The following is a 144,179-nucleotide window of genomic DNA, read 5'->3' as shown; positions in this document are numbered from 1 at the left end:
AGCAGGAATACATCAAGGTAATAGGACCATAGGTAACATTTTGAAATCATGAACTTAGGACACAGAGAACCTAGGAACATTACTGAATCTTTCTGAAAGAAACGATCATAGTTGACAGATGTCTCTAATTTTTTTAAAGATTTCAAGTGGAAGAAATTTTAAGATTGCTCTAAGCAATCAGTTCCTGCTGTTATCTTTCTCTTAATGTAAATAACAGCAGGTACTACTATACATAAAACAGGCACAAAAACATGTAAGAAGTTGTGTTATACCATGTTGCTAAGGGCAGTAGGTAAGCTTATGCAACAAAATTCTTTATGCATTTTGCCTAGAAATTTTGAAGAAGTATCTTCTGTCATGGGTTCGGAAATCCCAGTGTGCAGTTCAGACCAACTAGTGCACAACAAATAATCAACAAAGTCAATATTACTCTGAAGTGCGTGGAAGACAAATTACTGCAAGCTTTAAAAACAATGTACATCAAGTTGAAATTCTTGTTGAATGCAAGTTTTATTTCCAGTTTTCAGTGAACCATCATCCACTTTCTTCTTCTCCTTTTAGTTCTATATACTCTTTTATGTAGGTTAACTTGGACCATGCTTGATGTAGAATAAAAGGCAAGGTCTTCTTTTCTATAGGTGGCAGCACTAGCTTATTAATGTTAATGAGTTTCCCTCTCTCGAAGGAAGTAGTTATAAGGATACCAGTGCAGAAAATGAATTCAGTGTGAAGTAAATGTGTTTCCATTTTAAAAGTCCAAAATATAAGTGATTTATTTTTCTTATACTGAAGGCAATTATATTACTTTACTCATGTACATTTTCCAATGCATAGTTAGGGGAAATTAGACTGATATCATAGCTACAGTTTTGATTGAATTCATCTGTTTCTAGTTTCTAGAATTCTGAGATTCTGTACTGCTGATACAGAAGTTCTTTATGGATTTCTCTGTATTACAATTGTATACTATCAGTGCAGTTTTTCAGGTCAGTAGTTCTAACAACTTCCAGGAGAGAAATCCAATTTCTGGTCCCTATTCATTTTTTCATATTGTTTATTCACAGCAGAGCATTTCCTCTGAAAATGCCCTGTTGTACTTTCTTATAATAGAGGCATTAGCTTTTTAGCTGTTGTTCTTTACCACCCGAATTCTTAAATTCCTTGTTAGGTAATTTAAGTAGGTTATATACTGGAATATTTAAGTATAATAGTAGGCATACACACTATGTCACACCAGTGGCTACTGTTTTATGGATATTCAGTGGAAAACAATTGCTCCTAGTGCATTTGGTGATGATTCACAAGACTGCAGAGTAAAAATTCTGACAACTGCAGTTTTTCTGCATCAGAAGGTGTGTGTCTGCAAAATAAATTTACATTCCCTGCTATCCGTTCATATGTAGATTTAGCTAAAATAGATGTCATACTGTGTACGTCAGAAAACCGATGCCAAAGAGACAGTAAAGACATTGTTAAAAGAAGCCATAAGACTGTACCTCTAAAAGATAAGGTTTTCAAAATTAACTGTCAGTTGTTAGGCTTGTGTGTGCTTTTATGTTTTTTATTTCTGACTTTTTTTTTTTTCAAATAGTATTGGGTGCCAATAACTCTAATTATCCTTTATTAAAGTTGCACTTAATCTACATTGTTCCCTAGAGGATCAAGACCTTTTCCAAGAGGATCCTTGTCATTTCAGATATATGTTATGTTGCATTTGTGACTGGCATGGCTCAGTTCTTTCTAAAATGCATTTAATCAGCTCTTGTGTAATTTCTAAATATGATGATAAAAGATAAATGAAAGAAGTGGGTGAAATTCAAATGTTCATTTTTTCCTAAACACTTCTTTCATTTTATTCTTTCAGAGATTAATGATAAGAAACCATGCAGGCACTTTAGGAGTTCATTTAAAAAAAAAAAAAACATCCAAAGACCTGCTGCTTTTCAGTGAAAAACAGTAGCCTTATTTTCATTTGAAAGGTATTTGGTTTGGTTTGGTTTAGTTTATTAAAATCTGAAATGGAAAAATTCTTTTAAAACATTCTGATTTACCATAGTCCTTTCCAAAATTCTCCTTTGCAGCTCTGAGCCAAGCTGCTGCTGGATAAATCCTCATCTTGCCTTCTTTCTAAAGGTCTGTGCCACACCAAAAACACCCACTTTCCTAAACCACTTGACTCTTCCCACTACTGTAACAGCTCTGTTAATCATCTCTTGAGCTTGAAGCAACTTGTATGCTACAAAAAGTTTAGCCATGACTTTCTCTTTTCTTCTATATTTGTTCTAGAAATCTGTCTCCTACCCTCCTCACTGTGGTAATCCTTTGAACAAACATGAGTTAAATTTAGAAAATTATCACTATGATTATTAGCTAGGGCTTTGCTTAAGGGAAGCAAGATGTTGGGAAGCAATAAAATACAATGTTGCCAAGAATCAGTTAATTAAAATTTGACTGAAAATTGCGCTCAGGGTTACATGCAATTGTAATTTAGAACACAAGCAAAAATGCACTGAATCTCATAGCTAGCATATCATTTTCATGCAGATATATTTTTAGCTGCAGTATTTTCTTGTGCAGAAGCTTTATGAAAAATGTTCTGTTCACAGTGAGCAAAATATAATAATGGAGACTTGGTAGTAAAATAATCCCTCTTGTCTTTCTGTTTTTATTCTAGTTGAGATTATAAGCAGCTGGAGACAGCAAGTGAAAATATCGAATATTTCTCAGTAAACTGCTATTCAGACTTAGGGTACTGTAGACATGATAGTCCTATGGAGGTCCCCTTAGAGTGATTTTGTTAAAGAAGCAGCGTTGGAACTGTATTTTGACAAGCCTCAAGAAAGCTCCATGTAAGGAATTTCCTCTCTTGCCCAACATTATACTTGTGGTAGCTCATAATAGGCTGGACCACTTTGTGATCGCATGTGCCCACACCACTTTGTACGCACTCTTAGAGGACTCAGAGCAGAGTCTGCTTCCTTTCCTGCCCACCACAGTTCTCTCATAGAATCTGCTGAGGCTAGAAAATGACCAGGTGTTAATACTATTGTATCTATACTGTTGATACTAGAAAAGAAACTATAAATACTGTACTATAAATACTTGATATCTATACTATAATATTGATAAGTGTCAAAGAGGAAAGAAGACATTTTAACATACTGGCTACCCAGGAGCCTTTTAAGATCTGCTGGTGCCTTGTGTGGTATTACTTTCTCCATATTCCAAAATAATCATTCTTGTCCTGCTTAATTTCTGAAAATTTAATAAGGAGCCTAGTCACAAAGATAATAGTAAAACTTATTTTCTTCAGTGAAGCCAGGGTTTTAGTCTGTTCCTGAATGAATAAATAAGTAATTGGAAAATCAATGATTTTTTTCAGGATGGTGAAATTAGCTCTCTTTAGCTGATGATCACTCTGTAGATAACTGATCCCTTCAGAGACTTGACCTGTTATGTAACTTTACTGGAGCATTTCAGTACAAGACTGGTCATTAATTCAAGTGTGATTCAAGAATGCACTTATGTTAGGCAGAGGAGGCTAACTTGAAGTTAGACACTTCAATACAGTGTCAAAACATGAAGATGGCGTTTGTGTTTGGACTTCACTTTGAAAAAAAAAAAAAAAAAAGTTTTAATTCAGTTTGCTGGGAGGGGGAACAAAACAGCCTCCTCAACGATCAACATAGGCTGCTCAGTTAGACCTTAAGCAAAATCTTGCAGACAGATATCCTTAAAGAAAAGCACAACTGAAACATCATTGAGAAAAGCTGTAGCTCAGCCCATGACAAAATACAAAGCCCTTAAGCTTGATGAGACACCAATGACTCTTGATTTGTTTTTGAGTTGCCTTCATCTTCTTTACTGTAAAACAAGCCTGTCTTCTTGTTTCTTCATTTTAGCCTCAGCTATTTTGGAAATAATTGCCTTTCAATAATTTCTTCCTGATATCTATTTTTGTTCCCCTCCTTCCCTGTCTCCAGTACTGCAAAGAACACTTTGATCATCTCATCATGTGAAATAAAGAAACAAAAACTGTAGTTTAATTTACTCAGAAAAATTCATTGACAGATTCATTTCAATTGCTTGCCTGCCTCTGACTGCCTCTGGCTCTTTCAAAAAGCAGAGAGTACTGTAAAAGCATATAAATGACAAATAAAAACTCAAAACATGTACAAGTTTCTCTAACCTCTGAAAAGGTTTGGGTTTACTTTTACATCAACTGTGTGGATTTAGCTAGCCCAGGGGATAATTCCTTTTAAGCTTTTAATGTGAAATGAAGATTCAGCAGGCCATTTTCATTTAGGATGAGGAATTCTCAAGGCAAATATCAGAGCTATTTGTACAAGCTAAACAAATATTGGACTGTATAAGAAGAAACAAACCAAGGGAATCAAAGTTAATACCGTGAACCATTACAAATTTGGAAGAAGTAATGAGTAATCTACCAAATCTTGTTAAAACTTAAAGTCCTTTGAATGCAGTTTTGATTAGGATCTTTTAAGAAACTGTCGTCAAGCTATTGTAAAGAAGAAAGTTTAAAATATCGTGAAAATGATAAAATAATCCAAGTAATATTTCAAAATCTAATATACTAATAATGTTAGTCGTGAGTGCCTGTGACCCAGACTTCGCCATAATCTCCAGTTTTACCGAAACACAGAGAGCTGTACTTTGGGTCTGTGTTCATCTTCAAAGAAGTGACAGCAGCAGACGTGTAAGTAAGAAAGACATAGTGACAACTTAAAGACTGGTTTTCATCACTGTTATTGTCTTTCTAAAATAATCATAACTTATATCCTCCTCAACATTCACTGAATGGATTTTGAGAATGGACCATAACCGCAGAAACCTTTTGTGATTTGACCAAACCTATTTTCAGACTTTGGGAGGCAGTCATCAGTGTCTCTTTTGAAATGACAATTTGAGAAGGCTGAAACCAATGTGCTTGCCCTCAAGATGGCACTGTATTTTATGTTGTAGTTGTGCATTCAAGATTTTCTAAGTTCTGGGTAGGTATCTGCATTTGCATCCACACATGAGTCATACAGAAAAAGCAGTCCACATCATGTGCAAAGCAGGCTCTGACAGTAGAGCCCAGTGTCACAGCAGACATCTGATTGTTTTCAGTACTGAGAGATTTTAGAATCAAAGTGAAGGAATCTAGCAGCCACGGCTGGCAGAGCTTAGAATTTAGGCTGCAGAAGAAAGAAGTGGAATGAGATTTAGTGTATTAGGGCTTGCAGAAGTTATTCTCACTGAGGGGTTTCAGAGCAAGCCCAGACTGTCCAGGTGTTAGAAACTGTCAGACATCTGTTCTGGAGAAGACTATGTTTTTGTCATTATTGTGGAGCTCCAGATTGTACCCACATGTACCTGTCCTCTCTGGGAGTTAACACTCTCTGCAGGACATCTTCAGTTCTGGAGTTGAAGTCATCCTTTCCCTCTATGTTTTTATTAGTCAGTGTACATAATTCCTTTACTTTGACCTAGCTTCAATAAAGGAAAATTGAAGTTGTTTTAAGGACGATCTTACACTCAGCCAGCTCTGAGAAGACAAATAAGGTAGTTATAGCTATAGTAAATACTGAATAGTGGCAAATATTTTGCTTGTTTTTAGGTCCTGAGAAGCAGGGCTGACTGTCACTTCAGCATGTGTGGTGTAGCAGCAGCTATGGGACAGAAGAGAGGAGCCCCCTTCAGAAGCAGAAGTCATCATCTTCACTTCTCCACATGTTCTCCAGCAGCCTCTGGATCTGTAAATGGAATGCTCAGATATTTACCTTCCATTTTCTTGTTCTTCCTTGGTATAGAGATGCCTAACATTTGTCAGATAACATTTATCTCCGCATATGCTTTTGATAAGCTTTGGACTACTTCTGAATTAACTATTTTTGCCATATCAATGGTTGCCCTATGACACTATCTTGACTCCCTTTGAATTCAATAAGACATCTCAGAATCTGTACCCAGAGTCTCATCTTGGGGGTGCTCCATGGGCTTTCCCATGCCAGGTTCACAGAGTCACAGAATAATTTAGGTTGAAAAGGACCAATAGAAGTCAAGAAGATTTGATGCCCAGCTCAGGGTGGGACTAGCTTTCAAATTAGGTTTGACTGCTGTAGGTCTAATCAGGTAGAATAGATATCCAAGTTTTTCAAATAACTTCTTTGTACAGTAACACTTGTTATATAGCTCCTATGAAAGGCTTCCAAAGCTGCACAGTAACAAGGTTAGTAAAGAATATTCTACTCTTCTTGCAGACAGTTAACCAATGCACTGAGTGCAATAGTTTCATGTCATGTTATCAGTGCAATGAGGTATATTCCTTTCGCAGACTACAGCAAGTATTGCCAAATTGTTGTCTAGTTGGAAGGAAAGTACTGTTTTCTTTTCTGAACTGAAAGGAATCTTTGACAGCTTCCTCATACAGTCATATGTTAACTTACATATGCTGAAGTAAGAAAGAATTAATTCCAGATTTCCTGCAACTGTACTATCACCTTATTTCTGGCTGAGGCATTGCCACTGAATAGCAAAGAATGAAAGTGTGACCTGGAAAAGTAAGCACATAAGACACTAATCTGTATCATAACTACAGAGTAGGAGGTAGTAAGTGGGTCATGTGTATCTAAATGTAAAGACAATAAGGAGGATAAAAAGATGTCTCTTCACAGAAGAAGTCTTTGGGGCAACGCTCTAACATTTAGAATGGTAGATGAGTGGAGATCATCTCAATCCTGTTTTGAAGGTGAGCAGTGTAACCAACTCAGTTCTTGGAAAGATAGTTTGAAGTTATTTACACTGCTTAAGGGCTCAAAGCTTAGGATCCTTATCAGGAGTTAACATTTCTCTTTAGTTCTGACTCAGCTTTAAAAGGCAGATTTTCAGCCACAGTTCACATTTTTCCATGCTTCACTCATATCAGGTTTTCTTTGAGTGTTTGAGATTTTTTTTTACTGTTATTTTCAGGAATCTACCTACGTAGAATCGTAGAATCAATTGAGTTGGAAGGGACATTTAATAGTCCAGTTCCTCTGCAATGAACAGGGATACCCACAACTTATCCTGTTGTTCAGAGCCACATCCAGCCTGACCTTAAATGTCACCAGGAATGGGGCATCCACAACTTCTTCTGGGCAACCTGTTCCTGTGCCTCATCCCTCTTACTGTAGAAAGCTTTTTGTTTGGAAGCATTTCCCCTTGTCCTGTCACAGTAGTCCCCACTGAAGATTCTGTCCCCCTTCTTTCTCATAGTTCCCCTTTAGATATCTCTCCTGTTGCTCTTTACAGAAGATCCTGGACACTTAATTCTGGGATCAGGATTCTGCTAAGGAGAACTGCAGAGCTAATTTCAGTTGAAGTTTTACTATATTTAACTCTTGACTACACAACATTACAATGTTCAATTCTTAAGTGTCCATATGAAAAACTTCCTAAGATTTATCAGGACTCCAAACAGCTTTACATGTCTATAATTGTCTTATTATTTCAGAGATTTTTAAAGAACTTTAAATTTTATGAAGAAGCATTTTATTCCCTAGCGATGAATGGTTTGCATCTTTTCCAAAACTTGAAACAGATAGTAAGAATTAGAATAATTATTTTCCACTAATCTGTTCCTTTAACTTTAAAGTAATTAGTTGAGTTGGGCAGTAAAATGGAACACTTCCTACAACAGTCAGCAAATGGATTCTATTTAAGTGCAAAAGTTGATTATGTTGATATAAAGAGGGTCATTATTCTTTGCACCTCTGGAAAGCTGCCTAACTTAAAAGCCTTGTAATCTGATTTTCATAAATCCTATTTAACACATTATTATTTCCTTTTTAACAGGCAGCACCTAAAGCTATATCGCACTTCTCTGATGTTACCTCCTTCTTTTTCTTAACAGAATTACATAACCCTACTTATGTATAATTTCTGTAATTACCACCCATATGGTATATTATATCTAATCTTTTTACATTCGTTTTCAATCAAGAACAATTACAGTCAAATGACATACAGTTTACATTTTACAATCATACTGACTCATTTGTGTCATATTTTAAGGTCCTTGCTCCAGAGGAAAAAAAAATAAAAATAAAAATAAAATATCTTCCAACAGCTAATTCCTCAATGAGATTTTGAGAAGTTCAGTCTTCTGACCCAAAGGGACAAAAGGGGGAAATGAAACAAAGAGAAACTGATCAACATTCCATTTTGCAAGAAAACAAAACAAAACAAAATAAAACAAACAAACAAACAAAAAAACATATTAAAAGAGTTTGAAATAAATCTCTCATTACATTTAAAACAGAACATTTTCTCTCAACTGAAGAATATCAGAAACGCAATCTGGAAGACAGTTTCCAGTGGATAGCGCCTAGAGATGCTTTGGCCAGCTACATTTTTAATATAAAAAACAAATGTATTTTATGATCTTAAATTTAGTACTGTTGTGCAGTCTAATGAAAATTAGTTCTAGCAAGTCCTCCTTTATATTCAGTATGGTAGTCCTTTGCTAAAGAAATGCAGAGTTCTATACAGGACTCATTGGGTGGTCTAATCCAGCGTCTTGCTCAGTTTACCATTTTCACAGGCTTCACATAAACTCAAACATAAATATGTGGGGTGCTCTGAAAATAATACCTCCTATTATGTTGTTCCATGACATCAGAAGCAGATGGTGGTATGGCAGTAGAAGCTCAACCTTCCCATGAATTTCTTGCCATGTGACATGTGGCTGCTGCTCCTGCAGAGGAGCAATCTGCAGAATGGTGTCTGATATTGACACCTCCATTATCAGCATGCAGGATCATAAAATATCTCGAGTTAGAAGGGACCCACAAGGATCATCAAGTCCAACCTCCATCCTCCAACATTAGCACTGGTCACAGGATCATGCTCATCACTGACAAAAATGCATAACTAATGTTGGTGACTAAGCTGAAAAATATTATTTTTTAGCTAAGAATTTATTAAAAAGTCTTATTGTGCCCTTTGTATATGTTGTAGTTTCTATGGAAGTAAATAGGAGAGATTACTTTTAGAGAGAAGTACATATATCTAGTTTCACCTAGAAAAGACTATGCCACATTAACGAGACTATACCACTCCTCCAACTGAGGGTTATTCGAAAACTTGTATCATCTTCATTATTCTTATCTTGTCTTTGTTATTTGTTGTGCCAACATTGTTACTGAGGCGCATAAATTCTTTCCCTGGTGTTTATCTTGCTTCAGTGTTTATGTCAATATAAGCAAGCGTAGCTATTCCAAGCATGTGTTTGTGAATCTGTTCCTTCTTCCTGGTTTATCAAACACACACTCATGTGACATTTTCTCTATACCAATACAATCTATCAGAGACTCATTGGCAGCGGACTGTTTCAAGTTGGGCACTCTTTAGGCATCACCACCTCGGGAGAGAAAGGGACAAACAGATTGACACTCCCTCTGGGAAGGATAGATTTCAGCTGCCAAATTTTGAAATTGAACAGACCTCTGATCCTCCACATGATCTCTCCTCACGTGGCCTAATGCACCTCTTCTACACCTTTCCCTCCCCCTCACACACACATGCCCTCTCCCCTTCCAAATTCGTATCTTTACATAAAAACAAATTTTCAGACTCCCTGATGTATTTTTATACATGCTTGTGAAAAAAGTTGTGTCTCTACCTACAAAACCAGAAAGGATTTTCTCTGAGAAGAGAGCAACAGAACAGATATTCAGTAATGTATTGACAAGATGTCTGGATTTGAACACAAATTCATGAGTTTTAATGATATTACATTAAAGTAATTTGAGCAATTAGAGTGTTTGCTACTGTTTCCAGCTTCCATGTATTTTTCTGATAGTTTCCTCATACTTTACAAATTCGTGTTGCACAGATTGAAAATGCTGTGAGAATAATTATTTTAATGAACATCTCGTGAGCTGAAGTCTGGAGTTTTCTGGGAACATATCCATTGGAAGATGAAGTTATGGAGATGTTCTTGGAGAAGGAGAAAAAAAAAACAACAGATTTGGTAGATGTTGCCCTTTAGGTTCTTATGACTTCTGAGATATGCTGACCATCAGTATGGTTGACACAGAATTTATGCTTCTGTGCAGTCACAAAGTTTTCTTATTCCTCTTCCTTGCAGAAAAGCCAAACAGCTGCTGTTCTATAAATACTGACTAAAAGGTGACATTGCCCTTTATTGAGATCAATTAATTCACTAAACAGTAAATACAACCATTATTAACTTTCACACCTGTCTTAAACTCTGTTTTTTAAACTTCCAGTTTCCTTTTAAAATTAAACTACTTTTAATCTTCGTCCCTATTCATACCAAGAGCAGAGATGGATTTTTGTTAACATTAATAAAAGGTGGATTAAAAAATGATTATGTCATGGAGGATCTTTCACTATTTTCTTTCTTCACATGGAATAATGGAGTTGAGGATTAAAATTCTGTGCTGTGGAAATCAGAGCTTAAAAGTCTGAAGGATGCAGGATGTGGGAAACAATGCACTTTTTGGTTTAAACAAGCATAATTCCCTTGGCTGCATACATGGCACTGTGTTTAACCAGCAGAGTGAAAGACAGGTTATGATTTCACTGCTTGTATCCCATAATAATAGCTCCTTACATAAAGGAACCTCAGCATCTCCTATTCATGTCACTCATCCTTTAGAAAGAATGCAGTTGTTTGCATCCAAAATAATTTATTTTGATAAATGCATAGTTAATAAAAAAAAAAGTGGAAAAATCATCAAATAATTAATTACAATAAAAATAAAAATTAAGAAAGAAATCTCTCAAGTTCTGAGTTTTATGTCTTTCTGAAAGAGGTGAATAATCTTTCTTGATCTTCATGAAGCATGTATGTTGTGTAATAGCCCTGCTGCACTTGCCTATGTCTGTGCTGTTCCATCAGTGAGATGATTTAAGAACAAAAATCAGGCATTTGTCTTCCTCCCACCATTTTTGCTACCTACAGGTATTTAGTGCCTCCTCCGTTTGCTGTCTAGTTAGTGACATTCATCTAGTCGCTCCAGTTCCTTAATGTTAATCTCTTTTTAATCAGATCAGACCATATGACAATTATTTATCAATTCATTAAATTTTATTTTGAGCTCCCTCTAATTTTTAATTCTTTTCAATTAAGAGGATTTTTGTAGGCAGCTTAAAATAATTACACTTCTATTCACTGGTTACATTCCTAATTAGTAATGATTCCTTTCCTGAGGTTTATAGATGACATGTCACTGAGTACAACAGCTGTCACATTTAATAAGCTAAAAAGGAGTCACCAAAGTTTAAGAGATATTTGGTTTGGGTGTGCTTTTCTGCTTTTTGCTTTTCGCTTTTCTTTTTTTTTTTTTTTTTTTTTTTTTGGCATATATCATCAGAGCAGAGTTTATTCCCCTTTTCCATTTTTCCATTCACCTGTAATGTCTATAACATCTGGACTTATCTATACTTACACAAGAGAATAATTTTGTTTCTGTGACAAGCTACTTTATGCATGTGTCTTTTGCCTGGAAAAATTATGTACATGCTACATATTAAAGTGAAAGCACTGTGAAACTCATCTGAAACATTTGCCTTTTCTCTCATCTGAACTTACCTAACTGAATCTTACTGCTGTTCTCAGTCATTGAACAGCCAGCACCCTTTTTGAAATGACCAGGGAACACTGTTAACCATAGAAAATTGCAGGTTGGTGTACTTACATTCTTGCTGATTTAAATATTTGTCTGAATTTAAAATCAAATGTTTTTGCTGGGACCAATGTGGGCACACAGAATCATCTGCATTAATTCTCATCTGAAGCTACTCATTTTCAGTTATTAAAAGACCTGAATTAAAAGTGACTGTAACTCATTTAACAAAGCATTAAGATATGTTACCTCTTGAAAATGAGAGATGGCTTGTAATAGATAGTAAAACTGGAAACACAACAAAGCCATGTCGTGGAGTCTGGCTCTGGTTGGAGCTGAAAAACTGTGGTTGGGTATATTTTCATCTTGGCAAATGGTTATGAAACTTGTAAAAAAAATTCAGGAGAACATAATTTTTCACTTATGGGTTCCTCCTCATCCCACCCAATACACACACCAGTTCATTAATGTTTCAGATAAGTATCTAAAAAACTCCCAGAGGAGGAGGAGGTCTTAACTAGTAAGTCCATTCCAAGGGTCTTTATTCACTGCAGGGGAGACCCAGCTCAGTCTCTAAACTTTCAGAAAAAAAAATCTATTAGTTCTCACTGTCTTCTGTCAGATCTCTTCCTCTTTTCACAGATCCACAGTAGATATCTCTCTACATTAGCTTCTAGAAGGCAATGTGTGTTCCAGTCTGTACTCAAATAACACTGTGTATTAAACAAGATTGAGAAAAGCCCACCCAGAAATGGACTCATCCACTGGTTGAGAAATGTTTTGGAGTTTTGGGCACCAGTCTCTACATGTACAGTTGAGAATTCACAACTGTTGATGTCATTAAGGACTGATCAACTCTGCTCCTATCATGTGAATTTAGTCATTTCTTTTTAGATTTCTTAGGCCAATTTTAGAGGGACTTCAAAATGAATGATTTAAATTAGGTTTGATGGTAAGGTTGTCTTTTCAATTATTCATGAGGGCTCAGACTGAATATCAAGTCTTATATTTGTCAACTTTTTAATTCTGATATGCACTGGAAGATTTTGCATAGAGAAAAAAAGATTTATATACATATATATATATAAGTGGTTTTGGCATATTACTTATCCTAATCTTGGTTCATGTTCCATTCTTGTGATTGGAAACAGGTTTGTGGAAGAAAGCAATCTACATAATAATCAGGATAAGAGTATTACAGAAAGCCAGATGATTATTTGTAGAAATCTTCCAATAACATAGCTGCATTACTGATTCCATTGAGATGGTATCCACAGACATTCATGAAGATTTGTTTCAGTCTTCTGCTTGCTGCAACAGCTTGCTAAAACATAAACCTTCTTAAATGCTTAAAATCCATGAAGCACTTAAAGGGAGAAAGGGACAGAAAGGTAAAAGTTCAGAATGATGAAGGCTACATGTCACCTTAATTCTGACTTCTCTTAACTATTCTTTTAGGATGTGCCTACAGGTCAACAAATGAAAATGTAAAGACCCACCATTAGAGCCTTTTTCTGATCAAATAAATCTGAATGATGTAATGTATTCATTCTTTTCCTTTCTTACTGTTGAAAGACACACTACTGTTATTACCACCATAAATGCTTTCTGTTGATAAAAAGATTCTTTAGAAACAAATGTTGCAGTAACAATCCAGAAGGGGAGAAAAGAAGAAAAAATAAATAAATAAATAAATAAATAAATAAATAAATAAAGGTACTTGTTCTACATATGGCTGTTAGAAAGAATGCAGGAAGAAGCATTTATATTTTAGTACCCTAAAAACTGTTTAAAGAAGATTTACACAGGAAAAGAAACCACATCCCAGGAGATGAGATGAGATGAGATGAGAAGGAGGGAGGAGGTAGGAAAGCTCTGTTGCTGTAAACTTCAGACCTGGAAAAATTCAGTGAAGCCAATGATGTACATAATAAGGCTTCAGGTCTTGCTAGATGGTAAATTTCACATAATGGAATGATATGGAGAAGCTGATGAGCCTAACCCAGTACAAAGTAAATCAAATCCCCTTCGGAGATCTGCTTTCATAGTAAAGCAGAGAATATCATTCAAGTTTTGCACACTGCATTGATAGCTGTTCATTTAACTGAGCCATCAGTAAGTACAAAGAAATGTATCTTTGTAAAATCTGCACTGAGCTTGCTAAGATTCTACTGTCCCTGAAGCACGGAATGTGAAAAAATCCAAATTTATTTAAACAAGTCACAAGTTTAGGTCAATTTCAAAGCTAATGTAAAAGATCTTTTAAAATATCTCCCTTAGTTTGATATTTTCTATAAGGTTTTATAATCAAGGAAAGTAGCAAGAAATAATTTCTATGTATGCAGTTGCTTTTACCTTCACATCAAGCTCAGTATGAATGAGCAGCATGCCTTGGTAGCCAGAATTGCCAGCATTGTCCTGTGTTCTATTAACTTACTGGTAAAAAAAAAATAAAAAAAAATGTCCAACTCGAGGACAACCAACACAGCAAAAGGTTTAGAGGGTATGTCTGACATAAAAGGAGCAACCAAGGATACTTAGTTTGTTAGCTTAGAGAAGAGGAAGTTGCAGTCTCCCTCATGAGAAGGAGCACAGGTGCAGACTGATTTTTTGCTCCTTTTTTGCTGATCAGTGAAGAGAACTGAAGGAATGACTTAAAATTTTGACAGGAGAAGTTCAGATTGCATATTTGGCAAAAGTTTTTGGCTGAGCAAATGTCTGAGCACTGGAACGGGGTAGTTGTTGTGGCCCCAAACATGTCAGTGATCATGGAGTGTTTGGACAATTCTCTCAGATGTAGGATTTAACTAAGTTGCCCTTTATGTATTCAGGAGCTGGACTTGATCCTTGTGGGTGCCTTCCAACTCAGGACATTTACAGCTTTAAAAAAGAATTATAAAACAATTACTTCAGTTATTATTTTTGATCCTAGAAAGATAATTACATACTAATACCATCCAGAAATTCAAATCTGTCATTTGTTAAAAATGTTCAGAAAGTGAGAACTTGTGTTAATCCATTGTAATTTATCACTTCATTTCAGTAGATGCTTTGATAGTCCTAAGAAATAATATTTTTTTTTTAAAATGATGGAGGATCTAACTTGAGACACCCCAAAGTAATCTTCATAAAATGCTGAGTGCTCAAATTCATTTAAAAAGGCTTTTTTTTTTCTTTTGCTTGCCCAGATCTTTTTATTGAGACAACCTTATCCTCTGATTAAATTAAGCCTCAATGATTAAATAATTCTGAAATAAACAAGATACAAATAGTTTACGTCCTATTTGCTTTGTAGCTTTCTGTGAGCTTTAATGAATCACACATCTCAGATTTTTTTTACAGATATCTAGATCAGTGCTTGCTTGTAGTCTGAACATTGCATAGCCATAGCTTGATACTGAGTGAAAACAACTTGCTAAACAGTTATGTTCATTGTAGTATGAAACTCATTAAAATTTCCTAAATCCATGTTGCTAGTCCCAATATTAAAGAAAATTAGAGCAAATATGGTGCCATGAAGATAGATAACAGAAATGGGAAATTAGAATGTTGATCTTCTTTTAAGAGGCTAAAGAAGAAAGTTTTAAGAACATCTACATTTCACCATTGCTAATTGTGTTTTTTATATGTCTAGAACATAAACACGTGGACATTCTTCAGCAGAGCAGAACATGGAACATTATATCACATTCCACGTCTGGTAGGAATGTCTCTGAGTTGCTGGGGTCTTGTCAGATTTGGCTGATTAATTCATCTCACTGATTTTGCTTTAGGATCTAGTGCTTGTCTGATAGAGTAGATCCTGAGAACAGAGATATTCCCAGTGTAATGGGATACATCCACCATCTTGCAGAGTCAAAGGAAGAGTCTTTCCTTGCTGCAGTATCAGCATATCACCTACAATTTCATAACTACACATATTTGTGATAGGAGGCTTCTGGGTTTGTCTGGAGTCAGTGGAGACAGATGGACAAAAGTTAGGCATAGCACTTCTAATAGAGACTTCATTAAAAGCCAGAGAAACACAAAGAAACTCAACACAGCAGGGAGCTGGCAGACAGTTACTAAAATTTGGCAACATGAGACCTTACACTCTAAATATCCTTCACTGGTTTAAATACTTGACTCAATCATATTTTAGCTTTGCAATCACAGTTAGCAAATGATGCTTACTGAGTAATTAGACTGTGAGTTTAGCCCCTTGATATGGTTATAGACAATACTTTCAGACTGACTGCTAGCTTATTCAGATTAGTAACATTTAAAATTATTGATAGATATATTTGCAAATTTGTTACACTTCTCATAAAACATGTATCATATTTACAGTTGAGAGTGTGTTGGTTGCTTAAAAATGCCTACAACAGATTCTATACAGAACTTAAATAACTGCAAATGATTTCTTCACTCACTATTCATGTGCTAAACAATTATTCAGATATGAGTCATTTGAACTCCACTCTCCCTGAATGTTAGCTATAGAAAGCTCACTGACAGAAAACAAACAAAAAAACCTGCAGTGTAACATGACCACAGTATTCATTACAAATGCTATTTAAATACTGACAGAAACTATTTGCCTGTCTTAATTGAGGATTAAACAGTGACTATTCCTACAGGAAATACATGAGTTTCTAAGTACTTGTTGTCTACTTGAACTATTTTATTGTTCAGTTTCTGTTCTGATAAAACTCCGAGGCTGTGACTCAAGAATGTCTCACCCAGCTGATGGTTATGATCTTATATATTGCTGCTTGTCTTCTGTCACAGAAAGAACAATATACAGTTTAGATTTTGTTAGAGGCTTTTCATGGCATTAAACTTTTAATGGTTTAACCATTTCCTTTACTTTTCTTATTTTACAGTGCAGAGTGCAAGTTTGAGCTTAATGGCAAATTAGGCATTGTTCTCTTTTCAGAATCACCAGCTCTGCCAAGAATATATTGATACCATTTCATAGCAGTCTATTTTCATCTTTTGTACTATGCACAAAATGCACCTCTGCTTTCTGATAAACATAGTAACCTTCATATATTACTGAGAAAAATAGTTGCTAAAAAATTAAAATATTGTTCATGTTATGCAAAATTGATTAAAAACATAAATATTGATGTAGATCCTTAATTTCTACCTTTCAAATACAGTAAAACTGTAGTTATCTGGAATGTTAAGAATAATTTCCTGCAGCAACACAAACAACTGCAGCAACTTTTTTTTTTTCTTTTTTTTTTTTTTCTTTTTTTTAATTTGGATTCATAGAATGGTTTGGTTTAGAAGAGACTTTAATGCTCATCTAATTCCAAATCCCCTTCCATGCACAGAATCAGTTTTCACTAGATAGGGCTGTACAGGGCCCCATCCAACCTGGCTTTGAACACTATATCCAATTGTTAATTGTTCTCTTAGACCATCACAGGATCACTGAATGGAAGGGGTTGGAAATGACCTCAAGAGATCATTAATTCCAGTTCCACTGCTAAGGAGGTTCCCTACAATAGGCTGCACAGGTAGTCATCCAGGTGAGTCTTGAATGTCTCCACAGGAGACTTGGCAACATCTCTAGGCAACCTGTTCCAATGCTCAGTAACTTTTACTGTAAAGAAATTCTACCACATGTTTGTATGGAACTTCTAAAGTTTCCTAAACTCTCTTCCAGTTTTCTGTGCCATTTTTTTTCCAGCAAATGTACAGGTGGTTGAAATGGCCTAGCAGAATTAGGACCTGTGAATGTTAAGATAATCGCAGTTGAAGAAAGAACTCTTGATCAACAACTCCTTTATCTGTTACACTGTAGATGACAAGAACCATAAATTTTCCTTTCTTGTCTTTAGTTAGTTTTCATCCATAGACTCCTCTGACCTGTGTATTGCTATTTTGCTGTTCTCTGTGCAATCCATCCCCCCCTTCTTTTTTTTTTTTTTTTTTTTTTTTTTTTTTTAGCATAGGCAGAAACTCCATTTTCTTCCTTTTCTGACACTTCTGAATAGTTTATAGTCATAGTCATCAACTGCAGTACTCCGTAGTGTGATTCATCCCAAGTTTCTGTGATACCAAGGAGGCTGAAGTTTTGCATTCGAGCACCAGCTAACAGCTTCTATTTGTTACCCATGTTGCATGCACTTGTGTAAATATGTAAATACACTTAATTTCGGACTTCTCTAAACCCTTTCCTAGAATTGAATTTTAGTGGGCTGGGTTACATTTCTCTCTACTCTGCTAGATATACTTTTCATTTCTGTTGCTCATGATCATGTGAGTGTCTGGTATAGAGCCCCACACTCCATGTTTCTTCTCTTTTAAATCTCCTATAATTAAGACTCTAATTCTAGTGACACACATATCCTCACAACCTGGTGCGAGTAGTTTCAATGTAGTCAGTTGGATGACTTTTATATTTAAGTTAAATGGAAATATGAACAAGATTATACATCAGAGATTATTTTCACTGGAGTCATTCAGAAAGATGTTTTCATAAATTAACTAATGCAAACTGAAGACTAAAGAAGTAATGGTCCATCTGGGTATCCACAAAAGCAGTTGGAGTAAAGATCAACAGCTACTTTTACTCCAACTAAGAAAGTATTTAATTCATGAGTCATGCTGCTTGCTTCAGTAAAGCTTTTTCTGGCATGTGATGTGAGCAGAGGAGGTAGAATTCTCAGTATGTTTTTTAAAGCCAGAGGCAATACCCGAATTCTTGATTTTGCTGAGGAATTTCTCTGGAAGATTTTAAAAAATTCTAACAATTGAATGATACTCATGAGAGAATAAAGTTAGTTCCTTTTTTTCTCTAGTTCCAGATTTATTTATTTTTTGTTTTCCAAAAGTGCTTTAGTAGTACTTGTGTATCTCTTAGCATATAATATCTACGAACAACTTGATGGATGGCAAGGGGCAACTGAGAAAGTTCATTCTTTTTTTCTTTTTCTTTTAACTGTTACTGTCTCACATGATGCCTAGCCCAAGAATAGTAGTTACTGTGCATCCCACTATAAAGTAGGGTACAAGTATGCCAGCTATGCAGCCATATATTCTCTTACACAGCAAAAAGACACAAAAAGTGTAGTGCAACTTGGGAATCTAATGTAATCTTGAAGGCTTAGGAATTTCAGTTTCCCTATTAGAGCATGAGTTTTATTTTACTTCTTTTTTCTGTATCTCTGGTTCTGATCTTTATAGCTGTGTTTGGTATGCATGTCTGCTCTTCTAGATTTGGATAATAGTCTGTGATCAACAGGTGGCAGGCTGTTCCAAACATTATGCACAATGCTGTGATTTGTTATGACTCACCCTTTCCATTTTGCACCTCCCTTGAGCAAATTTGAATGTGAGGTCCTGAGACCTGGTTAACAGTATAACTTATGTGTTTGAATTAAGGTGACAATATAAAAAAAAATCCAAAACAAACAAAAAAAAGGAACACAAAAGTCCACCACAGTTGACAATGAGTCCTTGAGAAGCAAAACTGAAGAAATTATGTCACTGAACACTCCTATTGGTGGAAGCTGCTCATATCTGTAGACAAAGAATTGGTGTTTTTTCCCCATTTCCCTCCCACTTTTCTGTTTTCCAAGTAGTTCATAAATGACTGTGAGCAGTTATTTTTACTTTCTCCCTCTCTCCACTGTGATGAGCAATATTCTTCTGATGTCCAGAGGATTAGAATCAGAGCTGGCAAGGGATGGTTCCACAACAGAATTTCATACATCTCAGCTTCTTTTCCTGTCTCCCTGGGTTCCCCATATAGCCAATGGAGGAACAGAGATCCTTGAGAGGATGATTCAGTACAGTACCCAAATGAATGCCTTGAATCTCTTTTTGGAGAAGTACTTTGTTTTTTGTTTTTGTTTGTTTGGTTGGTTGGTTTGCTTTGGTTTTTTTGGAGCCTAAGAAAACTAACTTCCTCCTAATAAAAAACATTACCACCTTATCTTGCAAAGCATGAATACTTCCCAGAGCATAGCGAGCATCATTTGAAGACTTAGATATGTGTGTCAGAATTTGATTCTTATCTAGAATAAATAAATAAGTCAAAATTCGTAGTGGTTAAAGAGTAACATGTCAGCAATTCTATAAAGGACTCAGAACAGTATTTTCATTCATTTTTAGCTACTATTTAGCCTGCTTCTTTAATCACTAACAGTGGAAGATTTCACCATGACTGTTGTTTCCAATAAGCATTATACAGTTCTGTAGTGATAAATAAGTTTTAGCTTGTCATACACAAGCATTTTGTTGATAAAATGTACTGTTCATTACTTTTATCTTCAGTCTGAATGACTCCTAAGAGATCTTCTACTTGGTTCTACATGACAGCAGGTGAATTGAACTGCTTGCATTATGAGCAAAATATTGCAAGCGATGGGCATTTTGAAAAGAGTTCTGACAGAGAGTATTAAAGGCTTTGACATGAAAATGTTGTATTTTTGCAATAAATTTAAAAACAAAAACAAAAACAAACAAAAAAAAAAAAAAAAAAAAAAAAAGAGAGAGAGGAGAGAGAGAGAGAGAGAGAGAGAAAAGTTAACTGACCTGCAAGTTTAACAATGAATTTCTCTAAAAGTTGCAATCATTTTTGCACAAAACATTCTAGAAACTGTTTGTGTTTATGAAGTTTAAAGTACAACTGGTCTAGAGGCCATATCTCAATATTAACAAGCCAAATGTAGCCTTGATTTTATATAATTATCTGCACAAATCCGTCACCAATTTCATTATGGGTGGGCAGTAGCTCAGTCAGGTCACTTTTATTTTTTAATCTTTTTAATCTATTTTAAAAATAATGCCCTTAGTAAATCTGGCAAAGACAATTATCACTGTAATTTGAAATTGTGTTTCTGCTGATTATGGAACCTTCTCATATTGTTGTGTTTGTTCTTTGCTATGCTAGAAAAGTGTGGTGGACACTCTCTGACAGCAAGAAAACTACAAAGATTTACTAGGGTCACTCAGAACTGATTTCATGACTGAGTAGCATAAAACAGAAGCCAGGAAAATTAGAGGTGATGAGGGAAAAGCAAAAAGCTTTTTAAATGGGCATGGAATATGCACTTGTTTGTAATTGTGTTTAATTGCAGTATTACTACAGGGATTCACCTTAGCATAAAAGTAGAACTGAATTCCTAAAGACGTTTGGATAGGGGAAGGAGTGCAGATGACAACCAGAACCTTTTCAGGCTGCAAGCATATGGGTTTAGGGCCTGTTATAAATAGTTTAAGAGGAAGCATTTTGGCTTTTTTTTTTTTTTTGGCTTTTTTTTTTCCAGGAGACCAGTGATATGAATGCTTAGCTGTTTATTCTTTTTTTCACATTCATACCTTAATACAACTAATATCATATTCACATCAGAAGTAATATCTGAAAATTGTGCCCTGAAAGCAAAAACTTCTGCTTCTGAGACATATGCTGTTCAACAGCAAAAACCAGAGAGGAGTTTTGAACAGTTTCCATTTTGGAAACTGAATATTATGTTCCCAACTCAAGTCCTCAGGAGTAATAGCATCTGTAAATTCTAGCTCACAGTTCATTTCTTCTTTACACTTTCTCAAAGGCAAAGATCTTTTGTAGGCAGTGGAACAGCTATGAGGATGAAATAACTGTACGTGCATTGAAAAGCAATGTCAGTGATGTTGCTTTTTTTTTTTTTTTCCCAGTGAAGAATAGAAATTTTTGCTAAAAATATTACCATTACATTTACAATTGACATGTTAAGTCAGCCTTCTATAAAAATGTCTAGACAGATAAACTATATCTAATATACTCAGTTTCACCCAGCCAATCAGACACTGTTTAAATTATATTGCTATGTTTATTGAGCATAAAAGTTACTCATCTACTATGCAGAAGATTAGTGCAGAAAGATTTGTATCTGCACCTTCAGAAAGAAACAATTAGTTCCTCTCTCAAAGATGAGTAAGTGCAAGGCTGTACCCATGCATCAGCAGATAAAACCTTTACAGCAAGTCTGGGTTGCACGTTGCTAGACAGATTACTGCAGCTGGCCCCCGGGGTACAATGGCTGACACAGCGTACACAAATCCCTTCTTCTGTTATGTATGAAGAAGGGAAATCTGCAGAGAATAAAGCTCTGAGCATGTTTTCATCAAAGCTCCCAAAAGTTTAACATTATTCTGCTTCATAATGAGAGATGTAGGATTTTATGGGCTTGAGGAGTCATGAAATGATGGAAGTTTCAGACACCTCATCATTAGTACTTATAGAGTGAGATCTTTCCCCTAGTTGTAACTTCTGCTTGATACCTGTCTTAAAATATTCTGAATCACTCCTTGCATTGACAACTTATGGAAAGCTGAAATTAGTTTATGGGAATGAATGTGTGCATGTATGGTCAAAAGTTTGGTGAAATTATTTCCATTTCTTAAACTAAAATACTGGCTAAATTCACTAGCACCCGAACGTGGAACCTCATACTAGAATCTATGACAAGCAGATAGTTGTAAATATAGCATCAAGACTAGACTGACACAAACAGACAGACTACTTTGGGTTTCTTGTCCAAAGTGAAGGTCATTCCTTCATTTTTACTTTTGGTAATGGTTATTAGATGATTCTTTGAATATTTCTGCTGGTTGAATCGTGATTCTGCTTTCTGTCAAATATGTGGGCTAATTCAGCCTACCCTCATTCTATAACTGCACATACATTTCCCTCCTGAACAGTGCTATGAAGCTATATAGACGTGAATGTCACATCCTTTGCACAACTGTCCATGCTTGGGACTCTTGTGAAGACAACACAAAGAATTTTCTAGTCCTATTTCTGCCCTTTCCACCTTCCCCGTGTCATATTGATCAACTTAGGATGGGATGACTTTGGCTCCATATCAATTTACTTAAATACATTTATGTATATACTAGTGACAAATCCAGTCAGCTATGTGTCCAAGCTTCAGTCACAATAGCTGTGTAGAAGGCCTTAATTCCCTAAACAGAATCATCAGTGTTATTTGGACTGCCAAAAGAATCAAAGACAACTACCTGATAAAATGTGGGGCTTGCAGGAAATCTGTACAGTGGTGAGACAGCCAGGAGGCCACAAAATGCATGCCATAGCAGCAGCAGTGTCAGCAGCTGTATTTGTGTCAATTCATCTTGCCTTGAAGAAGGGCCTTCCTTATTCAGGTGAATTGCTCTTTGTGTTCCCCTGGTTGTATTGACAAGGCATCCATTGGCTATAATGGCTCATATAGCTTGCTCACCATCTTAGTTATGAACTGCTATATGTACACCTAAGGTTCATTTTTTCTTTCTCAAGCTGATGTCACTGTTTTTGTATATGTAACACTGGTTTGTGAACAAAAATTCCCTTCTGAGATTCATAAATTAATTCTTCAACCCACACTTGATGTTCTGTCATCCAAGCAAAGCAATAAAGTTTTTTACCCATTTTTCAGATTTATTTTTTCTCTGATTTTATGCTACAAACCTTTCGTAGACCAGAAGATATTTGATAATAAGCAATGCACTTTTTTCTCTCTCTATTTTTATTTTATACAGTTCTTCCCAGCAGATGATAGTTTTAAAATATAGATTGCCAAACATGATGCAGCCAGGCAAATTTCTATAAAGGTTTTGCATATTTATAACTCATGGAAATGTTAACTTAAAAAATAAAAATAAAAATAATTAATGTACTGTATTTATGCATCTAATGCAAAACAGATTGAAAGCATTAAATATCTGCACAACCAGGCAGAGAAACCGTGAAACAGTTGTTCAATTAGAAAAGAGAATTCATTATTGGAACCAAGAAGAACTACTCAGGTGTAATTTTAGTTTACAATGCATCTGAACTTTTTCGACATTCAGGTTTTGTTACCTAGCCTTAATTGCAGCAAAATATATGCATATGCATGTTTATTTTCTGTCAACTGACCCTTACAGTGAAAACTTTTGAATAAAAATCAGCCAAATCATCTATTTTGTACTAGGTTTTAGGATTTTTCCCACTTATTCGTTTAATTTGCAAGAAAAGCAGTAACTTCACAAACCATATTTCCTCATGTCCAGAAAACACTTAGATATAACCACTTAACGTGATAATTTCTTCACTATTGCCAGATTTAATGACAACAATACTACTTACATACAGCACTATAAACAATGGCATGGCTATTCTAAGCAGCATATTTATTTCATAGTATCATAGTATCATAGTATCGTGCGAGTTGGAAGGGACACTTTTCCTTAAAGGTTTGGTAAGTGACTTCAACTGGTTATTAAAATCTCTCTTGAATTCTTGGAACTTACTTGTCACATCAAGTCAGCAGAAAAATCTGGTAGATGCTTCGTATAATTCATGTCAAGACTGCAGATGTTTCTCTGAGAGCTGATTTATTGGTTTGAAAGCAGAAACAATTCAAATAGAACACAAGAGAAGGCAGGAAACAGAAGGGTAATGAATACCCTGAGAAGAAGGCAAGACAATCATAGAATCATAGAATCACAGGGGTTGGAAGGGACCTCCAGAGATCATCGAGTTCAACCCCCCTGCCAAAGCAGGTTCCCTACACCAAGTCACACAGGTAGGCATCCAGGAGGGTCTTGAATATCTCCAGAGAAGAAGACTCCACAATTCCCCTGGGCAACCTGTTCCAGTGCTCCATCACCCTCACCATAAAGAAGTTCTTGTGCACATTCATGCAGAACTTCCGATGCTCCAGTTTCTGTCTGTTTCCCCTTGTCCTGTCTCCACACACTACCGAAAAGAGTCTGGCCTCACTACTTTGTCCCTACACCTCAGATATTTATAGATCTGGATCAGGTCCCCCCTTAGTCTTCTTTTCTCAAGGCTAAACAGACCCAGTTCACTCAGCCTTTCTTCATAGGGGAGATGCTCCAGGCCCTTCACCATCTTTGTGGCCCTCCGCTGGACTCTTTCCAAGAGATCCCTATCTCTAGTACTGGGGAGCCCAGAACTGGACACAGTACTTCAGATGAGGCCATTCTCTATGGTGCTCGTTAGAGACAGATATAAAGAACAATATGTCACCTGTTTTTGAACTCTACAGATATAAAACTGCTCAGCATTGCATTTAGCTATTCTTTATGAAATGCATTGTCTCAACCCAGAAATACTTCACACAAGGGTTATGTAATTTCCCACTGTTTTCATTAGCTTGTCTTTTTTATCTTCCTGACCATAGCATATGCTTTCTTAGTATAATGTTTTTATGCAAGTAACAAGTACAATTATACTATTTCTGGCTGCTCTTATGTCATTGATCATTGAGTAGTAATTTTCTACCCTGAGTGATATTTAAAGTTACATTTAAAAACATGCAGATCTTCTTGGTAAGTGATGGAATTCTCATATGAATTCAAATCAGCATATTGCTTATACATATATGTGACTTTAACCTCCTCTTGATTTTAATCAAAATGATAGAGAACAGTTTTACCCTAAGGTAGAAGATGCTCTCATGTGCTCATAGGTCCATTTTGTTTATGGGTTGCTTTGAAAGTCAAAATAAGAAAAAAAGCACCTAACAAAATTAAAGCAATCTGAAACATCTACTAAGTTTGGGATAGTTCATTTTCATTCGGGGCCTGATTTTAAACTGTCATTAGCCCAGTTCTGCCCATTCTGGCTGGTATCAGACTAGTACCATGCCCTGTTCAACTACAAATTAAATGCCCAGCGTCATGTCAGCAATTGAAATTCTTAGAAATGTATGCTGAAAGGTACTTAACCTTTTTTGTCCTCACCAGTGGGTTTCTTTAGCCAACAAAATTTACAGTCAAATCTAATTTCCTGACAGTCCATGTTGTCATGTACCCTAGTGCTAGATAACTTGATGCTTGAAGCTGCAGTAGTAATATGCCTATGGCCTACTGCCTTAGGCAGAAATCTGAGCCAGGCATTTTGATCTGCTACTCTCAGAGCCCCACTTTCACACCTGGGTCTTAGCATGCAAGAGAGGTTCATCATTGTTCTGCTGCCCAAACGCCTTCAAGGAGCTAACAGATGGTGGAACAACTTTCACTGCCTTGGAGGAGCCGGGTGGAGAAGGCATAGACTCTTTGAAAGCAGTCTTCCTCATGATAAAGCCTGCACATGTAAAAGCTTGCCTAGGATAAATGATGCATTTCAGGTTTTTCACCATTCTGAAAATGCATGTTTGAATTTCAGAGACCTAAAAAATCACAAAAAAACCCCACTTTGTCATCACTGTAATTAATCTGCACACCATGACACATATCTTGTATACGCACTTTTTGTGAAATTTCCATTACTTATTTAGTACTCTTTCTCTGTCACTGATGATAATAAAATTCTCATCTCTTTGAAATCAATGTGAGTGAGTCAGACAAAATCCTCTGTTGTTTTTTCTACTTAGCATTTGGAAAATCCTAAAATGCACCTATTCACATGTATAAGCACAAAAAAAATCTTCCATCTCTTACTGTATAAGATTCATTTTGTCTTGCAATGGAACTTTCTACACACTTCTGTGGGTATAATTCTCTATATTTACCAATAATTCTTCAATGTGTGGTTCAACATTTTTTCAACTTGAACCTTCCATAAATTATTTTTTCTGAAATAAATAATACCAAATTTATATTATCAAATAGCTTCTCATAGAAATTGGTGACATGTTCTTTTTTTCATAAGACCATTACTACTAGTAATCAGTGTGATACTAATTTAGTCTAGATTTTTTTTTCAGGTGAAAGTTCACGGTTGAACATGTACTTTTCTACTTTATTAAAAGATTCCTTAGAAACACTTCAAATATTTCATTCAGTTAGGAAATCCTGAGATTTTTCTGAATGTTTGTAAATTAAACTTTACATTGTGCACCAGTTTATGGAAAAATTTGCACTGTTTGCACTCCTGCAGACTTCCCAGATTGTGATTAGTTCATACCAGAAATGTGACTCAGACATAGGGGACTTTTCCAATCCCATAAAATGAAATATTTTTTTTTTTTTTAAACAAAATATGCTTTTAATCACTTTACTTAAAACAGAATACACACTGATGTTAAGACTTCATCATGATAAGTTACTTTTATCTGGACTCAGAAACTGAGTAATTTATTAGAAGCAATGAAGAACAGAAAGTGGTCTCTCATCTTTGCTGCTACTAAAAGTCCTAAGCATTTAGGAATACTCTCACAAGATGAATTATGCATTCTTGGCTTTATAATGCCTAACCATGGAATCTGTAGCCTGAAGTAAATACTATATATTCAAAAGGAAGAATGTGTAGGACCTCACATGGGATCACAACAGTTAGCATGTCAGTTGGAAGCTACCAAACCTGGCCAAGAGAAGATGCTGAACAGGATGATGAATTTAAATCTCACAATTAGTATACATATGGACACTTATCTTCCAACTGCAAAGAGGCAAATATGTGATACTGAAACTCACAAAATCCAGACTCTCTTAGCACATTAAAACCAGTAATTCATTCCATCTGTAAAGCTCAGAGTGAAATACTTTGAAATCTTTGGAAGGTGGGTGTCCTTCTTCAAGACAACTACTAGATAGTTTTGACTCCTTCTGCTTACTTAATGGCTTTGAGAGCTTCTGAACCATAGGGTATCTTCAAATGATTGAGTAGTGATCTGCATTTCTCAGCCTACCAAATGTTATATATGCAGATAATTAGAATGCTGGAATGGGAAGTAAGAACTGTAGTTTAAATTTCTTCATCTCACTTTATGGGAGAGAGCTCATCAATCATTTCCTAGGACCCTTTTCCATTACCACCCTAAGGGCAACTACTATAAATTCAGATTCTGTCCTTCTCAAGAGCCCTTTTTCTTCTGCATGTCACGGGAGATTGCTCTCCTCCCTACTCTGCTGGTCAAGTTGGTCATCTGATAGTTCTGTCTAATGAGCCATGCCTAAAAACAGAAATAACTTCTCAGGAGAATCTTCAATTTAGTTTGGATCATTTCACTGGTCCATTTTTCTGTATGGCCATGCAGAGAGTTACACAACCGATGGTAATAATGAGTGGAAGAATCTAATTAATAAACAGTAGAGTGCAGAAGGCAGTGGGAGTCTCATAAAATCTCTCCAGTTGAAGGGTTTACAAAGTGGAAAAATATCTGAAAAAATACTCAAATATCTTCAAAAAATACTCAACTCTTAGGCTTGTCTATGGAAGTTCTGAGCATATGAAAAGCAGGAATCTTGTACTAGGGAAAAAAAAAAAAGTTTTCTGCCAGCTTTAGGCAGAGAAAACATTAGAGTGAAAGTATGTTTTTGGAATTAAGCCAAAGCCAGTGTCTACTAAGGCCCTCTTATCAAAGTTAACCATATATATATATATAAGTATTTAACTCTTCCCTCTTTGATTCTTCTTTTCTATGAGCTTAGATGACAATACTTACTGATATGTTTCATCATTTCTCCTGGGGCCCTTCATGCCAACTTAGAGGTCTTGCCCTTTCAACTTTTCCCAGGTTTACTTATTGCTTGCTATCAATTAGTGCTACACAGTTCATTACAAAATTTGGTTCATTAATTTTTAGTTAATCATTTGACTTTTCAATTTAGGATAGTTTCAAAATCTCTTCATTTCTGTATGCATCCCAATACTTTAAAATGCCAGTGGTTACTTAATCAAACCATTGCTAACACTGTTGTTGCAAGAAAATTATAAATAAATAAATAAATAAATAAAAATATTCTGGATCTAGTTTTTATACTATTTTTGTACCTTGGCACACTGTTCATGAAGAAAACATGGCAATTTTAGACTTTGCAAAACATAAATAATGTATGGTTAACTTTTCTAATTTACTCTGCACACGGAGATCTAACAAGCCTGCATTTCACAATGCAAATGAGAAATGAAGTAGAATAAGAACCTGCATATAGCAATCGTTGACAGAATTGCTTTGAGTTGCAAAAGCTTTCTTCTTTTTATTTTAGTATACAGAGACAAATTAGAGACTGTCTTTGACATTCCTGTCCATTTGATAACTATACAAGTGACATAAAGAAAGGGAAGTCAGCTAGCTTCCTGTTTATATAAAATAATTTTTGAATATCTGCCACAAGACCTTAAAGTTACAGTGCACTTAAGCAGTAAGTTACTATCCAGATCCTCAGCTGGTGAAAGTTCAGACTGAGATCAATATTCAACTCAAACTTGTTCCTTTGCTATGTAGTTGCCCTTTCTTCAACACAAAATGAATGACCAGGTTATCCGATACTTCTGCTCAGCCCAAGTCACTCACATGACAGATGACACAAACACTGAAAGCAGGGGAAAATAAGTCAAAGTAATCGCTATAAGAGTTTAGATTCAGGTGTGAGTACACCTGAATATGACCCCAGGTTGCAGACCAAAACTTTTTAAAAATAGTTCTGAGTAAAACACTGCACTGAGTTCAAACTCCAAACCTATGCACTTAGGGGCTGAGAAGAGAGTATTTGGGTTCTGCCAATTGAAAAGAAGCTGATGCATAGGTCCCAATTTCAGAGTTAATCTAAGGTTTAGATTCATGCCTTGCTATTGGAGTTATGTTGCATAATAAAGCAAAAATGTGAATCAGTTCTTTGGCGATTGATTTCAAATCTGTCTAAATAACTGGGGATTATTATTTTGTTATTATTATTTACCTTTCCTTATAAAATTTTGCTGATAGGTGCAGAATAAAAGTAAAGAAAAACTAATTGTCTGAATATTATGTAATTTTATGTAAAATTAGTTTTTAACATCAAGACAAAAAATGTACCTAATATGGAGGATATATCACATTTTTCTACTGATTAAATAATTTAGAAATTTAAAGAAAATGCAAAGTTGATGTTTTTTTCTCTTGAAAATTCTTTATCCCTCTTTCATCAGAACTTTTGTTTTTGCAGCCATCTCAATTAAATTAACACAGTCCGTGTTCAGAAGAGATTATGCTGTATATATAAAAACTCTTACTTCCTGGCAACATGACTAATTCCTAATTTTACTACTCAGCCTACTGCTTCCTCAAGAGGAAAAAGTCAAAGCATTAATGATGCTGCCCATGCAGGAGCCTAATGTACATTGCTGAATGCTGTTATTAAGGCATGTAAAAATGATCTAATTACCAAAATTGTTACAAAATTACCATTGTTGCCAGGAAGCAAGGCTGTGTTTTAGGGAGTATTACAAAGTGAGGTCAGTGCCTGTCTTTTATAAGCTGAATGATGTTACATACATCTCTGCTTCCCTCACTGTCCAAAGGGGCACCAATAACCCACAGAAGACTTTGGACATGGACGATTTTGCTGTGTGCTCATTGCTTTCTGAGTTCATAAACAAATAGATGGTGCTTTGAGGTTACCTTAATCAGTCCTGATAACTCCTCTACACACCTCCCAACATGAAGCCTTGTGAATACAGCTTGTTTTCAGGGGTGAGGGAAGAGAACAGAATGGATTTTTAACTGTGCCAGCTGTATTCTATTGGCTATTGCTATGGTGGGTATGTCTTTTGTGTTACTTTTCCCAACACAATAAATCAGATAATGATAATAAAATGAAAGTTAAGCTCTTAAAATAAAGTGTTTTCCAATACAAAAGGCCAGGTTACAATCAGAAATCTTTCTTCTAATCCATGATGTAGGTTGTGTTCCGGAGCTGAAAAACATTTCTGAAATTCAAAAGACTTCCAGATTGCTGAGAAAAATAAATAGAATTTCTTTTCAATATTCATTAAATATATTTTAGACCTTTTGTACACCAGCAGCCTCATATCACGTAAATAATTTCAGGAAATGTAATATTAATTAATTTGCTTATCTGGTTGGTTTATCTTAATATAACATGAAAAAGAAGATAATGAACTGAGGAGGGGTTGTCTTTTCAGGAGAAGAATCTCAGACTTCCACTGGGAACTAATTTAGTGATACTGATAGAATGATCTGAATACAGTTTAAATACATTGTTGAATACATTTTTGTTAGCAGCCCATTTCTGGTAGAAGCCTAAGGGTGTGAAACATTGGAGGAATTGTTTCCCCTGTGCTTAATTGTGCAAAAAAACCATACCAAATAAGTTAAATGTAGGTAGTCTGGGAGGGGGGTGAGGGGAAGAATTTTTTAATTTCCCTTGAGATACAACTGACTATTCCTTAAGGCTGTTTGTAGTTTAATCTGTGATTTGAAAGAAGTTCTACTGTTTAACAGCAGTAACTCTAGTCAAGAAATAGCACTGTAAAAATGTATATGCAGCAGTGTATTCTACAAAAGATGAAGAAAATTGGCTGTAGTCCAAAAATACAGAGTAAATCTATAGTTGGAAAACACCTTCCAGGATAAGGGAAGTTGCAGTGAACACATTTCCAAGACCCTCCCTACCTTCACGTTTTGTAAGGTATCTTTTACAGCTGTAAGTCTTCTTTGAAAGTCTGAATAGAATTTAAAGAGGCCAAGTATCTTGGTGACTGCAATTATAGAAGTCCTAGTATTTTGATTAGGAGTCAGAGTAATTTGGGATGCACAGTATTACTCTTCACTGCATGCATGGTGAAGTGATGATCATTTATACTGGACAAGTTTATCTGGATGTTCCTGGGTACATCTAGTCTAGTTTAGTCAAAGAAAACCGACTTGTCCCATACCATGAGTAAAAGTGATGCCATTCAGATGTCATAGATCATATAGATCATTCCTCTTCTGATAAATGAGAAGGGAGAACTGACAAAACAGATATGGAGAAGTTCTTTGCCTTAGTCTTCACTGACTGGTTGTCTTCCCAGACCTCTTGCATCCCTGAAACTCTAGGCAGGAGATGGAGTAGCAATATCTCTCCCACTGAAAGAACAGAGCAAGCTAGAGGTTATAACATCAGACTGAATGTGTATAAATCTATGGGGCTGGTCAGCATGCATTCCAGGATCCTGACAGAACTGCATGATGCGATTGCCAAGGCCCTCTCCATCATATTTGAAAAGTTATGGCTTTTGGGAAAAGTCTCTGGTGACTGGAAAAGGGGAAACATAACTCCCAATTTCAAGAAAGAGAGGAAGGAAGACCCAGGTACTGACAGGCCTGAAGAGATCATCTGGATGGATTTTAGTTGCGACTCATGTCTCTCAGTCTATACTAGGACTTATGCTCTTTAATATCTTCATCGGTTACTTCAACAGCAAGACTGAGTGAACTCTCAGCAAGTTTATGGTGACACCATCCTGTGAGGTGCAATCAACACTCCTGCGTGATGGGATGGCATCCAGAGATCAAGGAAGATTTGAGCAGTGGGCTCAGGAGAACCTAATGAGGTTCTCCTGAGTGCAAGGTCATGCACTTAGGAGGCAGCAATCTCTACTCTCAATACAAGCTAGGTGGAGTAAGAATAGAGTACAGCCATACCAAAACACAAAACTTTGTGCTGGTGAGACCTCATCTGGAGTACTGCATCCAGATGTGGAGTCCTCAGTACAGGAGTAATACAAATTTGGTGCGCATCCAGAGAAGGGCCACAGAAATGATCTGAGGGGGGGAACACCTCTCCTATGAGGACAGTCCTAGGGAGCTAGGGCTGTTCAGCCTGGAGAGGAGAAGGCTCTGGGGAGACCTGAGATAAACCCTTCAGCAGGATCTGTTGTGATGGGATGAGGGGAAACGGTTTTAAACTAGAACAGGGGAGACTGGATATAAGCAAAAAAAAATCTTTACAATATGGGTAGTAAGGCACTGGAACTGATTGCACAGAAAGGTGGTTTATGCCCTGGAGACACTGAAGGCTGGGCTGGACCAGACTCTGAGCAACGTGATCTACCTGTAAGTTTCTCTGTTCATCACAGGGGATTTGGAATAGATGACTCTTAAAAATCCCTTCCAACTCAAACAATTTTATAACTCTATAACCATGAGAGATTTTTTTATGAGTTTGTACAATACTTTGTTTATCAGCCTTGCCATAAAGCTTGTTATTGCCATAACTGTCAGCTGTAGCCTGCACATATCTAATCAGTTTGGGCTGAAAAATGATTGCTTTGAAGTCTTCTCAGGTTGTGATAGTTTTCTATACTTTAGTACATCAGTCTGCCTGTATGCTGGAAAAACAAATGTCATTAAATTAATGACAGAATGGTGGAACAGCATCAAGATCCTTCTGTCAAAATCCTTGAAACATGTAACCATCTTGGCAGAATAAAAAAAAAAAAAAAAAAAAAAAAAAAAAAAAGGCAGATTTTTTAAAGTGTCATAGAAGAGCTTACTTCTGCACCCCTTTCTTGGAGCAAAGAAAAGCTAACCAAAACACTGCTAATAACCTTCTATTTTTCAGTTATGTTACCTCCTTCTTGGAAAGAGAAAATTTAATATTAGGGGATTCTTCTTTGGCTTGTAGTCATGCTTTCAGGCCAGAAAATCTTCTGTTCTGCAGTATTTTTCTGGCATGAACACTCTATTCAAAGGTTGAAAGCCTCTGATCTACATCTGTCTTGGGTTTGTGATTATGACCTGAAATGCCACCTCTGTCACATCTTTCAGTGGCTCTTGTCATGAAAATGACAATGTACACTGATTGCAAAACTGTGTACATACCATTACTTTAGAAAATCCATTTCTACCATTATTTTCTTTCAATTAATATTTCAATTAATCTTATGATTGTTCTCACAGAATAAGGCATTTACGTGATAAAGAGCTCTCTTGCCTGGTTCTGCTGAGACATTTAGTTCAAGATAAACATCAGTCTAGACACAAAGCTTAAACTGAACAAATCAAGATCCTTACCTTAAGTGCAATTTCATATCCAGTTACACTGAATATTAGTATTTTGTATATGGCAGCCTTCTGGTGATAGCTCTGGCCCTTTTGCTTACTATGTTAATAGACACACAGTATGCTTAACACTTTCATAAACACAGGATAGTCCCAACTGTTTTGAGAATAAATAATGACTGATACTCTAGATATTTTTCTAAAGCATGGTATGCTAGTTTCTATTCAAGTCTTGATAAATCTAAAAGGATCTTTCTGAAAAAGAATGTTATCTAGTAGATTTGCTTCAAAAATATGTCAGAACTTTTATAAACTTCATGCCATTTGACATCCAGAAATCTCTGCCATATGACTTGAACACAGTTTCAAGGCAAATGTCTGAGGACAGGTGCGTTGCTCATTCAGCCTAATAACTAACTTTACATTAGCTACTCTGATGATACCGGCATACTGACTGATACATACCTAAAGGAGAAAAAAGTACAGTGGCCCAGAAAAAAGGCACAGGAAATTATGAAGAAGTAAAAAGTATCTTCAGGAAATTCCCTAAAACAATAATAAATAAATAAATAAATAAATAATTGAAAGAGAACCAAACCGATAAAAGACCAGAAGACTCAGAATGTCAGGCACACATGATACACAAGTATGAAATGTATTTGAGATTTTTTATCTTTATGTTTTCTTATGATATCAGTCTAAACTGCTGTACACTGGAAACCTAAAAAAATTATTTATCTGAACAGTAATCTCTATTTGATTGTAGGCCAGTGATGTTGAAATCAGTATTCCAAGGAGAATGCCTAAATCCATTTAATCACATTTCTCATTTTTAGTGGTCTCATCTTGCTAAACTAGGAGATTTCTGTCGATAACAGAAAACTACTACAGATTTCATGTGTCCATTCACCATTTTGCCAAAGCAGTTCAAAAAGAAAGTGCACTGGTCAGAGAGTTGGTTTAAAGCCAGTTGTGATGGCAAAATGTAGTCACTAACGGCAAATGATTGTGATGATGTTGCAAAAAAGGAAGAAGATTGTTACATGTATATATTTTCTATAGGTATATAGAAAATGATTTTGAATTATGATTGTAATGTAGTTTTTCACCTTTTGCCAAGCACTTGGAGTTAAACTACTTGACCATAACTGTGAAATAAATTAGTCATGTTAGACTTCCAGACTTGTGCCTTTGTTTCTCATTATATGCTGCCATTTTACTCTGCCAGTTTTGCTTTCTATTACTTATGCAGTGGATTTGCAGAAACAGTGGACAAATAAAATCATAGAATCTTAGAATCCTCAGAGTTGGAAGGGACCTTTAATGGTCATTAGCCCAAAACCTCTGCAATGAGCACAGACAAACAACTACAGGGTTTGATAGGAGCAGCTGGCACCTATTTAGTCTACATACACCTTATTCTTAGCAGAAGTTCTCTGTTCAAGAAACAATTAACATTGTGTGCTACAGCAGAACACTAAAACTGAAAATAAATTACCACAGAATTAGTAATGGCCTAAATACATACGAAAGCTTTGTCACTTTTATAATTCTCTTTGGTTATAGCAATAACAGGCAGCTGGAAAATTGTCTTCTCCTGTGGCTAGGTTACATCTGAACTAGTAATTTTCCATTCTCTATTCCTCTTATCAACTCTCTTTTTTTTATTATTATTATTTTTACAAGATGCTGATTTCTTCTTTTTAGTATAGATTAACTGAAAGGATTCTCCCAATGAAATTATGAAATTGTCTTATATTGACAGTAATTCTCTACGTTGTTGTGGGATTTTCTTACTTGTTTCTCATTTCCTACAGGATTAATTACTTGAGCTTCTCATTGGAACTTTGTGAGTAAGTGGAAAATATAAATATGCTATTTGCTCTTGATTACAAGCCAACCACAGGGTGAAATCTGCATATTCCGAAGCCATCCCCACCTCTTCTTTTTTTAAAGAGAACAAAGGAGGAGGGTTGGCAGTCTGACTGTGTGATGTTGTGTCCTGCTTCTCAGTACACGACGTATTTCTGTTATCCATCAGAGTCATCAAACTTTATGCTACACTCTTTAATTTTATATAAAACTGCAGATCTCAAAACATTGTTTCTCAAAACAGACCTATACTTATGACAGCAGAATGTCCTTCAAAAGAGTTACTTTAAAAATTTTAGAATTTGAAAAGCAGAAGATAAGTCAGTTTACAATACATATTATAACTTCATATATAACCCCTATAACACTTAGATCAGTGTGTTATGACATACAATTTCAAGGAGACTGACTGTGATGTGGGAAAAAGGTGTCACATCTACTGAAGGGAAGTATATCTCAATAATGTGAAACTAATAGACAGGCATCAAGAATGGAGCTTTTCTTGCTAGAATGAAATATATATATATATTATATATATAAACATATATATATATAAACAGATTCTGGAAACATTATCTTATTCAGCAAACCATGGACCTGCTGGCAGCCAGGCAGAAGCAAACTGAAAAAGTTGCATGTCTATATGTAGCAGAAATACTAAGCCAGGGCTTGAAACGATTGACCTGGTGGGAAGGCATGGCCGACCCAAGGGAGCTGGGTTGATGGGAAGGGGTGGAGCCTAGATTGACTACTTCCAGACCTCATAGAAGGGTTGGTGAGAGGGGAAGGGAAGGTATTTCTCTCGTTATCCTTGTCTATCTGAGGCTGTTGAAGGATAAGCAGTTTTTTTTTTCCTTTGTTTCTATGTCAACAGCTGCTGCTTTTGGTCATATTCCCACTTGCTGCAGCCTAGGACTTTGCTATTCCACTATCATTGCTGTGCTTTTCATCACATTATAGCATTACAGTATATACACATTTGAGCGTACATTTGTGAGAAAGGAACCCAGAAAGATCTTCTAGCATCCAGTAGCAAACTAAAATTCAATAGTTCATCGAACACAAGGAGGTCTAGCAATCTCTTCATTCTCTCCCCTGCTTACTTGGATTCCAGAATAGATCCAAATTAAAAGCATTAATAATAATAATTTAGAAGTCAAGAAAATAAAATCTGTAACTCATCTAATTTTTATTTCTTTTTGGATTTTCTAGAAATATAACTCTGTGCTGAGTATTTTTGTTTGTTTGTTTGTTTTGTTTTTGTTTTGTTTTTAATTAACATGCAAATCAAACATTTGACAGAGGCTGTCCAGTTACACTTGACCTTGACTCAGGAAAAATGCAACAATTTAATCTATGTTCTGTAAATAATAGCTTCCTCAGAATGGGAGTCATTCAGACTTCCAAAAAGGAATGGGGCATGGGGGAGAACAAACTATTTTAATTTTATTTGTGCCATTCACAGGAGAGCCATTTACAAGTCACAGTGAAAAAAAAACCTCTTTAAAATACATGAAGGGCAAATGTGTTTTCTTTTTCAAACTCAGCTCTCTGCTGTATGTTCTAATTTCTTTCTGCATTAGATTCTGAAGTCCCATTGATCATGTGGTGTGGGAGTACCTTTAGGTGGGAGTCTGTTACCCTGAGCAACATGACAGCATTAATTCAATTGTGCTCTAGCAAAATGAAAGTGCGTTACATGCATATTTGCATCTCTGCCAATAAGCACATTAGAGCTACAAGCATATGTTTTTTTGCCAGAGTAATTAGTTTAATTTCCCTATTTTTTTATTTTATTTTATTTATATTTATTTATGTTACTGGTCTTCCATCTAGTTAAGAGAAGTATCTGCATGCCATACCTTTTCATACTGAACTCTTCTCAGTTGGTCTCCTTTCTTGTGTATTTTAAAGCTCATAAATCTATTAATATATGACTACAGAAAGTTCCTGCCTTTCTTACCACGTAAGCTAAATATTTTTCTGTCTTTCTAAATCACATACAAAAAATGTTATTTTCAATAATAATTTTAGGATTTATGGAACATATCTTTATAGTCATTGCTAAAATAGTTTTTCCTCTCACTCTGTGCTTTTTCATCCTCTTTGATCCTGTTTTCAGCTTTCTTGAATCATGAGAAATCTCTACGCTAAGTACAATCAAGTTAGGATTCATCTTGCATATCTTTAATATGGAAGAGTTAGGCTCCTAGTCTGAGCTAGTAATGTAAAACACTGATACAGTTACTAGGGAGAGAAGGGCCTTGAGCTGGTGATTCATCTCACTTGAAGTAACATTCTTTAATGTAAACAGAAGCCCAGGAGTCTGAGGCTCCTGAGTAGTATTACACTCTAGTGAGTCCCCAGCTTGGATGAATGATCAAGACTATGGAGAAGTGATAAACTGTACCTTTACAACTCAGATTACATGGTATCTCAGTTTGTTTAAGAGCAGTTCAAAGAGTAGCATACTTTCCTAGACTTAATTTGGAGAAAACGTGCTCTGACAGAAAATTTCTCACTTAAAGACTAATTTTAGGAATGGGACTAGATTTCCTTATTTTCAGACAGGGTTACTTTTATGCTAAATTTATCTCACTTGTGTGGAAATCTCCCAGGTTTAAAGGCACAACTTGGATTTGGACTCCTAAATGAAGCATAAATTCTTTCTGCAGAAAGGCAAAAAGCCATTGCACTGTAACAGCTGGAGAAAATGTTTCTTCAGGCTAGCTATCAGGAAATATCAGATATGAAGTCTATGTGTTCATCACAAGGAGTATTTCTATTCACTTGTTCAGAATTCCAGATCCTTCACAGAGGGCAGAAGCTATACATAAGATGAGCAAAGGCAGATTGTTCAATGCCAAATCCATGTGGTGAATACACTTGCCAAGAAATAGAGTACACACCTTCAACTCTAGTATAAATCTCAGAAACCTTGAGTTCATTTTTCCTACTCCTCAAGAAAAGGGTCAAAACTCCAACTGTCTGTTTAACTGGGATCAACTCTTAGTGTGTTTTGTGCACTTTTATCACTGATTATTTAACCCTAAAACACTATGAATTTTTGTTGTTATTCTGTAGCATTTGATAAATTACACTCCAGCTCCTTAAAATAATGAACTAATTTTAACAGTATAATTGGATTGGCATACATAATGTGATGATATGTATAAGTATATATCAAAATGAGCAAATCAAGTCTCTTACTTTCTCCAGGGTGACAGCAGGAATCAGAAGTCTTGATCAAAGGAAAATTTTATTACTATTTTTGTTATTGTTATTAAAAGCATTTTAAATCTATACATCTATATAGATCATATATGTTATATATATAGTATTATGTAATACATATAGCATATAATATGTATTTCATAACTTTGATGTAAAGTAGAGGAATCAAGGATACCAGTTCTACTTTTATTTGTGACTTCTAGTGAATGAGAAGAGTTATGTGAAATGCACAAGTTCATAACTCACCTTTCTAAAATCCATGTTGTGCTTTCCTTGTGTGTATGTAAGACAGGCAGAGTGATAACATATGCCCGGAACTCAACTTTTACTGAAATTCCTCTTCTCTAGATAGAGAACTTCTGTGCAGTTAGTTATACATTCTTTTTACTACTAAAGTCAGAGGAGAAACAGTGTGCTTCTAGAAGTATGAAAAACTTGATCAAAAGTATTCAACTTCAGCAAATGATTCTCAAGATGTCTTGCTCTCTTAGGATTTCATTGTGTACTGTAGAGAATATTCCACTCACTAAGCACACTAAGAGATGTGTCATTCATAGAAGCAGCATGACAAGTGATTCAATAAAACACTTGACATGTCCTCTTGTTGAACTGATAACAGGATCTAGAGAGAATCAAATATGCCTTTAAAAAGTAGTTAGTACTTTAACAATGTGCAGCATAGAAATCCCTTTTTAATAAATATGTAGAGGAAAAAATGAGAAAAAATATTTTTCAGGATTAAGATCATAGTGCATTTGCTAGATAATACCACATAATACTGAGATAATTGAATGCATTGCATTTGGGGATCCTAGTTTGCCAGATTATTCATTTTGCAGGAGCGTTTCATCCTTAGAAGCTTGGCTTCTCTGCAGATCTATGCTTAAGGCTGTGTGAGGCAAAATTAAGTTATATATTGAAAAGAACGATGAAGAGTAAAGACACTGGCCTAGTTCAGAAGCTATAAACATTCTTAAGACACTAGGGAAAAAAAGAAAAAGAAAAAAAAAAAAAAAGTGTAATATGTCTTGAATTATCCTACCAAGAAAAAGACTGGCAACTGGGGAATTCCATTTGACTGACAAGATGAATCTACACAGATAAGGCAGGAGGTGAAACAAAATTACAGACTGACAAAGTGAAGCAAAGCTGGTTTAACTAGCTAGCTAGAGAATATGATAATAAGAAGACCAATGTCTCCTGCCGATTTCCCAAAATTTATGCTGTCTACTTGATTTTATAATGTGATATGAATGGAAGGCACGGGTTATATCAGAAACTCTTGGAAATATAATGTGGGATTTGCTGCTTTGTTTGGAAAGACTTACCTCTAACCATTTGCTTTCTTTTACAATATTGATTAATATTGAGATAACATATCATTTTTATGGAGATAGTTGTAGCATACATACAGACATATGCATAAACACACCGGACACTTCAAATATTCAAACTTTCAGTGGGAGTTTGAATTCAAGATCCATAATGTCACACTGCAAGTATATTTGACTACTAAGGAAATCGAGTTAACTTCGTGCAGGTCTTCAGTGCAACCATATTCAAATAGGCAGGAGAATGACATACTATTATTTTCTTCCCATCAGGAGACAAAAGTAATTCTCAAGGTGATTTTACTCTCACCTAAAACAAAAGTTATAACTAGAGATCACTAATTATCTGCTCTGGAAAGATTAATACATTGTTATGCATTCCTCATGAAAAGTGTTTTAGTGAAGGGAATAATGAAAGCTTCATGTAAACTCTTATTATGCTAAGGCTATTTGAATGGACAACTTTGAAACTCATCATCCTTCACCTAGAAAGATGAATTTGGATTATTAGAGTTGATCTCCTTGGAAGTACTTGCATGTTTATAGCTATTGTATCAGAATAAAACTGATCACCATGTTGCAGAATGGAGCACAGTTTGAGCAGACAACAGGAGGTGAATATATTACTAAATGTTTTCCAGGAAAAAGAAATTATAACTAACAATAATGTTAGTCAAAACAAGCAGCTTGAAATGCATATCCAGTCATTACTAACTGATGAGCAATTCCAAACAGCACACATTTGCAAAGATTAGTTCAAATCAAAAAAGTTTATTCTGTTCTAATGGAGTGTCACTTGTGGTTGATACATTTGGTACCACAAAAATAATATTGCATTTATTTACTGGGGACTTCTACGTCACTTTTTTTACCACTAAAATAGCTAAAATAATAAATCTTTGTGTCCTGTCTTTGTACCTGCTCCTTTGGATCTGCTCCAAGAGCTCATCTTTCCAGTGTTGGGAACCAGGCCTGGGTGCAGTACTGCAGGTGAGGACTCACAATCACTCCTTCTCCTTGCTGGCCATCTTTCTTTTGATACAGAATTTGAATAAAGTTCAGCATATCATAGCATATCTTTATGTCTTACGAAGTGTTCATTTTTCATAAAAAATAAAATTTTTCAAATATACAATTTAGTTTATACTGATTGCTAAAATAAGAAATCAAAACATGAGTTTTGAAATTACTGAAGAATTTCTTAGGCTTTTTCCCTGTTTATCATGACATTTTCCATCCAGATTTACTCTTTGATCATGAGTTGGGAGTTTAAGCAGTAATTCTGGAGAAGTTTTCCTCCTGAACATTCCTGTGATGACAATTTATTGAACACGAGTGGTGCTGTCGAGTAATAGTAAATGAAAGAGCTGTATAAATTATGTTTTAGCAACCATGGATCATATTAATGTTTGTGCAGCTCTACATATTTTGGCAAAGGAACACACATCTGTGTCTAATCACTCAAGTGAAGTCTTTAACCTTTCCTGATGAAATGTTGGTCAGTCATGCTAAATGGTATAGTGGAATGTGATCAGATGAAATTCATAGTGCAGTGTGCACTGGAATAATATGATCAAATTCATTTTAATCTGTGACTATCTAGTGGATTAAACCACTCCATGACCCATCCTGAATATTTAATGAACGGATCTGAAAACTTATGAAATCAAACACCAGTGTTTTCAAAATGCCATTTGGGTGATAAAGGAGTTGTCTACATTATTTGGGTTTCAGGACTGATTTCACTTCTCCTCTCCTAATTCACAAACAGACTCATAATTAGTATGGGTTTTAATATTTATATTAATGGGTGCCTGTCCAAACCTCAGGAAAGTTTTGACAGGTTTTGACTGGGGGGTTTATCAAGAACTTGGTGACTTGGTGCACTGTTTAATATCTGTCTTCCTGCACCCAGCTAAATGTTGAAATTTGAAAGCCAAATGTGTATGAAGTAGACACTAGTATATGAAACATTCTTCTCTTCTACAGAAATCTGTTTTTCTACACAAAAATATACATGGATTGAAGCTCTGAAATCAAGAAAAATATGTAACTGAATAGACAAGTAGAAATCTGTACCTTCTGAGGAGAGGAAAATTATGTGGTAATCACAATTAAATAAGCATACTATTGGGAGAAAGATGCTAATTATTGCCTTGGAAAATATTAACAAAGGTAAACCATGTCCATTATATTAATAATACAAAATTTACAAAGTAAGGCCTTCTTAAAATTTCACATTCTCACATTATACTCTTAATCACTTTATAAGGCTTTTGCTATGTAAACCTTAGGAAGTCTGGTCAAAGCACATCTTTTGCCTTAGGTGGGAGCTTCCTCTGAATCTTGTCCCTTAGCACTCTATTCAAAAAAGGGTTGGAGGTTTTAGGCCCTAGTGTCATCTCACAACAGGATGTGAATTCAGTAGTCATCAGTATGGGGACTGTATCACAGTTCTAAGATTTCTCCCTGGGCAGACATCAGAGAGTTGAAATACTTATCCAGAAGTAAAGTATTATTTGTAGCTTCAGAAATCATAGATTTTGTTGGGACAAAAAATTTCAGGTGATCCTGATTTTAAATAAAAACAGCAAATAATCAGGAATGGGATTTGGTTAATGTTCAACAATTCCAAATATTAAAAAGGTAAGGTTCCAGTAGTTATTTTTCTCCAATAAAATAGCAACGGTTTAGTAAGACTAACTTCTGTTCAGTTGCTTAGTACATGCTTCTGCTTTTTCTAAATGTTTTTATTATTATTATTATTATTATTTTACCTTTAAAAAAGAAGTGATTGTAAGTGTCTGGTTTTTTATTCCTATTGACTTATTGATTTCAGGAAAAAAAAAATAAATCTTATTCCCTTTAAAATCAACAGGAAATGCTTAAACAAGGTCTATATGCCTAAAATTTTGCCTCTTAAGAAAACTTGAGTCAAGCATCTGTGGTAAAGAGAGGCTCACACTTTGAATCCAATTCTCATTGAACATTGGCATAGAGAAGTAGTAGAATTAGGAGAAATTAGGTTGTACAAAGGAGGACAAGAAAAGAAAAAGTAGTGTGAACAATGAAAGTAATGTTGCACACTTTAAGATTAAAGTCTTAAAAGAATTCAGCAGAGGATTTCCCAGAAATAGAGAGGAGATGCACATGACGTACTGTGATGAACAGTACAGATATATGGAAAATCCCCAGTGCTTAGAAGTTGGACAGGAGATCTTGGATAATCTGAAAGCATCTGTGATATCCTGTGGCTGCAGGAGCTGCAAGTAACTCATTGCATCCTAATGTTGTTTATTTACAAAAAAAAAAAAAAAAAAAAAAAAAAAAAAAAAAAAGCACTAACTGCTACCAATGATATTGGCTATTACTGGAAGCTGAGAGAAATTTAAAAAAAGCCCTAGTTCCTGTAATGCCTTCTTTGTTTGACTTGTTATGCATCATTGGATTCCATGTTTTCGTCTTTGTAGTTGAAAATTCTTTTCCTCTATTTTTGCATAAGAAAAGGAGGATGAACACTTTCTACAAATTATCAGTCTGTGTTGTGGTATTACTTGTAGTTTTTTGTTTGTTTGTTTGTTTTAATATATATATGCATTACATTCCTACAAATATTTAAACATCCTGCAATTATTTAAGGAAATGCATTAAATAATGTTTCAGTTCATCACGTCTCTGGAAATTAATGTGAATTCCTGAATAATTATATTCCATTTCTGAACTTGATGCATTTCTCTCATAATTGGAAGACTGGATTGTGCTAATGTTATTTGTGACTTTTTAATGAATTATTCATCTTCTTCAATGATATTTTATATTACAATGTACATATAACAACTCATTTTACCTCCTGTATCTTTCTGTCTTTTCTCAACAATGATTCAAGCACGATACAAAATATATATATATATTTACAGCAATATAAAATATCTACCTATGTTTCTGGATGTACATTATGAAAGCTTCTGCTATATAAAGTAAAAAGTCATTCTTATACTTTATGAACATGGAAAAGTCACTGGGATAACTTTAGATGAAGTCTGAGCGCTCAAACTAAATTTTTTCATAATATATAAACGTGGTGAATAAATAACCATTTGATTGCAAATAGCAGCAATCTCAATAGTGACAAATAGGCAAATAGGCCAATCACAGAAGGAAATATTTAGAACTATTTTGACTTGGGCAAAAATGGGAAATTTACTTTGAATTCTAGACAGTCTGGAGCCTGGGCCAACCCTAGCTGAAGTAAGTCAGGAATGGATCTGGATGTAAATTCTTGGGTAATGGCATTAGAAATGCAAAACAGTTGAAGATAAAATGGCCTCCAAAGTCAACCATAAATATTTTCTGGATGACTGCATTCATTTTCCCCTCAGAAGGCAGTATAGGAGCTGAAGGCTTACTACTTACTTCCATGTGGCTAAGATCTTATTTGTTGTCTCTGTCATCAGTCTAGTATTCGATACTGCCACCGCTAGAGGTAAGCAACTGTAAAATTGGAGTCATGTAGTGACTGAGCAATCCTTTAAACTTTCTCTTCCCATTTCAGGGATGTCTTTGCTTTTGTTTTCAATCATTTTTAACAACCAAGATTAGCGCAACACTTTGAGAATGTTTTTTAATCAGTGTACCATGAAATCAGTGAGTTCATTTGTTTGTACAAGCCAAATTCCAGCTAAGTTTGTGAAGGGATGTAATTACATTTTAAACTGCCAGTCTGGCTTTCTGTGAAATTCAGCCAGCCAATAATGTTTAAGGTAATCAGAAAGGCTGCACTTGATCAGTATCAACAAAACTTGAAGCATGTTGTTATATGAAGTTGAAAACTGTCTCTGAACTTGTTTCTCTAGCCTATGCTCATTAACTTTTCTAGCTTTACAATTCAGAATACACTAAGCAAGGTGAAAAGAATGAAATCCCACTTTCCTTATATAGAATCTGCTATAAGAGAGCTGAATATAGCAATTATTTCCCCGCAATTTTTTGAAGCTGCATTTTTTTATAACTACTTGAAAACTGAAGAACCATTTTCCTCTGACCTTCTAAACAAGCCTTAAGAAAATCTCTTTTCTCATTTCCTTTAAGAGAACTGCAGATTTGAGTATTTCATTTTAACTGGTCATTCTTGATTTGTTTTTGAGACAGTTGATCAGCATTCTCTGTGCTACCATTGTTTCAATCGTGAGAATCTCTTGCCTAGACAAGAGGCACTGACTGAATTGCTGCTGATGGTGACTGTAAAGTAGTGTGCCATTGTGTGCAAGCCATGACATCATAACACTGGTGCATGGCTCAAACTGGATACTAGTCTACACTCAGGCCCTCTGTACAGACAGAATTTTGCGGTAGATCAGCACTGCGACAAATCCAGCAAGTCTTCCACTGTTAATTATGTTCTTCTGATCCTCTCCATCTTTTTCAGACAGATTGACCCAAAACTCCCATGTGCAGTTGTTAATTGCTACCCCACCATCACCACCATTTGTATGTTCAAATGATATGGTGATCCCCAGATTAGTCCTTTGCAGAACAGTGAGTGACTCCTGAAAATAGCTTCATCTCGTTAAGGACAGAATTTGTTCTTTAACAGTCAATGTTATAAAGTATTTGACTGATAGTGGAGTATCTGATTACATGGCAGCAGAAGCCATGTATAAATAAAGGATATATTGCTACTATTACCTTCACTGCTGTTGATGAATTAAATGTCTCTGTATCTCCATAGTTTGCTTTGATTTATGCAGTCACTACAAGGTGTTTACCTTTTGTCATGGTTTTATGATTCTTCTTATCAGTATTCCACATCATAACATCATGTAAAGCAAGAGTAATCAAAGCGTAAATACTCCAGTTCCATGGACTGAAAACTTTTCGGAAACCTGGTTCTCAGAAGAGGAAAAAAACTACATATCCCAGAGAACTTTACATTCAGAGGGGATGATAAGTCATGGGAGGAAGTCACAAGATCGCTCTCTCTCTCACTGCCTGGCAGTGTGTGGGTGCGCTCCCAAGACACACGCCTTCAGTTCAAAGTAAGGCTTACCATTTTGCTAACTCCCTCTCTATTTATGAGCCTCAGTTCCAATTATATTGTATCATATTGTGTTATCTTGCATTTCAATATCATATTTAGTAAAATTAATTTTCCTCCTTACATCATTGCCACTGTTTTGTGTGGTTGATTTTTTTTCTTTTTTTGGGGGGGAGGAGCAGCTTCCATCTCCCTGCCCGCTTCCCCCCTCCAAACACACACACAGACTTTCCTCTTTACTTTTTTTACTGTTTACCTGCAGGCCTGCTGCCCCCTGTCACAGACACCGATTGATCTAGATAATTCTGTGAATGTGACTGAGACATTTTCATCACAACTTATTGGCAGGCAAAACTGGTAACCTAAGGCTCTGACTATATTCATGGGTAGGTGTACTTTGCAAAGCTTCCCTGTAACACAGATATCTCTGATTGTCCAGCCCAGAGAGCACTACTGTTTTCTTTCCTCCATCCTCTGACTTCTTTTATTTCAAAATAAATCATTTTTTGCCAGCTGATGATATACATGTAGTATTCACCTTCACAAGAAATCAGTATGCGGCTGGGGTTTGTGCTAGGTAAGGGCTGTGGGGACCACTTTGCAGCATATCTACACACCACAGTATTACTTCCAAAGATATCTTTTCTGGTTCCTATAATTATAAACACATTTGTTGTCTTTTACAGATGGACATGTAATGGCTACATCATCTGATATTCTGAGAGCAGCACATCACCTTTCATGTTCTGCTAGTGCAAATTTTCTACAGAAGTACAGAAGATAACACTCGTTAATAAATCCTCCTCTTCAGTTGACGTCCCAGGGCCCCCTAAGTAAGACAGAGAACAGTGATCCAAGTACACAGAGAAGAGCTCACTTAAGCTGGCTGAAATTACTGGTGATATCAGGTCTTACAGGCAAACATAGTACTTGTCAGTTTGCATCAGTTTCTGCTCTGAGAATGCCAGAAATAACAGCAGTGCACTCTTATGATGGTCTCAACTAGCTGAATTTTCAGCAGGCCATATATGCCTTGCCATGAGTTTGGACATATAGATGAGCAAAATTATTTGTCCTTCCTCTTGCCTATGCCACACACAATCAGACCCTCTTACAATTCACTTGTCATAAGTAATTCAGCTTAGGCTGCACATACCAAGGTTTGCCACTCAGGGTTATGTGTTGCCTTTACATTCTTCACTTGTTTAGAGCAAACTTCAGGTATACTCGCCAATTTTTACATTGGTGTTTTTATCCCTACATAGGCAAGAAATGACTGATGCAACTATAATGCTACCATATCACTGACAGGAGTCCCTGGTCATCAGTGGTCTACCAGGAAAATATGCTTGCAGCTGTACAAAGCAGTCTTAGGCTTGTGTGTGCTGACAGAAATGACCAAAGGATCACTGAATGGCTCAGGTAGGAAGGACCCTCTGGATCCATCTGGTCCAACTCCTGATCAAGCAGGGACACCTACAGAATCTTGCCCAGGATCACATCCAGACAGCTCTTGAAGGTCTGCAAGGAGTTTGACTCCACATTGGTGTGCAACCTGTGCCAGTGCTTAGTCATTTGCACAGTACAGAAGTGTTTCTTGGAGTTCAGGAAAAACCTCCTGTGTTTCAGTTCATATCCATAGTCCTTTGTCCTGGCAGTGGGTACCACTGATCGTGCTGATCAGAGTCCTAGTGATCAAAGAAAGCTCAGGACCAAAACCTAATTCTGCAACAGTCAAGGGTGCAAAAGCTGCTAGGGAAAACACATATTTGGTGTTTCTTTTATATCTTTCTGCCAAACCTCTGATAGGAGTTAGACCTGGCATTGGGCTGCGAGCGGTTCAGGTAGCAACGGCTAACTTTCATGTGATTTAGCTGAGACAGATATGTGTAATACAGAACATTTTATGCCATCCTTCTTGCACTTTGCCTAACTTTTAGTAAGCATGCTGTCTCAGCCTTTTAATTAAATGTAAATTAAAACCTCTCTGGAGAAACATATTTTTCTCCCTACTTTTCATCTACTAAAAACAATTGCTAATGTTAACTTTAGTTTTCAATAGCATCAGGGAGAGATTTTGTTAGTGGAGGCTAAGGCATTTATCTGAGATATTAAGCACTGAGAAGGTGCTTGGCAGTAGGAGCAATGTAATTCATTGAATATCTGCAACACCAGCTGTGTCAGGACACTACCTCCCCCTGTGCACCTCTTTGAATCTCCTGGTGTTCTCCCCAGAAGCTCTTTATTGGCACCCAGAGCCTTCTGTTAGCTTCACCTGATGAATTCTCACAAGAAAAGTCACAGAAACAAATCTCACCGTGAAATGGGTATGTTATAAATAGCCCAAGGATTATCTTTGGTGAAATTTTATTCTATCACTGAAGATAAGGCAGGCATTCTTGACACATATAACTCAGCTGTTATCATCGAGCTGGGAATGTGGTGATTAGCAGATTGGAACTACCAAATGTCATTTATTATCACTAGTGGTTTTATTTGGTTCTTATTCATAACAAAATGACAGATATGCACATATTTTTCTTTGTCATATAGTCAAGGAACTGCAAGAGGATTAATCAAATTTAGGAAGAAATATTACTTGAAAAATTCCAAGGGTTGTATAACTTCCAGTGCTTCAGTGAAATGCAAAATAAAAGGAAATGTTTGGCATTTTGAATTATTAAAGTGTACAAGTTCTGAATGAGCAATATTAGAAGAAAACAAAATTTCTGTATAGAAGTGAACTTTTCTCAGCTGCCAATCTGTGTTATTCATTATTTAATATTCTCACTCCTTACCCCTTTGGTGAGGATGCTTCTCTTACCTCTCTATCTGCTAGATCAATTTTGTATATAATAGATTTCATATTTATTCCAGCCTCTAAGGCTGTTGTTTAAGGGAATTTGACTAAGTATTTCCACTACTGAAATAGAATAAAATTAAATTGCTCATTATTGATCTTTGCATTCCTACTAAGAGAAAAACTGTGAGAGTACTCTGTAGCATTAACAAATGATCTAAGACATTCTTTCAAAATGGAAATTGAGCATATCTGGCAGATAGTGCATTCACGAGAGCGCTGCAGGCTGTGCTGTTGTGGAGATTTTATAGTCTGTATCTTGACAGTTTGATTTTTCTCATCACCTCTACTTCAGCTTGTCTAACAGTCTCCTGTTGATTCTGCTCCCACAGTAAAGAAGGAACAGGTTATTGGTACCTGGAATAAAGAAAACTGAATAAGAATCACCTTTCTAGAGATCCAAATAGTCCTGCACTCCATCCTTAACCCTGACATCTGCTACTGGCTTGACAACATTAGGGAGACATAAACCAAGCCTGTGTACATCTTGTCACAGCAGGTGAAATAGAGAGATGAAAGAAAAAATAACAGTTTTTCCTTTCTTGTACTAATGCCCTTAGCAGAATTAATCTCTGGAGCTCTATCAGGAGCCCACACACACAGACAGGGCTGACATGCTGACAGGGATGTTGATTAGAGTCTAATTGTGTCCATTTTACTGGAAAATTGCCTAAATTCCTTAATAATTCTAAAGAGAGAAAAAAAAAAAAAAAAAAAAAAAAAAAAAAAAAAAAAAAAAAAAAAAAAGTCCCAACCTATCTGTCTTCTTTCTTCCTTTGAAGAGATGGAAAATAGTCCATGAGTACACTGGAAAGAGCAGCAGCACCCAATGTAATGGATTGCCATTTATCCCAAGGCCTGGAGCTGCCTTGCTGAACGTGCTCATGTACACTGTGGATTCCAGGTGTGTTTTTTGGGTAACACATAGGAATAATTGCAGCAGTTATAAAGTTCTTGAGTTACCTTGTATTTATTTAGAAGTTTCCATGTAGCAAAACACTGGAGAATTGGCATGGTTCATGATGACATTGAGTCTGGAAGGTGTCATTCCACCTTTTAAGGCTTTTATTCTCTAGAACAGAGCAATGTGCTGTGGTAGCTGACTTATTTTAAGAGATAGTCAAGAGAAAAAATTGTTCAAATATACAATGTATTAATGTTAATTAATTCATTATGTTTGAATTCAGGCATTCACTTAGATGTACTAGCAGTCCTGTGCATGGTGTAATTTATCATTGATTAATATGTACTCAATAAATAAATAAATAAATAAATAAAATCTACAAATCATTATATGCACTTGGAAAAATCCACATCCTTGTTTCTTGTATCCAGACACTTCCAACCAAATAAAAGTATCTAACTTAATTACTGTGTAACTCTAATTAGAGCATTTATTTTTTCTTGCATATTCTTTGTAAGACATTAAAAAATATGGCACAGAAACATGTCATCAGGAAACTTTTATATAAAAATATCAAATTAACATATTTCCCAACCACTAGGTATATGTTTAAATCATAATATTTAGATCCTAATCCAGTTACAACTGGAACTAATTATGTACTGGTAATTAGATTGATTAGATGACTTGATCTAACACTTGGGGGGTTTTAGGTGTTTTTTTTTGTTGTTGTTTTTTGTTGTTGTTGTTGTTGTTTTGTTTTCCAAACTAAAGTCAATATGACTAGCAGAGTGTATCATAGTACTGTTAGATTTAGAATTATATTTTGGCTGTCCCAAGGCTCTTTGATAATTGAAGTCAGGCTATCCACGCAGACTAGCCACTTGGAAATCTGGAACACCTAAAGTGTGGGTGTCACAGAGACAAATGCAGACAGGGAATGACTAAATAATTCACTGCAGTGACTCCTTAGAAACCATTTTAGAAACTGATGCATTGTTGCAGGCATGCTATGGATTGATATGATGTGGATGTGTAGAAAACATTCTCAGAAAAATCTGATAATTGATACCTATTCCTATTCATTTCTAAGAGAAACATTGACTTCTGAACCATGCAAAAAATACAGATAGAGAAGTGTGATAGACAGTGTGAAGACTGCAATTGGAGCCTACCTGGCTGATTTTACCAAAGCATGATTTTACTCCATAATTCACATTGCAGAATTTGAAAGCTCAAATTTGGAGTTCTATGTGGGAAAAACGGTCTTGTGGACACTGTGAGACAAATCAGCAGTGTAAGCAAAATATTCCACAGGCAGCATAATAGTTGACAGTCATAAAATAAGGTCCACCTGTTGCACTTGCACCTGATTAGGTTGGTCATCTATTTTGCCCAATCCCTGGATGTGTTCAAGATCAGGCTGTATGGGCAACCTGGTCTAGTACCAGATCTGGAGGTTGGTGGCCCTGCTGTGGCAGTGGGGTCAGAACATGATGATCCTTAGGATCCATTCCAACCCAAGCCATTCTATGACCTATCAGCCACCTGTAAAATCTCCTCTTTTCTCTATCATATCTACATTTCCTGTCTTATTGAAAAATACTTCTCTTCCATAATTGAGTGCCGGAGTCATGACAAATTAAGAACACAAACATAAATGACACAAATACAGTTGTATCTTCTGCTATAAAAACTTAAAAAATTAGTCAGGCTTTCAGAGCAAGAACCTTTAATCAGATTCTCTGTGCACAAAAGTTGGTCAAATTTTTCAGCTTCTCTCTCTACCTCTAGGGTTACCTTTATATACTGTGACTCCTGCTTAAAATAATGGGATGTTATTCTCACTAAAGAACTCACTGAAGTTAGTGCCAGTGAAGTTAGTTAAATTAAAAAAACATCCATACAACTTCATTTGGCTGTTTGGGTTCATCTTCTGCTTCAACATCACCATTTGAGAGAATAAAAACAAAGTTTTGCATAATTCTGTGAAACCACAAAAAAGAAAAAAAATGTATTTCACAATGTATTTGTACCACTGTTCTCTGCAGGTAAAAAATTACCACCTTCACTACAAGTACTAAGAATTATGCCTTTGTTTGCACAGCCATTACAAGTAAGGCTGTGACTCAGAGACATTCCAAAACTAGCAGCACATAAGGAGTTCTGTGAAGTCTTCCAGAGATAAACACTTTTTTGTTGTTGTCACTGTTAAGGAAAAAACTGTTAAGAAATAAGATATGGTTTCCAAAAAATATTGGTAAGTATAGAGTTGAAATTCTCCTGGATTTTGAAGAAAAAAAAGAAAATGGTAAAAATGAATAACAGCCATAATTCCCAGACATTCAGGGAACAGTTATTTTCAGATGATTCTTAAAAATGCTAAACTCAATATAAGCAGTAGGGAAAAACAAGTAGCCCTTAACTGCTATTTATATAAAAGCAAACAAACAAAAAACAGAAAGGTTCTAAAACAAAGAGCTGACTGCAGTTTAGTAGCTACAAGACCTTCAGATTTAAATAAGGAACAGAAACTCAAGGGCAAGAGCTCACTTTAAAAGAGAACACTTCATTGAATAATTTGAATGAACTATTCCTGAAGGGGCTATAAAAGTAACTGAAAACACAGGCATATTCAATTTGCTTCCAAAGGGAGAAAAAAAAAACCAAACTGCTTATCTACTGAAATATTCATAGGGGTCCATACATTATAAAAGCTTAACATCAGCTGCTACAGAGGCAGAATTCTTTGGGGTTGTTACCTTAAAACTCAGCTGCGAAAGATGCCAACATAACCCTGAGCAACTGCTGGAGGAAATAACTGATTTCAGTTAAATTTTATAACTTCATTTGCTCTTTCTAATTTATTTATTTTTTTCAAATACTATTCTTTCACAATATGTTTTCTTCTTTCTAAGCCCAGAATGCTTACCTTATTATTTGATAAGGATAAAACTTGCTGTTCACTTTTTAAGCTTCACTATTACTTAAAATGAACTCCAGTATACTAAAATCTCCTTTTTCTTTTTCTTTGCCCTGCTGAAGTATTCTCTGATGCAGCCCTGAATAGGGTCACACCATGGAAAAAGAAGGGCTTCAAACAAGTCTGTGAAATTTTGTTAGTGTCTGTCCAAAAACCTGGATGTTTGCTTTAAGAAAGCATCCAAAGTCTGACATGTTTCTGAACCAGATTCCTTGTGCTGTTTTTTTTTTTTTTTTCTTGTTTTTTCCTCCACCAAATAAATATTTTACATTTGTTACGCTGATGAAGATTTTCTCTATTTACATTTTACAAAACAGACATCCATTAATACCAATAATTAAAACACTTGCTTATCTTATTTCAAAGTTTTCTTTGGCTTAAATTGTTCCCGTGTCTTCATTATGCCCTGTATGGTACAGTTCGTCCTTTTGATAAGGCTGAGGTAATGTTGAACATTCTCTAAAATGAGTTATCTTCATTTGAATTCCCTGAAATCAAAACAGTAAATGCCTTTCATCATGAAGCCATTAATTACTAATTCACAGGAGTCTAACGCAAAAGTGCACACCACCCCCTAGCAATTAAAATAATAGGTTTTCCATTAAGATAGATTTTGCCAATTTATGTATTTAGTCAGAAAATTTCCTACAGTTTGCAAATAGAGAATGCATTGCACTCCTGCAGTGCTTTCGAGAACAAATATAGATAAAGCATTGACATTCAGTTTAAAGTGAAAGGCTTGGCAGGCTGGGAAACTTGCTGCTGGAGATTATAAATGGCTGTGACTGGCATTCTAAATTCATTATGATATTTACCAGTTTAATTTCTGCATCTTATGGTTTGACTATAGCTGCACATTGTACCATTTAAAATACCAAAAGCATATATAAGCTGTTAAAGCAAGCAATAGGCTGGAGTGTTATACAAGGCTTTCATCTGTAAATCTAGGTAGCTCACTTCATCAAAATACAAAGTCTGCTTCCCTTTCCATCTTTTCAAAAGTATGCTGTAATTTGCCATCATGTAATTTGTCTGGAAAATTAAAGTAATAAAACCTCAGTTTGATGCTTGTCTAAATGGTAGCTGAGGCTGTCTCAGTAGGGTGCTGTGCATGTTGGGGAAATATATATATATATATGTATGTATGTATTTTTAGACTTTTTTTTTTCTTTGTTTTTTTTTTTTTCCTTGTATGAAAATAGTCTCTTTTTGGCTGCCATGGTCAAAACTTAAAAGCAAATGCCATTTTAAATTATGTAATATGAAAAATAATTGTGGCATCTTGTACACAGTGATGTGTTAACTGCAAGTTTGTGATGGCTGCCTCTATTATCTATGAGATATACCAGCTTATATAAGCTTCTAAAAGCTCCCTTGAGTGAGGCAAAGCCACTGGATGCGGATTTAGCATATCACACACCTAAACCATCCATAGAATTATAGGGAAATAAAAAAAAAAAAAACAAACAACCAAGTTTGAAGGGATCCACAAGGATCATCCAGGCTGGCTTACACCTCCATACGGAAACACCCAGAAACAAAACCAGATTTCCACTAGTGTTGTCCAGTCACTTTACTCAATGTCTTGAGGAGCCTGTGTGAACTCCTGACCCTGACCCTGACCCTCCACCCCCCTCTCCCCTCCCCCCTCTCTCCTCCCCTTCTTTGGTGAAGAACCTGGTCCTAATTCCCAGCCTGCCCCTCCACTGACAGCTGCATGCCTTTAGGGGAGTCAACAGCTCCTCCCCATACAGCAGTGTCTACAGACTTACTTTGTATACTTCCAAGTTCTGTATCCAAGTCACTGATTAAAACACTAAAGAGAATTGGACCTACAATGGATCCTTGTGGAACCATCTTAGTGACTGGTCAACAGCCTGATGTGATTCCATTTACTATAACTCTTTGAACTGTAAGCCAATTACTCACACATCATATTATGTTTTTGTCTAACCATGTGCTGGACATTTTTTCCAGTGGGATACTATGAGAAACAGTATTGAAAGCTCTGCCGAAATTGAAAAAGATTAAGAGATTACACCAACTACCCTCCCTTAGTCAACCCAGCTCACCTATCAAGGTGAGTAATCTTCTCATAAAAGACTTTGCTTAAGAGAAGTTCCCTTTGTTAGCTGTGACCAGTGACTGAATTGTCTTCCAGGTGTTTTTCAATAATTCCAGAATAGTCTGCAAAATTTGTCCAGGCACCAGAGTGGGACTGACAAGCCTCTAATTATCAGAGTGTTCTTTCTTATCCTTCTTGAAAATTAGGATGCATGCCAGTGCCAGTTTCTAGTGTAGGGACCTTGCTAACTAGTTCCCTGGGCAGCCTGAATTTTCTCCCCATGCCCAGGGTTGAAGTTTTGGTGGTAGTTTTTCTCCTAACACCAAAGATTTTAAGTTCAACTACTTCCTGATCACTCTGTCCAAAACGGCCACCAATTTCCACTTCACCCACAAGACCCTTTCCCATAAGCAACACATATAGGAGGCCACATTTCCTTGTCATTCTCTTTGTACCTGTAGCAGTAGATTACCAGCAAAACGTTTTAGGAATCTCCTGGAACTAGTTGTATCAGCTGTGGGGTATTCCCAGTTAACAACTCACAAGTTGAAGTCACCCTTAAGAACAAGGGCAGCTGAGTATGCCATGGCATTAACCTGTCCAGGTGATCCAGTGTTCACTCCCACAGTGACATGCACTTTGTGATAAACTTTGTGATCTTAGTCCTTACCCAAGGGTTCTCAAACGTGTCCCTCTGACAATCCACTCACTGTCATGAGTGCCTAGAGACTCACTGTGATCAGAGAATGGATCTAGTCTGGATCTCATCCTTCTTATGTGCCTGGCCTGGGACATAACCTCATTGCAGCAAAAACGAAGAGACTATACTAAGAAAATAAATGCAGGTTGAGAACATTTCATATGTTGTTTGGGACAAATCACCCCACAAACCACAGCTGTCCAGTCTCCATTCTCTTCTTCTACAGATCTATTGCTCTAATGAATCCTATTAATATAAGGCCTTGCAGCCTAATTAATTTTCCTCCAGGACACAAGCATGATAATACTGTGAGCAGAAGCGTCATTGTTCCCTTTGTACTTTACAATTCTTAGATACCTGGTTGATGGGATTTTAATGAGAAGAAATATGCCTTGTCTTTCAGAATGCTATAGGATATATATATATATATAGTTTTTTAGTTTTTTTAATAACTTTTTATTTATTTATCTATTTAAGACAGATGATGTTTATTTCCCCTCCTTAAGATGTTAATGAGATGCTGACAAGTATTTGGTATTTTTAGCACAATTAACTCTAGGGCTATTTTTGCTCTTTTCAAGCTATTTTTCAATGTGCTTTATTTCTTAAGTAGCTCGTGATATAATTAGGAATAGTTATACAGTTCAGGCAAAAAACACAGAAAGAACAAAACCCAGCCCTTCTGGATTCTGCTGAAAGAAAAAAATAAAAAGAAAAAAGAAAAAAAAAAAAAAAGAGAGAGAGAGAGAGAAGATTTTTGAGAAGGTTTTAATAAATGTTATACAGGTTACATCCAGGCAATTAAAGTCGAACCCATCCTGGTGCATGATATCAAGGATTCTGTTTTGAAAAATGAGCTTTTCTCTAGTTATTGCTTGAAGTAAACAGCCACTCAGTGAAAACAAAAGCTTGTGCCGAAGACTGAAGAAGATAGAGGATGGAGTAACCTATCCAGAAAGAAGAACACTTGCTGTTTTCAAGGTTAGCAGCTGGTAAATCAATACATTATTTGGGAATAGAGAAATGTATTTGGAGTCAGTTTATATTTAATTTCAGCTTCGGATAAGAAATGGGAGGCAGGGTGGGGAAATCACTGTGTATTTGATTCTGGGAATAATATTTGCTTAGAAGAGACTGCAGGAGGCTGGGAATCACTGCCCTTGTTCTGCTGCTGGTGGTCTCTGGAATGTGTTGGGTCACTTGTGATGTTGTCATGGTTTTATGGCAGATGATGTCCATTCTTCTTCATGGCAAACTTTTTATTTAGCTGTCTTTTTTACATCTTAATAAGTGCTTTCAGTCCTGACCAGGTGTCCAAGTCCCTGAATCTTGCACAGCTTGTGCTCATCCTGAATAATTCAGGGGACCATATCCTAAGAAAACAAATAGTCATCTATCTCTGTATAACTGCAGAGCAACTGGCACAGAAAGCAGCTGAACTTCAGCCTCAGTTAAAATGTTGCAGCTTTCTCTAGCAATGAAGTAAAGACGATAAATTCAACTGCAATTCAGAAATATTGTTATCAGAGGCATTTGAAAGCCCTCTAGTCGTAATTAAAAACTCAAAAGTATGTTTTCTCAAAAACAAATGAAAAAGAGGATATTTACCTTTTCACATGGCTTTCTTCCATATCATTGGTTACTACAGAAAGGATTCATACAGTACATACAAATCTGCACCTGCACTTAATCAAAACAAACTACTTCTCAGCAGCCTGCTTATCAGGCAATAAGGGAATTGCTTCTGTATGTTCACAAATATAGTGAAAAGTAAATAAATAATTAAGCCATCCTGACTGGGACATATAGCAATAACCTCCATTCTTTTAGAGCCACATGATAACTACTAGTAAGAATCATATTATATATAAAAATAAATCAGCAAGAATAATAACATACTATGGGAAAATAGAGGAATTACAAATTGACTTCCCTCTTCATATGTATGTGTGCTCATTTTATTTTTTCATATTAATTCATCTGGTATCACACAGCTGTGAATAAAATGTTCTGTGGCAAGTGTGTTTATAAAAAAAATTAACTAAACTATGATGGAAAACTTTCCTGGATAATGTATGAAGCTGTGGTTTTAGGTACATTCACTTTCTCAAATAGATATTTTCATTCTAAGTTTAACATAAAATTCCTATTTTGATCATTATTTTTCAATTGTGAAAGCTTTGGCAAAACTATATCTGAGTACTGATTCTCATAAAAACATTGCACAGTACAGACATATTTCTGTGCATCTATTTTTTTAATGTTGGTTGTTTGTTTTTTCCTATCACATTGAATATAAATTCTTTAAAGTTAGATACAGGCATGCTGGTTCAGAGATACATGGAAAAACTGCTAAAAGTATCCAGGCAATAATTTTTGACGTGTGTGCATGGAATATATAACTACATCAGAACGAAAACTTACAGGCACGTGGTTATATGTGTTTACTAAGTCATGTCTCTTTAATTTTTTTAAATGTTCTTAATTTTTGTGTGTCATGGTCAAAGGATGAGAATCTTGAACTAAACTGTGTCAAACTAACAGATGTCAGGTGCTCTGAAGTAAATTGATAGTGGTGATAATCTTGTTCTGTCTTCACTGATTCTTTGTATGAACAGATTCTCAGAGACTATATGAGTAATCATATCTAATCTCTAGACAATACTTTACAACTTTAAATTACTTCTCTGTCCAGATGGATAGATGTGCTGTTAGTACTTGTCTAAGGCTACTGAAATTTAGAAAAAAAAAAAAAAAAAAATCAAAACTTTAAATTTGATTTTGAACATTTGCATTATCTTACAATCTGCTGGCAATAAAGATTTTGGAATTTTGAGGAAGTGAGAAAACATTTCCTCAAAAAAGAATACATGACATTAAGCCATAACTAAGAAAGATTCATCTTCCTGGCTTTAAATTTCTATATTAATTGTATTTATTACTAAATAGCATTAATGCCTGGAAAAGTGTTATTGCTCTGCAGACTGAATGACACCCACCATTAATGTATTGGCTGATGTTTTCTTTCCTGCCATTTAAAGTAGTTTTGTGCCATTGAAACTGGTTATATACGTGGTTACGATATTTATCAAATGATAAAAAAATCAATTGGATGTCAAATAAATTATTCTCTGCTGATATATTTTACTGTTCAGAGCACTCCAGTCAAAGCTGAAGTTCATCATGGAGTGTTCATTATTAATTACTTCCTACAAGCATAGAAAATCATAATATCTCCTTTCTCTTGCTCAGTGTACTGCATACATTCTCACACATAGGCATATACACACTATGATTTCTTTTTTACTTTGTATAAATGTATTTAAGTACTGAGAAATGGAAAAGATATTCAGTGTTTCTCAGCAGATGGTACTTCATGGTGGGAGTTGCTTAATAGCAGAAAAAGAAAAAAAAGAAAAAAAAGCCATTTTAGCATTGCAATAAAAATTGTTGAAATGCTAAAATAGGGTTTTTTTTTAAAAAAATAAAAATGGTTGCCTTGGTAAGATGAGACATCTGGTATCTCTAGCCTAATAATTTTAAAGCAAAGTTCTATATGAAAGAAGCAAATTGTGAGACAGCATCGTGCTTGATTTGCTCCAAAATAAATTAAGTGGCTTGAGATTTAACATATCTCTGTGATCATGTGCCTCTGTGCCACAGAGGAAACACTTATATATGAAATAAGTCCTCAGTGACAGAAAAACATCCCCCAGACTTAAATCACTGATTAAAAGGAAACAACCCACTCACAGCTGTTCATCACTTATGTTGGACAGCATTTCTCAAGCAGCATAGGCATCTGTCTACGCGCCAGAACTTACACCTAAGGGTGCTGAGTCTTGGAGGCAGGAATCCTCCCCAGGGCAGGAACTCACCATAAGGTTAGAAAGGACATTTTCAGCCTCACTAGTGCTGAGAAGATCATATTTCACATCTCTGTGGCAGGATTTTTACGTATGGCATTCTCCTATCATATGTCCAGAGACACAAGGCAGGGGGTAGGAAGCACCCCTTACAAATAGGAAGGAATGGTAATAGGGCTTTCTCCTTCCTTATCTCAGTGGCATACAAACATTTGGAAAACTGTATGTCTTTCATAAAGGAAATTTGTATCATCATCTCACCTGTCAGGAGGCCACTTAACTGCTGCGTTTAAGTGATCCTAGAATTTAGCTTTTGGAACACTTTTGGAGATAATTTTCTTTGTGGGAACTCTTAAATGTTCCTTAAATGTGGAAGAACTCCATACAGCTGACTACCAAAATCTGTTTCACCAGAGACCTGGTTTTAATTCTTGCTGTTGTTGGTAGCATTCAGTTATTTTGTGTTGTGTGAAACATCTTCAATGAAACTTTTCTGAACTTTTTTTCTGAACTGAAAGCTGAAGCTCTACTGTGCAGCTCTCAGAGTTCCATGGAGCCCTCATGGACATGAGAAATAGAATACATATAGAATATGAGCACCTTATGCAGTCAGCAAGCATACCCACAACAAAAGGAGTGTTCCCTTCTCATTGTCTTTGCTGTAGCCACACATAAGCTGCTCCATTGTAGTGGCACCCCATTTATACAACAATCACACTATGTGTTATAGTACCAATCTCATCCTATAGCACCACATTACACAATGGACAATAAAAGTTAAATGAAAGTTTATGAGGAAAAGGCATGAAAGATCAATACTGGTGTGCTATATCAATGTTTTAAATCTGAATCTGACTCCTCTTGAATTTGTTTTGTGCAGTTACATGCTTTGTAGAAGAACTTTGACAAATTTATGGCTTTTTTTCCTCTAATTTCATTTTCTTGGAAAGAATGTTTGGGTAAGGTATTTTACTTGAAAAAGGGATTCAGCCAGATCATTCAAATGCAAAACAGCTGAAAGTCACAATTCACCATGACATATTTATAACAGGAAACATCAATAGCACCATTAATTTGAATTGGGCTTAAATCATATGTAAGAAATGTGAGGAATAATTTTTACGGATAAGCTTTATTTGTGATTTTCAATGTATCTGGAAATTTACAGGCTTTAAAAAAAGCAAAAACAAACAAACAAACAAAAGGTTTAGAAAATATTAATTAATCCCACTCTTACATCTTGAAAAATACCGATCATAATAGTTCTAGATGGATTTGACATTTTTCATCATTTCTTTGTTTAAAGATAAACATTTACATTGCTCTTTTCCATTGGAATGTTCTTATCTGAATAATTTGGATGTCTAGCAAATATTGTGGTGTTAATTTCTGCAAATATGGTCAGGAAGAAGAAGTATTCTGAAAAGCAAATAGAATCATGATGGATTAATAGATCATGTTTCTTAATGCACTATAAACACTCATTTTGCAATCTCATTTATGTGCTTTTTCTTTGCCTTCTTAAGGAAATTACTGTGAACATGTGTATATTCATACAACTACCTACAACCTTCTATTGTGTATTCTGTGGGGATCTTATAATAAAAATAAACATAATTATGCATTCAAATCAGTTGAATCATTTTTTAAATGCTACGTAAACATTTTTATGGAAACTAAGTTTGACATTAAGTATTGAATTCCCCTGTTTTAATCTTGTTTTGACATTCGCTTCAGTGACACAAGACGTACTCTTGCAGGGCAAGTTCATATGCAAACCCTAACCTAAGTAACTGCAGGTGATTGCTTTGGAAAGAAGAAGTTCAGTCTTGTTAAAAATAATGAAAGATTTGGAGAGATTTCATTAATAAACATAGTCAAAATACTCGCTCACTTTCTGCCAGTAGATTGATCCTTCCCTCTTCTATTTTCAAGCAAGAGAAGAAACATTTTTTTTCTAAATTCACTCTTCTAACATTTTTCTGTGTACTAGCTAGATTAGTTTTCCTGGAAAGCCTCCTACATTAGAGCTACACACACAGGTTTCACCATAAAATGTGGACCCAGGCCTGGGAAAAAGACTATGTGTTTTGTCGGAGTAAAGTGTCTGTGCTTCTATTTCGATGAAGTATGCTGAAAAGAGATTAGCTATACATATAGTTTTGCAGAGGAAGTTATTAAGATTATTTCATCTTGTGAGCATACGCTTTTTGCAAATTAGTGAAGATTTATCAGCCTGGAGAAGAGAAGGCTCCAAGGTGACCTGATAGTGACTTTTCAGTATCTAAAAGGGGAGCTACAAGAAAGAAGGGGACTGACACTTTAGTGGGGTCTATGGTGATAGAGCAAGGGGAAGTGGTTTCAAACTTAAAGAGAGTAGATTTAGGTTGGATATAAGGAAAAAGTATTTTACAGTCAGGGTGGTGAGGCACTGGAACAGGTTGCCCAGAGAGGTTGTGGGTGCCCATTTGAGGACAGACTGGAGGGGCTCTGAACAACCTGATCTGTCTGTAGGTGTCCCTGTTCTTTGCAGGGCAGTTGGACCAGATATTATTTAGAGGTCTCTTCCAGCTCTAAGGATTCTGTGATTCTATGATTTATCTGAAGTTCTAATCTATTTAGAATGTCACAAAAAGATTTACCATTTACAATTACAGATATCTTACAGCTACGTGTCCTATATATTTATATATATATATTTAAAGGAGGACAGAAAGCACCTGCAAAGAGGTGTTAAGATGGTTCAACAGTAACTTTTGAAGTACAACATAAAACTCGCAGTTTATTCTGTAAGACCATTTTCAATACTTTTTTTCTTTTTAAAGAATTAATTTTTCATCACAAACTTTACTGCCAAACGCATCTCAAATGTTTTCTAATTGTCAACAGCTTTACACACAAACACAATGGTGAACAGCAACCTGGCATTGAAATAGAATATTTAAAATAGAATGAGTGTAAAGCATCCTGCAAGTTGGTGGAAGTGCGCCCCCTTTTTCCACTGCTTGATTGCACTGCACAACATTATTACAGCTCATGAGATAGCACAAACCTTTTTTTAATCACAAAACAAAGTGAGAACTCTGAAGCCTTAGCAACCTTAAAAAGTGACTCCAACTTTTATTCTAAATCCAGCATTTTGCAAAATTTTGGCTACAACATTCACTCTGCCTCTGCAAGAGATATTTATTGCTTACTTCTCTCTTCTACCCCCTTCCAGTGTTTCTAGTCATTGGACTGAAACAGTCAGAGAGAAAGAAATGAACAGGAAGACAATTTCATTCCTGAGCTCTTGGGGAAAGCTACTTGTTTTCTTGATGAGAAGGTCTCAGTGACAGTTGCCTGGTGCTCACTGGTGAATAGGATCATGTTCCTATGGACTGCTGCACTCACCATACAAACTGCATGATAGCTACAAAACCTTATTGCTCCAACAAACACCACATAAGGGGCTCTGAATGTGACTACTGACTTTACTAACTTTCCTTCAGACTTCTCCATAGAACCAAAATTTTTCACCTATGTTGTTTTTAAGGTATCTTTACTGTCACTTGAAAGTACATTTATCACCTTTCAGTCTCACTGAAATGTTTTCATCTCATGGAGAAGAAAGATCATCTCCAGTCAGTTGAGCTACCGGAGTGAGGTTTGCATAGTAAGGCCGGCATTGTTCTGGAAGTACCTGGAGATGTTTTTCCATTAAGCCAGAGCTTTAACACCAAGCTGCAGTGCACATGCTAATAGAAACATGTTCTCATTTTACGCAGCTTCTGAACAGATCTGAGAGACTGTTTAAAGAACTTCATGTATGAGTGACTTGGAGATCCCAAATTCCTAGTCAGCCACCAAACTCTTCTGAAGTGACCTAACAAACTGGCTTATCTTTGCAGCTATTGACTCTCACAAGACAAATCATCCAGCTTTCATTAATAAAACACTTCAAAGTTAATGCCAAAGAGGTATGCTGTGATTGGGTCACAATTTTAATGTACCTCTTGGTAGACTGCAAAGAAATTAAAACCTATCTGAAGGAAAAACGGAATGAGACTTCACAGATACTCATGAACATGTATAAAAGCTGTACCACAGAATGTCTTTTGGTATCCCTTATTGCAGGATCCTGGAGACCCTTTATATTGCATATTGCATTAAATATGCATGAACACTTGTGCATGAGGATAGACAGAGTCAGTTAGGGGTAACTGACCCACTTAATGTTCAGAAATACCAGCTGTGAGTCCTCAACCTGAGTCAGGCAGAATGCCTTTAAGGCTGGATTAGAGACATTCTCTGTGGAAAGATTCATCAGCTAGCCAGCTGGTTCATAGTACAGTTAAATTTTAGAACTCCCAATTATATGTTTGCACTGTGACTAATTTGGTGGCATAATAAATAACATATTAAAATGAATACACTCACTGGACTTATTTTATAGTGTCCTTGAGTTGGCCTAAACTGCATTGAAAGAATCCCAAATGGGGTTCTGGCAAGAAGTTATTTCTAGATGCATCACTTACACTATTTTAATTTCTCTAGCTAATCTCATTCCTGCTAAAATAGTGTGCTGTGGGTATACACAACTGCAGAGATCAATAGGCCATTTAATATATGAAGAGTGGAGAGCTACCTCAGAATATATGTCAGGTTTGAAGTTCATTAAAGTATAGAAAATGCAAATACCTTTCTCTGACTTACTCATATAAATAACTCATGCAAAAAAGAAAAGGAAGAGGTGTCATGACGTATATAGATCATAGAACCATTTGGGACAGAAGGGACCTTTAATGGTTATCTAGTCCAACTCCTCCTGCAATGAGTGGAGACACTTGAAGACAGATCAGGCTGCTAAGAACCTTGAATGTCTTCAGTGATAGGGCACTCACCACCTCTGTGAGCAGTCTGTTCCAGTGCCTCGCTACCCTCACTGTAAAAAACTTCTTCTTTATATCCATTCTAAATCTCCCCTCTTTTAGATTGAAACCATTTTCCTTTGTCTTATCATTACAGGCCTTGCTGGAGAGTCTGTCCCCTTCTTTCTAATAAGCCTTCTTTAGATACTGAAAAGCCATTAACATCTTTCCACAGACTTCTACATAAAAATATTAAAAATGACTTAGGAACGCATATATGCTCTGATTTAGATATTTTTATAGTATATCCAGGAAAGTGTACATTAATAAAAACACTATGAAGAACATTCATTTCAAGTAGCATTTTGAAGTTCCTATAATCTCGTCTTTCTCCTTAACTGCAGCAGTTACAGCTACTCTTCATATTCTTGATGCCTGAAGAAAGCTGTTACTCACAAAGTGATTTTACTGCTTACCAGTTTCATTAACTTAAATGTTTAGGTTAATTAAGTAATCTTCTAAGCAGTCATTCATTATGAATGGCAGATGTTAAGGGTGACAGGAAGAATGTTTATGCCTTAGTTGCATCTCTTCACTAATCCTGAGGATCTGTTTGCAAAGAAAGAAGAATAAGACTTTTATCATTTCCATTTTATTTTAATTGAGTATGAAGATCAATTGTATGCTTTAAGTATTTATTAATTTTAACCACTGTAATGTTTTTCTGCAGCTATTGCTGGAGTCAGTTGTGGACACAGGCACCTAGAAGTTCATAATTCAGTTTAGTTGTTTTTTTGCCTGAACCTATGTGAAGGTCTCTGTGTCATTTCTAGAAAGAGCAGGGGGAAACTGCAAAGTCTCGTGTTATGAATATGCAGACAGACATAAAACATGCTAGAGAGCATTGGTCCTCAATGCAGCCCATTTTCTGGAGAGCGCCCTCGCCTTGAGTCAGATGATTAAATGGCTTTATTGCAGCCAGTGACAAGACATACATGAGAGTTCTTGCAGCTTGTTGAGAGCATGATAGATGAGAGGAAGAAATAAGCTCAGAGCATGCAGGAAGGGACAGACAAGCCTAAGTCTAGGTGAGGTTGAATTGTCTCAAACATTCTGATTTTCAGCTCTGTACCGTATGAAGGCTCTTCATGCTTCTGATCTCTTTTCAGTAGAGATTGAGGTATTTTTGTACTCAGGGCGTATTTTTACTGAGTTTTTCCAGGATTATTTATTTTGATTGATTGAAAAACTGTAGAGCTCTTCAGTAGGAATGCTTGGTATTTGGCTAAGCACTTCTCATGTTTTCCTTAGAGTGACTGTTCAAAATGAGTCACATAACTCACTTGCTCACTCTTGCTCTTGTAACAGAGAAATATAACCCCACTTTCTTCATTAAAATGCAATTGTGTCCAGATTATCTGCAGTGTCTGACAACCTCTCTAATACCCAATAACCTCTTAAAGTTGGGAGTGGAACCATAATGTTGCATTTCATATTAGTGATAAAAGTGAAATATTTTATTTTTTTTAGCGTTAGTCTAACACAAATTTAAGTCACAGGTAAAATGCTGTAAAGAATGCAAAGTAACTGTAGTCTGAAGCAGAGAGGTAGGTCTGCAGGTCTTGATAGACCTGCTGCATTAGGAAAGTATGGACATCTAAGATAGGCCTGCTTTTTCTGGCATGTGCTTTTCTAGCTTTGATGGTAAAATAAGCAAAAACAGCTTGAAAAGTGAACTCTTATTAAACCATTTACTATGGATAATCTTGTCAACATATAAGAATAAGTATTTGGGGCTTGAAATAAAGGAACAAGCATCAAGAAAAGCATGACCAGGAGACTGAGGGAGGTGATTCTGCCCCTCTTCTCTATTCTTGTGAGACCCCGCCTGGAGGACTACTTCCAGTTCTGGGTCCCCAGCACAAGAAGGACGTGGAATTGTTGGAGCAAGTCCAGAGGAGGACCATAAAGGTGATCAGAAGGCTGGAGAACCTCCCCTATAGGGACAGGATGAGAAGAGAAGGCTCCAGAGTGACCATATAGATGCCTTCCAGTACCTGAAGGGACCCTACATGAAAGCTGTGGAGGCACTTTTTATAAAGGCATGTAGTGACAGGATGAGAGGAAATGGCATTAAACTGGAAGAGGGTAGAATTAGACTAGATAATAGGAAGAAGTTCTTTACTGTGAGTGTGGTGAGACACTGGAACAGGTTGCCCAGAGAAGCTGTGGGCACCCCCTCCCTGGAAGCATTCAATGCAAGGCTGGATGGGGCTGTGAGTGATCCAATCTAGAGGGAGGTGTCCCTGCCTATAGCAGGAGGTTGGAACTACATGATCTTAAATGTCTTTTCCAACCCAAATCATTCATGATATGCTTCTATTGAATTGTTCTCAGTTGGAGGGCAACCTACTTTGCCACTGTGACAGCCACGAAGGTGTACAAGTTCCTTCCCAGGCAGTAGAAATGGCATCCCTGAGCCCCATCCTCAGTAACCAGTTCTTGTATCACACAGGTTAGAAAAAATGATTACAACCATCTGTAGGTCCTTCTGTGTCTATGACATCAATGCATTTGAAGGATGAAGTGTCCAATGACAAGTTTTGATTTATCACTGAGCAAAACAGTGATTTAAAAAATACATTTGCAGATAAGTCAAATGGGAAAATATGTTTTGATATGGACCAAAATGAATTTCCTCCCGGTTTTGTGGAAGCATGCCAAGGAAACAAGCAAACAAACAAGCAATACTTTGGGTCAAACAAAATGCACTGATTTTTTTTTTATTATTTTTTATCATTTTTTATTATTTTTTAACTTTAGAGAAAAAAGAAAAGGCATTTTAAAAATCTGAAATACACTGAAATACAAAATGTTGACAGAAATGTCAAGCTTGCTATTTGCTTTTCTCTTTAGAGTGTGGACTATAATCTTTTAATGGAAAGTACAATGAAACAAATTTGAACAGGAAAATAAAAATGCTTTATTAGAAGTATTCTAGCCACAGGACACACTGGCAGTACATAACATAACTTCGGTTGGCAACATCCATATAGTGAATCTTTGCATTAATGTAGGGGATTCTTGGGTCCGACTTACAAAAGTGACTTTCTGTACGAATACGGAGAGCCAGAGCTGACATGAGTGGTTTTGCATGTATTTATCAATATTTTATTAACATTGTCAACATATTAAATAAACATCTAAGCTTTGCCATCTGACTGCAGATTTTGGCATGTCTTTACTCTTGTATAAAGACAGAACCACTGTCTGCAGAATGCAAATTGTAACTCCCAGTTAATTGTGCTCCCAGTTTTGTTCACAGCTCAAGTGAATGAGCCATATATCTTTGTCCATTTTCAGTGAACTATTTACACTTGATATCTTTCTGATATGCTTTGTTTGTATTGAAGTATTCAGTTTCAAATACTCATCAAGGAGTTCTTCAAGGGGGAGATGCCCAAGAAATATTCCACACAGTACATCTCCTGCCAGATGCTTATTCCTACAGGGAAAATTTCAGCCTGTGCCTTGGAGATGACTCCTCCTCTTGGGACCCTAAGAGACTTCTGCTCTGAAGGAAATTCTCATCATCCCTCTAGCCTCACTGTTTCTCACTCCTGGTCTCTGCTTGCTACTTCTGAAACATAATTAACTGCTCATCCTGCATTCCCTCTCTGCCACCCCAACTCCATTAGCACTTTATGCCTCTCCCCTTCCTGGCCTTTTGCCACCTCTTGGCCATCTGGGACTCCTGTTCATCCCAGCAACCCAAAAGCAAGTTTCCAACCACTGCAGAAATACTTGGCTATAGCTAATGTTTGAGTTTTACCTTCATTCTGGCACTAATCTGCATTTCACTCCTTCATTCGTTCAGCTGTGACTTTTCACAACATTTTCAGGAACTTTACACATTTTAGAGGAATATCTTCCCACATAAAATAGGCCAGTTGTTCAGAAATTATAGGCTGAGATTGACAGCCAGCCAGCCGGCCCTTTTGGCTGAAAAAGTTTACTTCCTTAAGCATCTAGGTTTAAATCAAGATTAGAGAACCTCAAGAGATCACATACCTCATACTACATCTGTTCTTGCTGTTATAATAAATTTACTTGGACAAGGTGAAGTTCAGCTATCTCTGCCTTTCCAAGTGCATTAATGTTCAAAAAGTTATGAACTCCAGAATGCCGGGAACAATGCCATTAACTTTCTCATTCTACATATAAAATCTGGTAATTTCTTTTTATAAATATAGAAATATGGTATTCTGCATTTCCCACACCAATTCAGAATGTAATGAAAGTTTAAAATATATATTGCACACTGGTAAATTGGACTCCACAAAGAATTTTCTTGGGAAACACTACATCAGCAAATTTACTGGTATCCTGCTTTCTCCATAACTTCTCAGCATACAGTCATTAGTTTGATTCCTTTGGCTGATGGGGATTTCATAAAGTAGAAGGAAAGAAGAAACACATTTTTACATAGGAACATTCTTGATAAAATTGTCCTCTGCTACATTAGCTTTGAACAATAGAACCGTGTTATTTACCCATATTGAAAATTTCCACCAAGTTTCCCAGAAACAACTCCAAAAGCTCTGAGGTTTCTGTCATGTTTTCTTTCATCTTTGACTGTCCCAGCAAAAGCATCCTACATTTTCCTTTTATTTCTCCCATAGATTTGCAAATTAATGTTATCAGTGTGAAAGAATAAAGAACACGTTCTCATTTTCCAATATTTATCCATGCTGTATCAGGCCTAAAATTTCACTTCTATCATCTAATTCTTGTCTTAGAACAACATAATTTGAATTGGTGTTTTTGTTTACATAGCATGATGTTTTTAAATATTATCCCTTATCTGTAATTTTAACTCAAAACTCTCCTAAATTTTAAGATGGGAAATGTTTCTGAAGAGAAAATCAGATTCCCAGCTAGCTTATGTTGTTAAAGGTTTAAATTTCACCAAATTGATATTTATTTTCATTTTGTCAAGGAAAAATTTTCCAGATTTTACTAATTACATCTGAAGAAAGAAAGAAGAAAGAGAATTCATTTAAGTAATATGTTGATCTAAATTTACTTGCTAAAGTACTTATATCCCTAAGTGCATTTTAATATTTGCTGTGATTAATTATGCAACTCTACATCTTCCTGGGGAAGAACAGGAAGTGTTATGAGATTTGGAATAATTTTCAAGTGCTGATAATTGTGTGACATTAATTGTCCATTAGAAATTGCTAAGCCATGTAATTATTTTTCAATCTATTATTTTTCACTTTAATTCCTAGTAATAAAAGATTGAATGATATTGTATATTTGTCCTAACAAGCTCAAACTTCAATTTAGGTAAACTTTTCATCTGTACTGACTTCAGTGGGATTTAAGCAGAATGGTAACTGCTATCTAAAACTGTCCTGCATGATTCTGAGCAATGAACAACAGCCAGAAGCAAAGACTACTCAAGTCCTCCATGCAGGAATGTAGGCAAAACTGAATGCTGCTGTCCTGAAGATATGGATAAAATTAGTCACCCCTGGGGAAACAAGCTTACTGGGTTCATTTCTCTAGGGGATTGAGGCAGAGGCTGCTGCTTCTGTTGAGTCCCCTGCTCTGCTTAGTGATGGCCACTTGTAGAGTGACCCAATGATCACTGATGGTAATAAAAAACACACTCTACAGATCTGGAGCTGGCAAAGCAGGCAGTAGGCAGCCCCTGAACAGCTTTAACTTCCAGCTTCACCTAAATGTAAAGCTTACAATCACATAATGTGTGGAATGATGTAAAACAAATAAAGAAAATAAAAAGCATAAGATGCAAGTGGTGGTGGTAGCTATCATTTGCTTCTGGAATGTAGGAGACTTAAACTGATTGAAAAATCAGTCAGAGCTTTGGCAGTGAACTCAAATGGAGACAAAATTTAACATCTGAGCTTGTAAATACACACAGCCTATTTCAGACTTTTGGGTAGAACACTGAGCAAGGTGATAAGCATTTTCTTTTTCTGTTTATTATCACTTTAAAAAAGTGATGCAGAAAGAGGTTAAATCCTGTGGTTTGATCCATGGCAGTTAACTGACAGAATAAGGATTAGAATGAAGTAACCTTTGAGTGAAACCCTTGCTTTAGCATAGGGTCACATTTGTCAATTTTCATGTTTATCATTTTTATTTGCTTTTTTGCTTTGTATGTGCAAATCTTGTAGTGATCCTTATTAGTGTGACTTGAGCTATTAATCTTCACCTCCACATTCTTCACATTTTCATTAATTCTTCTGTAGAAATATATATTTAAATATGGAACAATGTCTAGTTCTTTGCAACTCTTAGCATGTTTTAAAAAGTTAGCTGGAATTCATTTGTCTGGAAAATATTATATTAAATATATGTCACACTTCTCTACCCTTCAGTTTCAAGAAGTCAGTATCTGAAATTGAAAGAACTTACTTACAATGTAAGTACCTTATGCACACTACCTCTTCCTCAGTGGAGTAGAATGAAATCATATGTGTCTGCTAAGCCAACTTGGACTGTGTCCAAAGATGCAAACCAATCACAGTCCTTTACAGTCTTCTCCTCTTCCCTTAGTTTAGAAAAGGAATGGGGACATTTCTTAGCACCAGGCTACTGAAGGATATCTTTGACCAGTAGCAGAGGCTTAGAATAAACTCATCTATAAATGTGGCTGACATTTGCTGAAAAAGTAAACAAAGATTTCCATCTCATAGAGGCAGAAGATTGAGAAAGAGTTGAAATACATTTTTTTCCACCAAAAATTGTTTTTCTCTTCCAGTAAGTCTTGGTAATCATGATTTTTGTGTTTAAATGCAATAACTTCTTTGGCTTTATTTTTGTTGTTTTGGTTAGTGAACAAACAAAGCTAGCAGGAGTGAAGCATTTAAAAAGAAATTAGAATCTTCTGCTACTCTCATCTAAGAGACAGAAATTTAAAATATTATCTTTATTGGCATCACATTTATTGACTTTTCATGTTCAGAGTTGGTGATGCTTAAAAATAGCTTCAGAACCCCTAATCATTCTTTGAGAAATCTGCTGTATCTAGAATGTGTAAATTGAATTCCAATAATGTAAATCTCCAAGGTCAGTGCACACAGCTACCAATTTTCTACATTCCCCTTGCCCATTCACAGAGTCAGAATGACTTACAGTCTAATCATCTCTCAGCAGTAGGCCAGTAATCATAGCCATGGGGACCAGCTTCTTCTCTTTTAAGCAGAGCCATGAAAACAGAAGGCAATTGCATGAAGGAAAAATGGCACCTCCTTGTACAGCTTATTCTGTTCTGGCTTGAAGCCTGCTTCTGGGTAAACTTGCTATTCTTTGCTTCCCTTCCTAACCCCCTTCCCCGCCAAAAAAAAAGACTTTGTGGAGCACAGAATAGTTTCTTCTCTGCATCAGGAATCACTAAGCATTTGAAAGATCCCACCTCAAAAGGACTTTATGATTACAGTTTCTAATTGCATTTGTAAAAACATCTGGAAGACCTGTTTACCAGCTTAGCAGCCTATTTTGCAGAGAGACTATCATTGTGTTTGAAACATTTAATACAGTTATTGGTATTTTCTGCAGACAATGATGTTAAAAGCTTCTGGTTCCCAACTAACAAGAACAAAAGCTATCACCTTTGTGTTGCTTAAAAGAGCAATACAATTACCAGGTTGTAACACACTGAAGCTTTGTTGTTTTCATTAGTGTAAAAAACCACCAGATGAGACTGATGTCTGTTATTATTTTGTTGTAATAATATGAAAGAAAATGTAAACATTCACTGCGTTTATTTTGAACTAGGTTTAAAAAAAAAAAAAAAAAAAAAAAGATGCTTCTCACAATATCTGCTTAAACTGAGTGGGTGGGATTTTCCTCTATTTTCCTCTCTTGACCTCTTGGGACACAGAAAAAATTAGGACTATAATTTAGAGAAGCAAATTTTTTCTTACATTATAAATACCAAAACTCTTTCAGAAACCAGAGATATATAGATTTAACATGCCAGTCCATGATAATATGAACTTGCACAAAAATTTGACTGCCTGGATACTCCAGAGTAAGTTAATGTAATCCTTGTACCCTTGCTTCCCTACATGAAGGAGAGAAAAATGTCATAATTCAAGAGCCTAGTGTTTGTCAGAGTAATGTGTAATTAAGTTATGGCCTTATTCCTTGATTTCCCTAACTCATGCAACATTGACTTCAGTGACTAAACTGTTTGCTTGTACTAAAACAGGGGAAGGAAACTTTATCAATATTGATCTACAAGAGAGCAATATTTTTTATTATGTTACTTCCTTCCAAGGAAGTCAATTCCATATCAACTGTTATAAACTAAGAAATAGCTATAAGGGCCAGAGGACAGTCACTTCTCACAGCTCATATCTCATCCAAACCAGAATAATTCTTACTGCTTATAAAGTCATTATGAGCTTAAAACAAACTTTAAGAAGGCAAAGGAGAGGTTTATGCCAGCTCTGCAATAGTTGCAAGACCAAAAACAATATCTTTGCTAGTAAAAATAAATGAAAAATGTGTTTAAAATCTTCCTGTATTAATAAATGTAAGTTCTTTCTTTGTAAGGGACAAGAAACAAGAAACATACAGTGATAAGGCAGTGTGTGGGTTCACTAAGAAATACTGAGTTATATCTCACAGATATTCTCATACAGCAGATTTGTTCTCCTCTTATATTTTGACAGATGTTTGCTATTTCCAGGCTGTATGTCTTGGATAACTATCCAAATCATTTTACTTTTCACAGTTCACTGCTGAGTGCCTAAAATAACAATCAGCTTCTTGCAGTCAATAGGGCTTAGCAGGGCTATGTGCGTATCAATCATAGTTTGTTTCAGGCTTTGTTAGCTTCTCTAAGATCACATCTCAGTTCGATTGTAAGCTTTGTTAGTTTCACTAAAATTATATCTTAGATTCATTGTGCACATACAATCCCATAGACATAAAATATTGACCTGTCCTGGGGCTAGGAGTGGATTCAGCTGCACGTAGTCTCCTTATCTCTGTGCTTCAAGGAGTTAGAAAGCAAAAGAGTCCATTCTGAATTTGTGACTCAACAGGATGACCTTCTGTATCCCTGTGTTTAACCCTACTCTCATTGCATTAAATAATCAAGTATATCCAGACATCTTGAATCTTGTTAAGTAGCTGCCCTAGTTAAAATTAAGTTTAATTAAATCACTCCATTGTATCTACATTATGTCAGTAAATATATTCTAACTAACTTCACTCCTCTGACTGCTGTGCAGTGAAGTTTTCCATTCACAAAGCTGGGATGTAACTCTAATCTTCAGCTCCTGGCTTCCTCCCAAGGGGTAATTATCCATTGCAGCACCCTGGTTTCTGCGGAGGTGCCTAGACACAGCACTTTGAGATACCAAGGTTCATTTCACTCTTCTTTTTTTTGTATTGAAGCATTGAAGCACTTTCCACTTTTGTGAAGAAAAAAGAAATGTAAGCTTGATAAGAGGAATTAGAGAGCTCGTTTCTCTACTTCTCTCTATTTCTCTCTACTACTCTCTACTACTCTCTACTATCTCTATTGTGATAACCTCTGTATTAGGAAATAAATCATACTTCCAGTACTGCAGGGCATGCCAATGCAAAGCATAAGCAGGGAAATGTTTTGTGAGATTACCTAGTCTGTTTCCCTACCACTGTAAAATCATTCCCATGAACACGTTTTAATCACTCTGTCTCCAGATCCAGATAAAACCTATATTTACATATACTGATATTTTAAACAATGGGAGTTTTGCACTTGCAGGGAATAATCGAGCTTAAATAGCCTTCTATATGAATTTTGAACTACTAAACTAAGTTTTATTTTACCCACACTACTATTAAAAATGAAAAAGGCCATTTTGTATGGAAAAACATCTTAAAGGAGCTATAAAAGTGCTTGGCTTTTATTTCTACAATTTTGGGCAAAATTCTGAAGAGAACAAAACTGAAGATTTCAACATTAGAAAGAGCTTGGAATGGATTTTATGACCAGTCTTGTTCATCCCAAATTCAATACACAATTGCCGTGTACAATTTTTCAGATATATTTTTTCAAAATGTTTCCTTCTATATTCCAGTGACAAAATTTGTTTTGGTGCCTTAAGAAGTGAAGTCTGTAAGTCTGCAGGGGTATCATTGAGCCAAAGGTGAGACAGGTTAATATTTATTTTTGCAGCTCATTAGAAGAAACAAAAATTGAGTTCTAATGTTCACGTGGAGTTTGTTAATGTGCTAACAATTTATGAGGAAAAAAAGGCTTTTTACTTCTAACTTGAGAAAATGTTATATGGCATCGCTGAAGTACAGTAAAAAACTCAGTGCATTGTAAAGTCACATTTTTAGAACAGAACCACATGTTAAGCATTTACATGACAGTATGCAATAGTTTCTGGATTGAATGTGTTTATTAGGGACAACTGGCTTGATTCTGCTCTCCTTGTATCTTGTGTAGTCATTTACACCTGTGCAATGACGTATTTCACTTCACACTACATGCTTCTTTACAAGATTTAGGCAGTATAAAATGGTCATAAAGTCAATCAGTATTATCAATAAGGAATAATTCCATTGTCTGCATGGAGAGGTCTTTTATCTCTCCTCTTCATATGCCTGTAAATACAGACCATAAAAGCTATAATTACAGAAAGGAGTGCTCAACTACAATACTAAAATATGTGAGTCCAGTGAAAACTAGATCCATTGAATGATGTGACAGATCTAGCATAGATCTTCTGATTGCATTTTCCTACTGTTTCCACGTCCTGCAAGCTGCCAGGATTCTGTTCAGTTTGGGAAGATAAGCATGTAAGAAGACAACATGTCTTGACTCCTACAATGCAGTTGAGGTGCATCATTCCTGTATGTGAACATTTCATATAATACTTCTGTATTAAGTCAGTGAAGTTTTACTCTCTTGAAAGACTTGACTCAAATTGTCTTCAAATTCATACCAATGTATATTTATTTTTATTTTTTCCCCTTTTTACTTATTTTTTAATTTTATTTTTCCCTTGCTTGTTATTTTTAAACTTCTCATGGCATTTAAAAATAATAGTAATTAAAAAAAAAACCACAAAAAAAAAAAAAAAAAACTTTCTCAGCTTAATTTGCAAGCCCAGAGGTATAAAACAGAATTACTTTTAATACTTAACACATGTTAAAATTCCTTCCTGTCTTTAAAATTACCTTATTTCTGATATTTATAATACTGAGATTACTGAATGCACCTGATACTGTGTAAGTTATAATAAAAGGGAATCTTGCTACTGATAAATGAATTTTTGTTATCTCAAGGAATTATGTATTTTTCAAAGCAGAATACTTCAGCTTGGCAAAAGCTCACCAGTCAGGCTTTTAAAACTGCTGAATGTGCACTTTGCCTTTCCTAAATTAACCTGAACCTAAACAAACTTGTCTCTAGAAAAATAAATAAATAAATAAATAAATAAATAAATAAGATAAATAAATAAATAAATAAAAACTTTCTCATTGAATCATTTTATTCCTGTTAGTAGACACACTATTTTCAGATGAATGTTAAAGTAATTTAGCATCCTACTAGGGATTCACTGTTAGAGGTATTTGGTAAAAAGGTATGTTTTAACACGATACAGTTGTCACTCTTTCCTCCATATATAGTTGTCACTCTTTCCTCCATATATATGAGTATCTCTTCTGAATAAGAGTATGTTTTCCTTCTACATATGATTATACATATATGACATATCTCTTAAGCTTGCTTTATTTCTGATATGATGAGAATTACACTACTAGCCATCCCATATCCTTTCACCAATGCTGAATGTTGTCCATTTACACAAAAGACCTTATATTGAGCCAGAAACTACTGGGTTGAAATGTTCTTTGTTTTAGAATGAAGTCTGTCACTAGCAATATTGAGGTTCCTGGAAAAAGACTACAGAATTGAAGACCTAACAAGTAATGATGAAAAATTTCTAAAAATCAATGGAGGAAATCCACAGAACTAGATATAGGCTACATTGGCAGACAGTAAATGAGAATTTTATTCTGATTTTTACTAAAATAAAATATGTGGAAAAAGTCATGAATTCTCCAAAAATGAAGGAATTCAGTGTCTACTGTAAGTAAGTAAGTCATCTACTGGAAAATTGGTTTTATTTGTACTCATTTTATTCTGAGACATTCATGAATGAATTACAGATATCTTCATGGTCAACATTTCTCTCTTTTCCCCTTCACTTTTTCTCATGGCATGGGTCCGTGGGTTCCCACACTCCATTAGTCACAGAACCAGCCTGTAAACTGTTGACACAGAGGCAAGTGTGTGAGGTGCTGGAGGTCCTCTTTGACATCCTTGAATTCAAAACAAAGACAGCAACCTCAGTTCTTTATATGCCACAGGGAATCTTAACCACAAAATTAGTTATGTGACATAGCTAGCTCTTCAAATTTCTGTTTAGGGCAGAATGGTGCAACTTCTTTAGATGAAGAAGATTCAATGTAATGAGAAAATAAACTGAATAAAACACAGAATAAAGTATGTGACAATTATGTAAAAGAAAAAGCTTACAGGAAGTCCTGGCTTCTTTAATTCCAGTTTTATAACCAAAGGGAACGGAGAAGGAATATTTATATGACAGGTGACTGAATTTACTGTTATGTCAAATTCCTATGAAATGTAAACAAAAGTCAGTCTGTGGTGACAGAAAAATGTTGATCAATAAATCACAAAACAGAAGCATGATGGCTCTTACAGCTCCCTCCCTGCAATTTTCTCACTGGTGTTGTAAAAAGCTGAAGTTTTTCATTCTTAGCAATTTTAATCAAGAAAAATAAATCATCTTTTAAAAGAGTGCTGATATTTAATATAAAATCTGCTCTATAGACTCATACTGTCTATTAATGACACAATAGAGATTGTAATGTGAAGAATGTGATTGGGATTAAACACGTATTTTCAAATGAGAAACATGCTAGATGGCAGCATTGTCAACTTCTGTCTCTGCGGACTTGCTAGGTGGCATTTTGTGAAGGCATGACAGCACAAAAACTGGAACAGGTAAAACATCTCTGCACACGTAGATTTGTCTCCATCATATTCTGAGTCCTTCTATAATATTGAGCTATGAGGGAAAAAATCAAGATGTCTATGAGCAAAGAGAAATGCCTTTATAAGCTAATTAGTTGCTGATGCAATCTTCTTAGCATACAGTGACATTAAGCAGTGGTTACACACTGACAATCTTGTGAGTTGAGGGTTAAAACTTCCTAAATGATATTTAGAAGAACTATTATCATGTGTAAGAACTTCTTTATGGTAAGAGTTGTGGAGCAATTGAGTGGTTGTGGAGTCTCCTTCTCTGGAAATATTCAAAACCTATCTGGATGCCAGCAGTGCGACCTGTTGTAGGGTACCTGCTTTTAGCTGTCCTTTCCAACCCCTGAAATTCCATGGTTGTTCCATATTCAAAGTGAAGAAAAAAAAAACAATCAATCAAAAAACCACCCAAATTTCTTTGTAAGATGAACATATTTTAAAGTAAAACTTCTGGAAGAATACTCTATGCAACAATCAAACATTTTCCTTTTGTAAATTCAACTTGGTGTTTTCAGAGTTCTGAAAACAATAGTTTTAATACACTAAAGGTGTTTGTTGTGGTTTAACTCATTGGGCAACTCAGCAACAGATAGCCACTTGCTCACTTTCCCGCTAATGTTTGATGGGTATGAGAAGAACTAAAAAAACAATTCACAATGTAATTGCTCACCACCAACTGACCCACAGCTCGTCAGTAGTGGGGCTAGTGCTATTCAATATATCCATCATCAATTTGGATGAAATAATAGAATGAACTGTCAGCAAGTTTGCTGATGACACAGAACTGGCAGGAGTGGCTGATGCACCAGAAGTCTGTGCTGCCATCCAGTGAGATCTAAACAGTCTGGAGAGTTGGGCAGGGAGAAATGAAATGAAATATAACAAGGACGAGTGCAGAGTCTTGCATCTGGTCAAGAAAAACCCAAGGTACCAGTATAAGTTGGGAACTGATCTGATAGAGAGCTAGCACTGTGTCCTCATGGCCAAGAAGGCCAATGGCATCTTGGTTCTCCTGTGAGACTGCATATGGAGTATTGTGTTCAGTTCTGGGCCTTTCAGTTCAAGAGTAGGGATGTTTAATGGAGTGAAGCATCTCTCTTACAAGGAAAGGCTGATTTAGCTGGGTCTCTTTAGCTTAGTGGAAAGAAGACAAAGGGGTGACCTCATTAATGTTTAGAAATATGTAAAGAGTGAGTGTCAAGAGGATAGAACCAGGCTCCTCTCAGTGACATCCAATGGTAGGACAAGAGGTCATGGGTGCAAGCTGGAACATAGGAGGTTCCATACAAATACGAGAAAAAACTTCTTCACGGTAGGAGTAACAGAACACTGGAACAGGCTGCCCAGAGAGGCTGTGGGATCTCCTTCTCTGGAAATATTCATAACCCTCCTGGACATGTTCCTGGGTAACCTGATCTAGGTGTTCCTGCTCCTGCAGAGAGATTAGACTAGATGACATTTCAGTGTCCCTTCCAATCCCTGACATTCTGTGATGTCCATCCAGTTGTTAAGAAGTGGCAGCCACCAAGCCTAGAAAAACTTCCATCCATTTTATTGTTCAGCGTGACATTACGTGGAATACCCCTTTAGTCAATTTGTGTTGGTCTTGACCTTGTCCGCGTACGCTTTGTGGCAGTCAGCATTTTTCAGTGTATTTGTATTTAGAGAAATCAGTTTAAGAAGTTTGGACTCTTTAAATGTACTGTGCATTTTAATGATTTATGTAGAAAAGGAATTAAAATTTAAGGCAAAAATTCTCCCTTGCATTGTGTACTTCTTTCAGACCTGTTATTTCTGGACAGACAGGCATCATGAAAGAATGCAACCGAGATCTGTCATGAAGCTATGACAGAGCTTTGCATGGAATTCTGTGCTTTACTCTTTTATTAAATATCTTGTAAACTCTCATTCTAATATCCTAAAGTAGACACTGTTTTGAAAGCATTCACCATAAAAATGAAGTTAACATATATAACTCATGAATTGGCCTCCACTGTGTTGAAAACAAAATATTCCATCTTCTCTTGGCAGATTTTGTGATTATCTAGGCATGGTCCCAAAAGCACATTTTGCTGGGATTGGTTTTTCCTGTTTTTGTTTTTAAACTTGTTAATTCAGTAGCTATAATAATTGTAATTAGTTATGATGAGCACAGAAAAAGAATTATGCTCTACTATTTATTATAATTTCTTCTTATTATTAACTTTATGTTAGAAAAATATATACAGCATTACACCTTCTTCCAAGGGAAGACAAAAGTAATGGAGAATCTGTTAAGTCCAGATACAAAAGAACAAAATATTTCAATATTTATCTACACAGCTCTGAAGTTCACAGAAAATCGGACTCCGATTCCAATGTTAATGAATGCTCAAAACTTTAGGCAAAAAATATGATTAAATCTCTGTTAGTTTCGAGTCACTTTTATAAATCCATACGAAGTCAGAAAAAATCATTAATATCTCATTACATATTAATCATTAAATATTAGCCTTTCCATATTTAAGGGGAGTTTATAAATGTAAGGGAAATCCACTTTTGACATTGGTAGATAGTAACATGACAAGGGAGAATGGTTTTAAACTAGAGGAAAGGAGATTTAGATTAGATGTCCAGGGATCTGTGGATGTTTGTGTGGTTTGTTTTTTGAATATATATTTTTAATAAATAAATAATTTTTTTCTTGTTTTGCTTTGTTTTTAAAGGAAGATAAGCTAATAATTATTATTAACTTAATTATATAATAATAATTTCCAAGTTAAGCTGGAGGGAACAATAGGCAAAGGAGACTGAGAGAGATGAAAACCAAAAAGAAGCATGAAACTACATTAACAGATGAACCTTTAAGTGTGGGAAAGCAATCCCAAGTGTAGTGGGGATTAAACACTGCAATTCTATACAGCTTTAGTAGGGAAACAAAAATACTCACAAGGCACAATGGTATGTTAACACACACCTGTTCAGAATGGCTAGTCATTACCAATTTCATGGACATGGATAATGCAACTGGTCACTGTCTCAAATAAAAACATAACAAGCTCCAGTAGAGTATAATGTTCCTCTTTTAGTGTTTCCTTTAGTGAGATAAACCCTTATCTATGAAGACAAGACTAAATGGCTAACTTCAGAGTTAACTGATGGGTATTTTTTTTCCTCATATGAAATCCCAGCTGAGATCTCTCTTTTTCCCCCAGATGTGGCATATTTCCAAACAGATTTCTAAGCATATGTTTCCATTTGCTTCTGTGGCATCTGATGTCTGGCTGCAGATGCAGAGGATCAACTCTGGTTACTGATTCCCAAAGCTCTCTCAACACAGGATTCCTCCTGGAAATAGCTCACAAAAAACCACTGAATCAACATGCACTTCCCAACCCTTCTTCCCCATGTCTTTGCACCCTTTGCCTTAAGAAGCATTATGCTGAAGGACAGATCTGCTGCAGGAATGACAGAGCTTCCCAATACATAGGGAGAAAACTTGTGGAACAATATTCAGCTGCTCTTTACCCATAATGCAATATAATAAATATATTAGTGCATACCTGTGCATAATAGATTACCATGTGCTAAAAGAGGGCAAACTGAACTCCAAGAATTGGAGGAGTCAAACCAATATTTTCTCATAGTAATAATGACAGTAACATACCATATGCTTTATTGCTATGCTTCATTATCCTCCCCGTCTTTTTATTTTTGTCACACTTACCAAAAAGCTACAATGGTGAGCTTAATGCTATCACTAGTGTGCTTCCTACTACCCTTTTGTCAGCAGTAACTCTCACATGTGACAGGCAGAAGTCTTTAGCTTTTTAGATTTTTCTTAATTCTTCAGGTCTTGTGTTTCCTCACTTTTCTTCATCAACTGCATCTATTTTTTCTTCCTTCACTCCAAAGTCAAAGAATGTTTAGCATCCCATCAAGGGAAAAAAAAAACAAAACAAAAAACAAAACACACATAGAGTTTATTCATGTCAAGCTCCCCAGTTCATTTACATTTGCTTTGGGGAAGAAAAAAAAAAAAAAGAAAAAAAAAAAAAAAAGAAAAAAAAAAAAGAAAACAGAAATCAAACCTGGGCAAGCCCACAGCTGTCAACAGGCAGCAGCTGTCAGCGAACCAAATTCAGTCACTCTTCAGTGAGTCACAACTTTCAGCTGAAGAAATTTGCTCCCTTTTTTTTAAAAAAAAATTCTTTTTTTCTTTCTTTTTTGTTCTTTTTCCTTCCCGCTAAGAGTTACACAAAGTAAAACCTTCTACCCTAAAATGCAAACAATCAGTGTAACTTTTCAAGAAGGATTGGTGTTTTATTCTCATCTTCTTTTCTAACACAAATACAGATTTTATTTCCTCCTGCTCTTTTTGAGACTGACCTGCCCACTGAGATTCTGTGACATTAGAAGTCATAAGTGGATCACTGCTAGTTCTGCTGTTATCTCACTCCTTGCTATAGTAAAAGCAGAGATATGTTTGGGTGAAACACTGCTGCACCCTGAACCAAGGTGAGCTGCTTGGGTCGAAAAAATCTCCTCATTGCATAAAAGCATAACTTTCCCTGGAATAGTTAATGTTGAAGTAATGATATAGACACCATGAATTTTGGTGTCTCATTCTTGCCACAGAACGCTAACCTGAACTTATTGTTTAGGGATTTCACCTTCTTAACTTTCAATTGAACACTGAATACCAGAGGTGCTTCTTTTGAAAGAAACAGTTTGTATAACTGTCTTATTTTTGACTTGTCTATACTTTTTGGAATGTTTTATTCATCGTCTTTAGCAAAAATTCCTAACATGAAATTGTGGATTGAAAACTCCTGTGTCAAAACATTCAAGAGCTAATAATCCCCTTGCCCTTTAGAGTGATGTTAGCCAGAATTCCCAGATCTTTTACCTAATCCAAAGACTCTTCTTTCAGTCATGCCACAGGCAATATGGATGATGCCATTGTCTTCTACTATTTGTGAATATATCACAAATTCTAATAGTGTGTTGGTATGTGCATATTTCCTCCAGACTGATAGTTCTAATGATATCTCCCTTACTAAAGGAGAGATGTTCATCCTGGGCTCTGTTGAATGTAAACACCTGAGGTTGGTGATGATGTGCATGTATTAGAGGTTGAAAATTACACATATTTGAGTCTGGAATATCTTCATCTGTGGAGCAATTTGCTCCTAAGATTAAGTCCATCTTCAAAACACTTCAGTCATTGTAGTGGTCCTTATTTCTTGTGATCTTAGATCTTCTGAGCACCCAAAAATTTTGTGTAGATTCTTGGGTCTGCAGTGTCATGGAAAGTAGAGCAACTCTCCTTGGAAACCGTATTGCTTTTCTTGTAAGAGGCTTCTCCTCTATCTTGCTCTTGTGCAGCACAATATAAAAGGCAGAGAATGAGGACTGGTACTGTGGGGTTATTGTCTTCCTGAGAATGTTTTAAATGCTGACTTTTTCTGCATATCATTTCTATCAAGAAGGAAATTAAAAAGGGGAGGTATGTGACAAAATAGCAATTTCTGACCCAATGAATTTTTCCAGTAAATATTCAGGCACTGAAATGTTGCAAGTATGCTATCAGGAGTATTATATGAATTTTACATTTGAACATCATTTGTAATTTATCATCTCGATTTCTTATTGTAACAGACGGCTTATGAAAATTGCTTATTTGCATGTCCGTATTATTGAAATTAACATCCTTTTCTGATATTTTGTTAATAATAGCATAATTATTTAATGTAGCACGAAAAACATGACTGAAGCTCAAGCTATTCTCCCATTTTAGTGCTTCACTAGCATATTATTACATCTTCCTTTCTACTCATAAAAAAAGCATCATTCCTCAGCTGTGTTCTAGTAAACTGTTTAGGAGTATGGGACTGCAAAACAAATTGGGATCATTGTACAGAAACTAGCACAAAAGAAACAAGAACAAATGTTAAAAGTGTTTGACTCTTGGAAACAGCAGTCCAAACAAGTGAGTAACATAGACAAAACATCAAGAAACTGTCACGAGACTTTCTTACACAAAAGCATACTTTGGCTTCTCTTGCACTGTGGCATTACACAATATCGTTAAGGACTTCTGAGAGCAAAATCTAGTAAATATGGTTTACTGGTGGCCTTTATGTTTTCCTGGGAAATGGTGTTCTTTATGTGTTAACTCACTCATAGAGGAAGGGTAGACTGCATAACATCAGCATATTAAAGGAAGAATGTTCTATATAGATATTTTTCTCTCACCATAAGATGTACAGACAGTTTCCCATCAGCCATACTTTAATAAACTGGAAAAAGGTAGTGAGTCTTGCTTGTCAAAAATAGGGTCTCTGTCTGAGCCTGCTTCCCTGCTGCTGTTTTGACAGTAGCTTCATATATTGATGTGCAGCTCTTGAGGGACTTGGTGCTTTTCCCCAGTTGCTCCTTAGTGACCCTTTCAATGAGCATGACATCTACACAACTGCCTCTGATCTAAATCCAGTTTCTCCCCTTCTAATCTCCTATTTCTCTTTAATAACATCAGTTAAAAGAAAAAATGTTGCTAGTTAGTAGAAGACAAATGTGTTTCCCTTTATTGTTTCCCTGTCCTTTTTCACTTCAAAATAGAAAAGTGTGGGGAGAAAAAAAATAAAAATCATTTATTTCAAAACTTTCAGAAACTAGCTACCTCTCTCTCTCTCTTTCACTCTCTTTCTGGCAAAGCTATGAAAAGAGAAATGCAGTGCCATGAAAATCAATTCAGGTTTTGCTGCTGACTTCAATAACACAAGGATTTAAATATTGACTTTATTCTGTTTTCTGCATTTCCTTGGAATGAAATAACGGTTATCTCGATTAAGCTAATTCACATGTTGGGATGAAGTATAGATCAAAACTAATTGTGAAGCCTATCGAAAAACTTCAGTCACTAGGAAATGCAATATTCCAAATTTAACAATAAGAAAAAAATACTTCGGTTTTTACCAATCTGATTTTCCAAGATACATTCATATACAGATTTTACCAAACTGTTAAGAGTTAACTGTATAACTGTGGCATTGCCAAGAGCACCCAGACAGAGTCTGAGAATTCAACTTTCTTGTTTTCTTTATTACTGAAGGCCTTATACTGCATACTTTCATTCCATGCTCTTGGTATCTTTCATTAAAACTGTTTTCTTTTTTTGAATATTATATGTTCTAGTACTAGATGTGCTTAGTAAGTAAAATCAGCTAGTGAAATTCCCCAGTATAAAATGAGCAAATAAAGTACCTTGCTTTTTATTGAGAAAATATGATCTGCATGGAAGGTTCAAAATGAAGATTTTAATTTTAATACAAAAGAAATGAAAAACCCACCAGTGCTGGCTCAAACTCTATCACTACATCATCTTACTGAACAATGATCTCTATTGTGTATATAAGAATGGTCACATAAACAGTGTCATCATGATTTATTTTATGACAGATACAAATGTTGAGTGGATATTGTAAAGCTTTAAATCAGATATGTTTACTTTGCATTTACCTCTGTACTTTGGAATTAAGGCATTCCTTAAAGTAACATTACATTGCCTACATGACTTTTCTCATTGTAGAGTAAAAGGAAAGTCCAAAGCTTTCACTGCTGGCACAACTGAAGTATAGATCTTCTAAGTAATCTGTTACATACATGCTATATTAATAAACTCTAATAAGCCTAGATTGCAAAAATGCATTACAGTGTTATTCCCTTAATGTTTCTTTTGGCAACCCTTACTGATTTAATCTAATTCAGTAAACACCCACAGGAATGCATTGTTCTGATGACAGAAGACATCACCTCTACTAGCTGGAAGTGCTGCAGCATAGCATTAACATTTTATATTGATTTAGATAAAATTTTTACAGTCTTTAATGAAATCAAAGATCTACGGGAAAATGAAGAATTGCACACTATTTGTGTTAGTTGTCATGAAAGAAATTCAAGAGGAAGTGGAAGTAAAGACACCTGTGCACTGAAGTGGTTGCTTGAAGCATTCAAATGCGTGCTAATGAAAGCATGTGTTGCAGTTACTGGTGAGATGTCCTAAATGACACAAAGACTTTTCACTGAGACAGAATTTACTGCTCATTTGAGCAAGCCTGAACTCTGCAAGTGCTTGGCAGGCAGTGTTTTGCTGACTATGAATTGGTGAATGAAGTTTTTCAGATGACCTTTTACCAGCAAATTCCTCAGGCATACAACGGCTCCTCTAGGCAGTGATCCAAGCACTTTGCCAAGTGGAGACCAGGCTTCCTGAAGCTATAGGAGGAATTATGATAAGTAGATATCATCAAATTGTCACCATAAACTCTTCATTTACATTGAGATAATAGACAGGGGTTTTCCCTGACTTACTCTGGCCAGAAGGTGGCTTAAATGCAGCAGACTCCATCTCTGATTGGATGGAGGAAGCCAACAGCCAAGGGCCATTTCAGTGAGTACACTGGCAGTGGCAGTTTATAGACAGTTTTCTGGGAAAATAATGAAAATAAGCAGTAGATATCATCAAAGCAACCCACAAGTAGAAGTATGGGGATGGGAGTAAAGGTTTGGGGTTTTCTTGAAGGTACCGGGTAGTAATTCCCAAACTAGGACGTCAGAGTATAATTTTTAGAAGTGATTGCCAACAAAGAGTCTGAGAATTACTGACAATTTTTTTTAATTTATTTTTTTTTTAGGAATATGAAGAAAGATTCATAGTTACAAATATTCTTAGCTATGATAACATAGCTAAGAATCTTAATATTCTTTTCTGTTTATCTATTTATTTACTTATTCATTTATAACGATATAGACTTTGAGTCTCAATGTCACCTTCTATCGAGTAGGCACAGCAGTTTCTGTCTCTCCCTTCTCCTAGCCACACTTCTTGCTCTCTTCATGTTTGTTCTTTCCCAAGCCACATTTTTCATGACTCATTTCATTTTACTGAAACTTCAGAAGGTTCCCATCTTCATAATCTTTGTTTTTATTCACTCTCATTTCCTCTCCCCGAGAAGACATGCCTCAGAACAAAAGGCAAAGTAAACTGAATAAATATAAGCCAACGTAAGAAATTGTTTAATTTACTGTTCCTATTAGAAAAACTGACAATTTTGAAATCTATCACCCTGAGATCCTCTAGCACTCAGGCATATTGGAAATCAGGAAAGACTTCTATTAGCATAGAAAAACTTTGTGCATTTGAGAAGGAAAATGTTAAACTCGGCCACATTTACTGTATAAACTGTCCCTGATCCATAACTGAATGTGTTTCATTCTGGGCATTAATCCAGAATAATTCATTGGGGAGGGAGGAATAAAGAGAGGGAGCCTACATTTGAAGAGAGAATGAGGATGTTTCTCTGACTTGTTGATTTAAAGCATGGCAGCTATCTAAAACTGTTCAGGGAGATGGCACTATACAGTGACACTTAAGGCATAGTGGTTGCACAGGATGCAACAGACGTGGTAATTGGAAAAATGTGAAAGCATGTGAAATATGTATTTGCACACACTCCTGAAGCTGTAGAAGCCTGAGTACTTAGGTGGATGACCTTTCTCCTCCATAGTTTTACATGTGTTGAATGACATGGAACAAGCTAATCCTTGTAGTCTTCAATGAAGCTGCACACAGAAGTTCTCCAGTGCTTCCTTCTGGAATATCTCAAGGTAAAGGAGATTCACTGTTTTTCTAAGTTTGTTGGAATTTCAGTAACATGATCTGTGTTTAACGAGTATAACAAATGAAATCCTGAGTTACACAGGGTTTGAGTACAGTATCTTGAGTAGCTCGGTAGATGATTCATGGAAAGGTTAATGCATAAAACTCCAAGGCACTGTTTCTTCTGCCATCAAGCCTCTCCGAGCCCTTGTGTAAATTATCTGCCAACAGATGGTGCTAATACAACCAGGAGACTCAAGGTCTTCTGGTGACACTGTATTTTCATGTGCTGGAGTGCAGCATTATTCAATACACTAGGGCTGCTATTGTCTGGCATCCCAACACATTTCCACTCAGGCTGTATAAACAAAGAGTAGCAGCTTCTGGAAGAGCTGCAGGGGTTGATGTGGACAGCCTGGTGTTTAGATTTTTCAGATGTAGGGGACAAGGTGGATTTAATAGGGCAGATTTCAGGTACACTGTTGGATGTATAGCTAAATAAAGGAATAAGACCACAGGGCAGGAAGAAGACACAGGTTAGAAGACTCTAACCATTGTCCCCATCTTTGAATAAGGGCTTTTTGGTGCTTGGTCAGGATTGCTGATGGACACATCTGCTTGGTGCCTTCCTGACGTGTCTTTTCTTTATTACCCTTGCTTACCTACAAGGCATATAAAGACCCATAATTCAGCTACCTGGTTCAAGAGCCATGGCTTGTCTCAGTACTGTTTCTGTTTCTGAGGAGTGTCTGTGTATTGATCTCTGTTGTCTCTGCTGCACAGATTTTTCAGAAGGCACAAGTCACTTTCTGATGAATGGGTTTGGGTGGTTTTGTTTGTTTGTTTGGTGTTGTTTTGTTTTGTTTTCTATTTGTTTTTCCTGGATTTTTTTGTGCTTCCATTCTGCTAAGGGGTCAAGGATGTCTGTGCCACTTACCTCACTTAATCCTAGACACTGGTGAAGAAGTTGTTAAAAACATATTTTTCTGCATGACAGAACACTGCTGTAGACAGAGTATATGATACTTTAAACACACTGAATTTGATTATCCTGATGTGCATTATAATACATATATATATATATATTATTTTTTCTGTAAGCATTATTATATACAGTCAGTGCAATAAGTCTGGAAGGACATGATCTTATGTAGCTTTGGGAAAGATATGAGTCATAGCTATTTTATATCCCTATGAGTGCATGGAAGTCTCTAACCCAACTGTAACTAGGTTAGCAACATTTTTCCCTTCCACAGTTCTCTGTTGATTTAGTTGATGTGACATCCCCTATTTCTTGTCTTAGATCATTGCATAATGATTTAAAAAAAAAGCTGCAGGATGGAAGGTTACATTTGGAGAAGACAGCAGAAGCCCTGAGTCATGAAGAAAGATTTATTAGGCCATAAAAAAGAAAGCTGGGAGAATCTGTAAGATGTGTAAACCATTAGAGATAACTGCTGCAGATACTGAAGATGGTGCAGAGACAAAAATGCTTCAGCAAAACCTGTAGTCTAAACAGTCAGAGAACTGAGCTGTGAAATGAAGAAGCACATTTTTAAAGAAAGAAATGAAAGAGCTGGGACAAATACCATGGCTGATTGTAAACATACAGGTTAAATCCCTGTGAGACTTGAAGTAACTCTGATGTCTTCATATGGGATCACTTGATTTATATCTTATGTTTTCCAGAGACAGAAAGGAATAAAGGAGATGAAGAGATGTGGAGAAAAAAACTGACTGTGAACCAAAGGAACGATGTGGGCCACTTTCCATAGTATGGCATTTTGCTTTCATTTGTACTTCATATATAACTTTTAATATAGCCAAATATTAGACCTTCTTGTTATAAAGTATTATATAAGAGGCAAAAAGAAAACAATGCAGTTGAAATGCTGGAAATTTCATTTTGGCTCCATTAGCATCATGACTTCAGTTAGAAAGACATTCTCCTTTTAAAGCTGGTATGTCATGAATGTCATGCTGAGGGCACATACAATGACATGGGTTAATAAGAACCCAGCACTTCTATAACCTTTTTCCACCTCTACTGTATATCTACCTTAAGTTACTGAAGATTTTTCCAGAACTGATATATTTTATCTTTAATCCAATTAAAAGCTAATTGAGGTAAGCTTGTCATTAATCATACAAATTTGATAAAGGAGTGCATCTCTGTGTACTAAAATTTGTCGAGATTTGCACTTAATACACATATTGATATTGATTAAATTGTAGAAGTATCATGCAGTTCCTGTGAGGAACAATATGGAAATTAATTTTGTTATTGTTGTACTTTAATATGTAAATCAAATCACCAACAGCATAGTAATTTTAGATTGCAGTATTGTTCTGGGAGTGATGTAAAATGACAGACAACATTAAATGAAATAGTTTGGAAAACAGTGATCTGTATCTGGTTGTAGTTAAATAAAGCTGGGAACATCATGACCTCCCATACAGCCAGATGTGGAAAATGTACTTCAAAGTACATTACCAAAGTAATACAGAACTAATGGCTTGCAAATTTAATGAATGCTGTTCCTGCAAGAAATCTGAAGCCTCATAGTCTTGGAACCCATGAAAACAAGGCTTATGTGCAAAGTACAACTGGATATTCTGTAAATAATCTGGAAAAAGTGACCTGCCATCTACAGATGGGTAATTGCTTCAAAAGCAGTTATTACCTGCTTGGTTAGTGTTTTGATTTATTTCACTTAGCAATTTGTAACATCAGCTGCATCTTTTACTGGGATCATTATATATTTAAAATATGTAAATATAAAATATTTTAAAATAATTAATTACACAGAAGTATTTTTTAAAATATATAAATATATATATATATATAAAATATATATATAAAATATATATATTTCTAGAATTTCCAGTTAGTGCATGGAAACATTCATTTCAATTTACCTGCCTACTAATAAGACAATAAAATCACTGTATATGCAATTAGAGAAGAATAAGTAATGTTTATTTATCCATCTATAGCAAACTGATGTTTCAGGTTTTAACTACTAGTACAAAAAGCTAGTCTGTCATTTAAAGAAGAATGTGTTAATGTCTTTGTGTTATTTTTTGGTTGTTGTTGTTTGTTTGTTTGTTTGTTTGTTTTGGGGGGTTGGTGGAAATGATGTTTCATAGCTCATTTGATATTGCTTCCAAATAGAAAAATCAAATTTAATCAAATTACTAGGAATTCCTTTGCTCTTTTCAGTTTTTACTCTTTTTGAAGGTGTTGGCCTTTAGTTGCATATTCTCCTTAATATTATATAACATTACACTTTACGCAAAACTGTTACTTTCTGTTAGATTGTATGTTCAGGGTCTTTTTTTCATTGACTATGTTGCATAGCACAGTCTGTTAATGACTACACATACAGATGCACATCACAACCAGTCTGCAAAGAGAGGTTGTTGACATCAAACTTTTAATGTGTGCTCCAGTCCTTTCTGTTAATCTGCCCTTTTGAGAAGGAAAGCAAAAAACGAAACACCCACCACACATCCAGTTGGTTCTACCTCAACAAAAATGGAGGAGTAGATGCCTTGAAGAACTGATGGCATGATATGAAATCATTTACCTCCATGTCAATCACTTAAACATGTTTTGGGTTAATAGGCACTGAAATCTGTTTCCAGCAGTCTGCTGCCTAAGTCTGTTGGTCTGTTGTCTGTTGGTCATTACAGTACAATGTCAGTACACTGCATAGGTGCATCTCAGTAACAAGTATCAAAACTGTCATATCTGACAGGGAAGCCAGGAAATGCTATTGAGAAATGAAATATTGTCTCTGATAAACCATTCCCTTAGGACTACTGGGACATGCTGAAAGAAAAATGAAGGTGAATCTTTCCCTGCAGCCTTTATTTAGTGTGTACAATTCACACAGGACATATGTATATGGATAACGTGTTTGTGTGACAAAGTTGGGATGTCCATACAGCACACCACTAGGTGAACTTTGCTCAGAGTGTTGCCTTCAATACTGACAGTCACCAGCACATAGATTTCCATTTGACTATTTATCTTGTCTGTATCGAGAAAAAAAATCACCCCTCAACTCCACATTGCCTGTACTTAAATAAATGAATCACAAATAGAATTACTGTCAAACAACTCAGCAATTCTGTACTTCTGATGAAAGCTCTTTCCCCTTGGCCCCTCCTTGCAAACACTTAAGTAAATTAGCACAGGATAGACAAAGCAATATACGGATCAAAGGATCAAGTTGTACTAAATGGCACAGGACTATTAATGCCCTCCTCGGAGACAGAAAATTAACTTTTGCTTCTGTTTTCCAAAGGTGTGGCCCCACTGCAAAAATTGCAAGTTAGAATCACTTAACTCTCTCCATCTCTTAGTGTATGCATCTATCTCTCTCCACTTATCAGGCTTATGCCACCAGAAAATAAATTGCTTTCATCCAGTTTTTCAAATGCAAAAATTTGAGAATTCCCTAGTTATGATGCCAGGTTCTATCTCCTTCATCATCCTACTTTCCCTCTATCTTCTGAAAAGCATTTAAATTCCCAATTTATAAGCTTCTGAAGAATGAGCCAATTCATGAGGTGCTCTGAGAAAGTTTTTCCAGGAGCAGCAGTGTAACAGAGATTGCCACCCTGTAAGAAATGTGATATGGCACTCAGGAAAATCTCACATGTGGGGCCTCCAGTTATGTGAAGAACAGATTCTTCAAAAAAGTACTTATTTCACTTCCCAGACTACCCACAGCACTAGCACAGGCCTCCCTGTTTGGATTTCCTCACCCCTTTCTAAGCTCTATTCAGGTAAGAACACTTGAGAGCTCAGAGAGCAAACACAAGAGAGAGGCTTTCATGGTTTACTTCTGTGCAGCACTATTAGGCAAAAAACCTTTTTCTTCAGGAAAGTGTTGGTTTTTGTGAGGGAGGATCCTAAGGTAGGCTAAGAAATGGCTCCAAGATCGTGTCCTGCACAGTGCAAGCTTATTGTGTTGCAGGCATCACATGTGCCTATGCAAATCTACCCATTGCCCCTTGCCCTTTAAGACATTCAGATGCACACAGCAATGCAACTGTGTGCCTGCTGCACAGCCAACTACAGAACAACTTAAGATGCCCTTTGTGAAAGGAGAAGTCAGACTACCTAAAGAAACAGTTTTCAACTGTAAAATAGCCTTTCAGCTGGGATTCGTGAAGGATCAGATATTAAGAAGATGATGGCTTGGGGATAAGTTTACATCCATCTGTCAGTTCTGCTCTGGAAGGGATGTCGCTTATTTCTGAAGGCAGCTGCCACCTGTAGCTGTGCCAGAAGAGCAAGTTCTCCCCCCAGGCCTAGTTGAACCAGCTCTGACTAACATTTCCCCACCCAGGAGAGCTACTTAAACTACTTAATATAAATTCCTTGAGGCAGGGGCCTGATTGAGTTTCAAGACCTGTTAGGTCCTACTGGTTAGAGGAACAGATTGTCTCCCATTAGCAAAAGGCAAGGTCAAAGTAGCTTTGAATGCATTACAATCCAGGGGCCATTTTAACCTTCCTGTGTTTGCCCTTTTTAATCTTGTAGTTCTTGCTGCTTTATGAGAAATGAGTCTACACAAAGAGAGGACTTGGCAGTTACTCATAATCACATCAAGTAGCATTTTTAAAGGAACAGTACAGATACAAGCTTCTTTCTGGTTTATGTTTTGTTTCTCAGGCTTTTTATGGTATTAATGTTTCCCAAGTTAGTAAAATGATACAACTTCCTTCCAGATTGTATCTTTGCACAGAACGGTTCAAAGGTAAGATTCTCTAAAATCAGGATCTCTTATTGTAATTCATGATATTCCCCCCCAAAAAGACTTGCAGCTCAAAAAATAATCAAACCAGTCAGCCAAGACCACTGTGCTTGACTTTAACCTGGTCCTCAACATTGATTCATCCCATCCTAAATCAGTCAGGCCAACCTTCCTGCTTTCTCATTCCCCTTACTCTTTGCTATTCTTTATTTTAACACTCTGTCACTTAGCTTCTGTCATTATGTTTGTCTTCTGATTGTGTGGCTTGAACAAGAGATCTTTCTTCAAAATGACACAAAATGGTTGTTCTCATTTTTTGAATGACATATTTCTTGTGACATATATGACACTTGTCAACACTCACTTGTGAGATACAAGAGAGCACTGAAACAAGTCAAAGCCAGAGAAGGACACACAAAACTCAGGTTTTCTTTCTCTCTTGAGACATTCGGGTATTGAACTGGAAGAGAAACAACATAGTATGCAACTTTCAAATTTCCATACAGCTCTCTTCCTGTTCTTGTCATATCAGAACACTTTGCAGGTGTTCACGAGTCCTCAGTTTGGTTATGGTTTTGGCAGATAAATTATATTTCTTCTTTTGAACTTATATTTTTTCATAGTACTGAGTCTATTATATAGGAAAAGTACTGTATTTCAGTGCATGTAAGACAATGTAAGTTTTACCTCACATTCCTGTTCAGATGCATTAACATCTTCTGAGACAGAAGAACATATTCATCTGCACTTTTCACTTGGCTGTTTTGGATTCTCTGAACTTCTGAGTTGAAAAGGTAATTTTCTAGCTACTAATGACTAAATTTAATGACTGCTCTGTGAAGAAATGTGTGTCCTTTTTGCTTTCCTTCATTTATGTATTCTTAAGTGGAAGAAAATAGATTGTACTTTATGCTTCTAAAGCAAATGAAAGGACATTAATGGCCTTATGCTTTTTACTACTGATGACTATTGAACGAGTGTGAAATTAACTTATAAACAGATCCCTAGACTGGTCAGCTCTGACTAACTTCCATTTTTCTACAGGATAGTTGTTCTCAGGAAGGAAGAGCTATAGAAGTGAATTTATTAGCATTGTTCAGACTTTTGTTAAAAGGGAATGTAACAGAGAAATAAGTAAATAAATAAATAAACCAGCAATACCTTCAGGAATATTTTTATATATACTGAATATATATAAAGTTTCTAGTAATAAAATGTTGACAAGAGAATACTGGAAGGATATAACAACAAGAAATCTGAGACAAAAGTTTAGATAACTCTTGGGAGTAATTTCATCAAAATCAGGCAAGTTATCCCAAAATACATTTTATCATGTTTATCTGTAATAGGTTCTTAAAATAAATCTTTAATTCTCTTCATGTAAATGCTATTTTAAGACAAGAATAATAAGTAATTATGCTCTTATTAAAGCACTATATTGTTTTGTCAGCTGCTAGCTCTATTCAGGAATACCATTTTCCCCCATATTGCTTCATGATTTGATTTAAGTATATTCAACTGTCTCCCATTGTTTTACAGAAGCATGAATGATGATCAGTATGTGAATCATGAAATACGAATTATCTAGCATGGAGAAAAACTATTCTTTTTAAGTCTGAACGAACTGATTGGATTTCCAGTGAACTAGCTCTCAACCGGTCAAGTGATTGAACAGAACAGTAACAATTCAACAGTTTTTAGTAACATGGCGATTTCATGACAGCTGTGGAAAACTGAAGGTCTGGTAGCTCCTGGGCTATCTTCAGGCCAACCTCACTGATTATTGTCATACAGACTGCTTGCATTCTTTGTTTTACCAGAATGGCCTAAATCTCTCACTGTCTTAAAATTTTCTTTTAAGAACTGCGTGCCATGTGGTGTATTTCCAGTTTCCCAATTTCCTTAAAGGAGAAAAGATGAGAGAGGAGGGAAAGGAAGGGGGTGAGACAGGAGGGAACACCCTTCTGGAGAAAGAATTTGCTTATCCCCACATAGCTTCATCTGCTTGCTCCTAGAGATGAAGATTCAGCATAATTCTCAGCCTGTCACCACTCCTAGTCCCACAGCCAGCTTTAAGTAATCAAAATAACAGAATTGATCAAATATTTCTTGTTTGTGAATAGTTAGAGACAGACTTGGAGATGGTGAAACTAACTCTAGCTCTGCTGGCATCATTAGAATTAGGTGAATTTGCATCATTTATTGACTATAATGCTTTTTGGTCCTATCCAAACACTAATCACTTGCAGAAGTAGATAATCTCCATCAGAAATGGCAGGTGTGAATTAGAAGAGCTACTTTTGATTTTAAAAAAACATGAAATAAATTAAAAGCTCTGTCCTATAATCTCCAAGAGTCAAACTGCTGTTCTTTTCATTATTATTACTGTTATCATTATTGCTGCTACTTCAGATAGTGTTATTCACTAATTTGTGTCAAAGATGTGCACAGATATTAGAAGAATTATTTCCTTTTTCTAGTCCTTATTTCTAAGACTAACTTATTTCAGACATTTGAATCCCAAAGACACCTGTTTTCTTTTGAGATTATATCAAATACACTAAACTATGATTAGTGAATGCTTATCATTTGTATTCAGTAGAGGAATTGGTTTTTAAACAAGTTAATCTCATTGTCTATAAACAGTCTTTGACATTTTTAAATGAAACAAATGTATCTGTAAGAGTGTTGATTCATAGGATTAGGAACAGTTTATCTTCAGTATTTTAACTCTGTGCTGACAGATCAAAACCAGCCTTGCCTCTGAAAGTTATTAATATTAAATTCTGTGGCTGTAGTCTTTAAAACTTCCATTTCTCAACCTACCCACCCACCCACCCACCCCCCGTTCTATGTGCAGTCCAAATATGGCCATCTGAACCCATGTTCCAGGCCAAACATGGTTATTTGAAATACATCCTGAAGCTGATGGCAGATGAAGAGATGGGGCGAGGAAAGAAAAGGGGAAAGCTTGAACCTGTGCTTTCATGTGTACTCTCACATAGTGGTTATTTATTTGTATTGTGGTTAGGCAGTCACCCTGTTCTTGATAAAATTCCAGCTATCCCATCTGCTGTCGTCATAGAGGCAATATTCAGTTGTTTCTGTATAGCTTTCTGGTGTCGTTCTAGATACTGTGATATCCTGCTGTCAATCCAAAAGGAAAGAGGTCTCCTTTATGTCCTGTGCCATATGTTTTAACCTCATGAAAAAAATCTTTGACACTTTAGTATGATAGTAATGATGGTGTGTCACTATCTGATGTTTAGGCAGTGCCTCACAAGATGTTTCTAACCCCTCAAGTGTCAAAATTTCTAACCAATCTGTTTGGTCACTGATCTTCAGTAGACAAAGGCAGATCTGCCATGGACATCACATGTGGATGTAGCTACCCAGGTTTACAACAAAGCTCTCATTTGTCTTCACTATCATTTCAGAACATAGTTCCTAAAGAAAAATCAGCCATAACCTAGCAGGCAGAAGTTTGTTCTTTAACCTGAATACAAGTGTGAATGAATTTAAAATTCATTTTCCATGAATACTCACTTTTATGACTTTCTATAAAGCTTTAATAAGGAAATGATGCTGTCAGGATTAGCTTGAATGATGAACTGAAGCACAGAGATACCAGTGTAATGACTAAATTCATATCCTCAGGCATATTTCTCCAGGTCAATAAAAAGATGATACAGAAAACCATGGTCATATGTAAGATTTTATTTCAGTTGTTTCTTAATTAGTCAAACATTGGTTCCAATAAACCTTTCACCAACTAAAGTAATTAAAATAAGTTAACCCATTGTTAAGAAAAAAATGTTCAGGAGTATTCCTTCAAGCACATATGTGCAACCCTGAGACAATAATTTATATCCCTCTGAATACTACAGGGCTGATTGTGTTATTATTGTCTTGGTGACTGCTTGAAATAGCAGTTTGTCATAGGATTTTCTCCTTCTGAAATGTTGACTTAAGGATTTGGTATCAATCGTAGCAGGAAAGAAATCTAAAAAACAAACAAACAAACAAACAACTAACTAAAAGTATTGCAGGCTTTTACTTTGTGCTGCTAATCAGCCTTCCAGATACTGAACTGTCATCTATTTATTGCAGTCTCATCTCACGTAGTTAGTTTGTTGGGATTGCTCAGTCCTTTCTGTTGTTCAGCCTGTTGTATAACAAGGCTTCAGAGCAGCAGAAAAGTTATATATATATATATATATATATGCGTATAATGATAAATGATAAAACAACAAGCAGCTTATTAGCAGAGAACCTTTACAAAATTTGGAATTGTTAAACAAAATTAGAGAAATTGCAGATTTATGAAAAATAAGACGAGTAAGATAATCTCAGTTACCCACACAAATTGGATAAATGTCTCCTATGGACAAGGTTAAGAGACATGGCTCTTCCATGCAAAGTGCGCACGTAGTATTAGAATCTACTAGGAAAAAAAAATCTATTTTTCTGTTTTTATCTATTCTAGATTTTATTTTCAGTGATTCATAGGACCTAGTCCAACAAACATGAGTGAAAGATCCACTGATCAGCATTTAATTCAGTGCCTGATGTAAATAAAACCATCACTTGGTATAGGAAAAGTTAATGTGTAAATGAGGGGAAAAAAAAAAAAAAGAAGAAAAAAAAAAAAGAAAACGAGCACTACAAAAAGGAAGAAACCTCTAAGCAACTTGTGTATGTTTAAAACATTTTTTATTATTATTATTTTTTTTTTTTTTTTTTTTTTTTGCTAGAGGAGAGGGAAAACTCAAGAAGTACACCACAAGCAGGAAGCCACCATCCAGCAGCAAGAACTGTGAAGAACTATGATGGAGATGTAGGAGTAACACTGGGGGTTGATAGGATCACAAGAGGAAAGCCCAAAGACCACTTTTCATTAATGGCAAATGTCTGTTCCATTCATAAACAGGGATCTACAGGGTGTCCTGAGAACTGCTGATTAGCAAGTCTGACTTCCAATCCTAGTAAGGCAGTGTAGTCGGTGATAAAGAGAAAGAACATTGTGCTCTTATGCCCATCAGCACACAGCAAACAGTGAGTTATATGTATTTTGCGGGGGAGCTAATGTATGAGAGGTGATCATCATGCAACGCATTGCTTAGTAATTTTCTTCCATTTCCCCTCACAGTTTACCATAGAAACGAAGACATAAAGCCCAGCAAATCTAAAGAGAATAATCAACTGCAGCTTAATTTAGGATTAATAAGCATGTTATTTACTATTTTCCACGTTGTTTCCTCTGCCTTTAGGATTCCAAGAGAAAAACTGGCTCTTCTTTGTACTTCATTTTGATGATTTTTAAACTGAGTTGCTAATGTCACGTTGTACCTAAAAACATGCAGTGAACAAATCCTTTCCTGTAAGTGCTGGGCCTTCAGTTTCTAAAAATCAAACTAAATAAGCACTGCAGTGCTTAAAGTACGCAACAAGTCTTGTAGCCAACTTTTTCTGCTGCTGATATAAATTTGAGTTCCTCATTCTCAGTTTATGTAAGTTGAAACTTCTGGAATTTGATGTTATTTCACCTCAGGAAAGGCAAATTCACGTAATGCTCCATGAAGGTAGACTAGCTTTGACTTGAAGATCATAGGAAGTTCTCTGGGCACTTATGTGGGCACTTTCTTTCAGTGATGCACAGGGCACAGACTGAGTAGCTCCATGGAAATCAGCAGACATCACTGAACCCCTGAGGAGCTCAGTTGACTATTGTTGAGAGCTTATTTCACCAACAGGCTGAGATGATTCAGGTAGGGAATCTCGGCTGTTGGAGCAAAAGCTCCAAGGACCCTTCTTCTTGCTTAACAGTGATGAAATCGTGACCATTGTACACCTAGCTGATAAACAACATAAGAAACATCTAACTGAATACAGATGATATTGTCTAGGAAATGTCATGATTAAATATTCTATGTTTTAGAGGACAAATGCATCATTAGAATGAATTTCTTTTAGATACAAGAATTTTGTGCACAATCTTTACAGCAGCCACCACAAACTGTAACAGCTCAGAACTGTGCCACCCAATCCATTTCACTTTCCATCAGGATTGTGGCATATCCCATGCAGAATATGCATAGGAAATAGCTGAGGTGATTCTTTACTTTTGTGACTACTATTATTATCAACTATGACATTTTACAGCAAAATATTACTGAAAAGTCACAGGAGAGGGAGAGAATGAAAAGAATCTGGAAGATAAAAAAAATCCACCAGGCAAATAAATAAATAATCTACTGAAAGATTTACTTCAAAACTCAAAAAAAAAAAAAAAAAAAAAAAAAAAAGCTTACAAAGCAAGTGGAATAGACAACAAACCAAAAATAACCTGTGTTTTAAACACAGATTACTTGGTGGTTGAAGGTTTACATTCTAATTTCAGTAAAGTCAGGGGCAGTGCCACAAATGTCGTCAGGGTAAAGAGCAAAGTTCCATGAAAAAGAAATTCCAGTTTCTGTGCAGTGGTACAAATGAGCAAAAACATATAGACACTGTAGATAACAGAAAGGGTGGGATAATGCACAAATTTTTTATCATTAATTTAAATTATACTGCAACATTTCACTAAGCAGAAGTTGCATTATTATTACCACCCTTTCCTAAAATTAAACTTTGAAGAAGAAGAAATTCATTCCAGCAGAGGAACAAGTATTCTTCCATTGATAATATATTATGCTGCTGTAAAAAAAAAAAATAAATAAATAAATAAAAAAATGCTACTAAATCGTACTTGTTATTTTAAATATGTAGAGTACAACAGAAATCCATAAATAATCATTTTTTTTGGTATTTTATATATGTAATGTTGAAAATAAAATGCTTATTTTGAGCTTATTGTAAAATTGGCAGCTAAACACCTCCAAATTTCACAGTACATTTAAGAACACCAAACTGTAATGAGGATTGAAAAGGTGAGGGGCCAAAGAGGCAAATTGCTATGTACCAAGAACTTCTTTTATGACAAGGAGCCTGACTTCTCTGTTCTGAGGTCAATAAAGTCAATGGTATTTTGCACAGTGTGTGCCCTTTCTTGAACATGTGTATATTGAAATGAAGGGGAATTAAGTTAGATCCTGTCTTATCTTGCACCGAACTTGGTAATAACTTAAACCAAATAAATGTTTCTTTGCTTGCTGAGTTCTAATCTTCAGGAAATTTATTGAAGTTTTCACATTGCTTTTGCCTGAAAAGGCAATAAATCAAAGAAAACCATTTGTAATATACTTCTGCACACACACACACACACAACAGAAAAAGATGAAAAATCACCTTTGTCCAACTGTATCCTGTTAGCCAATCTTTTGTGATGATCAGAGCTGGTTAGCATTTACAGGCCTTTTTTAGAGGCTAAAATGTAGGGCACAAACTCCATCTCCTTAGCACACGTTATTTAATCATATCAGCCTGAACTTTTTTGTTCAGTTCAATTGATTCTCCTATTAAGAAAGAAAATGGCTTTCCTCAGATCTTTAATGTTTTCAGACCAATTGAGAACCCATATAGCCATCAAACAAAGACTATTACGGCATTGAAAGTATTGAATAGCTATTGCAAGCCCACTGCAGTGTTCTTTAAATAAGTTTCCTATTTATTACTTGTGCTCTCAGTAGGCAAAAAAAAAAAAAGAAAAAAGAAAAAAAAAGAAAAGAAAAAATTCAATTGATTCAGGATGAAGTAGACTGACCTGTTCTGCTGCTGAAAAAACAAGAGCGTATGAGGTGGATAAATTGCATCTATGTTTTAAAATTCACAGCAGGGAAAGGTAGTATTATTGTTTGAGAGAATGACATTTTTTCCTAATATAGCAAGAGGGATGCATGAAAAGGCCCACTTCTCAATGACAACTCTAGAAGAAGGGGACTAACCTTGTGCCCCAGAGTATCTGCATGAAGTTCCAGTATTAGAAGTCAGCAGACTTTTCCCTTCAGAAACTGGCCCTGAGTGCTTGATCACTTGGACATTTTTTCAACTAAATCAAAACTGAAAGACCATTTACAAAGACTCTTCCCCACAGTTACAAAGCATTAGGGTATCTAATTCAGTGGTGATTCCATAGGGATTAACCATGAAAAGCTGAGCCTGCATGACAGTCCCAGATGCTCACCAAAGGTGGGAAGAGCTTCGGGCTCCCCTCAGCTATTACATCAAGTACCTTCTTCCTGAAGCCAGTGAGCCAACCTGAAGGCTATCAGGCTCTTTATTCTCGATAGAATATTAGGAAAGAGATGGAGAAAATGAAAAAATAAAATTTCCTCATGATGGGTAGATGTATGGATGAGGTTTTATCACAGCTTTACAAATAATGCTGTATGCAGATTTACAGCAGATTTACGGGCTGAAGGCAAATGTATAAGCCTGTTTGAGGTTGATAGGAACAACACAACTGGACATCTCTCACCAATTGCCATTCTCTAAGCAGTGAACACTGAAAGGATCTGACATTTAAAGTTGTTTCTATTTTCAGATGTTGGGACATGAAGGATCTGTATCAAACAGACACAAGAACAAGCACACTGGGATTCGATTACAGGATGTTCAGCTTAAATATTGACACTTCTCTTAAACTCAGAGACAGTCTAAACAGGTCTTTTCTTTCTCATTTCTCAAGGTATGCAGTCAAATGGCAATAAATGCTCAAATCTTGAGTTTGACATATGTCATTTCACCATGGCTCAGACAGTGAATACAGATGAGAAAAAATAGGAGGAATGATTTTGTGTATCTTGACTTTAAGTTATTTTATTTATTCATTTATTTAAGTTATTTAATTCCTTAAATCTCAAGTGTCTGTTGCTATTTTCTCAATAGCAACAAAGGTTTGAAAGTTAATACTCTTGAAAGTTTATATTCTCAGTAGTAGAGGTACTGTACTTTCTGTACATGCGTATACATACTGCACCAACAAGAAACATGAACGATAGTGGTAAATATGTGTCTGATGATACTGGTTACTTCAGTATACAAATCATTGTCAATTTTGGAAGGCCGTGTTTTCAAAGATAGAAATGAAGTCATTATTTGTACAGGTTTGCTGTTGTAATTTGGACTGATTCTGATAACAAGTTCATTTTAAGTGTTCTACACCTGAAGAATTAAGAACATATCCTATGCACTTCCACTGTAAACATATCCACATGTATCTAAGCTTTTACTACTCTATTAACAGTAAGGCACAAAAGAATTGTTTCCACAGAAAGTTGAAAGTCTGTATTCTGTATAAATTATGATAGCCACTAATCACAATAATTTTGTTTAGCATTCAGATAGCTAGAAGAATGCCACTGCCTGGAAATTCAATGCTTTATTCCAGGACTGAGTCACTTAAGGTGACTCAAAACCATTATTTTCATTGCAGTGTATTGCCTAATTAGCAACTCAATTAATAGTTTATAACTTAAGCCATTTCCTGGGTTTTCACTTTGGTCATGTAAAAAGGTAGTTTTTGCAAAATGCATTTTTTTCCTTATAAAAATTTCAGTCCAGTAGGAAAAGCAGTGTTTTCAAAACAGAGCGCATCAAATTACAATGAAGCAAAACTTGCATGTGTTTTGTCAGAATATTCCAGCCAGAATACCCACTACATAATAGCAGACATTTTACCCAGATTAATTTCTGAAACATCTAGGATATGTAGTTAAAAAGAAGAATTCTGAAGATAAGTCTCAGCCTGTTGTGTGACAGGTAACATCATATCAGTTGCATACCCACACTTCCAAGCAGAGGCCATCACTTGGAAGTGAAAAGTGATGCAGGACAACAGCAAAAATAGGGTAGCATTTGAACCCCAGTAAAATCTGTATCAAAATCCTTAGCCTTGGTGGAACATCAGTTCTTCCACAAGCTGTAGCAAATCAGTAAAGCTTACTGAGAACTTCGTGCATTCTACAGCTTTGCAGAACACTCTGAAGTATTTCATAAAATCTCCCAAAAATATTGAGAAATGACTGAAAAGGTTAAAAGTAAAAAAAAAAAAAAAAAAAAAAAAAAAAGTCATGCCGAACCAGAAGAGCAAATGTTAGGGTTGAAAGCAGGTGAGATGTACTGACAATTATAGAAGAGATCTTGCTTAGCCAGAGCTCGTTTTCCCTGCAGAAGAGCAACAAAGGTGAAATAAGTGAATAGTCCATTTTCACTTATATCTACCTTGCTGTAGGACTATAACAATATGTTTTAGCTGCTGCAGGTAACTTAAATTAGTAGGATATATCATGGAATTTGTTGTAATCTGAATGAAAATCACACGTATTTAACTTTTTATGTTCCAAACTTCTAGAGGTTTAAATCACATAAGCTGTCAGAAAATCTCCTGAGAAGCACAGAAAGACACATTCCTTTTAAGTCCCATCTGGAATGGACAAAAGTACCACAAAATATGCTAAGCAGAGCAGGATTGGACTGCTGAATGCATGCACTGGATGCTCTACTTTGACTTTGCTGCTTTTAAATCATGTAATTCCCTCTATTGTTACGTTAAGGTTTTGAGGCAAAGCCAAAGTCTCTAAAGAAAATCTGCCTGTCTTTTTAAGATAGAAAGCTAACTAAACCCTCAGAGATGTTCCCAGAAAATCTTCATGGCTGGTAGATGAGAGAGAGCTCCTGAAAGAAGGATTTATTTTCCCTTCTTTTTTTCTTGGACATTTCTCCTGAAACACATCTAAAGCAATATTTTACAAATACTGCCTTTCTGTAGGATTTTGAAGTCTCTGATGGAGTAAGGGCCAGAACTGCTATTTGGAAGGATATGAGCAGAGATGAGCTGAAGGTTATGAGCATCTGGCAGTGGAGGCCAGGCATAGCAGCACAGCTTTAGAGGAGCACAGCAAGATCCATGCTGAAAGCTATACCACATAGAGATGGATGGGGATAGGGAAAGAAAGGTGGTGTGGAAGCATCAGGGAAAATGAATCCTGTTCACTGCTATCAATGCACAAAATTCCTAGGACACTCTCAGAAGCTCAGAAATATCCAAACCGTAAGATTCTCTCATCCAGACATCCACCATATTCTCACAGTACACACAGTAAGATATTTAGTGTTCACCCACTCAAAATTATCAGAAAAATGAAATACCGTCTTACTCTAAAATGTCCCACTATCAATCTCTGTAAAGTTCTCTCTGCTCTATTGTTTGTCACAAGTGAATGGAGACAGTGGAATAGAAAAGCAAAGCTCCTACATAGTACCATACAAAAGAGGCTTATTTTCATGAAGGTCTCTATACCTCACACTTCATAGGACTTATCTCCAAGAATGTGACTGGCTATGTGTTAACAACAACAGCAGAAATAATCTGAAGATTCTGTGACCCATTCCAGAATGAAGTTGCCCAAAAAGGGACATCTTGCTGGCTGCAGTAGTTGTGGTTGGACTCAGACAGAGACTTGCAACATGCTTCCAGGCTGAAGAGGGTTTTTTGCCCCAGGAATGGGTAAGTGATTGGGTGAGGCCTGGATGCTGTATCTCATGCTTGCAGTGTCTGTGAAGATAGCATGTTTGTTGTGCCTTTGTCACAGCATGATGACAGTCTCTCACACATCTCTCACTCACCTCTCCTACCAAAGGGCTAACCTGGGTTACCTGGCATATAGGTATGTCCTTTTGATACAAGATTGTCACAAGACACCATAGTTTAATCTGTGGTGAAAAGACCCTGAAAGTATGTGGATTTGCTGCATGGCTGAAAGGTGTTCTGTATGGAGATCCATCCAAAGGGATGTGATAGGTGCAGCTCCTTCCTTTATTCTTTCACAGGTGGTACCTGTACTTGGGGCTGCTGGGTATGTGTCATGCTCCACCTGAGGTATATCTGCAGTGTGCTTAGAGATGTTCTGACATGCACCCAAATAACAGATGCACACTGCCATTTTCCTTCAGCCAAATTGTACTCAGAAGTCACCCCCCTTTCAAAGACAAATGGAGTACTCACGGGTACTATAGTTGTGAAAAATGGACAAAACCAGAAGCTCCTTTGATGCTGTTATATCTAAATATGCACTCTGTATAGACTCAGAGTATCTGTGCCATGCAGAATTTCTCTAAAACCCCTGAGTCTTACACTGCTTTCAATTTGAGAAATACAGCATAAATAATAAATATCTTATCTTGAAATCAGGGGAATATATTTCAAGTGAGCTATAATATATATTAATATGTATCACACAGATGTCTTTAAAAAAAAAAAAAAAAAAAAAAAAAAAAAAAAAAAGAACACTTAGAAAACTTTCTTTTTATGTTTTTATGTTTAATAAGTTTTGTACAGTTTTCTCCTGAGAAAGAGAAAAGTTGAAAGTAGGTTCTGGAATAAGGGCAGTTGCTGGATGGGAAGAGGGGTAATATTTTATATTTTAACAGGGAGTGATGGTAAATGGAGTTAAATCTAGCCAGTGGCCAGTCACAAGTAGTGATCTGCAGGGGTCAGTATTGAAGCCTGCCCTGTTAATATCTTTATTGATGATCTGGATGAGGGAATTAAGTGCACCTTCAGTAAGTTCACAGATGACATCTTGTTGGGAGGAAGTGTTTATCTGCCTGAGGGTAGGAAGGCCACATAGAGAGATCTGCATATGCTAGATCAATGGACTGAGACAAACTGTGTGACCTTTACCAAGACTGAGTGCCATGTCCTGCACTTTGGTCTCAACAACTGCAGCACTGATGCAGACATGGAACAGAGTGACTGGCAGGTTCCATAGAGGACAAGGATCTGGAGCTGTTAGCTGATAGGCAGCTGAATGTGAGCCAGCAGTGTGTCCAAGTGACCAAAAAGGCCAATGGTGTCCTGGCTTGTATCAGAAATAGTGTACCTAGCAGTTATAGGGAAGCAATTGTCACCCTGTATTCTTGGCACTGAAGAGATGGCACATCAATTACTCTGTTCAGTTTCGGGTCTTTCACTACATGAAGGGCACTGAGGCACGGATACATGTTCAAAGAATGGTAATGAAGGTAGTGAAAGGTCTGGAACACAGTTCTTATGAGGAGTGGATGTGGGATCTGGGATTGTTTAGTCCAGAAAAGAGGAGGCTCAGGGGAGACCTTCTCTGCAATGACCTGAAAAAAGGCTGTTGCAAGGTGGGGGTCAGTCTCTCCTCCCAGGTAATTAGCAATAGGATGAGAGGTGCTGGCCTGAAGTTGTGCCAGAGGAGGTTCAGGTTGAATTTTAGGAAAAATTTCTTCTTTGAAAGAGTGTTTAGGCAAACAGGTTGATCAGGGAAGTGGTGAAGTCACCATCCCTGGTAGTGTTCATGAAATGTGTGGATGTGGCACTTATGGACACGCATTAGTGAGAATGATGGTGTTCAGTTGATGGTTGGACTTGATTATCTTAGAGGTCTTATCCAACTGTAATGATGCTATGATTCTATGATTCATTAAAGGAACGTGCACAGCTCTTCTACACTGTTTGTTCTGTCATGGGCAGCAGACACTTCTTTTGATCATACTGCTGAAAAATACTTGCTTTTTTTGCTCATTTATTACTCCACCCTTACATTCCTCTTGGCCACTAAGCAAAATCCAACACTCAGAATTCTGTTGAATATAAAATTAAACTGGTGAAAATACAGTATGCCATCTCTGTGTCATTTAAATTAATAACAAGTAAGGAATGAACAAAAATTCTGATTCATTATGTATCCTATGACCAAAAGAATAATTTATAAATTCCAAGTAATGTTATTTCTTCTCTAATTGAAAAATGAATAATCAGTTTTTAATTTTCTGCCATAACCATTTAAACTCCTTTAATAAGATTTTTGTCTGTCTCTGAAAAGCAGTATCTGATGGAAGTTCTTAAGTTTTAGAGTTACGTCACTGATACATCAGTTAAGAAATTTCACTGGACTAATTGTTTTCAATTTCAATTCACCTCTTAAGCTTTTACAGTTATTGTTATATTATTCCCCGAAGTTTCATCTCAGATGTCATTGTATGTCTAATTATGCTTCAGCTACTGGATCTAACAGAAACAGAAACAAGTAACAATAATATTTTCCTAGATGAAAATAAATAATAGCCACCGACACTGGAGTATATTTGAAAATGTGGTGCCATGTTAAAGCTTGTTGCAAAGCAAACTGATAGCAAATACAATTTGGATTGCATGCTACTACACATTCTGTATGACCTACTTCTTATTTTTCAGTGATGCAGCTTTAGTATGTGTTCAATTCTTTTAGATGTCATTCACATTTTAAATACAAGTTAATAGAGTACAGTTAATATGTCTCAATCCTTGATATGGAAAGAACTGTAACAACTTTCCCTCAACTAGAATATTGCATACCCTCCCCAAACAGACTATGGACACCATTCTAGATGGATGATTACATAGGGTTTCTGTGTATCACACAGAAAGAAGCTAAAAAAGTCAGCCAGAGATTTGGCTTTTCTTAAAAGGAAAAAAAAAAAACAACCTAATATTGAAGAGATTTTATATGTTGTCATGAAGTTCTATATGTTCTGTGAAAGTCTGCAAAGTTATTTTGTATACAACTTGAAGGAAAAAAAATACAAGTCATACACCAGTTGAGAAGTCTGACTGCTATACATACTCAGAAATAATAAGATTTTATCAGATTTTAGCTCTGGATATTTAAACTAACTCTTCTAGAAAATGATAAAGTGGGATATCATTGCCCACCTATAATGAAACAGAAGCCTTTATCTTATAACTTGATAAACATACGATGGAGTCCAGATGGTTATGAATGCTTTTAGATTCTTAAAACATTCTCTTTTTTTTTTTTTTTTTTTAATATTTTCACTCATGATAGAAATTTAACCTTTTATTGTGAAAAAGCAAGTCAACCATTCTTCATCAAGTGAGAAGACATCAGTGCAATGTATTAACATTTCTTCATTTCTAACTTGTTAGAAAGTTCATTATAGAAATATGAGTGAGATCATAGTTTTGTAGCAGACCAACGTGGGAAGATACTCCAGCTCTGATAGAGATATTAATAACTTTGACAGTGGAGAATGAATAAATTCTCTAAGGTATTATATGCTTTCTTTTTCTGTGTTTGTGCTTTACCTAGGAGTTCAGGTGAAGACCAAAGTATCTCCAGTTCACCACTCTCATAAGCAATGCAGATAATCATATTATATTCCAACTCAGTCTTTTTTGTGTTTCAGGTTTCATGGGAAAGCGTTTAACGTAAGGTGAAATTTATCTTTCCTAATTTTAACAATCTAAATGTTAGTAATCGAATACAAACTGATTGCTCATGACAGCCTGCAGTCAGAGGAGAAAGACAGGTACCTCCAGAATGCAATTCTTCCCACCCTACCTTAGCAACCCGAGCTGCATTGTTGTGGAAATTTCCATCTCTACTTCCCTCTCCTGAAATAGGAGACCAAATGCTTAAGTTTAAAGGGACTGCAATGCAATACATTGTGTATTCCCTAAAACTCTGTATTTAAACTTTCCGAAGTCATGAAAGTATTGCATTCCTATATCCTTATTATCCATATCTATTAGATCAAGAAATAAATTATATGTCTTAAAATATTTTTATTTCTTTTTCCCTTTGTATGGTTTTGTATTGCATAATGCAAGTCCAATTGCATTTTCCATTTCTGGAATACAAGTTTTTCATTTGGAAACTTTCTTCCCTTGTGATGACTAGGTTCATTAGGTTCATAATGTATGAATATGAAAGAGTTTTACTAGTAATTATCCTCTGAAATCTAATGCTAGGTCTTATAATCTTCTAGTTTTTATGAAAATGTAGTACATTATATCTTTCTAAAGTTATATTAGAGTTGACAGCTCTCATAGTTTGGTGGTTTATCTAATATATCCTAGATTTCTTGCATCCCATTTCTTGTAATTGATTGATTGATTTACCTAAATAAGTGAAGTGTATAAAGAATAACCCAAAATCAAACATGCATTCAGATTATTACCATTAAAAGACAGTTTCATAACTGCTGTGTATTTTGTTAATGAGGGTGAATGAGAAGTCAGTACCAGTTTTGAAATCCTCTCCACAGTTATTGTCTTACTTTACTTCTCTCTCTTTCTTCCTTTTTTTTCTTTTTCTTCTTTATTTTTGCAAAATAAAAATTGTAAATACTAATGATAGCAACTCTGAAAGTCAGCTTGCATTAATCTTGGTTTAATTATCTTCCCCCACCCCTCCCCAAAACAAACAAACCTGTCTCATTTTAATGTCAATACTCAGATATTTCTGCAGGAATGGATTTCATAGAGAACAAAAACAATCATGGTAGCAAATCAAGATATCATATCAGAGTAGAAGGCTTGGTTTTGTAATCATGTCAGTTATAGGAAAATATGTTTGATTTCCTGGCTACATTACTAAAATGATTAAGCATCCTTGGCCAGAAGGATACATGAATGGCTTTCATTCTTCTTGCTTTCTTAAAAACGAAGGTGTCTTGTGATTTCCCTGAGCATTTGAATTTAGAAAATTTTCATCTGTATGAACCACCTAACCCAAACTGGAAGCCAAGTTTGTGCTACAAAACATGTTATAATATTAAAATGTTTTTGATCTCCTAGTAAACTTCAAGTAAGCTTTCAAGTAAAAGCCACTTGAGAGTCCATCTGGAAACCGGCCCAAGCTTATATTTACTAAAAGTTCATAGCATTGCTTGTTGAAAGAGAGAGTAATTTAAGCAATATAACTTTTTAAAGAAATATTTTATGGCACAGGCCACAAGAGGGAAGTAGTAAACAGACTTAGGAAACGCAGCATTTGAGCAAGTTTTCAGTCTTAAATGAAATACTATATTGCTAGTGGTTTTTTTCTATTTGCTTTTCTCAGGAAGCTCTGAGAAGTGGCAAAGTTTATTTTTTGCCTTTTTTTATTATTATTTTTTTTATTTTTTTTGTGGACTCAATTCTTAAGGCAGACTTTTCTCCTAAACAAAATAATTTCAAAGTTTGTTTCATAAGAAAGAGTTTGAATGTTATTTCTGAACACCTCTACTGTTATTTAAATTATGCCTAGACTCTTCATAATCTCTCTCTAAATAAATAAGATAACAACCAGTTGGTCTAAATCATAGAATCGTAGACACATAAAATGATTTGGGGTGCTAGTGACCTTTAAGATCATGTAGTTCCAATCCTCTTGCTATAGGCAGGGACACCTCCCTCTAGACCAGGTTGCTCACAGCCCCATCCAGCCTGGCCTTGAATGCTTCCAGGGAGGGAGCATTTACAACCTCGCTGGACAACCTGTTCCAGTGTCTTCCTGAAATTTAAAACTGCACTTCATCTGCAAACTTGCAATTGAACCAGAATGCCTTTGAAGGACATGACTTTATTGATCCTAGAAACGTAACAGAAACACTGTTTAGTATTACATGACAGCAGATGGCACTCTATAACAATTGGCATACATGTGCATCTGCACATATGTATACATAGAAATACACATACACATAATCACTAAAACATATTGCTTTTCATCTAATGAGACCTCAGAAAAGTATAAGGTCCAAGTCTTATAATGCTGTTTTCTGTCAAAATATATTTGAAATACAAAATGTCTCTATGTAAGATTTTGGAAAGTTTTTCAAAATGGAAGAACATGTAAATAGAAGAGTGAAATATATTGCTAGTATACTTTCCTTGTGTTTTGTAGTCTTTTCATCTCATAAAATTCAGTCTCCTTGAAAAAAGAAATGTATTATATTTACAGATGCTGGTACAGTGAAGACTATACATACTTTGTTTCACAGGGGGCTTTGTTTCACAGGGGTTTTTCTGGTTGATTAGCTTGTTTTGTTCTTTGTTAAAAAGCAAGAAAGCAAACAAACAAACAACAACAACAAAAACACTGGCATATCTGCCCAATATTTACAAGGAATCTAAAAAGTACTTAAGTTGTTAACATTAAGAAGAGGCAAGAGGGGAACTATGACACTATCTACTTCACTCTTATTGATATACACAAATATGAAAACACTTCTATGTGAGTACTACTTCCTTCTCTTGGAGTTCTAGGAAGTTTTACTCTGTCTTACTAAGAGGAAAAAGAAAGGGAATGAATGAATAAAGCTGGAGAAAGCTGAGAGGAGAACGATTGTTCAAGACAAGAAGCAACACTGATGATAGAAGAATAATGTCACTTGAAAATAATTTGTTACTAGATACTGAACTACACAATTATTTTTTACTGTAGTGGGTATTTTATCTTGAATAAGGACTGCATTCTTAAATATACAAACAACACATATGTTTGAGCAAAAAGACCATATAGATAGAGCAAGGTCTGTAATCTGAGGATTAGTGCTAGTTTCTTTCTGATATAAATAGTCCTGCATTCCTACTGACCAAGAGAACAGTCCAGTTCTCAGAGTAGCTATGTTAATACCAAATAATAATAAGAATAACATCAGTGGTGACTAAGAGAAAATTTTTTCTGGTTATCACTATTTTCAGAAATCTATTAACCAAAGAGTCTGGAACATCCAGTCATAAAGTACAGAATACCACAGTCACCAGCGCCATATTTGAGGATGGAACTCAGACCAGTTTTGACTCGAAATTGGATGTGTAATTGGACACATTCTTGAATTCAGGTGGAGGTTTTGTCTGTTCCACGTTAAATACTCAATTGTGATCCCACTGAGGGTATAACTCAAACCACCATATATGTCAACTTCCTTTGGAGTGATATTGCTAGACTAGAAATGATTAAAAGCTCTATTTGAGTTACATAACATCATCTGCTAGGTTGGGAGTTATCTGCAGTCATATTTTAATCTAACTGTTTGCAATTAAGTAGTCCTAGGAATAAGATGTGGTAGTTGTGAAGGCTCTACACTTTGCTTCATCTGACAGTCATAAGTGTATTTATAAGGCTTTATGTATCTAAAATCTGAGTTGAGTAAATTCTTTTCAGTCTCAGACCTTAGAAACCTGTTTGGTTGCCCTCTTATCCCAGTATGTGCACAGTTGATAGATGTGTAGCTCTCCTTTAGCTGAGAATTTTGATGCATAAAGCACTCAAACATCTGCATATCTAGATGAGTATTCCTAGGCAAGCATTCTGCAAGCACACTCAAGCATAATCCAATTGTGCACACCAAAACAAAACAAGTGTAATTATTGCTAGTTTCTTTGAAAATGCATTTTTTATACCCCTTTTATCACTACAGAATGCTAGAATATTCATAAAAATGTGAGGAGACTTCTTTTCTGGAGTACAAACACACACAAGGATAAGGTTGTAACCAGCAATCCACATGTAACCTAGAAAAAAGCTTGGATTTAACTTAAAAATAAATAGATTCTTAGCTTGATTCTAAAGAAATCAGGGAAAAAACAAACAAAACAAAACAAAACAAAAAACAAAACAGAAACAGGATAAACTGAACTGGGAAAGGAACAAAAAAATGCCTAAAATGTACAAATATGCTTCATAGTTGCTACATAGATAATAACAATGGGAGATCTGGATTATAATCCCTTGCCAAACAGCCTTTACTCAATTTTACACATTTCTTCTTCCTTAAATCCTTATAAAGCCTCTGGTGGGGACAATAAGCCTACACAGCTGCCTCCAATCTAGAATATAGAAAGCACTGCAGTGATATGTGTTTTGTCTGGCTATCTTTATAGAACAATACATCTTAAATTCTTTTTGCACAGGAAAATTTCCATAATAGGGTTAGAGATGTTTTTTCTCTATCTTGTACTACATTGAAGAGCCTATAAAGGTTAGGAAGCAATAGAAAATACAGGTATGCATCCTGCTGGATGGACAAGAGTATGATATCAGCCTTTCCCTGCTTCCAGGATGAGTGTTTGACCTGTATCCCTGGAATAAATTTCTCATCTAGATTAAGTAAACTTCTTTATACTTTTTCATCACTGTTTTCCATATGTGTGCCATCCAAATGATAAATTCCAAAAGCTATTATAAGTGTGTACTCCCAAAGTAGTAAGTAATACTGCTGAATTATACTCTGAGAGGTGGGCTAGCACAGACATGTGTGTTCTTCTGGACATAATTTTTAAATTATCAGGGATATGAGCTTCTTAGAGCATGATATCCTGTGAAATAGCCATTGAGCTGCTCAGCCCTGAGGAAACAGTGCTTTGCAGTGAGGAAGCAAGAGAAATATGCCTGGACCATCAGGGACATGCTTGTGTTCACACTGAGTTTGGATGGGGCAGGTGTCTCAGCTTCAGTTTTGGATGTATGTACCAAACTTTGTGTTCTATTTATTTGCACTCTTTGAGTCTTTTACTAATCTGTGAGGCTTTGAGTGTCAGATGCTGGGACATTACTTGATCCAATACTTCACTATTGAAAAAACATTGATATAAATGAGCTTTTGATTCAGCTCAAGACACCACCTCTTCTCTAGCATATTTTCCATAGCATTTGAAGCATTTGGAAAAGGGTTTAAGTTCAGACCACAGTGGAGAAAACCATGCTTGTTTTTCTCTCGCAATTATTCCCAAGTCCTATTTTCAAACTGCATTCTGCTTATTTTCAGTAATACTCCCCAGTGAACCATTCATCTGGCTTGGCAGCTGCTCTGTGTGCAGTACATTTCAAGAAGGAAGGGGACAGAAGCACAGGCATGTTTCCAAGAAAACAGATAAACTGCTTTGGTGTCACTGACTTAGAAAGTGGGTTAGTCATACTCTTGAAGGCTGGTATCCCTGATTACTTTTACTCATCCAGAAGAACACATGTGCCTTTGCTAGCCCACCTCTCAGCACATAATTTAGCAATCTTCTTCTCCTCTGAGCGTACACAAATTAGCTCAAAATATGATTTAGAGTTTACTATTTAAATGATACGAAGTATTCCCCTGTTTTAAGGCATCGTGTAAAGCTGATTTAGAGATTACTGCTATGTTGCTTCTCTTTTTTTAGATACACTAAGTATTTGTCTATTCCTTTATCCCAACAGAGAACAGGTAGGCAGGTTAAATGTTAGTGAACTAAAAATTTTCACTGAAAAAGCAGCATTAATCAGATGACAGATTAGAAAGAAATTAGCAAGAGTGTAGCATGAAAAGTTTAAATGGAAATTATATATATATATGTACGTATATATATATATATGATTAACATTTGATTAAAAAATAGCATTATATAATCAAAGAAAAAGAAGGCAAACTTAGAACTTGATCTGAAATTTGTATACTTTTGTGTTACAGAGAAAAGAAGGAACACAAATTATAATACTTCATGGGACTGAGAATAAAAGGTAGTCTTTCCTTTTAAATAATTACTAATCAAAAGTACTTAGCACTTACCTGATGAAAGCAAGTAATTTCATTGTCCAAGGAAACACAGGGAAACAAATGAAATGATAAACCAGAGAACAACAAAATTTGGTGAGATTTACTGTGATAGTATCACATGCTTTTTAAGCTGTGTATAATGATCCTATTTAGCTTCTCTTTTTTTCCTTCTTCCTCCCACTTCTGGTGGAGATTGACTGGTACAAGCTTAAAGTGAGAAACTAGTTACTCAAGGAATTACAGTACTAGGTCTTGAAGTCATCACATTTGTATTATTTTTACAGTATAACTGCTTCAATTTCAGTGAAGATATTTCTGATTTATACTGCTGCAATGTAGTTGATATTCTGGTCAAGAAATCTTCCTACATGAAATGTGCATATTCCATTTTCAAATACTTGAATTATCCTGGTTAAATAAATGCTACTTCAATGAGGTAAATAGAAATACTGTTTGAGAATGTAAAAAGAAAGTCTAGTGAATTTGAGGAATATCAATAGATACAAGAAAAGGAAATTTTTAAGAAACTTCCAGACAGAGGAAAGAAAATTAAGGCTTCTATTCTTTTTCTAAGTTGTAGTTCACCCCAAGTGAACACATACTGAGCTCTACTGAAAGCTACAGTAGACAGGTTACTGACTGTGGGATATGAATTATTATACTGGAAAGCATTAGTGGGTACCACAACATACCAGACCAGAGATGTTTGAAACCAGAGGATATGTTAAATGAATGCCTTTGAGTCAGTATCCATGTTCAAACTGTCCCACAAAAGTCCCTTCACCTATCCCTTCAAAGCCAAATTCTTGAACAGCCTGTGCATTCTTCAACCATGGCAGTGAGCGTCCTAGTGTTCCATGTGGAAAATGCAGAAAAAAGGCTGTAGAATTTTCTGCTTTGGTGAGACTCTAGAGGAGAGTCCATAGTGAAAGCACCCTTACAGTTGCTGCTACAACCTGAAGTACATGTTGAAGGCTGAAGCCTTGACACTATGAGCAATACTGCTCTGCGGATTGGTGAACCCACACAGATTTTTCCAGAATCCACTGCACCAGCCCAGCTAAGCCAGCAGACTCAGGAATGTGCAGCCTGCCTGCACACAGCTCTGTAGCAGCAGACCTATTTTTCTGACCAGGGAAGAAATAGTGTACCCTACACCAACATTCCTGTAGAAGTCACCTCTCTCCAAAACAAGATTCTCACCTTGGTAGGATAGTTCACCAGATAGAGGCATCTACCAGCAGTAAGCAGCACATTTTTCTATCAAGAAATTTAATGGAAAGCTTCCACCCTTCAAGGATATTCATCTTGCAGTGTACTTGGGGGTCTAAGTGTCTCCCTGGCCCCTTCAAAGAAGTGTTTACATCAGTTAAAGAGAAGAGCACTTGTGTTTCTTTTTTGATTGACCTGAATGTAAGGGGGAGAAGGAAGGTGAAATAAGTTCCTTAACTGGGATGTAGAGCACAATTCTGAAGCTCTTGATATCTAAGGGGAGGTAACCAAAACTGCATTCCTAGAATTTCTCTTGGTCCAAGATTTAATTAAAGCATTTTTTATTTTTGTTTTTTTCACTTGAAATGCCTTCTGTTAAGATACTCTAAAATTCTGTTTACTTTCTTTAAAATCTCCTCTCTATGTATCTTAAAGACAGAAATCATACATATACCTGTATTTACTTATTTACATTTCAAATTATAGAAATTTCTGTGCAAAACAGCAGGGTTTCTTCATAACTATTCATGTTTCCAACACAAGAGGACAAAAGGAGTAACTCCAAGGGAAATACAAAGGACTTCTTAGGTCTCAGGGACATTTTCACAGTAACGACCTTATCTTAATCCTTAATAGATGTAAAACACGAACAGAAAAATGAAGAGAAAACAATAAAGTTCCTCTAACATAATGGAGATATTATCTGTAGGTAAATGTTCAGATTAAGAGTGATTTTGATTTTCTTCTAAGTCAACATTACTTTTTGTGTTCCTTTAAGAATAACAAGTTTAATCTTTAGCTGTAAGTAGCAAAAAACTTTCTGAGGACAGTAGTTATTTTTAACAGTAGTTAATAGTTTGTGACTTTATTCACATTTTCTCCAAATTCTACTGAGAGGCTTTGTTACACCAGAAAAGTTAAAGCACTGTACCAGGAAATTTGTTTGAAGTCTATTTTCAAATGGCTATTTGAGCCTGTCATACATTTATACTTTTAAAAGCACATAACCCAATTTTCTTTTCTCTAACATGTAACCTTTGTTTCTTTATGATGAAAACACTGTGAAAGAGCTCTCGCTATTCTCCTATAAAGACTTTCATTCTCTGCTATTGTTAAACCATAAAAATATTAAAAATTCATATCTTTGTTGATTAAAACTGAAAGGGAGAACAAGTGGTGTCATTAGAAATTTATACACACTACTTTCCTATTAAGTGATCAGAGGTGCTAAAAAGAAACCATCACACAAGGTGGCTGATGGCATGATGGCACGGTGTCATGGTCACACAATAATCATGCGTGCCTATCTCAGATGAACTGGCCTTTTATTTCTCCAAAATTTTGAAAAACAAAAAAACCTATGCTTCCTAAATCTGGGTTCTTTAAAAGAGTCAGTGATTATGTGGAGACAGTTTCACATCTAATACTATATTCTTGGATTTCCAAAACTACTATGTTGGATTTTAAAGAAACTAAGCTGTCATGTAGGGAAATTGTTTTGCAGAAACTAACGTAACTGAAGAATATGAAACAAATAATAAGAATAAATCCTTATTCCTCAAGGAGATTGTCAGAGTTCCATATGAGGCCATCTTACATTCCTAAACATTCTGAAAAATAGGTTGAATACTGAGCTGAAAAAGTAAGCAAACTATAGAAAATTGACTTCAGTGTTTTAATCTAAAATTGACCACAGTGCACCCCATGTAAGTATTTCATGTTGAGTAGCAGAGTGATAAAATGGAAAATATAATTCATAACCAATCATTGTCATAATGCACACGGTAAAAATAAGCTCAGGTATACCTACAAATGATGAACTCTGAATGAAATTCTATCAAATGGGTTATGGAAGTTTCAAGTTTATGTATATGTATACATATATAATCTCCAACTCAGTGCTTAGTCAAAAGAAAAACTGAACTTAGCCCAGGACATAGAAAATGACAGAAACGTGTGACAGAAACATAACAAAGAAGATAATTATTGTATTGTTTCCCCATACTTCTTATAATACCGAAACAGGAAAAAATTAAATCATAAAACACCAAATTAAGATCAGAGAGAAGCATATTTTTCACCTTCCGTATGAAAAGCTGGAGAAATTCCTGCTTATGAATGTTTTGCCATTGGTACAAATGGAAAGGAACAAGATGAAACAGGTGAATAAAAGTCCACTGATGGCTATGAAAGACCTTTATGAAATGCAGGCTCCACAAAACTCATGGAGCAGAGTTTGCACCCTGTGGAAACACAGATTTTTTTTCTTTTCTTAGCCACTTTCCTAAATTAGCCATGATAACAGATGACAAAGAAAACATATAAGACTGGAGGTGTCCTTTGCCTATGCTGTCTCCTGTGGAGCCTTCTATGCCCTAAGGGCATACATAAAAATGGAGAAACCCTTCCTGCTTTTTAATAAGCGTGGTAAAAGTGAGTTGCTGGAATTTTCCCCTATAAACTATGACACATTCAAGGTCAATTGAAACCTGTAAGAACTCCCTGGTAAGATCTAATGGGAATAAAATCTCAAAATTAGACTTCGAGTAGCCAATGTGCTCAATGCAACGTCTTACCTTTATGACTTCTAAGACACAGTAGATGCATAAATATTTACAAGGACTTACTGAATAAAGTTCTTTGTCTTTCAGGGGACCATGTCGATAGCTAATTTAAAATCAAGTCTGGATTTGTTAGCAATTTGTTTGACCTTAGAAGTATCTTCAGAGACATGTGATGTAACTTTATATATAGTTCATTCTAATCTTATTTTTTAAATAACCAACTTGAATTCAAGCATTTGTTGAAAGACTGTTCTCTGCTATTGTAAGAAGGATATCATTGTCAAGTAATAGAGGTCAGCTCTAACCATTAATACATATTTCAAATGTTATAAAAAATAGGAGTTCTAATGACAGAATTATGACAGAACTGGGTCTTGAACAAAACTTTAAAAATATTGCAGATTTGTCTTGAAATACATCATAAATGTAGAAAGTATGAGACAGTATCCTTAAAGATTTTGAGAGTTTTACCTTAGTTTATCTAACAGACTTTATATAACAGTTAAAAAATCTAATCAGAGCAATAGGCAGATGTAAGAAGTCAGTGTAGACAATGGCCAAAAAAGTACAGGAAGAGTGAACACAAAGATTCCTGAACTGTAGCTGTAGGTATTCAACAGTACCAGTAAAATGTCATCTCTTCATAATGCATCTGACTACTCACCTAAATGTTTTGAATTAACGCACCTGCTAAGGTAATATCTTGATTTATAAATGGTATAAAGTTTCTGGGAAGGCAAATGATATGTTGATAGCTGCAGCTTTTGCAAGTGAGTTAGAATTGAGTCTCTTGGCTCCTTGGAGCACTACAGACACTGTAGCGCAGTGTCTCACTTGTGGCTGCAAAAGTAATACCATACTGGAAAATCAAGCAGAGAAGGTCTACAAGTTCCTATGTAAAGAAAGAGATAAACTTTTACTTTAGATATTATAGATACATCCAGCTTTCCACTGAACTTCTCGTATCACCAAAAGGTTGTCACTCTTGTGACTCTTGTACTGAGCTCTGTGGATTTCCACAGAGATTTATGGATTTATGGAAGCTGGAGATCTGTGAGAACCAGATTTACATTTACTTGTCTAAGATCAGTCATTTTTACACCTCTGGTGAAATATGGTTTCAGTGAAATCAGTGATGAGTGTCACTTTTGGCTCAATTGAAAAAGGACTCTTCAGCAAGATAAAAAGTCTTTTGGTCCCCAGGTAGATTATTTCTCAGACAGCACTATTTAAACTGTGCATGCATGCATTCATTCTCACTTTTTAAAAGTTTTTTATTTTTAATGTTATTTTAGACAATTTTAAAATTTGATCACACTGAGGCAATTAAGCTTTAGTTAAATAATAATGCAGAATAGCACATCCATTTTTTATAGGTCAGCTCCCTGGTGCATTAAAGAATTGATTCATATTTGAAGGAAAATAATTTATTTTCATGTTTGACTATTGCTCTATCTGTCTGTATTATTCTTCTACTTTATTTCAGTAGATATTCACCTGGATGTCATAGTTTGGATTTTTCATACCCGACTCAAAGTACTTGTTTATTCTTAGTTAAATATTTAAGTAAAAATAACCTTCCAGAATATTACTTATAATAGCAACATTTAAAGTTTACATACCAGTCCTTCAAAAGTTGCTTTAAATGACATTTTGTACAACTGGCCATTATCTCTGAGTCAGCACTGCAGACCTTTAAAAGTGTTCAAAAATAAATTACATAGCAAACATTTTTTATAGCCAATATTACCTGCGGTGATTATTTCTGTGAATCAAAGCATAGTGGTTTTCTTCCAGAAAAAGAAAAAAATCCAAAACTTTCTAAGTTAGAAAGAGGAAGTAGAACTCAAATGGCAAATTCGCAAAGGCTCCTTTGAAAATGTTATGTAACATCTTAGAAGTGTATGACAGAGAATATGCAGTAAGTCCTCTACAGAGTTTATTACTGCTGTGGTGAGGTGCCTTTCATTTAGAGAAAGTAATGAATTTTGCAGTTTCATCTGTATCTTTTTAGTTCCAGTGCTAAGAAAAATCAGATTTAGCCATATTAATATTATTTGTCTTTACCCGTGAATGTCATTTCATATGCAAATGGTCAAATTAAGAATATAATTTAATGGTAGAATACATGACACGGACAAATTAAGAGCACATAAACATTGCAATTCTGTAACAAATAAAATTAACTTATTTGCATTTTATTGTATTTATTTGTTAATGTTATGAACCTAAGTCTATGAGTCCTGAAATCAGTAAGTGTAAAAAAATGAGGAATTTTAGATTTCTAGTAAAGCAGAAGTAAAAATCTCAAAGATATCAGCTGATATGGCATGTGAATGAAACAGTGGAGAATGAAAAAGTGGGTAAGCTTGTTTGCATTATTATTGTTCTAAAGAGATACAAATTCTATAACTTTACCTTTAGGTGACAACAGGCTGTCATTAGCTCTACATCAAACTTAATTTCATTCTAACACAGTTTTAAAGTGAAAAAGAATGTTTTCCTAACTGCTGTACAGAAGAACAGCTCTACCTCCAGTAAGGTTCTTTCTGATGTATGTATTATTATTACCAACTATGACAAAGGTGAATAACTGATTCTGGGAACAAACTACAATTTTAAGCACAAATTAGCTGAAACAGGATATGGATAAAGCCCAGATCAATTAACCTCAAATATGATCACACATCTGTGTTCAAAACAGGCATCCTCAGTTCATCTTCCTCCCACTTGGCACACAGGGCAGCTATAGGCAGCAGGCACTTCGGCATCAAAGTTCTGCAGGTGATTAAATCCCTGGACTGTGGACATCAACAGAACCACTGTCATTACACAGCACAGCTGAACAGCTAGGCACCTAAATTTAAATTATTCCTAGCTGAATGATGTATGGAACATCCTTGTCAGTCAGTCCCTCAACCAATTATGTTTCCTAGCTCATCTACAGAAGTAAGTTCTGCACAAGTATGGGGGTATCATAAGTCTTCTTTAAAATGCTTGCCTGAAAAAAGAAAAAGAAAAAAAACAAAAAAAAAAAGCCTAAGAATTTAAATGTAATGATTTATGAACCAGTCCTAGGCTACTGACAGTGCGTGTTTCTTTCTTCCTAGTGTAGAGACAACTAAATGTAAAATGCATGAGTAATCCTGAAATCAAATACAGGCTTTCCAGTTTCGAGGAAAACAGCAGTATGTACTGGGCAAAAAAAAAAAAAAAAAAAAAAAAAAAAAAAAAAAGAAAATAAGATAAACAAAGGAAGAAGGAAAAAAGGAAAGAAGAAGGAAATACCTTATCAATCAGTTAGGAATGAAAGAATAAAAGTCATCACTACTGTGATCTTTGATGTGAACTCAAATATGTAAATGTCTGTTTGTTGACCACTGGCAATGTCCCTGTGAGATTTAGGCAGGACAGCTTGTTTCTTAGCACAGTGAGGTCTCAGCTGAAAGGAGAGTTCCCATTATGGAGATGAAGTGGGTGCTGAACTGTGTCTTTCTGGGAGTCCACATTTCTGTCTGGGATGTAAGGAGATGGCAAGCTCTCCTGTGCAGGCACTGTGGCTAGTCTCTGTTTATTCGGTATGCACACACTGTGGGCTCCTAGAGCTTGCTGGCCCCATATGTACAACTAAATATAATAGAGCCAGGAAATGTTCCTATCCCTGAAACTTGAACATTTATGTTGTTAAATCATCAGACTAGTCCTGTGTGCAATTTTCGCTCACGCTAAATAGCATTCTCACATATAAAAACAATTCAGAAATTAGCATTCCCATAAATATTTTATACAAGGCATTCTGATCTGTGGGAGGAGGGAGTTTAGGAGCAGGGATAAGGGACGTTTCCCCCAGTGTCCTGGAAAGCAGTTCTGAGCACATCTATATTAGAAGCAGCCATTGTACAGCATGTGTCTGTAATATACCTAAGGCTTCCTTGAGCAGAGGGCTCCAGGTGGAGATATGTGAAGTGGCTCTGGACAGACACTGTATGTCCTGTACTCCCAGCCATACCTCAGCAGAGGAGCACATCTGAGACCTCTGTTTGCACAGCTGCCAAGTAGGAAGCATCAAAGCTGCCTTCACCACAGGAACTCTTGAAATTCCAGGTGTCTTCCTTGAAATACCCCTCATCAGTTTCTGTTAGAGATTCTGTTAGAAACTTGGGTCTACAGTAGCACCTCCCTCACATTGTTTTTGTTTAATCTGTATTAATGATTTATATATTTAAGTTACCTTATCCTGTTTAAATATTTCAGTCTGTACTTGGCTGTGGCCTCTTGCTGCTCCATGTGGTTGTGTTGGCTCAGCAGTGTTAGCAGGAGAAGAAAGCAATAAAAGTTTGTTTTTGTTTTAAACAGTGTAAGCCAATCTGCCCCAGAATACACACAGAGAGTTGTTACGCTGTTTAACAAGGTGCCATTTTTACGTGGTCACTTTCTTAATAATAACTGCATTATGCTGATAGATGTGCCAACTAACATAAGTTTTCCTTCCTCCAACTAAAGATCACACTGTGACAACTTTCTCTGCCAGAAAATGGGATTATTTATATCTAGTAAAAACTTCTATGAACTAGTTAGTGTTGCCAAGCGCATGCTCTTCTGCTGCAGATTGCTATGTTAGGGAAGAATTACTCTTTTTAAAGTTACTTATATGCTTGAAAATATACACTGACAAGAAAATGCAAATTAGAAATAAGCCACAAATGTAGTTCCAATACTGCAGTCATGCAATTCATGAGGGAAATATAAGGGCTTATTGAGACTTACATGAATGATTCTGCAACAGAAGTAGAGTGCTCATTTCATTAAAAACAAAACCAAACACATGAAAACTACCATTAAAAGGGATCAGCATTTTAAAACTGCGAGATCTAAGACTAATGCACAGTGACTGACAGCCTAAGTACTCCTTTGTTGCTGGTAGTGACTGATTACCTGCTCACATATTTGAAGAAAACTGCATTCCTGTTTAAACCAGCAGAAAGAAACAAAACATCATTATTGAAAAATATGTTCCTACTGCAAGTGTGTGTCAACACAGACATCCAGTGTATGTGCCTGTACCAGATTTGTCCAAATTGGAAAATCTGTTTGGGAGAGGTGGAGAAAGAAGTGTTTGAAAAACAGATTGGAGTGTGATGGTAGGAGAATTCGCCTCATACCAGCATTAGGGCACACAAATGCTACTTCTCCAAGGACAGAGGAAACTTGCAGGGCTAAAGAATGTCAGTGCCTGTAACCAACAGCAAATAAGACAAGCATTATATCCAGTTGCTTTCAATTCCCTGACTGTAATGACCAGAACTCCATTTGTAACAGGGGAAGCCTGTAGCTGAAATCTAGGGTAAAGGTACAAGCTTGGTAGTCTAGTTTTGCTTGCAGCAAGAACTTTTCATTGCTCTGCTCTGTGAAGTGTCATGGAGGAAGGCTGACTGCAAGTTGCTATATTTGTCATAAAGTAGGAGACAATAAAATGGAAGTAACCACTGTATATAGAATTAATTACAAAAATTGGGAAGTTTGTGTGACTCTTCTCTCAAACTGCACCTGTTTAGTACTGCAGCTGCTTCTCTGACAGTAGAAAGTCTACAAGGAATGTAGCTAAATGCATGCAATGTGTTTATGGTGGTGAAAGTGTCTTTAGTAAAAGGACTTACTAAATTCTGTTACAAATGAAAATAACTGATAGACATTTCTGAAGTAAAATAAATGAGATTCAAACCTGGATATTAGGAAAAGACTTTACTGGGAGGCAATCAGAGGGGTTATGGAGTATCCATCATCAAAGGGTTCTTGAAGAGCCTTGGAGATCTCCAAACTCAGCTATACAAAATCAAGATTTAGCTTTGACAATAGCTCTGCTGTGATTAGGCAGCAGTAAAATACTTTATCAGAAGACTGTAATAACTGAATCGCTAATACACATGATATCCTTTTTGTGTTGTTGTTTTTTTGTTTGTTTGTTTGTTTATTTGTTTGTTTGTTTTTCAGACCCTTAAGCTTGAAATAAGATCTTAGTCTCAACAAGTAAGTGCTGATGAGAACTGATTTCTCTGTAGGTGAACTGCAGCAATAGTTTCCTCACTTTCTTGACTGTTCATAGTACAAGTGCCCAGCCTGATTACAGCCCGTAGGGACTATCGAAGAGTTTCAGTAACCAAAATATGTTGTGCCTCCCTGTTTCCATTGTTTTGATTCTGTTTATAATAACATATTTTTTACTGTTTTTGGTAGCTTGTCCATCTCACTTGACCTTTTCCACACTGTACAACATCATTTTTTCTTTGAATTCCTTGATCGGGTTCACTTGTCCCTTGACATCGCGTTCAGTTTCCTTATAGCTACTCACACCTACACTATAGTATCCATACTTATCTCTTATTTCCATCCCTTTCATTGCTTTTCACTATCCCAAAGGCATTTTTTTTTCTCTCCCTAGTACTACTTCACTTATAAATAAGCAGAAATGTTCATCGTTCATTTTATGTTTCTTTCTTCTTTTATAATGCGTGTTTATTTCATCCCTCTATTTTTTTCCTCTCATCTTGTGGATGAATTCCTTAGGGAAGGATTTACTTTGAGAAATATTGTATTCAATTTGTGACTCAAGGTTAACTCATTTGCAGACATAAGGATGGCAATAACCATTAGATTGCCCTTTCTGCCTGCAGTTCTTACTGAAATATATTCCATTGTCTACCAGTAGCTAGAAATTTTCCCTATACCTGTGTTCCACATGTATCTTCCCTAAAATATTTTATGTAAATATGAAAATTCATTACATTTATGTTTATCTTAATAACTCTTTAGTGAATTATATTTATACCCAAATACTATAGCTAAGGAAAATAAATAAATAAATAAATAAATAAATAAATTTGTACTGTTTGGAATTTTCACTTTAATCGTGTATTTTCAATATAAATGTAACTTCTTATTTCAGGCTTCATGCATTCTGGTGCTTTTATTATTTTGCCATATCCTGTAGATAAATACTTTTCACACTGATGGTATTCTGTAAGTTTTAATAATTATTTCACCACTGTTAGCATGTCTTTCAATTTTGTCTGTTCTTGAATTTTAAAGGAGTGGAGTATACAGTACACTTAGACTGCTAGGGAGCCATACTCAAAGAATATAAATATTTAAGAACAAAATCCACTTCAGTTTTGTCAGCATTACAATTTTTTACTGGTTACTTGAATCATACCCAAACTGATCAACCAGTTCTCTTTTAGCTCAAAGGTTTTGATTCTCTAAAAGCCACCACAGCTTTCAGAATAATAAGTTGCCAGCCATCATTTTACTGCATACCAAAAGAAGGCTAGAGACTAACTTTTTTGCTTTAGGCAGTTTCATGCCTGTGGATCACTACAGCAGATTTTTCTTACTCTAAACGCTGGCTCACCTCTTCTGGAGGAGGCATTTTTCTGGGACCTCCCAAGTACACAGTGTTTATTTCCTGAACCAGAGAAATAATTCATTTTATATGCCCAATTAATTTCAGCTGGATATACTTCCAGAGCTATAATCAGCTATGTTGTGTAGGTAAGTTTCAAACTACTCATTCAGTTTTATTAACAAGAACTCTTTGAAGGTGTGCACATGTTTTAATGCTCATTTAAGTACAAGATTTTCTCCCAGATAAAGCAAGAGCTCTATCTGATATCATCATCAGAAGTGCATAACCATCTTTTCCCATTCTCCTTTCACCATGCATTCCAAGGAATCCAAATCCTTCCTGCATCTTTCCTTAACACTAAGTGGGAAGATGCATTCAGAGACAGATGGGCTTCTCAATCAACACGGACTTTTTATCTCATCTCAGCTGCAAGCTGTTCAACCCACTTTCCAGTAAGACCATTAGACCTCTCAGCTGGCACTGCTTTCACTTATCTTCTACATCCTCTACTCCTGTTCCAGTGTCTCTGGTCTATTATTTAATTTGGCAGACAAACACACTCGACTGGCCCAAATACATTTTCTGGCCTCCCAAGCTTTGTTAGCTGCCAGAATGTGAGTATATCCCTCAGTAACGGAAATAAGAAGGACTTGCTGTGTTAATGTATCTCATTCATTAATCCACTGAGAAAAGTTTTCTTATTTCTTTCTTAAATAGCAAACCGTGACTCACTGACATGTTCTGTGTCCTAAAATAACACTCATTTCTTCTTTTAAAAAGCTGACCTAAGAGATTATGGCATAGTGCTTGACAGCACCTTAGGAAGTGGCAGCTCCTGGGAAAAAGAAAGTTTTTCTAGAATAATGAAGCAAAAATTTTATCAGCAATTCCAAGAATGGCATATTGCAGTATGTTTTCATCTTAGTTGTTTAAGGAGTTTTGACTACATGTTATTTTGCAGCCATAAAATGGCCAAAATATTCTTTCCTGCATTTCCTGCCAGGCTTCCATGCAAAATTGTTCAAATCTGACTGTAACTCAGTAAAGGAGAGAATTAAGTTGAAAATCTTTCACTGACAAGTGATCCCTTTTCAATCAGCCTAAATAGTAAGCTATACTAAACTTTGTATCAGAAATATAAAATTTCCTTTAAAGACTTCTGTACTAATAATATAATGTTATATAATAACATATGTTGATATTATATTTTATTCACAGCCATGTTCTCATACCATATTGAACTAAAAAAATACAAAATAACAGCAAGCATTAATTCATGCATTATATTTTGCTCTTGTAGAGATACTTTGTGTGGAAATTTCACTTCTTTTATTACTTCTGTTCTGTGTAAACCTTATATATTAGAAACGTGGTAAAGGCAGCTTAAAAATGACAGTATATTATTCAAGCTGATGTCTCCACCAAGTTCTAATAGCATAGTGCCTGAATATCAAAACATATATTGATATAAGCATATATTAATGAGAGAAACATCTTTTGATTCTGAATTGTGTTAATGGCTTAATAATGCCCAGAGAGTGGTTTAGCCCAGTAAGCCAGATAGTCATCAATCTATCTTCACTATTCTAATGCACTGCAAGCTCTTCCCACTGTCACATATGAAGATGAAATCAGTTTTCCCTGTTTTAATGGCCAGTGAATAAGAAGGTCTTCCATACAAACTCAGTTGCCACTAGATGCCACTAAAGGTCAAAAAGGCTGCAGAGAAGCCTGAGAGCTGCCTGCAGACAGTACTGTACTCATAGTCATTTTCCTTACTGTCCAAAAGACGCACATCTTTAAAACAGAGGAAAGTAGCAGTCACAATAATGTTGCACTTGGCTATTAAGTGAACGAAGCTGACCACATCATCAAGTGTCTAATAAGAAATGCCACAGTCTCTGGACATTATTTAGCAAATTAATAAATTCCTCTAGGTTACACAAAAATGAATTTAAAAAGATGCATCAGGGAAACCATAGGATCTCTGAAGAAAACTGCTCTGTAGGATTGTAAACTAGCACAAGTAAGGTGTAATTGATACAGCAGGTAACTCTTCTGCATCTTGTTTCAGGCAACAGAGGAGTAAAAATATATGTTAAATGTGAATATGTAAAAATTCTTAGCATAATAAGGTCTTGTAAAGTTATAAGGAGATGCCCTGATATGAGTCCCTAACTGGGCTAGGAAAAAGTTCTGGCTTTGAGGTGAAGGGGAGATGAAAGAAATTAAGACTGGAATTATTTTTGCATGCTAGGTTTTCTTTGTTCCCCAGTTCTCCTGTCTCTTCCCTCTGTTTTGATGGGACACATTTACACTCTCTTAAATCTGGATTGTAGGTAGCACTCCTAACCCTCATGCAGGAAGTGGTATCATCTCATTTGTCTAAGGACACCTCAGCAGGGCATTATGTTCAGGAGGTACATTTCCCTCAGTAAAAGTTTCTTGTGACATTCTTCAGAAGTGCATGGCTGATTTCTTCTGGTATGTTTGAAGCATCACAGACAGCCTTGTCTGGGTATGGGCACACTGCCATTACACAGGGATAGTTTGAACCACTCTCCATGGAAGGAATCCACTCGATAAGTGTTTTTTCTGTGCCTAAGCCTTTGTTCTTCCTTGACCTGTGCATGGTGTATTCTTATGGGAAATTATTTTTTTTTCTGGAATTTGGGATTAAGGAATGACATTTTTTCATAGCCTAAGCTTACTCAAAGATGAATATGATGAATGTTAATGCCATCAGTGATCTTTTGTACTTTAAAGCATGTAAATAATTTGCGGTTATTTGCCAGGTATTTGGCAGAGGTTAGAATTCTGGTAAATGTTTATCAAGTATTTGTGAATATTCTGAACCAACCTAAGAATGTCTGAGTCCCAGGAGGTCCTTGCAACTGAGCTAGCAATTGAAACATAAATAAACAACATTTATTTAGGATATATTAATATGTGTTTCCTAATATTTTTCTATATGGATAAGGAATTATTGCAAAGCAGTATTCAGTATTACTAGCTTTAACTTTACTCATTGGCACACACTGTAGTGAAAAAAGACTCACCATCATAAAAAATACAATTGATGTCAGCTGTCATGTCTGGTGCATGCTGGCTTGGCACATAGTTTAAATTTGGAGCAAACCAGCCACTTCATTTTAGCAATGTGGAAAAAGGGATTCATAGGGATATACTTAGTGTTATTTGTGTCAGGCTCAAATATGCAGGTTATTTCCTCAATTTCCTGGGCAGTGTGCAGTAGTTTTATGACTTGCCTGAATAACCTCTCTGTATAAGTCAAAGAAGCAACAGATCAAATATGAATGGGTCTGTGGTTTACAGTGGCAGTTAAGACTTTCCTTTATAGGCTGGCAGAAGTTACAGCACTGTGGCAATGCACTGCACTCCTGTAAACTTCCTGTCTTCAAGTTGATTCATGCAGACCATTCTGCCTCCATGTCCTTTAGGAGATGATGCCCTGGTACTGCTGGTCATGCAGAAACTATGAAAACTTTGTTTTGTGCTCTGAGAGGACCTGTTGTTGTGACTTAAATTGAGGAGGTGGGAATACACTTCACAAGGAGGACTCAGATCATCACTCACATTTTATCACATGTAGGAAGAAGTGGAGGAAAGAGTTCCCAGAGATATCTGAGTAATGGTGTTAATCTCACAGACCAAAGAGGCTGAGAGAAAGATTCAGCACATCCAGAACTGGAAAGTGAACTGCAGCAGGGAACATCAGCAAGGAGCAAATATTTCAAACAGAAGCTGCTCTCTTTACTGTCTTTTCAATAAAAGATATATGGCTGATCCAAATGTGAATGATATACATAGCAGATGAACCCAGCAGTGTTTGTCACTGAGTATGTAAGGAAAGTGTTACCTTGAAAAAATAGAATGAAACAATAGGAGTTTACTGAGACTTAGGTACTTTGATTAATAATTATTTTCCATTTTGTGTTGTTTCTTTTCTTACTTTTCAGTTTGCTTGTATTTCAAAAGCCATTCTTGTTTTGGGGGAAAAAAGGAGAGAAAAGATCTTTTCCATCAATCCAAGCATGCCTAAAGGCACAAACTGTCTTCATGAACAGATTAGTTTTTTTTATACAGTGCTTTGTCACAGCAGATCATAGGAGCATTTACAGAATTTGACCATGTTGCATGCAGTGCAAATATCAAGAACACGCCTGTTGTTTATGTCTCTTCAACAACATTAATTGGCTGTGGCAAAGAGAACCCAGTCAGATTCAACACCTAATCTTTTTCGTATTCATTGTGAGAAAGAAGTATACGCTTCTTTTGCTTATGTCATGTTTTTCCATTCTCTAATGGAGACACATAGTGATGCACAGCTGAGTAAGGGCTCCTGGCATATCTAGCCAGTTTTACTAAGTGTTTCTGCAAAAACTGCCACTGCAGACCTCAACGTTATCCACATCCACAGTGCACTGCAGTCACACGTGGTCACTATTAGAATTTCTTCAGCTGAAGACCTTTTGGTACCTTGTATATATCACAGAACCAAATCAGGTAGACACTCTATTCCTGTTTGTATCTGCTTTACTAATGCAACATAACATAGGCAGGGATTTAGGGGCACATTTCAAGCCATGTGCTTTCTGCCCAGAGTCAGATACCAAAGATGAGATTGTCTGTGCTAGCTAGAACAGCAGAGTGGAAAAATCTCTTCTTTGTTGCAGTCTCTGCAGATTCCCCCTGTTGGTGCATAACAGTTATCTCAAGTTGATGAGCTGACATCATCACTCAGTTAACAAAATATAGCTCAAAGAGCGTTTACTTAAGGAAGTGTGAAACCTGCAAGGAATATGCCATAGCCTTCCAACTTCAGGTCAAGAAAATAAGGGTTCTCACAACCTAAGAAATATATCACTGTTTCTTACAGCGATCTTTTCATACACTAATACATTCCTTCCATGTAAAACTGCATACATAGTTAACAGTATCTTTTACTAGGTTAAGGAACCTTGTGTGCTCTTTTTTTTTTTCTCCCAAGTGTAGTGGGGTCATACCTTCATGGCACAGAATTCAAAAAGAAACTTCATCAAAAATTGCAAAACATTGCCTAATGTAACACCTTCAGAGCGCCTCAAGAGTTTTCTCAGATTAGCATAGGTAAAACATATATATATATATATATATATATTTGCAGAGATAAAATAATCCACACTCACACTTTTATTGTAGTTTTCATGTTTGTAGCACAGTCATGAGTTAATCTTTTTATAATGGAAATCCTACAACTCTTGTCAAGTGTTCACAGGTGTGCACTGAGTGACCTGCAGTTTAAAGAAAAACACCTATGCAGAAGTACTGGAGGAATTATTTTTCTTTTGCCTACAGAGATGACTGAGTTGATGGAGAAAAGACAGACTAAGCCTTCATGCATTTTAAAAGAAACTGCCAAGGAAGAATAGAAACTACTTTCTATGCCCACTGAGAACAAAACTAGATATTGTAAGCACAAACTGGTGCAAGAAAGATTTATATCAGACATTACAGAAAGGAATTACTATCAATGCTTGGATTTAGGAGCCAGTAGGATCATCATCTTTCAGGAATGGTTCAGATACAGCTGATATTTTCTTTAGGCATAGAGACAAACCTCATGACTTGCAATGTTATGTCTAGCCTTACTTTTTATAATTCTCCAATTGGTTTGGTCAGAAGTTGTAGAAGCCGGCACAGCATATGCTGTCAGAAGCTGGCAAAGCTTGCCTGCCAGCGTAATGTATCCAATGTAAGATAGTTGGCATATATTTGGCAAGTGCTGCTGGCTCAGTGTATCTGTCATCCCATATATACTATGACAAGAATTTAGTATTTATTTCATTTACCAAAAATTTCCAGAGAGAGAAAGGAAACAAACTCTTAAGAGAAGATCTAGGAGAAAGGTCTTCCTGAAAACTTAGGGTTCTGTTAATATTCTTTTGAACAGGAGAAACTGATGCCAAGCCAGTTCATTGGAATTTTTCCTGAAAGGAAAAGAAAGTTTTTCAGTTGAAGCATTTGTTTCTGTCTATCTGTGTGAAAAAAGTTTCCAGTGCTTGATGACTTCTCATCTAGTAGTGGGAAGTATTAATAAGGCCACTGGCCATTTTTCCTGTCCACCAGCCTCCCCAGCAACCACCTTATATATGATAAACTCTCATAACCCACATATCACTAATGAGGAAGAATTTGACTCAGATTTAGCTAAATGTTGAATTATGATACAAAACTCATTCATCCCTACAGATCTCATGTGTTTGGGCAGCCGCTGTAACTGTAACATCTCAACACACTCCTGCCACTTCAAAAGAGCTTTTGAAATTAATTTTGCTATGGGTGTCTGTCACCCAGCCTCAGTAGGTGATTGTCTTGATGACAATATCACTCTCTCATACCTTAGTAGAGACTGTAGTTTAAGTATGCACTTGTGTATATTCAACTGATTAACTGTTTTTAATCAACTATGTATTTATTTATACACAACTAACACAAATGCAATAAAAATAAATCATTAATTTCATAATTAATTTTTTATTCATGCTTGATCTCTAACTTGCATCTCATGCCAACAAAGTGGAGTCAGAAATCTCTTGTGCCAGCAAAAGTCAGAGGTGTAGCAGTATCAGTGCTTCCCAGGAGGGAGAAGCTTCAGCCTCTGCTTTAGACATTTGGAAGAGCATCTAACAGATCTATGCGAGATTCCCCTTGCTCTGTCTTGTTATATAAAAGGCCATAACCTTCAAATCAGAGTTCTCTTCAAACACCATAGATGAACATTTCAAAGGTCATTCTAATGTATATATAATCAGTGCATACTGATTCTAGGTACTTTTGTACAGGTTATTGGTCATAACTGGAAAATATTATTTTTTGTGCTGTAAATATATTTATAAATGTATGTTTTTGATTATTTATGTATATATATGCACATAGGAATTTCTTGCTTTGTCTCACACAAGAGGATGGATGTGCAGGCAGGTTAAGCTCATCGTGAGTGCTGATTGGACCATATGAGCAGCCAACGTGATATCTGTCTGCCCAAATGTAGGCATCTGTCAGGTAAGCGTATACAACTGAGGTTTTGATTCTAGACTACATTACAATCAGTGGAGATTAATAGCAACATCCAGAGCACAGTTCACCTCATTTATCTCATGATGCAGTATGTGTCTATAGTGAGCAGATTAATTCTGCATATTTAATATAATTCCTCCCTGTTGACTTCAAAGGGAATCTAGGTGACTAAACCAATATAGCCATCTTTTTTTTTGTTGTTGTTGTTTAAAGCTGGTGAGATGATTCTTATCTTTCACTAAGTCTCTAGATCTATATATATGGGATTAAGTGCTACTTGCTATGATGCTCTCCTCACCAACAGTTTTTGAACACTAGATACAGAAAGGCTAGGGAAAAAATCTCAAATTTTCATGTTCGTATACTTTTTGCACTGTGATTCAAACTCTACAGGGCTTTTTTGTATCTAGTGTATTTGGCCATTTATGTGGTCCCAAATAATATTAGCTTAATCAAAATACACAAGGAAAGATGGTGGATGCTTCTTCTAACTTAATTCTGCCTAGGATTTACAAGAAACCTGATATGATCTGCTCATAAAGCACTACTTTACGACACTAAGTTGGGAGGGAGTGTTGATCTGCCTGAGGGGAGAAAGGCACTACAGAGGGACCTGGATAGACTGGATCAATGGTCCAAGGCAAACCGTATGACTTTCAGTAGGGTCAAGTGTCAGGTCCTGCATTTTGGCCACAACAACCCCAGGCAACCCTACAGGCTTGGGAAGGAGTGGCTGGAAAGCAGCCTGATTGAAAGGGACCTTGGTGTACTCATGGACAGTAGTCTGAATATGAGCCTGAAGTGTGCCCAGGTGGCCAAGAAGGCCAATGACATCCTGGCTTGCATCAGGAATGGTGCAATGAACAGGACTAAGGAACCTGTCCCTGTACTCTGCACTGATGAGGCCCCACCTTGAGTACTGCTTTCTGTTTTGGACACATCCATACAGAAAGGACATTGAGATGCTGGAGCAGGTCCAAAGGAGGACAACAAGGCTGGGAGAATATGCCCTACAAGGAACAACTGAAGGAACTGGGACTGTTTATTCTGGGAAAAAGGAGGCTGAAGGGGTGCCTTATTGCTCTCTTCCAATACCTGAAAGGTGCTTACAGCAAAGCAAGGTTGGTCTCTTCTCACTTTTGACAGGTGACAGGATGAGAGGAAATGGTCTCAAGTTGCAGCAGGGGAGGTTTAGGTTGGATATCAGGTAAAACTTATTTACAGAAAGTGTTGTTAAGCACTGGAATAGGCTCCCCAAGGAGGTGGTTGAGTCACCATTGCAGGATGTGTTTAAAAACCTTTTGGATGTGGTACTCAGGGACATGATTTAGGGGAGGGTTGATAGAGTTAGGGAAGTATGGTTGGACTTCATGATCTTCATGATGAGGTTTGAACAGTCATTCAGAAATGAACTACTTTGAAATTGGGCTTAAAATCACACAGTGGTTATGGTTTGGTAAAATCCATAAAATTGTAAACCTTAAAAGAAAACAGCTCTCAGACAAGTACCAAAGCCATGTACAAAAGTAAATAAGCAAATAAGTAAACATAAAAATTTAGAGCTATCATAATATTTTTTATTTAAATGATCTTGTTACAAAATCCAAGATAATTCTATTTTAACTACAATCTGACTTTTCTTCTTTTCTTCCTAAACTGATTTTTTACATGATTTGATTATCTTTTCTTGTTTCCATGGTATTTATGATATGCCCACTTATTTTCTATTCTGTGTTGAGCACAGAATAGAAAGCTTGAATTCTGGGGCCTGATTACTACTTGCTGTGAATCAGAACAGTGGTATCAACTTCAGTGAAGCCATTGTTTATTTATATTATCTGACCTTTGGAATTTTATGATGTAGAACATTATGAAGAAACTCTGGTAAGGAAGTCCATTAGTTTGTTAGGTACCTTCATGATTATTTGTATTGACTTTCAAAATAATTGGATAGTATAGGGCAAAAAATACGCTCTCAGAATTCAGTCACTTAATATTTTATAAAAAGGAAAAATGGACAGGCTGGACAGCTCCAGGCTCACTGAGCAAATGGTAAATAGAAGAACGTGGTGATGTATTCAGTTCCACAGAATTTAATTATAATTTCAACATCTTTCTTTCTTTTCACTGAAAGGTCTTACAGGTTAGTTGCTACAGCTCAGCATAGGCACTATTTATCTGGCATCTGCAGAGACACCTACCTACATGTGTGAAAATCTGCATTCAGTGATTTGCACTATTGCAGCCTACATCAATCCTTTTTTTTGTTTTGTTTTGTTTTTTAACAGCCCTCCCATGATGAAAAGATAGTCTTAGAGAATGCTTCTTTGAGATGTGCTCAAATGGACAGCTTGCCCACAAATGTGCTTATTTACCACGATGTAAACTGCTTCCAATTTGTGATGTTGTAACATCCCTATGGCAACTGCAGCACATGCTTACACGAGGAAGTCATTTTAGGAAAGTATTGAATGTATTTTTAGCTTCTTTTAGTGAAATCTAGCAGCTGGAAATAAAGTGAGCCAGCACCATTTTACTAGCCAAGACTTTCCAGAAGATAGAACTACTTGTTTCAATCATACTATTTCATTATTACTTAATTATTTCTTAACTACGCAGAATAATTTATGCTCTTCTTCAGACATTAATGTCAATGTAGATTTTTTCTTAGTGTTGATAAAAATTAAAATTATAATTTTAATTTCATGACAACACCATCATCATCATTTATTCTATTTATTGCTGACCTTAATTTCAAGGCTGATTGTAGCAGCAATTGATATGCTTCGTCATGATAACAATGATTAATTATGAAAAAGATATAAGAAAAATTTCAGCTTGTGAAAATGAATATTAATTTCTTCAGTTTGTGTCTGTGTGACAGATTTGTATGTTTAATACCAGCATTAAAAAAAGAAACAGCTCTCCTGATTGCAGGCCAAAACAAAAAACAAACAACAAAAAAAAAACTGAAGCTATGTTCTCTCTTAAAGATATAGTATGTTAAAGAGAGAAGCAGCGAAGAAAGTTATTCATAAACTTCACACCTTCTCAAAAACACGAAGTGTTATACTCTGAAACTTAGCCTTTATTAACAGTAGATGAGGAGGAATTCCCATTTGGTCCTTTTCTAATTTGAGTTTACACCACTACTAAGACAAACAGCTTGCAAGTTGCATCTTCTGGTTGTTTCTCTCTCTAGTCTCCTGAATGCATAATGTCAAAGTATGAGCTGAAGATGACATACTGCAATCAGACAGTGGGAGGCTAGGCTCCTGCATCAAGTGTCACAAGCAGTCTGAGCACTGAGTGGCTTTAGTTGACTCACAAGGAGGATTAAGAAGGAAAATGGGTCTGAACTTCTATTTCACAGATGTACATGAAAGTTCGTGTAGCAGCAAGTTCCAAACATTTGATACCTGTGTGAAGAAGTACTTCCTGAGGTGTGGGAGCCATAGTGGCGAGGCTGGTCTCTTTTCAGTAGTGCTTAGGGACAGGACTAGGGGTAATGGGCTGAAACTTCAGCATAGGAAGTTCTGCACGAATGTGCGCAAGAACTTCTTTACGGTGAGGGTGACAGAGCACTGGAACAGGCTGCACAGGGAGGTGGTGGAGTCTCCTTCTCTGGAGATATTCAAGACCCGCCTGGACGCCTACCTTTGTGACGTAGTGTAGGGAGCCTGCTTTGGCAGGGGGATTGGACTTGATGATCTCTAGAGGTCCCTTCCAACTCCTACAATTCTGTGATTCTGTGATTCCTTCTAGCTAATGTAAACCCACCTTCTTCCAGCGTCATTGAATAATTGACTCATTCCAGTATTGTGGGATTTGGTAAACAACCTTTCTTCACTAAACTTCAGTCTGTGTCCCCTCATCATCCTCAACTCTGAAACAGCCTTAGGCCTTTACTTTCTCCTCAGAAGATGGCAACTCCAACCCCAAAAATCATACTGTATAACTTGCCTTTAGTTTCCAGCTTACCTGATGGATCCTTGAATCTTGATTTATGCCCCACCCCCAGAAGCATTCAGTGAACTAACTTCAAAAGGAAAGCTAAATATTACAGATTCTGCCCCAAGAACCTAGTGGTTAAAGTACAGCTGTGAGCTAGGAAGATTTCCTAAAGGCCTCTAGCATCCTTGTGAAAATTCCCATTTGAAAGCCACATGGCAGCAATGACAGCCCAATTTTCATCTTTTTCATGACAGATTTCAGACTTGTGTGTATCTCAAGGCACCTTCATCACATGCTGTTTGAGTTGGCTTGGTAATGACTGGAGTGTTACCAAATCATGTCCAGCAGCATATGGAGATTTTGTGTCATTTTGGATGTTCAGCTTACTTCAAACGTTCAAGTTAAATGGGGCTTTTCTGAATCCTTCTCCTGAATTTAAGCACAAATGTTCACCTTAAACAACACAAATGCTTTGTTGAATACTTGCCAGCATACTCAGAGCCTCACTTGTTATATATTCAAGATATACTTGAATACTAAGAATAAATATACTGTTTTTTTTTTCCTTCTCTAAGCCCCCTCTATGTATAGATTTAGTGTGTTTCATAATGCTCTCAGCTTCTCTTTGGCAGCTGTGCTCCAGAACATTTTTGGCATGAACATGCACTTATTGGCAGTAATACAAACTTTTAATAGACTATATATATTATTTATTTTCAAATGTCCTGATTTACTATATAAATACGTGTGTTCCTCCCAGTTTCCTTTCTGTGTATTATAGTCACAACACTGAACTTCTTACATTAACATTAAAGGAATTTTCACACACATCCCTTATTAGCATTCAGAGATCCACAGACACATCTGCTCCAAGTGCTTTTGCTTGTAAAGTTTAAGACAACCCTGAGAACAGTCATTTCTTTCTCAACTAAATTAACCCAGTAAACTTTCTCTCTGCCTTTACCAGCATTCTCTATGCTTTTCTGGAGTTACATACTATGGAGATAAAAAGTGGTTTGATTCTCACTAGCCAAGGCAGTTTATTCAGACAAAGTGTCAGTTCTGCTGACTGTGCTGGGAAGGTAGATTTGTAAGTATTTAGAAACAACAAAAACATTAATTCACACAAATAAATACACTGGAATTTTTAATTTCATTTCTGTTAACGCCTGTCCAGTGTCAGATGTCTTTGACATTCTGGACACTATAGATATATCTGTGCTATATCAGATTGCAGAATTCTGTTGTGCATGCAATTATACAGAGAAAGTAAACTTAAAAAAAAAAAAAAAAAAAAAAAAAAGCATTTTAGTAGTTACACATCTACCTTTTAAATTGTCTGCTTATACATTCTATTATTTGCGGCAGTATTTTCCCATGAATTACAGTTTCGCTGACTCTAATTTTCCCAGCTCCTCATTTGAAAAAAAATTGGTGGTTCTGTTGGCCTTTTCCCAGTAGTCTGAACCCTCAGCTAGGTTCCACTAAATTTTGATTTTTAATATATTTTGTACATCTTTATTGTTCCAGATTTATTGTATTTTTTGTATTTGTTAATACATATTAATATCATATCATTTTTACTACAAATTATGTATCTGTGTCATGAACAGTGCATAATGCCAAATAAATCATGCTGTTGATCAAATGGCAAGGCTTCCAGATCCAATTATTAATGCCTCATATTTTTTTAACTGATTTGTTGACACCTAGTATAATCAGCAAACCGAGATCCATTCTTTTTTCTTTTGTCATGTTTAGAACAGCTAGTTTCCTTCCACTTTCTTTCTTTTTCCTCATGTCTGAATCACTGTAGATTTATATGAGCTACTGTATACTAGTCTTATTTGTCTAGCAATTGTTGACTTTTTATAAATCTCTATTTATCCAAATTATCCCTATATTCAAAGTTGAACTAAAGTCATATTCTTTACTTAACAGTCACTTTTCAACAATCCTGAGAACCAGCCCAATAAAATCAGCATGAAGTAAAACGTTTTTTCAACATTTAAGAAAAGATAATAGATCATATCATTAGAGACAGAATTTGAGTCATGACAAATTAGTCATGAATTAATTTAAAATTCTAAATTTAGAAATTGAAAGTATTTTTTAATACAGAATGGTGCAGAATAAGTATGGAAACTCCTAAGGGGAAAAAGTCACGGGATTAAGCAACAATGCAATATGTACGAGGAGGATTAGTTTTAACATTTAAAAACAATTATGTATTCTAATTTAGCTCTGTAAACTCCTCTGATAATCATAGAAAAGTAATCATTGCTACAGATTATATCCTCCCATCCTGAAACATGTGAGCAGCATGAACTGGTCTCTGAAAGTATCTGTTTTTCTTAAATTCAGGCTGAAAAAGTAGGATGTGCAGCCCAGGCCGCATGCCTAACTTTTGGATAGCTAAAATTAGGTGGGATTAGTCTGGCCTAGTTAACGGTAGCTTGGAGCAAAGGGAAAATTGAGAAAAGGCTCAGGTGTTGTGCAGCAGGAAAAATTATATGTAAGGAGAGAAACTGAAGGCCTTAAGAAGAAAGTTTGTTCAGTGAAGCAGTATGATAAAAATACTGCTTACCAAAAGGAAAAACAAGTACAGATTCAGCACCAGATGAAGAAATTCAAGTGGAAATTCAAGATCTAGAAAGTGGAGATACAAGACAGTTTGTACATGCTTGAAATGAAATAAGGACATAGCCAAAAAAACTTGAGTCATCAGTATGAGATGAAGCATGACAGTGGTAGGTTGGAGGTGATACCAGAGTTTTTAAAGCAAAAGTGGAAAACAGTGAAAGAAAAATTATGTGGATGGGGACAGGATTCTGTTTATGAGTGGACTAGAACCTGGCTTGTTTTTAGAGAAGGGACAGAAAAGATGGAAGAAGATGTGGGAGAAGTAATAAGAAAACTGCTGTCAGGAACTGCAGAAGAGTTTGAAAAGGCTGGGAAACTGATACTTAAAGGAGGATTGAGAGGAAAAAAGGGCAAGATGGAATAGAGGAGGTGGTATGAAGTAGCTACAGGATTTGAATAAATGGACAAGGTCATGTGCATGCAAAAGGACTGACAAATACTTTGAGAACACAGCCTGTGGAATGGACAGAGCCATTTTGACCTTAGACAACTATGAAAACTGTGCTAGGGAAGTGAAGGTGTCCAGACTACGATATCAAGAGGAGATTAATAGTTGAAACCATAAGAACTGCCTCCCTTCTCAGGAAAAGTATTCCTCAACAATTTCTCATCCTTCCATTGAAAACCATGCTGTTTTAACTAAGCTAAAGCACCTTTCCAATTCTTATACAATGACCAAAAATTGCACTGTATTTTCATCATTAAAAACAATCAATTATTTAACACTATTTATCTCCCTCTCCACTCCTCTTTCCAAAACAATAAAACAAACATATTCTGATAGCCATGTTTATGTCCTAGTTTCTGCCATATTAAGAATTTCTTTTCTTTTAAGATGAATTGTGACAATTAGAACAAAATGATGGTAAACAAGAAGATGTGAACATCAGTAATAAAGTTATTAATCTTATATTTAATTAAAAAAAAAAAAGTGCAGAAAAAGGAACGCAGTTCTTTTTCTTTCCCTTTTTGAATATGGCATAGGAGTTCTGTAACATGATAGCTGAAGAAGAATCTGAGCCTTCTTATTTTCTATCATTTTAACAACAGGGTTACTTTATTTAATATTAGTTCTGAAGATGATCTTTATGGAGGAAATTTTCCAGAAGAGAAAACTACATTTCAGACTCACTGCGTTTTACTGAAGCTTGGGGATCCTTTATTAATCTCTAAGAGGATCATAAAATAGTCTCATTACTTTTTAAAATCTTCTCAGTTTCTGCATCTGTGTATATACAAATGCATATATGTATACTTACATGTGTATATTGTGTGCTACTTTCAAATACATATGGGAAAAATCAGTATCTCAGTCAATTAGTAAAATCATTGCTAACTGAAGTGGAACAGGAGAATCACATTTGTCCTTCGACCTTGAGTTACGGTAGCATGCATCTAAAGCAAGACCAAGGACAGTTTCAGCTATAAACTTCAAAAGATTTAATTAATTATAATACAAACAATAGGCAAATGTCTGCCATCTGTCAAGAGCACAAGATCTAGTTTGCTCCTAATATCCTATAAATTTGGAGAGCAATCAGAATCAGTTTAGGTTTTGTGAAATTTAGCCAGACAACTACCTGCATAACTTATTTGGCATGTGGTTTTTTTTGTAATTTTCTATATATTGAGATTGGATGTTCAGTACTTACAGACAATGTGCCATTTAATTCTCCTTAGAAATAACCCTTAATACCTGGAAAGGAAATGGATAGATTTATATATTTATTTATTTAAATTATTCCATTTTATTTTTGTAGCTAGTACAATACTGTTTCTGGGCAAAGTTTTCAAAAATCTGTCAGGGTAATTGCTCCTGTTCAGGAGGACAGGACATTAGAATATTTCAACTTCAGTGTATAAGAGCTCTTAATTGACATTTCTGTCTTGTCTGAAATAAATGTCTTTCCCTGCCTGCCTTGTGGCTTCTACTTTAACTATTTGGTGATCCACTGTGGTGATATAATAAATATGCATTTTAAGTGTGTTTTTCCCTTAAAATAATGGTGTAAGCCTTCTACATGAATACATGACATTGTTTACTTACTTCTGAACATTTAATAAAGACCAAATAAAAAAGACTTTTCCAGAACTGGGATTCAGATGTTCAGACTGAGTAATACAAGTAACTTTAAAAGTCCCTCTGACAGTGAACTCTTCAAAACATACCAAGAGCTCATTCCTGAAAAGAAAAAATGTTTCTATTGTCTGGTGTCCTAGTTTTTACATAGGCTGACTGAACAAAATAGACTAAAATGGTAACCAACTATTTCTAGAAAGCAGAGGAGAAGCATACATTATTGCCACCAGGCAGTGATTTTAATGACCTTTTAAAGAACATTTAAGGCTACGAGAAGTGCTATGGTTGCAATTAGATGTTCCACACCCAATATCCCCCTACTGCTGGATTTACAGATGAGAGATGACTTCTAATTCCTGACAAAAGTAGCTATTTCTGCCTGTTATTGCTATGACTTTTTAAATAAAAGATTTTAAATGGGTGAATTCAATGAACTAATAAATGTTTTATGGGATTTTTATGGTTTTTGGAATGGCACACTTCTGTGCTTCTCACATCATGTGTTGTACCCCAGAGAACTTTGGGAAATTTGTTCCCATCAGAGACCAGGGAGATAAACATGGGCTGTTTCTATCGTTAAATGTACCTTTGCTGAAGTTACTCAGACTTTAATACATTATCTTTCAAGTGATCTTCTATGTTGGTATAACAGCACAAATTGATGAAATAATGGCAATGTATCTGCCAACAGGTATCATGCGATCAATTTTTTGAGCAGTTTAGAATATTCCTGTCCAAGGGGCATAAATCATTTTGGGTGAAGATGCCTGGGTATACACACTTTCTGCTCATGAAGACTGTCACTTTCATTCAAAAATACAGAAGCTTGATATGATCAAGGTGCACTGAGTAATCCTGAATTTAAAAATCATCTTTTAGCACTGAAATACATATACCAAATATCAAGAAATGTCAAGGTCTCACTTCAATCTGAACGCTTGAGGCTCCAAAATTCTTGAATTTTATCATTATTAATCTTATTTTAACAAATTACAAGGAAGTAGGCAGCACAAAACAGAGATGGTTAGAACAAGAAATTTTTAAGGATCCAGATCCAAGAGATAGTCATGAGTATGCTTGTTTGTTCATGACATACTAGCAATATGGAAATAATACCTATCTTTGCAAGGTACATCAACTATAGGACTCTTAGCACCCCAAGGTGCCCTGCCACTTCTTCCAGCACCATGCCCAGGGAGCCCTGAAATGTCTCTGATCAGCCCTGCACCTGCTTCAGAGAGGAAGCCATGCCAAAATGGCAGCTGGGCCATGGTTGCCACCAGGGCCATTTACCTGTGGGGACAGCTAGAGGAGGCCCTGATGACCTGCTGCCCACTACTGCAGAGCTAGATCCTTTCCAGCTGCTCCCAGGACCTCAGGGAAAGCTAAGAGACAGAAGTCAAACATCCTTCATAACAATTCCTGAACTTCAAGAAGAGCTTAGAATAAAAATATATTAGTCTGCCTAACTATTTATTTATCTTCCTATCAGTCAAGAAAGCTTTATCTGTCTTATTGCTCAGGAGTGCCTGCAGGGAAGCATTCTATGACAGTTTTTCAACAAATCTGGCAGCCCTTTGTCTTTGAAATCTCAGTATTTATTAAAATACATTTCCACCTGCCCTAACATATCAACATTATTCTGTGCTGATTTTGTTTGTTGTCTTTGACTGTTTGTTTTTGCAGTACTATCATTTTTATTCTCTGCAGTGTTAGTTCTTTTGAATTCACATTCAGGTCTGCTGTTAACATTTCTATTTGCTACACTATTATATGCTTAATGTTCTGTAATGGTGGAAATGCAAAAATTTATCAGCCAGTCAGCATGCAGTACACATAATGCATTTAAATTCCCTTTAAAAATAAGTTCTGTTCACTAACAGAAAAACATAAAGTACTTTCTACCAATTTATAGACTAAATTGTTAAAATGAGTTATAACAGCCACATTTGTTATAATAAGGATCTCTGTGGGAAGTTAATTCAGAGTGAGAATTATGAATTATAATTTAATTTGTAGGGAAACAAAAAGATATATTATGAGATTAACAAAGTGGGATGAACAAGGCTGCTGGCAATTGCCATTTTAATACAAACCCATAAACTTCAGAGCAGTGGAATGTGCTGGAGGACCTTTCCACTTAACAAAAAAATCAACTCCATGGCTACTTGAAAGCCTCATGTTCCTAAAATAAGAGTGCTAAGTATCTTTTCCAGTTGGTGTTTGAAACAGAAAGCTAGTCAAGCACTTAAGATGTCTATCTCTGCATGAATATTTACAAAAGAATATGCTTGGCTAAAGATGCAATTCCAAAATAAGAACTTGTTTTCATCCTTCTTGCTGATCCCTTTTCTCCACTTTTAAGGTGAAGTTTTAGTTCTGAGTTTAGTGAGTGGCATTTCTCTTTATCTGCACAAACAGTGGTAAACTAACAATTTATAGAATTCTTAATTCGGTCTATAATGAAACACATTTAAATGGCAAAATCCTTTTGAATCTACCATGTTTTTACTGTTGCAAGGTATTTATTAAGCACAGATCATACTTCGTACTGCGTAGAATAAGGAAAGATATGAAATACTGTTATGCTGTTTGTAGACTAAATGCTTTTCCTATGAAATACATGGGATTTAAACCAGTTTCAGTCCACCTTATAATTCCTTTTATACTCACTCAAATGTTATCAAGACTGCAACAGTTAGCATATTATTTTTCAAACCAGTAGTTCCAGCAACATTCTATAGGATAACAAATTTCTCAGCACTATTGCTTGTACTGCTCCTCACTTTCTGATATATCATCATCACTAGCACTTTCGGTTTTAGGTGACAGAATTCAAAGGGTTTCTATCCTGTTCTGAGAACGGGCCTCTATTTCTGTTCATGATTTCATTTCATAACATATGAACCACCTTCTGTCCTATAGACTCTTAAGTGCTTCCTCATTTTCCTGTTAACCACTTTCACTTGTTTTGCTGCAATTCTCACTAGACTTCCTCCTTGCCACCACAGAATGGCCTGGGTTGAAAAGGACCATAGTGATCATCCAATTTCTGATCTGCTATGTGCAGGGTCGCCAACCACCAGACCAGGCTGCCCAGAGCCACATCCAGCCTGGCCTTGAATGCCTTCAGGGATAGGGCACTCACAACCTCCATAGACAACTTGTTCCAGAGCATCACCACCCTCTGAGTGAAAAATTTCCTCCTAATATCAAACCGAAACCTCCCTTGCCTCAGTTTAAAACCATTCCCCTTGTCCTATTACTATCTACCCTCATAAACAGCCATTGCCCTTCCGGCTTATACACTCCTTTCAAATATCAAAAGGTCACAATGAGGTCACTCTGAAACCTTCTCTTCTCCAACCAAAACAAGCCCAGTTCCCTCAACTTTTCTTCAAAGGAGAGGTGCTCCAGCCACCTGA

General features: G+C 36.0%; 1 long non-coding RNA gene across 3 annotated transcripts; it reads left to right on the top strand.

The window, feature by feature from the left end:
* The first annotated feature begins 55,997 nt into the window (after positions 1-55,997).
* LOC140264724 (uncharacterized) lies at positions 55,998-104,005 on the top strand. Of its 3 annotated transcripts, none has more exons than XR_011906092.1 (4): positions 55,998-56,298; positions 88,477-88,561; positions 93,263-93,352; positions 97,313-98,662. It is a non-coding gene; the product is annotated as an uncharacterized lncRNA (long non-coding RNA). The 3 variants fall into 3 exon arrangements; XR_011906093.1 differs by lacking the exon at positions 55,998-56,298 and adding an exon at positions 86,694-86,795; XR_011906096.1 differs by lacking the exons at positions 93,263-93,352; positions 97,313-98,662 and adding an exon at positions 103,892-104,005.
* The last annotated feature ends 40,174 nt before the right edge of the window (positions 104,006-144,179 follow it).

The sequence above is a fragment of the Excalfactoria chinensis genome, chromosome 1 (genome assembly GCF_039878825.1).
Source record: "Excalfactoria chinensis isolate bCotChi1 chromosome 1, bCotChi1.hap2, whole genome shotgun sequence".
NCBI classification, from domain to species: Eukaryota; Metazoa; Chordata; class Aves; order Galliformes; family Phasianidae; genus Excalfactoria; species Excalfactoria chinensis.
This window is presented reverse-complemented; position numbering and strand designations above follow the sequence as displayed.